The sequence below is a fragment of the Acomys minous genome (assembly GCF_964271855.1).
Source record: "Acomys minous genome assembly, chromosome: 13".
NCBI classification, from domain to species: domain Eukaryota; kingdom Metazoa; phylum Chordata; class Mammalia; order Rodentia; family Muridae; genus Acomys; species Acomys minous.
The window spans coordinates 42,326,474-42,470,337 of record NC_140495.1 but is presented as its reverse complement, the minus strand read 5'-3'; the positions used below and the strand labels follow the sequence as shown (position 1 = coordinate 42,470,337).

At 45.2% G+C, this 143,864-nt stretch overlaps 3 protein-coding genes across 7 annotated transcripts in view; 2 read left to right on the top strand and 1 right to left on the bottom strand.

Moving 5' to 3' along the window:
* The window catches only part of GCM1 (glial cells missing transcription factor 1), an 18,573-nt gene extending 3,092 nt beyond the window's left edge, over positions 1 to 15,481 (top strand). For both annotated transcript variants that reach the window (XM_084752793.1, XM_084752792.1), the window contains exons 2-5: positions 8,779 to 9,031; positions 10,055 to 10,167; positions 11,191 to 11,319; positions 13,197 to 15,481. In XM_084752793.1, the coding sequence (XP_084608919.1) occupies positions 8,884 to 9,031; positions 10,055 to 10,167; positions 11,191 to 11,319; positions 13,197 to 13,937 (1,131 nt within the window). In that variant the 5' untranslated portion in view covers positions 8,779 to 8,883 and the 3' untranslated portion in view covers positions 13,938 to 15,481. The remainder of the gene's footprint in view (positions 1 to 8,778; positions 9,032 to 10,054; positions 10,168 to 11,190; positions 11,320 to 13,196) is intronic.
* Positions 15,482 to 41,561: 26,080 nt separating this feature from the next.
* Positions 41,562 to 71,394, bottom strand: FBXO9 (F-box protein 9). Of its 2 annotated transcripts, none has more exons than XM_084754822.1 (13): positions 71,324 to 71,394; positions 64,835 to 64,918; positions 62,106 to 62,262; positions 60,766 to 60,825; positions 58,094 to 58,193; positions 55,208 to 55,338; positions 54,449 to 54,563; positions 47,666 to 47,784; positions 47,359 to 47,449; positions 46,666 to 46,761; positions 46,272 to 46,365; positions 44,458 to 44,609; positions 41,562 to 42,149 (listed from the first exon to the last, which is right to left on the bottom strand). In XM_084754822.1, exons 1-13 carry the CDS (start codon positions 71,327 to 71,329, stop codon positions 42,041 to 42,043), a joined length of 1,314 nt encoding a protein of 437 aa, XP_084610948.1. In that variant the 5' UTR covers positions 71,330 to 71,394; the 3' UTR covers positions 41,562 to 42,040. The 2 variants fall into 2 exon arrangements, with proteins under 2 accessions (XP_084610948.1, XP_084610949.1); XM_084754823.1 differs by lacking the exon at positions 71,324 to 71,394 and adding an exon at positions 70,601 to 70,979.
* Positions 71,395 to 71,505: 111 nt separating this feature from the next.
* Positions 71,506 to 137,037, top strand: CILK1 (ciliogenesis associated kinase 1). 3 transcript variants are annotated; one of them, XM_084754819.1, is made up of 14 exons: positions 71,506 to 71,783; positions 94,113 to 94,385; positions 97,327 to 97,381; positions 102,834 to 102,955; positions 104,107 to 104,186; positions 112,482 to 112,614; positions 115,733 to 115,904; positions 119,394 to 119,561; positions 121,708 to 122,010; positions 124,454 to 124,647; positions 124,761 to 124,909; positions 129,743 to 129,871; positions 131,466 to 131,588; positions 132,365 to 137,037. In XM_084754819.1, the coding sequence occupies exons 2-14, from the start codon at positions 94,285 to 94,287 to the stop codon at positions 132,517 to 132,519; spliced, it is 1,884 nt and encodes a 627-aa protein (XP_084610945.1). In that variant the 5' UTR covers positions 71,506 to 71,783; positions 94,113 to 94,284; the 3' UTR covers positions 132,520 to 137,037. The 3 variants fall into 3 exon arrangements, with proteins under 3 accessions (XP_084610945.1, XP_084610943.1, XP_084610944.1); XM_084754817.1 differs by having other exon boundaries at positions 71,506 to 71,808; XM_084754818.1 differs by lacking the exon at positions 71,506 to 71,783 and adding an exon at positions 76,050 to 76,309.
* Positions 137,038 to 143,864: the final 6,827 nt, after the last annotated feature.

Sequence of the window (143,864 nt, the reverse complement as noted above, 5' to 3'; positions counted from 1 at the left end):
GTTAAGGCCGAGTTTCTGCTTCTATCATTCCCGTCCTATCGTATTTATGGGTGTCTGAAGATACGTTTACTGGACATTGTTTGAAAAGGTGGCTGTGAACAGTAAGCCTGGAGTCCACTAGTATCAAGTATTGAAACAATTGATCAGTCTGTCTGGTCTTGGGGAACAAGCCAGGCAGAAGGGTCGGGGTTCCCGCCTCGGCCTCTGACCTTTCTGTGTCCTCACTCTAACTGACACTTGCTCATGTTCCTCTGCTTTCCCTCAGTTTCTCTTTGGTGGGTGTAGAGAAAGCTAGGAGACAGAAAATACACCCATTCACTCATTCGAGGTAGCAAATATTCCATACAAGTCCAGACAAATATCCATTTTCAGGACTCAGGTTGACAGTTGCTCTTGATTATACTGCGATTGCTATAGCTGTTTTAGGAAAGCATTAGAGTAAATCTGTTCTGTTTTGTTTTGTTTGTTTTTTGAGACAGGGTTTCTCTGTGTAGCCTTGCCTGTCCTGGACTTTATTTGTAGACCAGGCTGGCCTCAAACTCACAGAGATCCACCTGCCTCTGCCTCCCGAGTGCAAAGATTAAAGGCGTGTGCCACCACGCCTGACTTAGAGTAAATTTTAATTGCTGTTGGCTCAGTGACCATATTTATCCCTATTTTAAATTTCATGCTTGCACTCTCGGAGCTAGAGAGAATTCTTATGGCTGAGGTCAACAGATATGCAAGAACTTGAAACTGGGGGCAAGGCACCCCTGTGTACTGACATGCATGTTTGCAAGGCACCCCTGTGTACTGACATGCATGTTTACAAGGCACCCCTGTGCACTGGCATGCATGTTTGCAAAGCATCTGTGTACTGACATGCATGTTTGCAAGGCACCCCTGTTGTACTGACATGTATGTTTGCAGAGCACCCCTGTGTACTGACATGCATGTTTGCAAAGCATCTGTGTACTGACATGCATGTTTGCAAGGTACCTCTGTTGTACTGACATGTATGTTTGCAGGGCACCCCTGTGTACTGACATGCATGTTTGCAGGGCACCCCTGTGTACTGACATGCATGTTTGCAAGGCACCCCTGTGTACTGACATGCATGTTTGCAGGGCACCCCTGTGTACTGACATGTATGTTTGCAGAGCACCCCTGTGTACTGACATGTATGTTTGCAGGGCACCCCTGTGTATTGGCATGCATATTTGTAAGGCACTCCTGTGTACTGACATGCATGTTTGCAAGGCACCCCTGTGTCCTGACATGCATGTTTGCAAGGCACCCCTGTATACTGACATGCATGTTTGCAGGGCACCCCTGTGTCCTGACATGCATGTTTGCAAGGCACCCCTTTGTACTGACATGCATGTTTGCAGGTGTGGAGACAGAGATAGGGAATTACCACAAAGCCAGGGCTGGCCATATTGGTCATCAGCTCCACAAACATAAACATAAAGAGGAAGAACAGCCTCCCTGCAGGGAAACACAGGACCCAGAAGATCTTGATTTAGCCTGAACTGCCAAACTCCAAGACACTCTTGACTCCTTAGGCCACCGCACAGAAGAGTCCATGGCAAACAGGCACACGCTGGAAACAAACCCTTTATAGTCAGTGGACAGGCAAAAGGTTGTTTACCAAAAAATAAATAAATAAATAAAAATAAAGCTCTTCAGCTTGTAAAACTCAGGGGCGTAATTAAAAATGCAAGCATCCTTTAGTATGGCCTGAGCAGACATGACCCCATTCTGATCTGGGTTTGAGCGAACCCTGGAATCATATCTACAACCAGTGAAGGTGAGAAAAATGAAAGGTCTTGGAAAAAATTTCAACAGTAGGACTTGGATGGTTTGGAGCCACCTGAAGGCAGAGAGAGGGGTACCCAGTGAGAAGCTCGGGACCTGGAGACACAGGCCCTGGACATGGGTGCCTGCTGTACCTACCTATAGGGCCTCTGAGAATTATCTGTCTCTCCCTAAATTTTTTTTCCCTCTCAAAATGCTGCTGCTGCATGCAGTGGTCTCTTCTGCACCTTGATTCTGATAGTCAAGGATTTTGGAATTGTCAGTCTGAGCCTGGTGGGTAGTTTCATTCATTCATTCATGCATTCATTCATTCATTCATTCATTCATGTGTTCATGCATGCATTCATTCATTCATTCATCCAGGCTTCTTTCTTTCTCTTTCTTTTATGTATATGACTGTTTTGCCTGTGTGTATGTCTGTGAAGTATGCACATGCCTGGTACTCTCAAGGCCAAAAAAGGGCATTAGATTCTCTGGAACTGGAGCTACAGACAGTAGTGAGCTGCCATGTGGGTGCTCTGGGAGTTGAACCTATTTCCTCTGGAAGAGCAGCCAGCGCTCTTCACCATTCAACTATCTCTCCAGCTCTATTTGTTTGGGTTTTTGAGACAGGATCTCACTCTGTAGCCTGGAATGGGCTACAGTTCACTATGTAGCGCAGGTTGGCCTTGAACTCATAGAAACCCTACTGCCTCGGTCTCCCGTCTAATTGAAACTGTATAGCTTTATCTAGCTGGTCTGGAGTTGAGTTTGCAGACCAGGTTAGCCTCAAACTGGTGGCTTCTGCTTCCTGGGTGCTGGGGTCACTGTTGTGAGCCCACACACCCAGCTTTCCATTTTTCCTAATACACTCACTATGGCGTTTGTCCCAAAGCACAGGCGCTTGACGTCACAGTCATGGATGGAAGTCTTCTTGTCTTGCTCTAGGCCAGTGTGTTATGACAGCGGCGCTTTCCTGTTCTATTACCCTTAAGTTACATATGCACCTGCAAATTTAATCCAAGCAGCAAATACCTGGTGCTGGTTTTGTCCTGCTTTCACTTGAAATGTGGATTACAAACGTCAGAGAGTCCTACACCCTTCCCGCAGACTGTGACAGATGGAAGACAATCTTGCAACAGTTTTTTGTTTCCTTTTTGGTTGAAAATTGGGGAGACACTCAATGCCCTTTTGTACTAAACAATATTCGTTTCATTAAGAAGGGACCACCCACTGTCCTCACAACAGCTGGTTTTCCTAATCTGAAGAGAGGCTGTTCCTGTAACATCACAGACACCTCACCATTTTATTCCTAAGCACTAGGCAGTTGTCAGGTCAAAACGCATGGCTACAACTACACTAAAACGTTTACTCACACAGCTCCAATCGGGTTGTTCTGTTGATGTTGAGTTTTTGTTGTTCTTTTGGTTTGGGGTTTTGTTTTTTGTTTTTTGTTTTTTGTTTTTGAGGGGGGGGCTGTTTGTTTGTGTTTTTTGTTTTTATTTTTGAGGCCAGGTCTTACAATGTAGCTCAGCCTGGACTTGAATTCACCCTGTAGCTCAGGATACAAATTCAAGATCCTCTTGCTTTCCCCCTAGCTGAGATGACGATAACAGTCACAGCACCAGCTAATTTTGCTTTGATTTGCAGTGAACGCAGAGCTCCACACACACTAGTTAAGTGCTCTGTCACTGAGCTAAACTGCCCACCCAGTTCCAAGGCTTCAGTTCTCCACAGGGGGGGAAACATTCTTTAACACAGTAAAGAGGCAAGCCTGGCGTGGTGGCACACGCCTTTAGTCCCAACTCTCAGAAGGCAGAGGCAGGCAGATCTCTGTCAGTTCGAAGCCAACCTGGTCTACAAAGTGAGTCCAGGACAGCCAAGGCTACACAGAGAAACTCTGTCTGGGAAAAAAAAAAACAAAAAAAACCAAAACAAAAGCAAACAAGCAAGCAAAAAAAAATCAATCAAACAAACAAACAAACAAAAAACCAAAACAAGAACAACAAAAATGATATGAAGGGGCTATAGCTCCAATATGAAGGGATGAAGATTTTAGGCAGCCAGATTTCTTCTGCCTCCACAGAGAATAAGTCCCAAATTGTGCTGTCCAGATTCTCTGTGGGTTGAGGTGCCTGCATGGGATCGCAATCAATCAGGTTTTTGAGGGCTGCAGAGGTAACAGGCAACCAGTATTCTTCATCAATTACTACTGTCCTGCCCGGCTAGGTCCTGCTGTTTCTCATGCAGACCTCTATAGCCTGACCCTCTCTGCCCACCTCCAACCTGTCCTGCTGGGGCAGCTCCACCTGTGTGGACACCCATGATTATCAGAAGCCTTGTTATCAGATCTGGGTTCTTCTTCACCCCGGCTGTGATGGCTGTGGGGACATTCCTGCATCTATAATGATAGACTCTCACCCATCACACATCCTTGGCTTTGGTAGTAGGATGGCAAAGGGAGAAGAGAAAAGAGAGAGGAAGGTGGTGACAGAAAGAGAGAAACTTAATCTAGCACTGTGGAACGTCATCCCTTAAGGTGGTAACAGTAGGATTACACCAAAGAGCGATTTTTTTATGCAGAGGCCTTTGTTGACTCCTGAGGGCATTTAGAATCCCATCTGACCCAGAAGAGGCAGCTTCATTCCAAAATGTTGTCTGTAGGGTCAAAATGACAATATATTTTGTTTCCTTTGTTGTTGTTGTTGTTGTTGTTGTTGTTGTAGGGTTTTACTATATGTAGCTTGGCTGGCCTGGAACTTGCTATGGAGACCAGGATGGCAGTGAACTCAGAGATCTGCCTACTTCTGCCTCTGCGTGTGCCACCACACCTGTCATCTTTTTGTTTTGGTTTTAGGAAGTAACAGGTGTCTGTTTGACAAGCTGGGTGTGGTGTTCTATTCCTGTGATCCTAGTATAAGGCCAGCTGTAGCCACACAGTGATTCTAAAGCTAACTTGGGCTAGATGAGCCTCTGTGTGTTTGATGCCCTTATTTTATTTGGCAATACTTACTGTAAAGGGTTAATAAGGGTTCACCTGAAAGAGGGAGTGGGGATTGAAAGTGGGGTACAGAGATGCCAGAAGTAACAAGTCAGATCTGGAAAATTCTGATCAAGACTCTCTTTAATGTGGATAATAAGACTATATAGTAAAGTCAATAGGATCTATTCTGATCCCTCTCTCCCTAGCTGCCAAGGCAAGAAGAACACAGTAGCCTGAATAGCTCCCTGTAAGAGCTTCCTATTACTGAGCAGCTCTCTGAAAGGATTTCCTTAACCCTCCAAGTGTTTCTCAGTAGGGACTTCGCTACTTCTTTCAAAGGTAAATAGTCCAAGGATGGTCTGGAACACAAAGACCTGCTCCTCAGGCAAAGCTCAGCAACTGGAAGGTCACTGCGTGTAGCCTAAGCACGGGATTTCTGACATGGCAGAATTTAGCACGGCTTCCCACAAATAAGCTATGTATGCTGGAAGACAATTGCTTTATACAAGAGTAGAATATACTAAGAAGGAGAATGAATTTTAATGTAATAACATGATATAACATTTTTGGGTGTGTTTTTTTCCTTTTCTTTTTTCTTTCTTTCTTTTTATTTTTTGAGAGGGTCTCACACTGTAACCCAGCTGGCTTTGGCTTGAAAGCAATCCGTATGCCTCTGCCTCCCAAATGCTAGAATTATAGGCAAAACCCACCTCTACTAGCTCATAATGTGAGTGTTTTGATACCTTATTTAAGAATTTAATTTTATTAGTTTTGTATGATAGCAATGTATAATTTTATGATAGTCTATTAAAACCTCAAGTGACTAAATTAAATTAAAATGAAGGTCATATAAAGAGTGCCCTGTGTTTTCATACAACATCTGAAAATTTACCTGAGTAAATTATAGGATTACATTACACAGAGAAGTCATAGACATATCAATTACATTCCTAATGATGCTCCCCGGGAGATGATAAAATATAAATGTGTTAGATGTGGTGTGTTGGAAAACTTAAGGATGTTCCCTTTCAATTATAAACTTCTTAACCAAGAGCAAAATCAAAGAGTTACTCATGAAAAGTTAGAAATTAAAGTAAACAAAGTGTCTAAAAAGAAGAAAGTGTTTTATGAAAAGTTAGAAATTAAATTAACAAAGGTTCTGAAAGGAGGGGGACATTTTCTGGAAATTGCTAGCAAGGTGAAGAAGCAGCATTCTTGGCTTTAAAACTGCCTTTCTGATGGTGGATTATAAGGGCTTTCAGAAATGCTGTCTCTTGCTTCCTTGGTCCTTGGACATTTGGAACAGCGGAATCCAGCCCTCTTCCCCCCCCCCACACACACACATTATAATACAAAAAGTTGCCAAGGATTCCACTGAATGTCCAGGCAAATGACAGAATAAAAAAACAATAGCCAAGACAAGAGCACGTGTTCACACTTCCTTCTAGTAGTTTCCTCACTTTACACACTGTTACCTTGCTAATGGAACTGGGGAACCCGGGTGTCAGGGGAGGTCATTTGAGAAGAAATATTTTCAAAGGTGTTGAGGGTCACATTTTCCTCCATGTATGTGAAATCTTAGCTCTGGTCAGAACATCAGAGGGCCTCTCACCGAGACATTTCACTCCTCTTGGCTCATGGGATTTGTAGTTCTGACCAGCTAGGCTGGGCGTGGATAGGTGGAGAACTCACATAGAAACCGATGCTTTCCTCTAAATGCCCCACCTTGTCTCTCCTATTTTGATACCTGTGTGCCATATTAGAATAATACAGATCCACCAGCCCTTTTTGGGGGGGTCAGGGGGATGCTAGGATTCAAGACACGGTTTCTCTATGTAGCTTGGCTGTCCTGGACTCACTTTGTAGACCAGGCTGGCCTCGAACTCACAGATCCGTCTGCCTCTGCCTCCCCGAATGCTGGGATTAAAGATGTGTGCCACCTGTGCCTGGTTAAATGCACCAATTCTTTATAGTTCAAACGATTAAAGGTAAACATACATCTTAGTGTTATAATCTTCATTTTAAGTATTTCAAAGGTAGCATACTTGGAGCTGGAGAGCTGGCTCAGATATTAAGAGAGCTTACAGCTCTTGCAGAGGGCTGGAGTTCAGCTCCCAGCACCCACACCGGGTACCTGCACTCACGCGCACACACCTGTCTCCACACAAACACAAAATCAAAAACTAAAATAAATCTTTTTTTTTTTAAAGTAAAATACTCTTCTATGCTTTTCTGTAAGAGAATGCTAGAAAGCAATGATTTGAATTTCAGTCAGCAGGGAAAAGGGAGAGAAGCTGGGTGCTGAGGTTTTAGTGGGTTCTCACGTGGACACGGAGCCATTTAAGGTCGCAGTTGCCAAGTTATCTAGTAGGAGAGAGAATGATAGTAAAAGCAAACAGTTGGGCATCTTCCCTGGCTGTGCTGCCCAGTGGGGAAGAACTGCAGCTGGCCTGCTGGCCTGCAGGGGGCGCCTCCAGCAACACACGCCTTGATTTATCCTCTTCCTTGGGGGTGGGGGTGGGGGTGGGGGGCAGAATTGTAACCCAGGGGATCCTCATCCATCCTGACACTGATGTTTGTCTTGAGACATCCTTTGGCTTTGCTAGTTAATATTCTGTGTTGTATATTCTAGTTGGGAAAGCAAAGGATCGGTCCCTTGATCTCTGTTTCTGATTTTTCCAGAATCTTCTACCTTGACTTTTGAGAATGTCTTAATGGAAACTGTTCTTGTTTTTATGTCAGGTCTCTGAGAGTCATGAGGATAGGCCCAGAGCTAAACTAGGCTAGCTCTCTCTCATTGTAAGGGCTAATCGGGATCTGTCCCATGATGCATCTGTCACCATTGTGAAGCCTGGGAAAATGAGCCACACCCAGTGGCTCCTTTATTTACAGCTCACAGCTGGCTAGGTGCTGTGGCAAACATGTTACATGCACAATTAAGCCTCAGAACTCCTGCAGTAGGAGGGTCTCACCAGCCCTATTTTCCACATGCAGAAACAGAACAGAAAACAAAGTAACTTAAGCTCAAGGACCTTAAAGAATGATCTTTATTGTGGCTCAAAATGTCACAAGAAGTCGGCTACGGCAACTGTTTTGGCAGTGTGTGGGGTAGCCACCTCTGGCACACACTGTTAAGCAGCCTCTAGAGACGGTTCACTTGCTGCCTCGGAACTTGAGACCAACTGAACCACAGCTTTGACCTTGGCCAGCAGAGTCCAGTCAGATGCTCACACGCAGGGACTAGGGTAGTACGGGGGCAAGCACACACACACTCAGTGTGAGTCCTGTGCATGTCTGAGGTGTAGAGGAAAAACAAGGAAACCGTCCTTGGAGGGGAAAGTGAGTTTGTAGACATCTTTTGAGCCAGAGCTCTGAAGTGCTTATCTCTGGTGACTTTGTGGTTCCCGAGATGGTAACCGGTGTGGTGTGAGGCATCTCGCTTCCCGTAGCTGTTACGTAACTTTACTTCACTCAAAAAACTCTGAGAAATGGCTATTACTGGTATCACCAAGGGCTGGAGAAACAGCAGAATTCAGAAGGGCAGCAACCAAATGCTCGACAGGCACAGAAGATGCTTTACTGCTAGTGCACTGTGCGGGTTGATTCTCAACCTGTGGGTCCCAACCCTTTTGGGGTGTCGAAGGACCATTTCACAGGGGTTGCCTAACTAAGGCCATGGGGGGGTGGGAAACACAGATATTATTAACATTATGATTCATAACAGTAGCAAAATTACAGTTATGAAGTAGCAACAAAAATAATTTCATGGGTGGAGGGGGTCGCCACATGAGGGACCATATTAAAAGGTCACAGGGGGTCGCCATATTAAAGGGTCACAGCATCAGGAAGTTGTGAATCACAGTTTGTGCTCACAGATTCTACCACCAGGATTAAATTCAGGTAATGCCTCTTGCTCTGCCCCTGTAGTCCAAATCCGTTTTACATCTATCAACTCGACAGAGGCGGACAGGTGGGTTTTTCTGGATGAGGCTGTAACAGGATCTTTGCGTTTCTGTCAGAATGTGAAAAAGACCGACTGGTTCCAAGAGTGGCCCGACTCCTACGTGAAACACATCTACAGCTCCGAGGACAGGAACGCACAGCGCCACCTGAGCAGCTGGGCCATGCGCAACACCAACAACCACAACTCCCGCATCCTCAAGAAGTCTTGCCTGGGGGTGGTCGTGTGCAGCCGAGACTGTTCCACCGAGGAGGGCCGCAAGATCTACCTGAGACCCGCCATCTGTGACAAAGCCAGGCAGAAGCAGCAGAGTGAGTGAGGCTGGGGGCGGGAGTGGGGGGGGGGAAGGAGGGGGCGGGGGGAGGGAGGGGGGCGGCAGCAAGGGAGGCTGGGAGGCCACTTAGATGCTCCAGCCAGGGTGGACATGCCCCAGGCGCCCAGCCAATCCCTCCCACTGGAGTTCTGTAGCAGGCAAGGCCTTCATTCTGATGAGAACTTTCTATGGGGAAGTCACCTAGCTCCTTACTCCCTGTCTGCCTGCAAGGAATTCTTTGGAGAGAGATTGATTCATGGAAAGTTCAGGAGAAATTAAGTCACCGACTTGCTGCCTGGCCCCTGAGTCCTGGCAAGAGAAATCCCAGTGAATGCATTCTTTGGGACTGGCACAGCACAGCTAAATCTGTAAACTCACCTTCAACTGTCAGAGGCAGGTGTGGTCTACAAAGCGAGTCCAGGACAGTCAAGGGTACACACAGAGACCCTGCCTCAAAAAAAAAAAAAAAAAAGTAGATGTACACCATAGTTGCCCGAGTTCCTGTCCGTCATACTCGTTGGATTGTAAACAAATGCTCCCAGGCTTCCTATGCCTGACCCACTTTCCACCTCAAAGCACTTTGTATTCTTTCCTGGTAATGCATCTTCAAGAGTTCCTTGCAGTCATGTACAACTTAGTGACGTTGTAGTGGCAGGGTTCTCTCTCTCCCATAGGACTTTGCCCCTTACATCTGAGTTGATAATCATAAAATAAAATACTTTTTTTTCCTGTATAAAGCATATTTAATATTAGTAAGCAAGCAGGAGGTGCGGAATGCTTTGACCTGTAAACTAATCCCACACGTCAGGCAGCTGTTGGCTGTACCGTGTGTGAGCCCCGTTGGTCATTGATAGACAGAGTGCTACAGTCAGGGGGAAGATCCAGCGGAGGGGAGCGCCTGGACCTGTGCAGGGTTCCTCTCCACCATCCTGGAAGCAAAGCCAAAAGCCAGGAGCTCGGCCCTGACTCAGACTCAGCCCCGCGTGCACTGATTCGGTTACTTTCATTGCTTCTTCTGTAGGGAAATGCTGTCCCAACTGCAATGGGCCACTGAAGCTCATACCCTGCCGAGGCCACGGGGGCTTCCCTGTCACCAACTTCTGGAGACACGACGGGCGCTTCATATTTTTCCAGGTTGGGTTTCAGTTATTTACTCTGTTTCTCTTTCGTGTGGCAGCGTCTATCGTGTTCTCTGTAGAGGAATTTTATCGGGGATTGGGGAATCAGCGGTACATGAGACTGTGACCATCTTCTGGAGGAAATAGATGCCCCCGGTGCCCTACTTCGCCAGAGGTGAAGCAGTGGAAACCGAGGGAGGCTAAGTGCCTCAGAAGTGATGCCTAGCTGAGCACTAGTAGACCAGGGCAGACAGCATTCGGCTCATAGCTTTCCACAAACCCCAGCGTGAGTACCAGTGCTGACTCAGCGGCACTAGCTCTGCATCCAACAAACAACTTGACTCCTCCTTAGAACTCCAGCTTTCTGCCAGCTTTATATGAAACACTAGTAGGGTCCAGATGTCAACAGGTGACAAATGGGCTCTGTTGCGGGACAGTCGGTAGAGGACTGACAAACAGCTGTCCCAGAGACAAAGCCCTGCCCCGAGAATTTACCAATCTGTGTGACCTGTAGCTGTTCCCACAGCCGCTGAACTCCAGCTACCAGCCACTTAAAATCACTCACCGCAAGGGCTAAATGTTTCACACCTCGTTGTGGAAGCCCCAAGCTCTCCCGCCCCGCTGCCGCCCAGCCCCCCCCCACCCCCCCCACCCCCGCTCACTGCCCCAACCCCCAACACCCACTTACCAAGGGAGGTTATTCAGACGGCATGCCTTCTCAAGGCCTCAGTTTCTTATTCTGTAAACAGGATTAAAAAGAACAGTACGTATGTAAGAATGGTGCCAAAGATGAAGTGAGAGGGTCTGGTACACCCTATGGGGACATGATGGGGAAACAGACCTCATAAGGAAGAGACCTCACAGGACGGGAGCAGGCTGAGCACAGTGGGCTGGGAAAGCGGTTCTGTTGCAGCCAGCGACCTCGCTTCCTTACGCCAGGTTACTAGAGACGGCAGTCCAGAAAACAAGCGCTACACCTTGAGATGTGCAATTCAGCTACTAATTTTTGTTTCCTTTTTACTACTTTGTCCCTCCCAAGTCGAAAGGAGAACACGACCATCCCAAGCCGGAAACCAAGCTAGAAGCCGAGGCCAGACGGGCAATGAAGAAAGTGCATATGGCGTCTGCCTCCAGCTCCTTACGGATCAAGGGGAGCCCTGAAGCTAAGGTCAGTTGCCCCAAATGTGCTCAAGCCCCTGCATCAGGGCTTCCCCACGCCCTGCAGCGGGCGTGCTAGATGGCTCCAGACTTTTACAGACCAATGAAAGCAAACACTGTTCTATCTGGCCTGTCTACAAGCAGGCACCTGCTAGGCAAACTGAACCTGAGATGCTATTCTTAACTTTTGTCATATTTGAACCAGGCTTGCAAACAGTTGCTATACTATAATCACGCACTCAGCATCTCCACTGAGAGCCTTTAAAGGAAGCGTCAGTCAGTTTCCAGCTTATACTTGGCAACTCGACTTCTTAGTACCAGTAGATTCAGAATTAATCAAAATAATAGTCTTCATAAAATGTTATTAGCCTTATGCTTTTGGAGTTTTGTTTTTTGTTTTCGAATTTCCGCACATCCTGGGGACAGATTGTTTTCTTAATTGGTCTAAATAATCAGATGGTATGCAGCCCAACCACCCTGAATGTGTCTGACTTTATCTAAGTCAGTGGTTCTCAACCTTCCTAAATGCTTCGAATCGTTAATATAGTTCTTTTGACTCTATTATGTTGTAGTGACCTTCAACTAAAATTACTCCATTGCTACTTCATAGCTGTAATTTTGCTACTGTTATGAATAGTAATGTAAATATCTTATATACAGGATATCTGATATGTGGCCCCCAAAGGGGTCGTGACCCACAGGTTGAGAACCCCTGATCTAAATAATCAGTTGTCAAGCTGGGTGATCTTTAATGTGATGCCAGTTCTTGAGAGACTGAGCTATACCAAAACTCAGCCTGAGCTACATAGTGACACTGTTTTTTAATGATGGCTTCCTCAGAGGTGGAGGAAGCGTGAGGAAGCCCATTGCTCTGTGGGCCTCACAGCATAGCAGCTTTATCTGTTAGACGGAATGCTAATTACTTTTTTTTTTTTTTTTTTTTTTTTTTGGTTTTTCAAGACAGGGTCTCTCTGTGTTAGCCTCGGCCGTCCTGGACTCACTTTGTAGACCAGGCTGGCCTCGAACTCACAGCGATCACCTGCCTCTGCCTCCCGAGTGCTGGGATTAAAGGCGTGCACCACCACGCCCGGCTCTAATTCCTATTTTAAAGCTCCAAGTGTACCTCATCCAGAAGAAACTGTGATTTAGTCCATTGCAGGGAACTGTCAGCCCCCAAGTCTGTACAGCTGGTTTGTCATTCTCAGCCACAGGACATCCCAGCCACTCTGCATGGACAGAACCTTTCTCTCCTGCCCTCAGACGATCCTCTCGTGAGGGAAGAGCTTACATAAAGAGTAACCGTTACCAGCAGGTCCTTCTCCTGTGACTGAGCATGACCATAGTTATTCCATTGATGTGAAGAAATTGAAATTGGCCAGCTTATGTACTATTCTGTGCAGTTCCCAGGAGGTCAGAGATATGTCTCCGAGGGAGAGAAGCAAAGCCAACAATACCCAGGTCCCTCACACTAAGAGCCAGAATAGTCCAGGTCTGGGAGAGGCAGACGTGGGAGTGAGGAATAGCCCTGCGAGTTGTATCAGGACTAGTATACATTTAAGGTGCAGGGTCTGTTTGTTTGTTGTTTTTTTAAATCACCCCTTATAAACACCCCGCAAGGACAGTTTGGTATCTGATGTCTGAGCATGAGGCTGTGTGTCCACAGAGTGTGACGGGCTATGCACAGAAAGTTGTCAACTGGAGTAAGGCTCAGTCTCTCCTCCCAAGTCCCCAGGAGCCTGTGGAGAGAGAGGCTGCTCCTTTGGTTCAAGTATGCAAGGAATGAGGGCAATCTTATCGAGGGATATTTGCAGAATAACTCAGGGGTGCCTGGGGTAGCCATGTGGATTTGCTTAACTTATTAACGCGAGCTTTCATTTCCCCTTCCAGGCTCTCCCAGGTGAAATACCGACTCAGGGAAGTTTACCTTTAACTTGGTCATTCCAAGAAGGCGTCCAACTGCCCAGCAGCTACAGCACACCTTTAATAGCTAACGCCCCCCAGCAGAACTCTCTGAATGATTGCCTATCCTTCCCCAAGAGTTACGATTTGGGGGGAACCACTGAGCTGGAAGATCCAACTTCCACCTTAGACGCCACCAAGCTCTATGAGAAATACAAGTTCTCCGGCAGTAGGCTCTACGGCAGCGAAGACCAGTTTCCGCCTCCTGTGCCGGGGGCGTACCCAGATTATGATGATCTGCAAGCCTGGAACCGAAATGTTGCCTTTGGGAGAAACCCTAATGACGACACCTACTATCCCAGCTATCCTCCTCTGCCTGTGACCAACTGGCCCTATGACTTCTTCCCTTCCCAGAATTCTTTGGAGCACTTCCCCCAGCAGCTTCCACTGGAACCTCCCGCATCCCAAACTGGTGGCCACCCCTTGTGGCCCAATCCCGGAGGCGACGACGAGCCTTATGAAGAGAAAGTGCCTGTGGATTTCAACAGCTATGTGCCTTCCCTCACGTATCCCTCACCTCAGCAGGAACCCTTGCTGCTTGCCTACGGTTCTCATCCTCAGCAGCAATACTCATTGCCAGCCAAGTGGGATTTCGATGAGGAGGTGGCACGCATGGGCTTGGAGCACTTCAACAATGAAATGCTCCTCAACCTCTGTCCTTTGAGATGACTCAAACCTCCCCCCCTCCCCCCTCCCCCAATCAAGGAGGAATGGCCTCCGAAGACGGGTCTCGAAGCATAACCTCAGAGAAATGTTGGGATCGTGACAAGCAGAAGACAAGGCTTTTGTTTTCACTCAAGCTGCCTTTTCACTTTCCTCAATGTTCGTGTGCTTACCCTTAGTAAGGAATAGAAAGTCACGTGTGCCTGGCGTGGTGGCGTATTCCTTTAATCCCAGCACTCAGGAGGCAGAGGCAGTTGGATCTCTATGAGTTCAAGGCCAGCCTGGTCTACATAGTGTGAATTCCAGGACAGCCAAGGCTACACAGAGAAACCCTGTCTCAACATCCACCCCACCCCACCCTCAAAAAAATAAAGAAAAAGAAAACAAGCAAACAAAAAACTTAAACAAACAAACAAACAAAAAAACCAAAGCAAAACAAAAACTGGCTCACTTGTGTGGAGAGGCGAAATGCTCTCTGATGCGCTGTCCATGTGCTTTGGAGATTCCACACCTCGGCAGGGCTGAATGGAAGGGCTGAAGGGTCTTACACGTGTCACCTCAGCATTTCATCTGTGCCTTTTGGGGAGCCAAAAATGAAGAAACTGAAAGAAGACAGAAGAGCTGTGGAGGCATGGAGATAAATAGTTTACCAAAGAAGTATTTACTATTTTGTTTAGTTTTATTTTTTAATGTGTTTTTTAGATTTGTGACTTGTCAAAACAAAAAGCATGACCTCATCCTATTTATAAAGAACAGAAAACAAACGGACACAGGAAGAGAGCGGGACCCACCTCCCCTCCCCCTTTCTCCTCCTTAGTGACTTTGCCTTCCACAAGGGCTAAGCTTCTGTTCTATTCATTTTCATCTGTTATGATGCCTTAATGTCAAGTTCATATATGAAAATTTCTTGCTTAAAAGTCTTTGTGAAGGGCTGAGGCCATGGCTCAATGGTTGAGAGCTTGCTTAGCATGTCGAAGGCCCTGGGTTCGATCCCCAGCAACACATTTCAACAGCAAAGCTTTGTTGGGCTTAGCAGCGCACACCTGTAATCCCAGAACTCAGCAGCCAGAGGCAGAAAGATTATGAGTTCGAGGTCAGCCCAGGCCACATAGTGAGAGCCTATGTCAAACAAACTTTGTGAAAGGTAAGAGGCAAGGCTACAATGGTGGAATGTAAACTTAGCACGTGGTGCCAAACTGGGCTTTCAGCTCAGCACCAGAGATCCAAACATCTAAGTAAAGAGTCTCTGTTCTTTCGTTAGCTAGTCAGTCTCTAGTCTCTGCTGAAGTACTTCGCAGTAAAGTATCTCCACACAAAATCTAGAATGAACCTTGCCGTAAGCAAGTGTTTTCAAAATAATCTTCTTCATTTAATTCATAGCTAATGTGATGACACAGGATTCAAAATAAATTCTGTCTCCTGTTGCTCTTGCCCTCTGAAATACTAAAAGCTTTCCTGTCTACTCCTCAGATTAATGACATTTTCTAGAGACATATGTAAATAAATATTATTATACATAATATATAAAATATTGTTTTCTATATGCACTATGTGTTGTGGTGTATTATCTGGTATCTACTCTGGGTTTTGCCATTTTAGGTTACAACTGAACACTGGACCTTTATGAGCATATAGGGGCCGCGTGGCTTCATTTTCAATGGCACATGGTGATTAATGTTATAATTAAATAGACCTCATGCATAGTCATTCACATTGTTTGAATCTATCAAATTCTTTGGTGTAAATGCAGAAAAGTAAATACTTAATCTAGCAGAGCCGCACTGCAAATGCTTGTATATGCACATGCAGGCAGAGCTGGAACACCTTCAGAAGGTCACGTGAGTGCAAGCCTGCTTCCATTCCACCCCAAGGCCCTTCTGCATCTCAAAACCGATCTCTAGGCTGGCTCTTGGTATCATTGCTACGTTTGCACGTGCTCCCCTACAACTGTTCAGTTTTGCCTTTTGGGGGGAACTAACAAAACAAACCATTTGGTGCATTTTAAAGGGTTGTTGAGGAAGCTGGTGAGATGGCTTATCAGGCAAGGATGCTTGCCACCAGGCCTGATGACTTCAGTTGAGTCTTTGGGACCCACATGGTAGAAAGAGAGAATTAATTCTACCGAGTTATCCTCTGGCCTCCGCGTGTGCTCATTGCACTCTTGCCTATGTACATAAGCACACACAACAAGCGTGAAAAGTAATTGTTGAAGTATAGTGACATAAAGAAGAGTGTAAAAAGTCATAGTACATAGCTCAACACACTGCGACAGCCAAGTCTGTCTGCAATGTTGCCAATCAGGGTACATTCTCTTGGGGGAAACAATATACGTTTTGGGTTGAACACCGTTTGCTTGGCATCTACAGCTGCTTACAAACAGTGGTCTTCCAGTGAGGCCTTATTGAATACCATCCAGGCTGTGGGTGTAACTGTGAGCCTGATGAATTTGGCTACACCAAGAAGGTTCCAATTGTATTGGGAAGAAAAGGGAAGGGGGCAAATGGCTTCTGGAAGGGATTTTACTTTCTATTGGTCTGAGATTTTTTTTTTTTTTTTAAGGATTTCAAACACTTTTCTCTACTAGACTGAAGTGCCCTTTCATTTCAAACATTTTTCACTCAAAAAGACTGATAATCTTGGGCTGGAGAGATGGCTCAGAGGTTAAGAGATGGCTCTTCCAAAGGTCATGAGTTCAATTCCCAGCAACCACACGGTGGCTCACAACCATCTATAACAAGATTCGTATGCATTAAAAAAAAAAAGACCGATAATCTTGATACTTATCAAAGCAAGAACATGTGACTGGCTGCCATCTTCATACCCCACCCCCTCCAAATCTGATTCCCAACCTTTCAAAAGGCTTCTGCTTCTAAACTCTCACATATTTCTGACAATTAGCTCTAGATTCCCAAGTAGTAAGGTCACACATTACCAGCCCCGTCATCATCATCTTCACTGTATAGTTGGATGATTTTTGATCATTTTGTGTGATGAAACCCAACCAAAATCAAGATATAGAATACCACCATTTCCCCAAAACCTTCTGTTGGTGTTGGGTTAGGGGAGAGGTGGGGGGATGGCTCAGCAGTTAAGAGTGTATACTGCTGGGCTGGAAAGATGGCTCAGCAGTTAAGAGCACCGACTGTTGTTCTAGAGGTCCTGAGTTCAATTCCCAGAAACCACATGGTGGCTCACAACCATCTATAATGAGATCTGATGCCCTCCTCTGGCCTGCAGGTGTGCATGCAGGCAGAACACTATACATAATAAATAAATAAATCTTTTTTTAAAAAAAGTGTATACTGCTCTTACAGAGGCCCCAAGTTCAGTTCCCTGCACCCATAGCAGCTGTCTACAACCCCTATAGCCCTAGCTGCAGGGGATCTTGCATTCTGATTTTCATGGACACCCTCACTCACATGCACACAGACATACATACATACACACAATTAAAAATCTTTTTAAAAAGTTGTTGGGCCTCTTATCAGTCAATTCTTTCCCTGATTTCCAACCCCCAGTGACTCCTCTATGCACCCTGTCACTGCAGTGTTGCATTGTTTGAAATGACCTGCGAGTGGAAGGACAAGGCCTTTGCTATCTGCTTGCTACACTCCAAATGATGCTCTTAAGATGTACAAACGTCTCGCGTGGTATTAAGTTCACTCACTTACTCTGTTATACCTACCACACGGTCATCCATAAGTTAACCTTCATGCATTCAGGCTGTTTCCGGTTTTGAAACTTACGGGTTAAGACTGCTGTACAGGTTCACATTAAAGGCTCTCTCGGGAACACCTCTCCTGGCTGTGTACCTAGGACTGAAATCATTGCATCACTCATTAAAAGCGTGGGGTGGTGTTAGTAGAAAGTGCTGTGTTGTGGCAAAGTGGTTATGGGTATTCTTCAGGCCTATCAGAAGTAAACGCAGGAGTTCCCTTCCTTGACTTCATTTTCAAGCACCTAACTCTTAGCCATTCTTAGAAAGAAGTATGGCATCTCAGTTAAGGTTCTGTTTTCGGAAACAGGGTCTTACTCTGCAGCCTCAGCTCACCTGGGACTCACTATGTGATCCTGGCTCCCCGACTGCTGGAATTACAAGCGTGAGCTACTATACCTGGCTTCTCTCTGAGGCGTTAAATTACATTTCCCCAGTGACTTACAGGATTGGGACACTTTTTTTTAATGTTTTGTTGACCACGTGTTTGACCTTGGTAAAGTATCTATTCACATCTTTTTCCTATCTCGATGGTTACAGATAACGAGGTCCGAGGATTAAAGCTGCAACATCTAAATCTCTAACAAGATACGTGTTTTGAAGGCTTTTTGCTTTCTGCCTTCTAAATTGGCATTTGTAATCAAAATATAATTTACAAATATTTTCCAGTTATCACATCCTAATCTAAAGCCATAAAGATTTCTCTGTATACTTTCTTTAAAGGATTTTTCATTTTTAGCTATTATAGTTAGGCCAACCTCTCTGTTCCTGCGTAAATTTCATGTGTAAGGTAGGAGACAAAAGTTAAGTTTCATTTTATTTTGCATGTGGTTACTAAATTATCTCAAAGGCATTTGTTGAGTCAATATTTTCTCATGATCTGATAAAACCGATATTCAGAATTTCTAGGCCCCTGAAGAAATAGCTCAGTGGTGGAGGCCCCTTGCTGCTCTTATAGACAGCCTGGGCTTCTTCCCCAGAATCACGATGGCTCAAAGCCTCCGTAAGAAGTTCCAGGAGATCTAACCTGCTCTCTGGCCCTGGTGGGCACCCAGGACATGTACGGTGCACAGACATGCAGTCAAACACTCATATATATTTAAAACCCGCAGTCTCATTTCCTGGTGCTCACTGCTACTTCTTTGATTGCTTATATCCCTTTTCAGATGACCTTGACGGGTAATCATGGATGGGAGTTAGGCTCATTTCTTCTATCTCTGTACACATGCAAAAATTATGAGCACAGCATAATTGTATGAAGTAACATGTCTCTTATGACATTTTTATTCAGAATGTGGTGTGATTTGGTTTTATTGCTACGCCTCTCTTGTCACCTCCCTATCTCTTGTTAGTCTCCTTCTCTGTCTTTTAAAAAAATACATTTGGACTTTCTGTACCAGACAGCACATAGTTATTTGTCTTTCTGAGTCTGGCTCTTGACAGGAAGACGTCTAGTTCCATCCATCTTTCTTTGCCAGTTATTTTCTTCCCAGACTTGGAATGTATCACTGCCTTCCCTTCTGGCCTACAGAACCTATTTGCCCTGAGAACACTGTCAGTTTAGTGAGGCTACCCCACATGTGGCTCTGTACTTTTCTTCTTGCAGACTTTAAAATGATTTGTCTTTTGGGGGGGGGGGCAGTTGGACTATAATAGCACATGGCTTTTTATTGTCCTTTAATGTTCCCATCCATGGATGTCCATATCTGTCTGAACATTAGGCAAATCATTTGCTATTATTACACTGAATGCATTTTCCTGCCCTCTTTTCTCTTTGTCTTCAGGTATTTTGTAAACAATGAAATTTAATTCATTTTAATGTCACACAGGCAGCCAATAGTTTATTCCTTTTTTTCTCTCTCTCTTTCTTCCTATTTTGAATCACTGTGATAGTTCCCTTTTGATTTTAAATTTGTTCTTAAGTTCCAGATAGATCTATATTATTTCTGAGCATATTTTCCCCATGACTGAACTTCCCCATTGACATTTCTTCTTGCTCCCATAGACAGACTTCTACGTTCACATATATGTAAATACATAGCTTAAGTATCTATATAAAACCTAAAACCCAGAAATGAGAGGAAAATAGATACTATTTGCGTTTCTGAGACTAAATTAATTTACTTAATATGACCCTCTCTCCAATCATATCCATTTTTCTACAGATGACTTCATTCGTCTTTATGGCTGAAAAAAAAATCCCATCATGTATAGCACCCACATTTGCTCATCTGCCCTGTGTTACAGGACACCTAGATTTGTTCCACCACTTAGCTACTGTGAGTGGTGCTTCCGTACACACTGCTGTGCAAGCATCTCTGTGGTTCTGTCTCTTGGCTGGGTCACAAGGAGATCTTTCAATAACTTTTTAAAAAGAAACCACCACACTTGTTTCCATAGCAACTAGAATCATTTACCCTCCTGGCAGCAGGTACAAGGGTCCCTTGGTCTATATCCTCGGTAACGTGTCTTGTCTTCTTAGTGACTGCCATCTGGACTGGGGCGAGGTGCAGGACCGTCCCAAAGACTGGCTTCTTCCAAGTCACATATCCTTCCTTCTGCTGGGCTGACCCACTGCTGAGGCTCTGTCTGTGTTGCTTACTCACCGAGCTCTTCATTTCCACGACACATGAACAGTTCTTATTCAAAGTCCCTCTTTCCAGAACCACAGCTCGCCCACAGCTTATTCTCCATATCGCTGGGATCTCACTGACCTTTTCCATGACTGCTAATTGGGGTCCTTTGTTCATTCCTACGCCTTTGGACTCTGTTTTTTGGGAGTTACTGTACTCTTTGGAAGCATCTGGTTACTTGACTGTCCTGTATTTCTTTAGCTTCTACATTGAGATGTGCACATCTGGTGGACCTGGTATCCCTCTTACTTTCAAAGGGTGCCTTCCTTTCTTTTTTAAAAATTGCCTTATTTTTATGTGCATGATGTTTTGATGGCATATATGTCTGTGTCATATGTGCATGCCTAGGTGACAGACAGTTGTGAGCCGCCATGTAGGTGCTGTATGGAAAACAACAACAAAAAGAAATAAAGAAAGGGAAAGAAAGAAAGAAAGAAAGAAAGAAAGAAAGAAAGAAAGAAAGAAAAGAATGTCATGGTGAGGTCCCAGCCCAAACTGCTGCCAAGGGCCATGTCTGGGTCCATGGCTATGCAGTGGTAGCATGGGACAGTGTTGATGTCCTCGGTTCATATCACCACCAGAGAATGCCTGATTGAGGAAACTTTCTGGGACCATGTGATGTCTAGGGATCTGCAGGACTGACCCCTCCCCACACTGGCTTTAGTGCTCCGGAAAGCTGGCCCCACCTCTCACCAGTGACAGCACTCAGAAGAGCAGGCCCTGTCTCTCACCTAGACGGCACAGTAGAGGTGGTCCTAATGGTGGGGTCAGCTCATCCACATCCTCACCACCAGGGCATGTGGTACCACAGATGCAGAATTGATGCTTCCCCCAACCCCTAGCCACCTCCTGCAGTTGGGAAAACTTCCCACAGGGTCATGAACTCCAGAGAGCTAGCCCTGCCCCTCACCAGCTGCAGCACTCCGGAAGAGCAGGCCCTACACCTCTCCTGGACATGACAGCAGAGCAGACCCTGGTGGTGGGGGCATAGGTGAGCTGTCCCTAAAAGCCAGAGTGTGGGAGAGCTGGTCCCACCACATGAGGTGATGTGGGTGCTGGGATGCCCCTCACTACCTGTGGCAGTGGGAGAGCAGTCCCTGCCCCTCACAGACTGCAACAATCAGGAGAAGGCCCCCTGCACCTCACCTGATCAGGTGGCCCTGGTGGTAGAGGTATGGGTGAGTCAGGCTCCTGAGGGCATGAATAAGGTAGAGCTAACCCTGCTACTCATTTGCCATGAATTGGCATGGGTATGGGGGTAATGCTTTTCCCCCTTCCCCCCTTGGCACCTGTGGCAGTCAGAAGAGCTGGCCCTAAGGCATGAGAGTGAGAGAGCTATTGGTGCCCCTCATTGGCTGTAGCACTAGGGAGAGTGGGCCCTCCACCTTGCCTGGGCAACACAGTGAATCTGGCCCTGATGGTGAAAGCATAGCTGAGCCAGCCCCAGAGTGTGAGAGCATGAGAGATGGTCCAGCCCCTCATAGGCTGCAGTGCTTAGAAGAGTGGGCCACATGTCTTGACTAGGCAGCACAGTGGAGCTGGCTCTGGAGGTGTGGGTGCAGATGAGCTGGCCAGAGGGCATAAAAGTGGGAGGGCTGACCCTGCTCCTGCTGATGGCATTGGGTGGCCTAGTTGTAGCAGTGCTGGAGAGCTCACCCTGGTAGTGTGGATAAGGGATAGCCAGCATGCTGGCCAGCTCAGCTAGCCCCAGGTCCAGGCTCTGAATTGGCCCATCCCAAAATCTATATCATCTGCAAATTGTTGGGATGGGTGAAAGTGCCAGTTCTGCTGTTCCAAAGCTGCAGGATCTCCATGATACATGGCAACAACAGGATAACCAAAAGGAGTCCCAGTGAGGATCCAATATTGATGGTCACAGAAGCCAGAGATCTTGAACCAGACCAGTGACTCATTGCAATGAACATTTGTAAGTGAAGATGTGTGGACAGAGGGGTATACAGTAGAACACACCGTGGCATACTACAGCTGCCACAATGCAATGTTTCCTATGCCTTTTTGTTTGTTTGTTTGTGTGTGTGTGTGTGTGTGTGTGTGTGTGTGTGTGTGTTACTGTTGGGAGGAGGTTATAAGGGTGAAAAGTAGATATGAAGGGCTAGGGAGATGGGCAGGACTCCAGTATATGATGTGAAACTCACAAAGGATCAATAAAAAGTATTTTAAAAATCATAGAAGAATTTTTTCCTAACCGAAAGAATGAGGTCCCTATAAAGGTACAAGAAGCACACATATCACATATCACATAGATTTCACCAAAAAAGAAAGTTCCCTTAACTCAAAACAATCAAAATATTAAACCTACAGAACAAAGAATGAATATTTAAAAGCTGCAAGAGAAAAAAGATCAAGTAACTCATAAATGCACACCTTTTAAAATTACATCTGACTTTTCATTAGAGACTTTAAAAGTGAGAAGGGCCTGGATAAATGTGCTACAGACACTAAGAGACCAGAGATGTCAGCTCAGACTAAAACTTCCAATCACCTTAGGTGGAGAAAACAAGACATTCCATGACAAAAACCAAATTTAAGTGGCATCTCTCTAAAAAATCCAGCCCTACAGAAGGTGCTAGAAGGGGCACTCCAACATACAGAAGTTAACTAAAACCAAAAAAATACAGAAAATGAAAAATCACAGAACAGCGAAACAAAGGAAGGGAAGCGTGCGCGCGCGCGCGCGCGCGCGCACACACACACACACACACACACACACACCACACACACACACACACACACACACACACACCACTAACACCATCATCACCACTACCAGCCAACAAAAAAAATAACAGGAACCAACCATCATTGGTCATTGATATTTCTTGACATCAATGGTCTCAATTTCCCAATAAAAAAGACCCAGACTAACAGAATGGATGTGAAAACAGGATCCATCTTGCTGCATCCAAGAAACACACTTCAGCATCAAGGATTGACAGTTTACCTCAGGGCAAAGGGTTCAAAAAAGATATTCCAAGCAAATGCATCTAAGAAGCAAACTGGTGTATCTATCTTAATACCTAACAAAATAGACTTCAAACCAAAGCTAATCAGAAAAGATAGGGAAGGCACTGCATACTCATCTAAGGAAAAATGCACCAAGACAGCATTTCAATTCTTAACATCTATGCAAATACAAGGGTACCCAAGTTTGTAAAAGAAACTGCTTCTACAGCTTAAAGCACTTACAAAGCTTCACACACTGACAGGGGCAGATCACCCCGTTCTCATCAGTAGATAGGTCATGCAGACAAACACTAAACAGAGAAATGCTGGAGCTAACAGATGTTATAAACCAAATGGACCTAACAGATATCTATTGAACATTTCATCCAAACACACAAAAGCACCTCACGGAACTTTCTCCAAAATTGACCACATACTTGGACACAAAGCAAATCTCAGCATAAACAAGAAAATTGAAATGACATCCTGCACCCTATCAGACCACCATGAATATCAACAACAACAGAAAGCTTACAAACTCATGAAAACTGAGCAACCCTCTACTGAAGGAAAAATGGGCCAAGATAGAAATAAAGAAATTAAAGACTTTATACAATTCAATGAAAAGAAATACACAGCATACCCAAATTTATGGCACACATGTTTTTAGGTCTTTATTGCTGTGAAGACACACCAGGACTATGGCAGTGCTTATAAACAAAATCATTGCATTCGGGCTGGCTTACAGTTTTAGGGTTTGTTCCATTATCATCATGGCAGGAAACATGGCAGTGTGCAGGCAGATATGGTGCTGGAGAAGGAGCTGAGAGTTCTACATCTTGATCCACAGGCACAGGAAAAGGCTGAGAGCCCCTAAGCCTCAAAGCCCAACCCCAGTGACACACCTCCTCCAACAAAGCCACTCCTACTCCAATAAGATGACACACCTTCTAATGTCACTCCCTATGGGCCTATGGGAACCCCTTTTATTCAAACCACCACACAATGAAAGTCGTTCTAAGAGGGAAAACAGTACTAAATAGTACTAAATGCCTACATTAATAAATAAATAAATATTACATCTCAACTGTAATATGAATAAATTAATAAAACATATTTTTAAAAATTAAAAATAAATAGATCTCATATTAGCAAATCAATAACACACCTGAAAGCTCTAGAAGTAATTACGCCCAAGAGGAGTAGACAGCAGGAAATAATCAACTCAGGATTGAAATCAATGAAATATAAACAAAGATAACACTACGAAGAAACAATGAAACAAAGAGAAGGTTCTTTGAGAAAAACCATCAAGATAGACAAACCCTTATCCAAACTAACTAAAAGGTGGAGAGGGAATATCCAACTTAATAAAATCAGGAACCGGGACATAACAACAGATTCCAAGGAAATCTGGAGACTCACAAGGACATACTTTAAAAGCCTGTACCACACCAAATTGGAAAATCTAAATGAAATGGGTAATTTTCTCAATAGGTACCATTTGCCAAAGTCAGATCAAGACCAGGTAAACGATTTAAACAGCCAGCTGTGGGTTTTCACTCCACAGTTACTGCTCTTCTCCCTGAGCCAGGACGCAGCTCCAGGAGTCACAGAGAGACCCACAGCGTGGCCGGGACACAACCCCTGGAGTCACAGAGAGACCCACAGTGTGGCCAGGACGCAGCCCCGGGAGTCACAGAGACCCACAGCGTGGCCGGGACACAACCCCGGGAGTCACAGAGACCCACAGTGTGGCCTGTTTTCTCACAGGCCCACTGGCGCTTGCATTTGTTACTGGCTCTGTTGATGGACCGTGTAATTCACCATTTCCCAAGGAGCAAGAGCTGTCATGTCTCCAGTTCTGCATCTCTTCGTCTTCCATTTCTCCATCAGCTATTTGCTTCTTTCTCTCCCATCACTCCACCATCTACTTACTCACTTCCTGCAGGGCCCAGCACAATTTCGTTTCTGACTCTAATTAAATAAACAATTAAGATCGACTGTGATAAGCTTCTGAGTGGGAAAGTATAGGTTACCACAGAACAAGCAGGTTTCCAGTAGGCTGGAGGGGAGAAAAGTCTGTAAACCTTACACAAAGTGAAATCTTCAGTAAGTGTGGGAAATTAAGTAGATCTATATTAGAGACTTTGCAAATAAATGAATAAGTAAACAAAATAAATAGGGGCCAGGGAGATGGCTAAACAGTAAAAACCTAGTCACCCATGCCTGAGTTCCATTTCCAGAATGCTTGTAAAACGTAAGATGCAGCAAGGCAGTGGCAGCACATGCCATTAATCCTAGCACTCAGGAGGAACTGGATCTCAGTGAGTTCAAGGATAGCCTGGTCTACAGAGTGAGTTCTAGAACAGCCAGGGCTACACAGAGAAACCCTGTCTCAAAAAACCAAAACAAAACCCAGCTTCAGAGGCATGATCTGTAATCTGAAATCTGAGTACTCCTGTGGCAAGACCGGAAGTGGACACAGGAGAAGAGCAGGGATGCTGGGAGGATGCCATGGACCACGTAACCTGGAGGCCCAGCAGAAGAAGGAGCGCCTGTGCCTAAGCAAGACGGAAGTGAAGGACTGACTCCTGAACGTCCTGTAACCTCCACATGCACAGGAGGCACCCATATCCTGTACCCACAGACACACATATACACATAAAGTAAGTAAGTGGGTTTTAAAATTATAAAGTAAGGGAGAACAAACACGTGTGACTTCCACCCCAGGCATACACATTCTCCCTCTCTCTCTCTCTCTCTCTCTCTCTCTCTCTCTCTCTCTCTCTCACACACACACACACACACACACACACACACACACACACTGGACATAAATGAGCAAGAACACACTGCACACACTACCCCCACACACACACATACATACATACACATACAGACACTACACACAAATACACACAAACGGGGCATATACAGGCATGCACACACTGCACCATAATACACACACACATACACATACATACACGTACATACACCACACACACAAATACATACAAATGGGGCATATACAGGCATGCACACACTGTACCATAACACACACACACACACACACACACACACACACACACACACACACAGAGGGAGGGATTAATAATTATACTAGAGTGAAATTTTTAATTAAAAAAATGACACAAAAGGTAAAGATCAAATCAAACAAAAAGCCCAGGCATGGTGGATCGCACCTATAATCCCAGCACTTGGGAATCTGAAAAGGAAGGACCAGGAGTTCACAGCCATTCTCAGCTACATAGTAAGTTTGAAGCCATCTGGACTATGTGAAACAACATCTCAAAAACACAAAACAAAACCATAGGCAAGGACGGGAATGATGCCCACAGCCCTCTGTAACCCCAGTTCCAGGAGATCCAACAGACACACACATGGTGCACGTACATGCATGTAGGCAAACCATTAATACTCATAAAGCAGAATAAATCTTTTTTTAAAACCCAGATACAATTTACATAAATACCCCTACTTGGAGCGATGTCTGTATTTTCCTCTCATTCACTCAGTCTCTGCCCACCCATGAGCAGACATCCCAAACACATCTTCTTTATTGAGCATCCTTACATTGGGCCAAGAGCTCATTTTCTTGCCTCAGGAGTCACAGCTCTGTTTCAGATCAGCGTTCAGCATCTTAACATGAACAGAGGGCAAAACCACCTTCCCACCTGGGCCTGAGCTTCAGCTGCATGATGCAAGCAAGTGGCTCTGACTGTCGGACCTACTGCCCAAGCCTAAAAGTTCTTGCCAAGTGGCCAGTGCACTTCTTTGAGGAGCGGCTTCCTCACTCACCACAGGCTGGCACCTGGCCTGGCCTGGCTCTGGGAAAATGACTGGAATATCAGTTGGCTTTGAAAGTCTATACACACAGCTAAAAAGTCTCTGCGTTTCCCCTCAGCGTGGCAGGAGGAGGCATGGAGGCTCCCAGGTGAATGGATGTGCCTGGTGATTTTTGAAGCACACAGGATTTGCTCCCCTGGTGAAGGATCTTCCTTCACGCTTAAGTTTTGGTTCTGGTCTGACTAGAATCACTTTCACAACATCTCTTTCCAGCCAGTTCATGGGCAGCTCAACAGAGCACTGCTAACTTTCATATGGACCACTTCTTTGCCAAACCTGTTTGCCAGTTCCCACTGACTTTACGTGGCGTCTTTGGGGTCACCATGCAAAGGTCACATCATCTGAAATGGAAATTTTGGCACCCTCCTTTCCTATTTGCATGCTTACCTTTTGATAATGGTCTTTTTTACTTCGATGTCAGTTCTCTTCAGTTTCACATGTATTTTTTATATATCTAGGTCTCTTTGTCCTTGCATAGCCTGGAGGAAAGCTTATAACATCTGTCTAGCTTTTCAAAGAACCAACTCTTTGTTTCATTGGTCGGTGTTATTGTTTTGTATTTTAGTTTATATTTAATTTATTTATGATTTGGTCTTTGTTGTTTCTTTCTTTATATTCATTTTTGGTTTGATTTATTCTTGCTTTCCTACTCTTACAATATCGCATTCATTATTTGAACTCTTTTCAGGCATTTTCCTCCTTCTTTTTGAGGGTTTCATACAGGCTGGGCTCACCTGAAACTTGCTATATAGTTAAGGATGAACCTGAACGTCTCCTCTGCCTGCCGCCAACTTCTGAGTGCTGGGACACACATACACACTACTGTGTGTGCATTTTTATGTGGGAGAGTCTTGAACTCAGGGCTCATAGATGCCGAACAAGCACTCCACCCAGTTTCTTTGTTGTTGTTTGTTTGTTTGTTTTTCGAGACAGAGTTTCTCTGTATAGCTTGGCTGTCCTGGACTCACTTTGTAGACCAGGCTGGCCTCGAACTCACAGCGATCCACCTGCCTCTGCCTCCCGAGTGCCTTATCCTATTGGATGCTCATCAGTCAAATCCACCTGTGGGTCACTTCATCCTCGAGCCTCTTTTTCTAGCTTCTTCCTATTTTGGGCCCTTTCTACTCTTTACATCCTTTTAGTACGTCTTTTCTAGCACTCTCAAGACTGGCACACGTGCTCGCATTTGTATGGTTACATTTGCATTCATGTCAAGAAGTACTTTAACTCCCCTCACGTCTTCTTCAGTGAGCCACTGCTCAAAGGCGTGCCATTCACTCTGAGTACAGCAGGGGCGAAGTTCCTTCTCCTGATGACTTCTCATTCTAGTCCGTTCTGCTTAAGAAAGATGCAGGCGACAATGTAAACCTTTTACAAGTTTGTCGGGGCTTGTTGTGTGGGCTGTATGTGGGCTGTCCTAGAGAATGTTTCATGCACTGATAAAAAAAAAAAAGAATGGAGCGTTCAGCCAGTGCGAAGAAGGCTCTGTAAACTTGTGAAGCCCACTTGATAAATGGTGTAGGTCAGCTCTTGTGTTTCTCTGCTGCCTTTGTATGACTCGTCAACACTGGGTGTTGACGTTACCCTATTTTATCAGAGCGCCCCCACCCCCTAGGTCTAATATATTACTTTATTAAGATGAGGGGCATGTAAACTTAGAATCACACTCTCTTCTTCCTGAGCTGAGTCATCGACTATTGTCTATTGTCTTTCTGTATCTTCTGGTCACTTCACCTGCCTCAATTTCTTTGGACTCTTTTCCTAGAGAGTTACATTCTTTTGGAGGCATGATGCTTCTCAAATTTCTGATGTTCCTGTGTTGAGATCTGTGCATCTTGTGTCAGATGCCTCTACCTCTTTAATGGAGCGGTCTTCTTTGTGTGAAGACTTCTTTGTCTTTTCTTTGGGTGAAGGTTACACCCACGTGTCAGTTTCTTGGGCAGTGTTGCCTTTGCTTTTCTGACTGGGTACCATAGTGCAGTCTCCGCTTTCTCCTTCTGATGAGTGACTTTGAGTGTAGTGGAGGATTTGAAAAGACCGCCGTCTCTCCACTCTCCAGTGTGAGGACACTCAAAATTCAGCTAGTGCTTGGTATAGAGAGCAGCAGGTGTGGGATGCTCACTATGGCTTCTCCTGCAGTGCGGATGGTGGGCCCTGTAAGACTGTGAGAGTTTTCTCAAGCACTGCTGACACCTCTAGGCTACTAGCTGGAACTCCAGCACCGGTGAGAAGCCTGGTGTGTGTGTGTTCTCTGGCTGGTCAGTTGTGGTACTGAGCCGGGTGCCACATGAGGAGGAGTGGGTGGCATTGGAACTGCAGCCCCTCTCTGCAGCACTCACATCTTGATTACATGACATACATAGTCAGCATGTTGCCAGGCTCTCTCAGTCAGTGTTCTATTGGCATGGACAGACACATGACCATGGCAACTCTCAGAAAGGAGATCATTTAATTGGGACTGGCTTTCAGTTTCAGAGATGTAGTTCATAATAAGCACTGAGCTGTTTCCTAATTGTGTTTCTATGTGCCTTACTCTTACTATATGGGCCTTCTTCTCCTCATGCACTCCCCAAAGGGAAGGTCCTGATATCTTACTTTTTCCAATATGCCACACGATCTTAATCCTTTCAATATATGCTCCTGTATATAGCAAAGGGGGAATCAAGCAAGTCTAACGTCTTAATGTAATCTGTTCCTCGTGATTCATCCTGTAAGTCACATACCGAGGCAATCAATGGTGGGCACTGTTCTATACTTACTAATTGAACCCTTACCCTCAACTGCCAAGGTCTCAGGCTCTGGGCCTGACCTGTTGTTTCTCTCAATTGTGCCCTTTCATCCTTGGGACCAGGTGTAAGTGCCTAAGAGTTTCTGGAACCACAAACCTTTAACTTCTCTTTTCTTGGTGCAAACGGCATGGGGGCGGAGCACAAAGGGGATTCTTGTGTAGGAGTAGGCAGGGTTATTATGCAATATGGTTCCACGGTGGCAGTGATTTTTTTTTCCCAAAGAATTACTTTGTTTAGAGAGACTGCCTTCTTAAACATTGACATCCCCTACCAAAGCTCACACAAAGTTTCCCAAAAGGAAAAGGCAATAAGGAGACTCCCGTAACACATATGGAAAATCATCAAAGATGAAAAAAAAGGGACGCTGGAGAATTGTGACCCACAATGTCAACCAAGCAACAGTGGTCGCCATGCCATCCGCATCAAACAATGATGACATTCCTCTCTCGCTTCTGTGACAGCATCCCGCCAGGAGTGACCAAAGACAGGCCCCTTTCCTCCTCTCTGGGTGCTCTCTGTTTTTGTGTGCATGAAAGTGGGGAGACTGTAAAAGTCATGGTGTTGTTCAGTTCATGTGTCCCCCGCCCCCCACCCATCTGCCTAGGGACAGTACAGTCACAAGAACTAGAGTTACCTCCCAACCCTGTCAGTAATGGCTGCTTGAGTGTATGTAGCACAGAAAGAAAGGGCACCAGAGGCCACTCGGACACCTGCCCTCAGTCCTGCAGCAGGTCTGCATATGGCTGGCCGCGTGGTCTCAGAAGGCAAGCGCTGTGATCTCCTGGTTCTGACTCATGTGACATTTACTCTGCTGAGCCAAGTTGGGTCATGAGGGTACTAACCTTGTTCCTCAAGCCAGTGCAGTCAAAATTGCCTGGAATCCTAGTAAAGGGAATATACAAGAGCTCTTAAACCGCAGAGCACCCAGGTTTCAGGCTCCAGTTCCCGTCTCAAGATAGCTACTACCTGTAGTATTCTTCTGTAGTTCTTCCTATGTCTAAGATATTAGACTTAAAGCACTCTATGGAAAAGGAATGGGGAGAGTGGGCACCCTCATATTATTTCTGACTTTAATGTAAATGCTTTGAGTTTCTCTCTATTTAGCATGATGTTGGCTATAGTTTGTCCTATATGGCCTTTATTATGTTAAGACATGTTTATTCTCTTCCTAGTCTCTTTAGGATTTTTTTTTTTTAAAGACAGGTTTCTCTGTGTAGCCCTGGCCATCCTGGAGCTCACTCTGTAGACCAGGCTGGTCTTGAACTCAGAGATCAAGCTGCCTCCGCCTCCCGAGTGCTGGGATTAAAGGTGTGCGCCACCATCACCCAGCTATCTCTTCAGGATTTTTATCATAAAAAGATGTTGGGTTTTGTCAAAGGTTTTTTCTGCATCTATCGATAACGATCATGTGGTTTACATCCCTGCGTCTCTGAATGTGTTCTATTGCATTTATAAACTTAAACATATCAGACCATCCATGTGTCTCCAGAATGAAGTCAACTCAATCAGGATAAACAACCATGGCTTTGTGTTCTCGAGGTCGATTTGCAAGTGCTTTGTTGTGAAGTTTTGTGTCTGTGTCCACCAGGAATGTCGGTGTGTGATTTTCTTCTTTTGTCATGTCTTTGTATCTGGTTTGGTTTCGCGTAGCACCAGCTTTGTAAAGGACATCTGGAGGCATTCCTTCCTTCCCTGTTTTATGGATGGAGTTGAGAAGGGCCGGTGTTGGTTCCTCTTTGAGGGACTGGTAGGATGAAACAGAATCCACCTGGGCTGGGATTTATCTTGCTTCAATTGTTGGTGCTTGTGGCAGATCTGTTTAATTTTTTTTTTTATCTCGTCCTGGTTTAACTTTAGTAGGTCACATGCACCTAGAAGTTCATTTATTTCTTTCTGACTCCCTGGCTTGGTGGAATATACACTTAAAAAAAAACTTACTACTACTACTACTACTACTACTAATTCACATTACATCCTGATTGTAATCCCTTCCCTCTTATCTCCCCGTTCTCACCTCCCTTTTCTGTTCTGTTCTCCCCTCCTAGACCTCTGACAGGTGGGGCCCTCTTCCCCGACCATCTGACCTCAGCCTATCAGGTCTCATCTGGATAGCCTGCATCCCCTTCCTCTGTGTGCCTGCAGTGCCTTCGAGGGGCAGTGATCAAATCAGAGGCAGTCCCTTCCTCTCCCCCTCCCTTCTCCCCCTTCCCCCACCCCTCCACCCCCGTCCCCATGTGGAGAATGAGCTGCCATTGGCTACATCTCAACTGGGGGGTCTAGGTCCTCTGCTTGCAATGTCCTTGGTGGGTGCATCAGTTTTCACAGTCCCCCTGGAATGTAAGTTTTAAGTTATATCCTTATGATTGTATAAATTTCGTTTTTATCTGTTGTAATCTCTCTCTTTAAATGTCTAATTTTATTAGTAGGGGGTCTTCTTTCTTTTGGTTAGTGTGGCTGAGATTTAACAATCTTGTTTATCTTTCCATGAACCAGTTTGATTTCATTGGTTCTTTGTCTTTTTTGTTTGTTTGTTTGTTTGTTTGTATTTCTTTAATTTCTGCCCTGTCTTAATAATTCTTATACCTGATGCCTTTGAGTTTGGCTTGTTTATGTTTTTCCAAGGCCCTAAGGTGTACCAGTTTTATAATGTAGAGTGGTATATGATGGTTCAACATATATAAAGACTTTCCATTGACCTTTTTATTCAACTTGTCGTTTCCAGCACCATCTGTTTGATTTTCTTTTCTCTAGTATTTCTTCACTTTAAAATTTATTTATTTTTTAATCCGTAATAACACGTGTGTGGGTGTGTTTATGCCATCAAGTGCTTGGGGAAGTCAGAGGACAACTTGCAGAAGTCAGTATTTCTCTGTCCTCCATGTGGGCTCTGGGGACCAAAGTAGGCCATCAGGCTTAGTGGCGAGGGTCTCCACCTGCTGAGTCACATCACAGCCCTTCTTCCGGGTCGCTAGCTCTTCACTGAATTCCATCTTCATACTCTGCATAGACTTCATTCTTCCATCCCAGTGCTTGTTTTCTCTTGGAATTCACGCAGGCGTCTGTTCGTTTCTTTGAACACACTTATTACCGTCATTCTTTTGAACTTTCTGTCCAGGATTTCATCTGAGTCCCTCTAGTTGGGTCATACGCACTGGGTTGGTAGGTCTTGCAGGAGACGTTACTGTCTTGGCTTTCATGTCATTTCTGATTTCGATCTGGGATTTGCACATCAAGAGTCAGAAAGTTGTTTGGATCTTTTCCTTAAATATCTAGGTCATCTTTCTTCTTTCAGTCAAAAGTATTTGTGATGTTCAGGTGGGACTAGATCGTAATAGGGTTGACGTGCCACTTTCCCTTGTGTGACTTCTGGGCAGGACACCAGACTCTTTCCCAGCCATCCCCTGTAACCGTAGTGACTATCCATGGATAGACCTACCGTGGAAATAAAATCACAGTCAAGCATACAACAATCACTCCTTAGGTGTTAGTCATTTTTCAGGAGTAAATTGACATTGGCAGCACCGTGTTTGGTAGTATTAGTTATTGTGGGTAGAAGGGGAGGGAAGAAAGAGAGAAAGAAAAAAAATCACAGTAAGACAAGCAGTTAGGAGTATGGTGATGGGGAAAGTATAGAGGAAGGGGACAGAAATAGGAGGGGGGAGTGTAGGGAGAACGATGGGGGGGGTGAGGGAGCTGGGGCTAAAGGTAGACAGACTAAAGAGAGAGGCAAAGATGTGCTGTTGGGTAACACAGAGGACTCCATCTCCCAGGAGGCTGAAGAACAGGCACCCTACAACCCAAGGAAAGAATGGGAAAGAGATGGGGAAGAGAAAGTAAACCTTTAAGCAAAAGAAAGGAAGGAAGGAAGAAGGGAAGGGGAAAAAGGAAGGGGAGAGGAGGAGAGAGGGAGAGAGTCTGCTCTTGCTCTGACTCGGCCTTTAGACAACTCTAGGAATTCCTTCTGGGCTCAGGCTGCCAATGCTGTTCTTTGCCCACCCCCTACCCCCCACCCCCTACCCCCCACCCCCTACCCCCCACCCCCTACCCCCATCCCCTACCTCCCACCCCCCTCCACCCCCGCAGGTGTGTGTGCGTGCGTGCGTGTGCGTGTGTTGCCACTGTCCTATATGTTGGTTGAAGTCTATGTCAAGATTCTGGTGTAACTTTAGTTCCATCATATTCTCAGCTTCCGAAATGTGTTCAGATGTCCTTTGAGAAGTCTCTCCCGCAGGCTTTCAGGGATTATGTTTGTCAAGTTCCAAAGTATTGTCTCAAACCACTTGATCTGAGTCTCTGTGCAGTTTCCCAAGATCTTTAGCTGCCGAGCTGAAGTGGTATGAGGTTTTGAGTAAGTGGGTTTGTTTGTTTGTTTGTTTGTTTGTTTGTTTGTTTGTTTTTATGGGCGGGCAGAGGGTAGTGTGTTGTTGTTGTTGTTGTTGTTTTTAATTACTCACTTTACATCCTGGTCATAGCCCCCTCCCTCCTCCCCTCCCAGTCCCATCCTTCCTCCCTACCTTCCCCCATCTCCCCTCCCCTACTCCTCAAAGAAGAGGACCCCTCCACCACACCCCACTATCAGATCAAGACATCAGGACTGAGCACATCCTCTTCCCCTGTGGCTTGGCAAGGTAGCCCCGCCAAGGGAAAGTGATCAAAAGCAGACAACAGAGTCCGTGTCAGAGTCAGCCCCCAGTTCCCTTAGGGGACCCATATTGAAGACCGAGTTATATCTGTGTAAGGGGCCTAGGTCCAGTCCATGCATAGTCCTTGATTGGCAATCTAGTCTCCACGCCATCCCTGGTTAGTTGGCTCTTGTGGGAATCCTGTCCACTCTGAGTCTTTCTATCCTTCCCCTCAGTTTTCCACAAGACTTCCCTGTACTCCACCCAATGTTTGGCTGTGGGTCTCTGCATTTGTTTGGATCTGCTGCTGGATGGAGCCACTCAGGACAGCTATGCTAGGCTCCCATCTGCAAGCGTAGCAGAGGATCATTAATAGTGTCAGAGGATGGCTGTCTCCCATAGGGTAGGTCTCAGGTTGGGTCAGGCATTGATTGGACATTTTCTCAATCTCTGCTTTAATTTTGTCTTGTAGGCAGGGTAAATTTTGGGTCAAAGTTTTTGTGGGTGGGTTGGTGTTTCCCTCCCTCCACTAGGAGTCGCGTTTGGTTAGAGTGACCACTTCAGTCTCCATGGCCCCTGCTGCTAGGAGGCTCAGCTAGAGTCACCCTCATATGTGTTTCTTTTGGTTATTTTTGGTCTGCTTGTTTGTTTTGTTGTTTTAAATGGTGTCTTATTTCTCTGTCCTGTTGGTTGCCTGTACTGAGCAACCGTTGTTAAGGCGAAAGGTTTCCCTGACTTCTGTAAGTACTCCTACTGCCCTGGGGTGACCTTTCCCCCAGCCATTTAGAGTGACCATTGTTTTCCAAAAGATAGCTGTATTCCAGCCTTCCCTGGAGACTCAGAATTGTTCATCTCTCTCCTTACAACTCTCTCTCTCTCTCTCTCTCTCTCTCTCTCTCTCTCTCTCTCTCTCTCTCCCTCCCTCCCTCCCTCCCTCCCTCCCTCTCTCTCTCTCTCTCTCTCTCTCTCTCTCTCTCTCTCTCTCTCTCTCTCTGTGTCCATGCATTTTTGACATCTTCACTACAATATGTTGTATGGTGGCTTCTCTCTGGTCACGCCTGCCTATAGAGGATCCTAAATGGCTCCTTTGTTTGACTATCTAGTACTTTCTCTAGTTTCGGGGATTTTTCTGCTATAGCTTCATTGAGCAGGTTCCCTCTGCACTAGAATTTCTCTATGTTCCCTGTATTCTGTGGGGTCTTAGGTTTGGCACCCTGATCATATCCCAGGGTTTCTGAACACTGGAGCCATGCTTGTTTGTTTCTTCCCCTGATGATGTTTGTAGGAAACACATCATTGACCTCGTCCTCCATCACTGATATTCTTTCTACTGATTGGCTGAGTCTGGTGCTGGTGTTTGCCATCTGGTTTATCAATGTTTTCCATCACTTACATCTTTTGTTGTTGTTGTTTTTGTTTTTTTGAGATAGGATTTCTCTGTGTAGCCTTGGCTGTCCTGGGCTCGATTTTGTAGTCCAGGCTGGCCTCAAACTCACAGAGATCCGCCTGCCTCTGCCTCCCCAGGTGCTGGGGTTACAGGCGTGCGCCACTGCACCCTGCTTCATTATTTTTTTGTTTTTTAAAGTCTTCATTTCTTTGCTGAAATTATCCCCACATGGATAATGTTTTCATCAGCATCACTGGCTTCCTCACCCATCTGTTTTCTTGGATTTTCCCTCTATGCTCCTGTCTCCTGCGGGTCCTGAATGTGAAGCCTCTTTCAGATCGTCAATCAATTCCTACTAAAATTCCTTTTAGGTCTTCTGGTAATTTACCTCGTTCAGTATATTTGGGGAGCCGAAGGCTTTTGAGGGTCTTTTTGCTTGCTTTTTCACGGTTTCTGTGTTTCTATACCTGTTGGTTTTGTTTCTCTTCAAGTTGGGTTTTCTTTTTGGTTTTTTTTAAGCAGGGTCTCACTATATAGCCCTGGCTGGCCTGGGTAAGGCAGTAAATTCCAGTAGGAGTGCGACTCCAACCTGGGGCGGTCTGAGCAAGCTCACAGTTCTTCTGCTTCCTCACATTGACCAAGTTCTGAGTTAGTGACAGGGTAGCTGTCCAGATGGAGGGAACATGGCCCCATGGTTCCTAGTCCGAGCCCCAGCTGCTCAAAAGAAACACCATGAAGGTTTGAAGGATTAAAAACCCTCAGTCTGGGGCTGGAGAGATGGCTCAGCGGTTAAGAGCACCATCTGCTCTTCCAGAGGTCCTGAGTTCAATTCCCAGCAACCACATGGTGGCTCACAACCATTTATACTGGAGTCTGATGCCCTCTTCTGGCCTGCAGATGTACATGCAGATAGAGCAATTGTATACATAAAATAAGCATCAATAAATAAAAATATTTAAAAAATAATAATAATAAATAAAAATAAAAACCCTCAGTCTAAAGAAAGTTGTGACCTTCCCTTGCCCTCAGGAGTACTTGGGATAGCAAAGAGTCCATGAGCTTGAGATTGGGCCCCCCTCTTTGGACACATTGTTGATAGAGAAGGCTACAGAGACCTCTGTTCATTTCAGATGCTAACTGGGGGGGGGGGGGTCTGGTTAAGACTCAGCTCAGGTTTACTAAGCATCTGCTAGCGTCATGTTTTGTTCTAGGTGCTCTGATGTGCTTTGTGGGCCTCACACCACACCACACAGCTAGCTTTCCACACTGGGGCACTTTCCACAGCTGGGTTCTTTTTCTCCACAGCCGTAGGTCGTTTCGCAGTAGGGACAACGCTGGGTAAGGCAAGAAGGAGAAACTGCTTTTAGCCTTGTACTCTAATGCAAATCAGGGCTGGAGCCATGAGGTAGAACACTTGCTCAGCATGCAGGAAGGCCTGAGCCCACCCGCCCCCAGCATTGGATAAACTGGGCACAGAGGTGCTCATCTGCAATGCGGAGGTGGAGGCAGGAGGATCAGGAGAGTCTGAGACATGCCTGAGCAGCAAGACACAGTCTAAGAAGAGGAAGGAAAAGAGGGAAAAGATGAATTGTAAGACAAGGGGAAGGTCTTTCTCCGCAATGTCACATAAACGGGATTTGGCCCAAGCCTGGGAGTAACTATTATTTCTAGTTCCTTTATAAAATGTTTCATCTCAGAGAAAGTGACGCTGAAGAGTCTGTAAGAAGACTTGCCTTCCCATCTCTCAAGCCTGGCTTTGGTCCAAGCCAGTCATCAAGGAAATCAGGCTGACATCGGAAACAGGATGAGAAAATAGAAATTGCCATGGGGACTTGGATGGAAATGGTGCTACCCACTCCTAACACCAAGCCTTGGTCAATCCAGAAACCGGTGCCTATTCCCAAGGCCTCTGGAGTCATGGCAGCATGAGGGAGATGCTATGACTTCCTACAAAAAAAAAAAATGGCTTCATAGAACACCAGGGGAGTGGCAGGGCTTCAGGATACTCCTGTGTGCTAGAAAAAGACCAGTAGGAGTAAGAAAAAAGAAGTCAAGGAAGAAGAAGAAGAAGAAGAAGAAGAAGAAGAAGAAGAAGAAGAAGAAGAAGAAGAAGAAGAAGAAGAAGGTGGTCTCCATCCTTTATGTGATGAAAGGCTGCTAGAGCGTTTTCTTAAGTAGTTGATGTGGGGAGCCCAGTCCTTGTGGGAGGTGCGCCTGGACACGTGATCCTGGGTGCTATAAGAAACCAAGTTGAGCAGTGAGTAGCAAGCCAGGGAGCAGCACCCCGGCATGACTCTGCATCAACCCCTGATGTAAACCCTTTCCTCACCAAGAAGCTTTGGTCAGGGTGTTTCTTCACAGCAATGGAAATCCTAAGACAGAAGCTTTGGTGGTGATGAAATTTCCTCAGGACTGTTCCTCAGACACACACACACACACACACACACACACACACACACACACACACACACACAGAGTAATATTAAAAACCTGGGACAAGAGCGACATCTAGTGGCAAAAACACATTTATATATATTTGTTTTGTTTTGTTTTAAGTGTCCAGGTGACTTTTTAAGGGAATTGGCTGAGTGTGCATGCCTTTAATTCCAGCAGAGGCAGGAAGATCTCTATGAGCTACAAGCCAGCCAGGACTACATGGTGAGGTCCCATCTCAAGAAGCAATAAAATGAACAATATGAGATCTCTCAACCTTCTTCCCCACTCAAGGTTCAGGAAACACTGATGAAGGGGAGGCAGAAAGAATGTCTGAATTGCCTGCTGACTTTGCCACAATGACAGATACGGAGTTATAAGCTGTTAAGAAACCTTTAACCCTAAGTTGGTTTCTGTCAGAGTATTTCCTTTTAGAGAAAGCAACTTTGTTTCTAGACGTATTCATGTTTGTTTTTCTGTAAATGAGTGTTTGCCAGTATGAATGTGTGTGCGCCATGTTTGTGCCTGGTGCCTACTGATGTCAGAAGAGGGCGTCAGGTCCCCCGGAGCTGCAGTTACAGGTGGTAGTGATCCACCTGATGTCGGTGCTGGGAACTGCTGAGCCATCTCTCCAGTTTCATCTTTTAAAAATCTGTTTTTTTGGAAACTATCTAAATGCCCCTCAACTGACAAATGGATAGTGAAAATGGGGTACATATATACTATAGAATACTATTCAGCCGTAAATAAAAATGAAATAATAAAATTTACAAGTAAATGGATGGAACTAGAAAAGATCATATTGAATGAGGTAGCCCGGACCCAGAATAACAAATCTTCAGACATGAATACAAACACTAGAGTAAATTCAGAAACAAGAAAGTAGAAAAGGACCATTGCAGGGGTGGAGCAGGGAGGGGAACAGCAGATACAAGTGATCTTGTGGGGGAAACGGGAAAAATAAGGGGGTCTAGTTGGGGTAGCGAGCTAGGAGGTAAATGACAGTAAGGATGTCTGGGGAAGTCAGAATGAACCATATGATTACCTAAACTACTGACAATTCACATTTCAATTAACAATTTCCATCTGCGTGCATGGCACCCCCTCCACGAGTGCAAGACCACCTAATAAAAACTCCAACACTGAGAATCTTTCTTTTGTTGGTCAGAGTTGTCCTCAAGATTTCCAAACATTACAGGCTGTGGGTATTGCCCTTGGTCACACCCCCCCCCCAAAATGGAAGATCTCCACTTACTGCTCAAGACACCATGCACTTCCGGACACAAGGCCCAAAAGGCCGTTGAGCTGAAACTGACCTGCAAGCCTCCTCGATGAGAACTAGCTTCCATGGTACCAGAAGGCACCATGCAGGCTCCCACGGAGAGAGGCAACCAAGTCTTACTCAGCTGTGATGCCTATGAGCTCTGACAATGACCAACTTGGCAAGATAACCCTAAGGCTGCAGCAGTGGCACGTATTATTTTGACAGTTACCAACAGCTCTCTAATGAGACTGAAGATCCACTCACCAAGAGGGAAATCATGCCTGGCACCAGAAGCCTAGCCAGCTACCTAGAGCTAGTGACGTCACGGATCTTGAAGCTCTACAGCCACTTTAACAAGCATAATCCCTAACCATACTCTAAACTTTTGTTCTCGTACCCACAGATAAGTGTAGCTCTCCCCCTCCCCCCATCAAGGAAGACCAAACCAATCAAAATGCAATGGAGCCGTTCCCAGCGGATACATCTACAAAACAAACCACAACTAAGGCTCGGGGACCACGGAGGAAGATGGGCGGAAGAGATTATGTCTTCTACTAACTTCAGAAGCTACACTCGTGACGTCCTACCAACGTTAGCTCAACGAGGGCAGTAAACACGGTACTATGGATATGGGGAAGCTCAGGGGACCCCAAACCCACACAAAGAACTACAGGCAACTAAGATATGCTGAGACAGGGAGCAAGTCTTCTCCAGGGAAGAGTACACCAGTTGGTTGTTCAATACAAGTCAGCCCTGGAAACGTATGTAGGAGTGACGTTATGCAGACTGAGTGAGCTGTGCTTACGGATGAGGAGAGGCAGAGGTTTATCACAATAATAAAACAAATACGTTTGAAAGAGAGAGAGGATGAGTATATGGGAGGAAGAGGGAAAGGGAAGAAAAAAGTAGTATAATTATATTATAATCTCAAAAAATAAAATAGGGCCAGGTGGGGTGGTACATGTGTTTAATCTCAGCACTTGGCGGAGACAGAGGCAGGAGGATCTCTGTGAGTTCAAAACCAGCCTGGTTTACATAGTGAGTTCCAAGAAGGCCAGAGCTACGTAGTGAGACCCTGCCTCAGTGGTGGTGATGATGATAATGATAATAATTTTAATGTATTTTCTCATCACCTCCATGAGGATGCAGCCAATTAATGACATCTAAGGCAGTGTTCTCACTCTGTGGGTTGCAACCTTTGGGGGGGGGGGGCGTCACATATCAGATATCCTGCATAACTGACATTTATGATTCATAACTAGCAAAACTGCAATTATAAAGTAGCAGCAAAATAATTTTATGGTTGTGGACACTACACCCTAAGGAACTGTATTAAAGGGATGCAGTATCAGGAAGGTTGAGAACCACCGAAGGTAACTTAGCTTTGATATCTTGTGTTTCTACTGAAGTTTCTCATGTCTAAAGAACCTGTTTCCAATGTCCCTTTTTTATAATCTGCTGTGACTGTTTCATTCACACAGCTTACTTCCCCTCTCTGACCATATTTCCCCTTTATTTTCACAGTACATGATTTACGTGATGCTCAAATGTTCATTTATAAAGAAAGATCTGCGAGCCAGTTGCTTGCGCTTGCTGAGTCCCAGGACTGAGACTCAGTTTCCCATTTACATATATGTAAATTGCCTGGATGAGCTAGAGCGCCCAAAAACAGCTCATTAAATACTCTCACTTGTGTGTGTGTGTGTGTGTGTGTGTGTGTGTGTGTGTGTGTGTGTGTGTTTAAGGCTGCTTAGTTTTTATTTTTTATTTTTGGTTTTTCGAGACAGGGTCTCTCTGTGTTAGCCTTGGCTGTCCTGGACTCACTTTGTAGACCAGGCTGGCCTCGAACTCACAGCGATCCACCCGCCTCTGCCTCCCGAGTGCTGGGATTAAAGGCGTGCGCCACCACACCCGGCTAAATACTCTCACATTTTTAAAGACCACTCACATATATTTCCGTGAAAGAAACATTTATTTATGATCTTTATTAAACAGTTTCAAACAAATCCAGAACAGGTTTCACATTTGAGTCTGATGCAAAGACGCTGAGTCATGCGGGAATAAATACTATCCAGTGTGCTCCCTGATGTGCGTGACTATGAGGATGCTTAGGAACAAGGCAGCGGCTGTGCCGGCCCTGCTCAGAAACCTGCTTGAAAACATGATTTAAAACTCACATTAAGGTTTATTACAACATAAGTGTTCTTAGCAACTTCTAATGTCAAAACAAAGCACCCCAGAAATCAACTACCCCTTTAAATAAAAAAAATAATTTATACTCTTCTTAAAGGAATTCCAACAACTTAAAGAAAGTTCCAACTCCATGTATGTATATATGTGTGTATATATACATGTATGTATATGCACATATAACTTAGGTATTGTGGCGCTCTATGTTTCTGCTCATGCAGCAGTGCCATGCTGGCGAGGCTCTACAGGGGCCTCTCTGAGAACGCAGTGTAGCTCCTCACTCTGGCGAAGAACAAGGGGGTGTACATCTTGTCAATCTCAAAAGCACTGACTGCAGTCTCACCAGTCGATCTAGAAACAAAGCACAAGTCCACCAGAATGAGGGAACTCCAGGGCATGTAAAATCCCTGCATGCTTGTAGGGTGTGAGCTTAAGTCGAAACAGTGGAGGCACATTGTAAAACACTTAACTTCCTTCAGAAACCATTTTTATTGGCTGCATAATATTACAACTCCTGCTTATATCATACCTTAATAATTCTTTAGGAAATTTAAGTTGTTTCTGATATTTGGCAGTTAAAATAATGTGCTATTCTTCATTATGACATTCCTAAGAGAATTCCCATATCAAAAACTATAATCTGCAGCCCTTGTTAAACTGTGTTTCAAAAGAAATCCTACCACTACAACAGAAGCAATGGTTTAGTATTGGATCAATGGCAAGTTTATAAGTGTGTGCATGAGGTGGGGGCCAGCAGTTATGTTCCCACTGCCTTATTATACACGCCAAGGGGGCAATCAACCAGAGCAGAACACTCAGAGGCCTTTGACCATTACGAGACTCTGCTCACGCCTGTTCTAAGGCACGGTTGGTCCTTCTGAAGGGCAACCGCAGTTCCTACTAGGGCAAGCATAAGCTGTGGCAACCAGTCACTGGCTTCCTTCTTCCTAAGGGTTTTACTCTGAAAAGTAGGAAAACAACTGCGTCAGATCACAGACTGAATCAAGAAGGGAGGGAGACAGACACTGCCAGATGAGCACTGAAGTCACTCACAAGGTGGCAGTGGGATGGGGAGCATTAATCCTGCATGGCCAAGACTGCAGAGCAGACTTGTGGGAGCCTGCTCCAAACTTCCCTCTCAGAACTCTGGATTCAACCTGCATGGGAGCCCCGGGACCCCGGTGTCCTTTCAGGCTTGCTAACTGGCAGTCATGTGACTGGGTGTTTCCCTTCTCTGCTGTCTTCTAAACTTTTTCTTATTTCTGTCCTGCTCTTTTTGATACTTTTAGTTAATTACCTGATACAGAGTAAGTTTTCACCTGCGTTCTCTCTCTGCAACCTGTCCCTCTATTACCGCCCTGGTAAAGCTGCCTCCCCTCCCTGCACTGCCCTTAAGTGGATTCCCTTTCCTCTCTCTTCTCCTGAGAGTTGGGCCTATGCTATTCTGTCAAATCTTCTCTGATTTGTCGCTTTCTTTTTCTGCCGCTCAATTAGACATCATTTTCAAACAAACTATCCTTACCTTCATTATTTGGGATTAAAGGCATGCACTACCACCCCTGGATCTAAACTTTTCTTTACTTGATACTTGCTCTATACCAAGCTGGCCTTGAACTCAAGTCTGCTTGCCTCTGTCTCCTGGATTAAAGGAATGTTTGTATCCAGCCAAATCACACAGACCTACAAGGTCACTGGATATGATCTCTGGCCAGAACAGGCATGTTCGGAACTATAAAATTCCTCTATAACACTAAGTCCCATTTTAACAACAGACATACTTTTAAAGTATAATTTTTAAAATCAAACAACAAAAACATGGTAAAAAAAAAAAATCAACCATGCTCTGCATAGAATTAGCCTTGCATTTGAAAAGTGGCTACAGTATATCAATGAATAAGCAACGCAGAGCCTTTGAGACTGCAGAGACCTTAGCTCACAATGGAAGGCCCCTTCAGTTCTGAGTGGGTGTGAACAGTCCTCTTCACTCATGCTTAGTCTTTTGCACTTTCATTTCTGACTGGTAGGCCCAGCGCTCCGCTTTCTCACTCATGCTCAATATTTACTTTTGTTTTTGTTTTTTTGTTTTTTTTGGTTCATTATAGTTTCACACTGTGGTTTTACTTTATAAAAAGACACTGAAGAATTCCAAACACATCAACCTTCTCAAGATAGATGCAGTCTTGGTGTTCCTTTTTAAATTTTTTCCTTTTAAAGTGTGCATAGTTATTTTGCCTGCATTTGTCTGTACACCACATGTGTGCCTTGTGAGGCCAGAAGAGGGCATCAGGTCCCCTGGGACTTCAGTGACAGACAGTTGTGAGCTGCCATGTGAGTGCTGAGTAGGACCTGGGTCCTCTGGAAAATTAACAGGTGGCCTTAACTTCACAGCCATCTCTCCAGCCCCAATGTTGGCATTCTTTTTTTTTTTTTAGAGAGAATTTTCTTTTTTTTTCTTTTTTTTTTTTAAGATTTATTTATTATTTATACAGTGTTCTGCATGCATGCCAGAAGAGGACACCAGATCTCATTATAGATGGTTGTGAGCCACCATGTGGTTGCTGGGAATTGAACTCAGGACCTCTAGAAGAACAGCCAGTGCTCTTAACCTCTGAGCCACCTCTCCAGCCCCAATCTTGGCATTCTTTATTGCATCACTTACTTGTAAGTAATGTGACAAGAATGGTGGATCCAGATGAGTTTGTTGAACCTCTGGTGGCCACTGGAACACAGCTGTAGCCCCACATGAAAATTGTGATCTGCTTCTTGTACAGGAACACGACGAAAATATCTGTATTTATAGTCAAGTGGTTTCTGTAAAGAACAGACTCATGAGCTATGATAACCATGTACAGGAATATATGGTGTAAGAATCACGCTGCAAATAACTTAATAGTTACACATTGCCGGTCACCTTGGGTATCACATGCAAATCTATGAGTTCTTCCAAAGAGCGGTTAGTAAAGCACGCATTTGTTTCCCACCATCATGGTTACTTAATGTGTTTAAATATATGGCTAAAGAAATGAGAATCTAAGGAGGCTAAACAAGTTAGCTAAAGCTACTTAGCAGTTTCAGAAATAAAGCTTTTTATCTCCTAAACCCAGCAGTTTCCTCCTTTTCTTTTTCTTTTTTACAGGATTATAGAGATGGCTTGGCAGGTAAGTGCACTGACTACTCTTGCGGAAGACCTGGGTTTGATTCTCAGCACCCACATGGCAATTCACAGCTGGAACTCCAGTTCTAGGTATCCAGCCAAAGCATCCACACACATACAAAAAATAAAGTTTTAAAAATAAAACCACCTTTTAAAAGAAGAGAGTAATAAACTGTCGAAGGCTACCAAGGAAAGCATGGAGTGAGGCATGTGGCACACCCTTTAATCCCTGTACTGGGCAGAGACAGGCAGCTCTCAGATGGTTTGACGACTGCTTGGTCTACACAGTGAATTCCAGGCCAGGCAGGGTTATACAGTAAGACCTTATCATATATACGTGTGTGTGTGTGTGTGTGTGTGTGTGTATGAATTATGTATATACATACATGTATACACACCTATATATACATACATGTATATATGTAAAGCATAGAGCACCACTCATGTTCAACAACAACAATAAAACAGTCCATGGATAAACAGATGTGATGGGTTTCATTCGAATCATACTTTTGGGAATTGTGAACACTGTTTCATTATGAAAAGATACTATCATGTCACATGGGTATTCCTAACTACTTTTATTAGAAAAAAAACTAATTTTGACAACAGAAAAGTTATGGTCATAGTCAAAGCAATTCTCTCTGCTCCTCATACTGTTGCATCACAACATGCCCAGGGCCTACTAAAGGAGGCCAGGGAGCCAGGGACGAGGGCTCAAGAGACAACTCCAGATAAAACCCATCCACTCCATGGCGCTCAGAGGAGAGAAGGGCACCACTATATGGGCAGAGACAAGCACTTGTGCTAACTGCCTCTCAAGCGCCGTGACAGCTGTGCACTATGTCTTCTAACCAGCACTGGACTGAGGAGCTAGAGAAAGTTTCAAAGATATTAGCTCTTCAGTCTGCCAAGAATTTATAGCACCATAGATTACACGGATTAGGAATCACATTTGCTGGGCATTTATTCTTCCTCGCGAAAACAGAAGCGGGAAGCCTTTTCCCAGTGAAACGCTCTCCCTGCAAGTCCCTGGCAAAAGAGCAGCCTGTGCAAGCAGCACAGCAGCGGCAGGCCCCACGGTGGGCAGACAGGAGTGCTCAGACCGAGACCTTGGCACCACATTCCTACGCCTAAGGATCCTATAATAGTTTTCTGGAAAGACAAACACACTGTTTCAGATAACCCCAGCTCCTCTGGCAGATACGTTAGAGGTCAACAGACAAGGTCAGAGTGTCGGGGTTTCCTTCTGGCTGAGACTGCATGGACGAATGGGCTGCGACACCAGGAACACCTCCAGTTCCACCTTGCATACTTACTTCTTCTTTTTTCTTAGTGATTACAGCAAATACTTTGGTCTGATTGTCTGCATCTTGTGACAAGCGATAATGGCCCAACAGAATTGCATCCGTTCTAAGAAATAATAAATATGCTTTAAATCAACCAGGTATACATATGTGAGCAATCTAGAAAACTGAGTAGCAACTCCATTTACTCAACTTGCCGGCAAACAGTTACTAGGATGAGAATGAACTATAATTCCGAATCCCCCAAACCTGTTTTATTGCACAGGCTATGTAGGGAAAGGCTTCTAGAGACTGCTTCCCCAAGGCCAGCGACTGCTTTTTAAGCCATACTTGTTAGCCAGAGAAGCACTGTCCTGGGTTAAATCTGAAAACGTGGGCTGGCTGGAAGGCTGTGTGAGAACACTACCTGCTGTTCCTGGTTCTTAAACGGGGAACGATGGAAGGAGGCTCCTCAGGGGTCGTCAGCATCATCACGTGACCATCAGGAAAGAATCTTATGTATCTACATAAGAAGAAGGGCACCAAACACTAGCACACACATCGTATGAAACATGTCCCAAGTTTGCAGTGCCTACACTGCGTCGGACCTGGGAAACCCAGATGAAATACCATCAGCAAAGCACTGATAAGACAGGAAAGCCAACAGGACAAAGAGTCGGTCTACAAAGGAGAACCGAGGCAGTCTGTGATCCCCTTGGGGATCTGCTGACCTTTTCATCTCATTCAGTGAATAACCATTAAACCTGTCTCTTCTATTAAAGTTCTGTGTGTTCTTGAGGTACTAATTAATGCCTAACAAAAGAGAGACCCAGTAATTAATCCAGAGTCACTAACTCCACTCTACTTATTTCTCAGCCGCAGACATATGTGGCGAACACTAGGCTGGGAAAGGCTTCCATCTTATAAGCAGGAGAGGGGCTGGAGGGATTATAAAATGTCTATTAACCTTTTGGTTTGTGAGTGCAGCTCTTATCACAACACTTAGCAGAATACTGAGGACCATTTGGCGGATACATCACCATCCACAGAAAACAGAGTAAGTAGCTAAATGGCTGATACTCAAGAGGATTTACCACTCACTCGGTTTAAACAGTTGTACCTGTAATATTCCACTTGGTGCCAGGCTCTGTAGAAACCATCAAGAGACTGCTCTCCCTGGCGAATGTAGGTAGTTTTACTGATGTACACGCCTATAATTAAAAAGAAAAGAAAAGAAAGTTGTCTTGAAAGTGCATACATAAAATGTAATTCGTGATCACGTAAACGCATCCTGCTTTACTTTAGTGTTGCTTCCTCTAATTATGCTCATATGCACTTAGGTCCATTACAAAAAGTGAAAACTGAGTAAGTTACCAAAATTACCATCATAGATCAGGATTTCTCCTGAATTCTTGAGTCCAACTTACCATCAAACCGAACACGAGGCCGTTCTAAAAACATCTCTCTCCAGGATGAGTATGGGACAAGCTTCATGCAGCTCCTGCCCCACACTTTCAAGCAAGCCAGACGCCATATTTCAGGGTCTCTAGGTAAGAAAGCACATCATCAATAAATGTAAAAAGCAGAATCCTTAGAAGCAAAGGAATATTCTGACTATCATGTATTTCTTTTTAATTCAACAATTATTTGTTGAGCCCCTGCAAGAAACTGTTTCAAGGGGCAGGCAGGGACTGACAGACAAGGTGAAGACCTGTTGTTTACTGGTGAGAGGAAATTTCAGGTAGAGTGCTCGGTGCAAAAATCAACCACCCAAGTAGTTAGATAGGAATGACACTGTTCAAGAACCTGGCCCTTTGGACAGAGTGACCACAGGGACAGGGCGAAGTGTCCTGGCAGCAATAATGGGCCCAGCCCCGAGGCAGGAGGAGCACAGGCTGCAGAAAGGAGCAAGCTGAGCAGGGCCAAGGATGCCGCCTTCAGCAGGAGAGTGCTGGCCTACAAGAGACGCACGCCCCAGGAGCTCTGAGCATGCTTGCAAAGAAAACTTTGGAAGAGATGGAATAAAGAAAGGTGACGGACGGGCCAGGTGTGGTGGCGCAAGCCTTTAATCCCACCACTCGGGAGGCAGAGGCAGGCGGATCTCTGTGAGTTTGAGGGCAGCCTGGTCTACAAAGAGAGTCCAAGACAGCCAGAGCTCTGTTACATAGAGAAACCCTGTCTTAAAAAAACAAACAAAAACAGAAACAAAAAGGAAGAAAGAAAGAAAAAGAAAAGGAACAGAATCTGGAACAGCCTCAAGAAGGCAAAGTCAGTACATCCCAGACAACAGAGGATGAAAGGGGAACAGAATGCCGACCTCAAACAACAGCAGAAAACTTTCCAAACCTGGAAACTGATAAACACCCAAGTATCAGGAAGAACAGAGGACCCTAATCAAATACAATTAAATGTGACAAAGAGGCATCCCATTGTGCCTAGAAACACACTTCCAAAAGGAACTTCTACTACAGGTCAGGGGCCTGGGATGATCCATCCTAAACCCTGAAGGAAAAGTAACTGCTAAGCAGAGATGGAGAGAGACCCCATCAGGACTGCCACAGGGAACCTGACAGCAACGGGAGACCTGCATCCCATCACTGGCTAAGGGACAGCTCTGCAAACAGCAAGGAAGTGACAAGCGCTCTAAGCAGAAGTGCACTGTGAAGGATAATAGACCTGCAGCTCCAGTGCCAGCAGCTGGGGTCAGGGAAAGGAAAGCAGCTCACTGCGAGCATGGCTAGATGGGAGAGTGCAGCTCTAACTGCCGACCAGGGGTTTCTGCCTCACAGGCTTCGGAGGGAGGAGGGAGGAATGGGATGCTGGGAACTGATCCCATGCTAAGTAAGCACTCCATCACTGAACTATCTATAGGGGTTTTAAGAACAGTTTAAGGGCTGGTGTGGTGGTATACTCCTTTAATCTCAGCACTTGGGAGACAGAACCAGGCAGGTATCTGTGAGTTTGAGGCCAGCCTGGTCTACAAAGAGAGTCCAGAACAGCAAGGGTTCTACAAGCTTGAGTCCATTCCACATTTTTCCCAAGGGAATTTGGGAGGATGTCCTTGGCCCCCACTCTTGGCACTGCAGCTGCTGATACAGTCCCAGCTCCACCTGTGTAAGGTGGGAAGGTCCAGGCCACTTCCAAAAGCTCTAGGGTACAACTCCTAGAGCTCCACTTCCTGGTGTCATCTGTGCTCTTGGGCATGGGGCAAGGTTTCTTTCTTAGCCTGTTGCTATGAGGCTGGGTAGCTGTAGTGCCAAAACTTTAGCATCATCCACCACTGTCTCCCCAAACCTGGGAAGAACCCTGATACACTTCCAACTCAGAATATCTCCAAAACTCTGTGTGCTTACAGCGTGACCCTCAGCTTACAGTGCTACTGAGAGGGAACAGAAGGTTAGGAGGTAGGAGGTTATTACTGGAGTAATTCAGGCACTGCGGCATGCCCTTGAAAAGATTAACAGGGCCGGGTGTGGTGGCACATGCCTTTAATCCCAGCACTTGGGAGGCAGAGGCAGGTGGATTGCTGTGAGTTCAAGGCCAGCCTGGTCTACAACAAAGCAAGTCCAGGACAGCCAAGGCTAACACAGAGAGACCCTGTCTCAAAAAAAAAAAAAAAAAAAAAAAAAAGAAAAGAAAAGAAAAGATTAACAGGCCACTGGTTTCTTATCCTTTCATTTCGGCTACCGTCAAGTCAGCAGCAGCCTGCACCATCTATTACAAACTATTGTGTTCCACCTTGCTACATGTCCCAAAGCAACAGAGCCAACTGACCTAAAGCTTCTGAAACCATCCACCAAATAAACCTTTTGTTTATCTCACCTATTTAGCCAGTAACAGAACACTACCACAGGTCCTATCTATACCCATGGCTCTGGAAATCCATCTATCAGTACCCCAACTCTGTCATAACCACATGTCCCCTTAACAGAAACTAGAAAAGGTCTCCTCCCCAGTCCACAGCCTTAGGACTGCGGCTGCGGATGTACAAAGCTCTGGCAGCACCCAAGCCCGTCTTACTTAAGCCCTGCAGTTTGCAGGCCCTGCCTACCAAGGCTTGCCCCACACAGCCTGAGACATTTTATCCACAGCCTGCAGTTCCAAAGCAACAGCTATCAAAACCACAAGCCCTAGAACCATGGACACCCAGCCCATAGGATCTGGTGCAGCCACTGTATCCGGTATCCCCAAGAGTGTGGCCCCTAGCATCACAGACTCAACTTTTATTTACACATGCCCCACAAGGTTGTGTGCATGAGACCGCAGCTGTTGGTACCAAAAGCATCACTTGGCCCAGTCCCTTGAGACCTGGTTTCCACAGCTCCAAAAAAGTGACTGTCAAAGGTCCAAGGCCAAGAGCCACCCACAATTGTCCCTGACAGAGAAGATGCACTTTGTATCCTACAACTTCTGGCGTTACTGATGCCACACACCCCCATTAGCAACTTGGTTTTATCCCATGGAAGTTAGGCAAGGTTACATCCCAACACATAGTTCCCCAACCTGGACGCTGGCACCAAGGTCCAGGCATTTCCCACCACTAAGGTTGCTGCATCATGTGACAGCCCTATTTTCATCCATCAAGGAACCTCCCAGGAATGGGTATGTATCCAAAGGAATAAAATCAGTGTGTTAAAGCGACACAGACACCCTCACTTCACTGCAGCGCCACTCACAGTAGGTAACAAATAGAAAGAAGAACGGACTTTTTTTTTTTAGCACATTTACACACTGCAATACTGTTTAAACATAAAAAGAATAAAAATCTTATAATTTGTAGCAACTTGCGTCCTACAAGGAACTATGTAGGATCTATAGATGCTAAGTTACGTGAAACGTGGACAACAGCTGCCACGCATCTCACTCATTATACAGGGTCTTAAAAAGTCAATCTTTAAAAAGATGAGGCGGAAACGGTGGCTATCTGCTTATCTGCACTAGGAGGAGGAGCGAAGAAGCGGTGGCAGGAGGCTGATTTGGTGGCACTAAGTGACAATTAGGACAAGAAGCGCCAGTAGGTAGTAGAATGGGTGTAAATGTCAATATGCTGTGGATTAAAAAAAAAAGTATAAGAATTTTGAATTCCCATTATAAAGAAGGAAATGAGCCAGGTATGGCAACATTTCAGAGGCTGAGGCAGGAGGATTCTGGATTAGAGGAGAGCCCATGCTGTACAGTGAGTTCAAGGCCATCCTGAGCTACATAACAAGACCTAGTCTCAAAATAACAAGTGCTGAGATGTAGTTTTATATAGAGTACTTGCCTAGTACAAAAGCACAAGTAAATATGTTTAATCTGATTCTACACTATGCAATACACATATATCACATTATATAGTACCATTGACATAGAAAAAGTTTACCTTTTTATGCATCAGCTTTAAAAATAAATTAAGGTGTATGTTTATAGTACCAGGACTCGGGAGGCTGAGTCAGGAGGACTGCTTTGCATTTGAGGCCAGCCTGGGCTGCACAGTCAGTACCAGGCTAAACAGGGCTATCTTGCCTCAAAAGCCGAAACAAACCAACATATAAACTCTTAAGAGGCAAACAAAACTGCCAACCAGTCCTGCTTACATCAGAACCGCCCTTCAGACACAAGGAAGAGAAAGATGTTTCCAGAGAAACAAAGCTATTTAAGGTTATTATCATCAGAGCTGCCAGCAGGAAATACCAGAGGGAGTTTTCTAAGATGAAAGAAAAGAATACTGACAAATAATACAAATAAATCACGTTTAAATAAAAATGAGAACTGTAACACCAAGAATCCAGCACAGGGGCTAAGAGCACTTTGATGCTTTTGCAGAGGACCTGGGTTGAGTTCCCAGCAGCCCCAGGGCAGCTCACAACCATCTGCAACTCCACTTCCAGGGAACCCAAGGGCCTCTTCCGGCCTTTGCAAGCCTTAGGCACACATATGGTGCAGATACGCATGTAATCAAACATTCACACACATGAAATAAGTCGTAGTTACTTTTAAGTATTCAAATATAGGGAGAGTGGAATCAAAGTGTGGATGTGGATATGTGCACGCACATGTATGTAAGTTTTTATCAGCTTAAAATAACTTAAGATGGTTTTTGCAGCTTTCATAGTAAATACAAGCACAAACCTGCAATAAATACACTAAACATAAAAAGTAGGAAATAAGCTGGGCTCAGTGGCACACGCCTTTAATCTCAGTACTCTGGGAGGCAGAGGCAGGAGGATCTTATGAGTTCAAGCCAACCTGGTCTACAAATTGAGTCCAAGACAGCCACAGCTACACAGAGAAGACCTGTCTCGGGGGGAAGCAGGAAATAAAAACATGCTATTAGGCAAAACACGTCAGCACTAAAGAAGAGCAGAGAGGCAAGGGTCTGGAGTACCTGCAGAACAGTCACAACAGGAAGTGCTCCCATAGCGACCATTACCTTGGATACCAGAGGATTAACTTTCCAACTACAAGACAGAACGCCTGGACAGAGAATGGACTTGGCAAGTTGTCCTCTGACCTTCACTCAGACTGTGGTACCTGGACACCCCACCCCACACATACACCCAAATAAATAATGTAATAAAAACTGTTTTGAAAACTCAGGTTGAACTATCATCTCACTCTTGTTAGGTTCTGAAATAAAGAAAAACTGACAAATGATAGCCAACTATAGGGAGAAAGGGACTCTACCTATTGGTGAGGATGTAATTAGTACAGCCACTGCTGAAAATGGTTCCGAGGCTCCCCAAGACACTAAAAATATGATTATCATATGATCTAGCAATCCTACTACTGTGTATGTACCTTTTGCAAAAAGATCTTTTGCATTTATGTGTGTGTGTGTGTGTGTGTGTGTGTGTGTGTGTGTGTGTGTATGTGGGGGGAGACAGATAGGAGAGGGGAGAAGAGAATGTGTGCACCAGGTGTGTGCTGGTGCCCTCAAAGGCCAGAGGAAGGCATCAGATCTCAGAGCCAGAGTTAAAGGATGTTGTGAGCTGCATCCCACAGTACAAATATATTTTAAAATATCATACTATAAACAGTAAATACACACAATTTTTTTTTCTGTCAGTTAAAAAAAATAAATCCCTCTGGCAGTTTACAGAGAAAATGTTCTATGGGTCCTCAAGTAGCAAGACCACGCAAATGTCACTGGTGAGCCCAGGAGGAACACTGGCTAAATCTGACCGGTAGCAGAAGTAGAGAAATGGCTGGCTAACTGGAGTTGATTCCCAGCAAAACACACACACACACACACACACACACACACACACACACACACACACACACACACACACACACACACGACACACTCATCCCTGCAGAGACAGAGGAGCCTCGCAGCAAGCTAACTAGCCAAACCAGGCAAATCAGCAAGCTCTATGTTCCCGACTGACCTCACCTCGATATAAAGAGTAGAAAATGATGGAGGAAGACTCCTACTCAACTTCAAGCCTGTGAATGCATGGATACATGTGCATTCACACATACACACACACACACACACACACACACACACACACACCTATGTGCACTATATAAATGCAAAATATTAAATGAAACATATTAAATATAGTTATGGATTTAATACAGCTCAAAATATTTTTAAAATCCCCCTGGATAAAAGACTGCATTTTCAACAAATGGTGCTAGTCAAACTAGATGCCCATGTAGAAGAGTGAAGCTACATCCTTGTCCATCACCCTGCACAAGACTCAACCCCAAATGGATCAGGGACCTCAGTCAAGTACACTCTGATACCCTGGATCTGACAGAGGACAAGGTATGGAATACACTTCAACTTATAGACACAGGAGAAAACTTTCTGAACATGACTGTACAGAGCAAGGATTAAGACCAACACTGAGGTCTTAGTAGCTCAGCAGCTTAGTAACTTACTCAGATTACATCTCAATTGTTATCCCCTCACTTGTATCTTCCCGTTCCCCCTCCCTCCCTCTTTCACCCTATTCCCTTCCCTAGGTCTGTGACAGAGGGGACCTCCTCTCTCACTATCTGACCACGGCCTATCAGGTCTTCCCCTGATAGCCTGCTTCCCCTTCCTCTGAGTGCCACCATGTCTCATTCTAACCTTTAAATGCTGCTATTTGAGAAAAATCACATTAAGTTTTACAGTTTTTGTTTAAGCTTTCACTCAGATCAGCAAGCTTTTTTTTCAAAGCTAACAAAAGCCCATTTTCTTCGTTGACTGAGTCATTTCTATAAACAAGTACCTGGCACAGACATAGAATCCTCTGCACACCAGTGACAACTGCTCTAACGATCTGAGGTCCAAGTCGCTTGATACCACCCATCGGAAGATGTACATCAGGACCTCCATAGGCAGGGCTGCAACAGAGAGCCGTCTTCAGTGAGTTAATTCATTCTCGCTGTATTTGTGCATCTGCAAAAGCTGCCAATCACAGCCTCGTACAGCTCACAGACACAAGCTGAGCGCATTAACTAGCCAGCACTAAACAATGGCTCCTACACCAGCACATGGGGATCTTCACTTCTCAGTATAGGTTTGATAATACCTAAAGTACCATTTCCCCCTGCAGAATTAATTATCTTATCACCGCATAGACTAAAATAAATGTGAAAAATAATGTCATTCATATACTTAATGCTAACACTATTTTATTTAAGAAGAAATTAAAGAGTCCTCCCACAAGCAAGCAGTATTTAATATGTGGAAATGATAACGTCTGGACATTTAGTCTTATTCAGACCACTGCACACTCCGGCTGATGTGCACAGTGACCATCAGTGTTCCCCCAGTTTCTGAAGGGTTTCCCTGAAAACAGTGCGTATGGCAGCCAGAACACCTGCACTACCAGGCCTGTTGGTTCAGATCCAGGAAAGCATAGCTTTATGTCTGTAGCTATTTCTATTACAATAAGCTCGCCACCACACTTGGCCCTGGGCACCACTTCTCTGCCTTCCCGCCAAGCCCCAAGCGTTTCGGAGTGGAAACAACCGAGGGGCCACACCTGATATGTGAGTCTGGCTGGGCTCAAGCTCAGGCTGGCACAGTTTGAGCAAAGACTCCTGAAACGTGAGCTGCTGCTGGAAGTAGGACAACAGATCCGCCATCTTGCTGTCATCATCGTTATCTTCAATGCTGGAACAGAGAGGGGGTGAGTAAACTGAATGCCTCGGACCATATGAGCAACAAGTTAAAAACTGGTTTTTCATAGCACCTTCAAAACTGCTTTAGAAAGACGTCTAAAAAGCCAACTTTCTAACTATTTTTAAAAGATGTGCTAATGTATACCCTGCCTTTTTTACAAAGTTCCATTCCAAGTTTTCCAAACAAAAACATTTTTATAATTATCCAAAGAGTTAGAATTTTTAGGCTAAGGTGCTAAGATTTAATTAGTTTAACTGTAGAGACTTTATGAGTTAGTGAAAAAAATTAAGTGATTTGAAAATTTTGTGTAAGTTGCCACATGGGTGCTGGAAATTGAGCCCAGGTTCTCTGAAAGAACAGCCAGTGCTGTTAACCACTGTGCCATCTCTCCAGCCTCTACTTAGTGATCTAATCCCTTCTGACTGTTGGGGGGGGGGGAATGGCATATATATATATATATATATATATATATATATATATATATATATATGTATGTATGTATGTATGTATGTGTGTGTGTGTGTGTGTGTATATATATATATATACCATTTGAGTTGCTAAGTTTTCTAATAGAAATTTGTCATCCTACCCTAAAGAGTAAATCATGAAATCTGAACAAGATTAAGATCCATAAATGATCTATCAACATTTACAGATGCAGTTGCAAGATTCTTTTAGCTTTCCATTTTTGAGGAAGTTAACTTTAAAGTCAATCAGAGTTACAAAAAGACTTGCATGAAGACAGAGTTAGGAAAACAGGAAGGACATTTCATAACACAGAAAGCAGATATGGTTGGGCCTAGATAAACTCAATGGCTCATGTACTAAAACCTCAGCCTGGTGGTGGTGGCATACACCTTTAATCCCAGCACTCAAGAGACATTGGGAGGCAGATCCCTGAGTCTGAAGCCAGCCTGGTCTACAGAAAAAGTTCCAAGACAGCCAGGGCTACACAGAGAAACTGTGTCAAAAAACAAAAACAAAACAGAAGCCCTCAAAACAACAACAAAAACCATACCAACCAACAAACAAAGTCTTCAACAGGGGTGAAACTGTCATGAAAACAGAATCCTCATGACTTTACAGATCTGGTAACACAAACTTGATAGATCTGGCAATATAAATTTCGCTGCATCCTTATACAGCTCCCATTAACATATGGGTTTCTATAAACAAATACATTTTTTTCTTAAAAGCACCTAGTACATACTTGTAGAATTATGTCTGGGTAACTAAGCCCAAATGCCATTTAAGTATGAACTACTTCACACTGTTAAGTCTAATTTGGTGAACAGTATTATGAGCTGAAAATTTTAAAGAGGCAATTAATACTGACTTCACTGGATGTTTATAATATGGCTTATCCAATACTTGTTTGCTTATTTGTTTGTTTGTTTGTTTGTCTGAGACAGGGTTTCTCTGTGTAGCCTTGGCTGTCCTGGACTCGCTTTGTAAACAGGCTAGCTTCAAACTTGCAGAGATCTGCTTGCCTCTGCCCCACAAGTGCTGGGATTACAGGTGTGCACACCATGCCCAGCTTGGCTTATCTAAGTCTTAAACATTGATTTTCTGTGTTAAGAAAGACTGGTGCTGGAATGAGAAGAGGAACAGCAAGAAGGAGAAGGAACAAGAACAAAGCCTTATTACAACACACACACACACACACACACCATGATGAAGCCTATCATTTTGTTTGCTAACCTAAAACTATTAGAAACCTTGGCAATAAGTATACATACTGAAAAATAAGTTAGAGTAACAAATAATTCCTTAGCAAAAGTCTACATAATAGTTACCCACCCCTTAACGAGACAGAGTCTCACGGCTCTGGCTACCCTCAGTTCACTGTACACACAGGATGATGCTACGTGGATTCCCCTACCTCCCAATCCATCACTTTACATGGTGCTGGGGATCAAAGCCTGGGCTCTGCGCATGCTAGACAAGCCCTCTACTAAGGGAGCCCCGTTCCTGGCCTGTGATGCCCATTGTAAACCTGACATTTCCTTCTGGGCACAAACACCCTTCCCTTTAATGCCATCAAACTGGGCTTTGGGGAGAAGTTAGGTCAAAACAATTTTATAACTGTCTTGGAAAAAAAACATTAACTTTGAAATATACTCAATCTTTTGTCAGTTTAAGCCATCACTGCAACGTCATGACTCTGGTGGAAATGCTGGCAGGTACAGTGACACATGCTTTCTCTCGATGCTTCTGCCTTGCACCCACGCTTTTAGGCACTGCTATTTTCGAGGTTAGACAATGCTCGTTCTAGATGCATTTGGAGAATGAAAGCCCTATCATTAGCATTTTCCTAACAAGATGTCATGAATGTCATTCAAAGACGAAGTGTCAAGAAGATTCAAACACAGAGAGCAGCACGATGGAGTTCTACATACCCACCACCCTACTTCCAGCATCAGGACCATATTTGTCAGCTAGCCTAACTACATTTTAGTGCTTTCCACTTCAAATAGATTTAGAAAGTTGAAATATATTCTTCAATTTACTCTTCTCAATAGTCATCAATTTTACAAACTTTCATTACCTTGTTTGTTAAATCTATTTAAGATATAAGTCTTAAGATCTCTCTAATTAATTAAGTCTTCATATAAATATAGACACACTAAATGCTACAGGAGCAGAACAGCACCACCTTAGCAGGCTAAGAGTCAGAATGGCAAAAGCGCTAAACTTATAAACTCTACACATTACTGCATTACTGTCTGTCAAACTATATACGCACTAGCTGTTTCCAACGCCATCGCCATCTGGAACCCGGGTATAAGTAATCTTGAACTCAATGTCAGGTACAAGCTGCATAGCCCTACGGTAGAACTTGATGGCTGAAAAAAGAGACAGAGCTAAATTAGCTATGGCCACACGGTTCTCTCACTTTGACTGCCCTTAACTACGTCTAGTAGACTTCTTCATAAACAGCTGAATACCTCAAGCATGCATCAGCAGCACACTGAACAGCGGCATCCCAAACCACGCTGATTGGGTACCTGTCCTCTCAGAGCTGACAGGGACCTAAGATGGAGCTGTTTTGTTTGTTTGTTGCTGTTTTGGAGTTGTTTGTTTCATTTGTTGTTTTTGTTTTTTGGTTGGCTGGTTTGTTTTTTGAGACAGGGTTTCTCTGTGTAGCCTTGGCTGTTCTGAAACTCAATCTGTACACCAGGCTAGCCTTGAACTCAAGAGATCTGCCTGCTTCTGCCTCCAGAGTCCTGGGACTAAAGGTGTGTGCCACCACACTGGCATTTAAGATGTGTTTTATCTTTTCATCCATCCCATATTTTTCTCACCCTCTCTGACTCATAAAATGTAACTATAAGCTGGGCACGGTACCGCATGCCTGAGAGGCAGAAGCAGGTGGATCTCTGTGAGTTCAAGGCCAGCCTGGCCTACTTGTGAGTGAGTCAGGACAGCCTAGGCTACATGGAGAAACCCTATCTCGGGGGGAAAAGTGATTGTAAGTGGGTGTTTGTTTGTGGGGCTTCAAAAATGCAATTGTATATCCCAAAATAATTACTTCTGGATAAATTTTTCCTTGTGTCACAGAGTTAAAGAAAATGAAATGCTGGATATGACCAAGAGATGTGTAATTCATCTTTCAAGTCCAACTTCCTTTAACCCAGTATGTCCTTATTCAGCCAAATAAACTTTAAATATCATTGCTTTTATTTGACTGATTATAAACATAATCATAGCATTTCCTCCTTGCAAACCCTCATATACATTCCTCCTTGCTGGTTCAAATTCATGGCCCCTTCCTTTTAGTTACTGTTACATGCATATATGTGCATGTAGACACATATATATTCCTAAATATAAATTGCTTAGTACATATAATGTTATTTGTGTATATGTTTTCTGGGCTAGCTACTTGGTATTAGATAACCAATTGGTGTGCTCTTCCCCAGGGATGACAGAAGAGGGTGCCCGGGTCCCCTGGTGCTGGAGTATAGGAAGTTGTGTGCAGCACTACTGAACCATCTTTTAGACCCATAAAATTTGTTATTTTTGTTTTGTTTGACCTCGTTGGTTTTTTTGGGGGTTTTTTTGTTTGTTTTGTTTTTTTAGACATGGTCTGGTTTCCCTGTCTTCACTATGCAGTACTCAGTATGGCCTGGTACTCATTATGTAGTTGATATTGGCCTCAAACTTGTGGCACTCTTCCTGTCTCAGCCCTCCAAGTGCTGGGACTGCACCAGGCAACACTATGCCCAGCTTAAATCCTGCTTTTTATAACTCTGTGGGTAAGGGGTTTACAGTTGTGACACTCAGATATCTCTCCTCACTAGAATCTGGAACTGTAGAAGCTAACTAGCTTTTTTATTTGGGGATCAATTTCATTCAATTCTTTTTTGTTTATTTTTTTGTTTTGTTGAGACAGGGTTTCTCTGTGTAACAGAGCCCTGACTGTCGTGGAACTCACTCTGTAGACCAGGCTGGCTTCCGGAGTGCTGGGATGAAAGGCGTGCATCACCACTACCCAGCCACTTTGCCATATTCTTTCATGATTCTGCATCGTAAGTATAATACCATGCATTCAGTGCAGGTGGCAGCCTCACAAACTAATATAGACTTACACAGGGACTTGACCAGTTAGACACTTAGAATGTGGATAAGAAACATCAGTGGAAGAAACTTCTAAGAAAATACAGTAACTTCAAGTAATGCCATTTTTTCTATGCATTTTCAAATCTCAAATTTTTTCAAGCTTTTTCGAACATTTTAATACTATAATTGCCAGAAAAAAAAACAAAACAAAAAACCACCTTACTATGGACTTATGGAATGCAGTCATTCTGCCTATCTCACTCCTTGCTGGAGGTAGAACTGAGGTCATGCACTGCACAGGGCAGGCAAGGACCCCTCCATTTCACTAATGCACTTTGGTTGGGTTTACATAGACAGAAGCTGAATTTCTGCCTTTGCTGAAAGTAAAGTCAGGGTTAGAAAGATGACCTGTGTGTTCTCTGATTTCATCTTTTGTATTTCATGCATCTAAAATATTTTCACACATAAAAAGAATACAATTTGGTCTTTGCTCTATTAATGAATAATTAGTACAAAACCAAATATAGGAAGAAAATGTATTTTATTCATCCTACAAATATGATAATACTGCCCTGCGGTGTATTTTGTAATAAGTTATATACACTTTATTTATTTTAATTAATTAATTATTTTTGTGAGAAGGGGTCTTTACTGTGTAACCCTGGGTGGCCTAGAACTCATGATGTAGACCAGGCTTGCCTCAAACCTGCAGGGAACTTCCAGCCTCGGGCATGCACTACTTAGAAAATAATTTCAAGTAAAAGGAAGAGAATGTCCTATACCAAATAAACTCCAGCACAAAAAAAGAACACTGCTCACTAACAAACAGCTGCAGTTCAGTAGCAGGGCTCTCACCTTCATAGAGAGCTCCATTTTGTTCTTCTTCTACGGCTTTCAGGAAGAGCTCTCGAGCCTGTGAAATGAAAAGATAAAAGAAACTGTGAAAATCTGTATGGTGAGTGGGCAAAACAGGCCTGGAGGCACAGGGCCACAGTCCCAGCACCTGAGAGGCAGGAGGGTCAGGAGTTCAAGGTCATCCTTATGTGAGGACAACTTGGGTTTCATGAAACCCTATACAAATATTAAGCAGTAAAACTTTTTTCTACTGTAAAACTTACAGTAGAAAGACAGCATTCTCAAGTGATGCTACAGAAACTATATTCAAAGCAAAAGAATGGATTTTTGACATAAGCCCCACAATTTACATAAAAATAGCTCAAATGAATTATGAACTCAAAAGCAAAATGCAAAACTATAAAAGTCCTGGGAAACAAAGAAAATCTTGGGGACGTAGGTGGCTCTTATATGTGTAGGATACAAAAACTATGACTGTAAGAGGAAAGATTTACTCCGCACCCTGCTAGGATTTGATAGCTTCAGCCCTCATGCAAGAGGAAGATGGGGGTTTGGGGGGGGGTGGGGGGGGGAGGCCCAATTAAAGCTCCCAAAGAGCCAGGAGCCCAGGCATCCAGTTAGGTGGCAAAAGACATAAGGAGGCTGAGGCAGGGAGATCACAGTGGCCTGCACCTGCACCGTAGAGTGAGAAACTACCTCAAAACAACAACCACAACAACAACAAAGCCCTTTGAAACGGCAAGAACCCTTGACCTGTGCCTCTAGGGCTCCCACTGTACACTCCAGATATCCACTTTTTTACACTAGGTGAAACTTAACAGGCCACAAAAAATTACATAAAGATGGTACGTGACAGAAAAGAAAGCCTGTATTAACTACTGCGATTAACACCAGGACCATGGAAACTTATAAAACAAAGGGGTTTGGAGTTCATGGTGGCATGCTGAGCTCCGCAGGAAGCTGAGGGCTCTTTAACGCAAGCAAGCGTGGAGCAGAGGGCCAACTTGAAGCGGCATGGGTCTTCAAAGTCTCAAAGCCCACTTCCCGTAACACACTTCCTTCAACAGCACACTGCCCAAGATCCCAGCAACAAGGGATCAAGCATTCAAATGCTGGAGACTGTGGGGGACATTTCTCATTACATCACAACAAAGCCATAGTAACGATATCTCCCCCCAAAACACGTAAAAGTAGTAAAGGGCAGGTAAGCAGGAACAGTAGTCAGTCAAAAACTTTCCGCTTCCCTTTACAAATCACAAGTCTCTGCCACCGAGCTGACAACGATGACTAGTGCTGGTGAGGATCATTAACTTGTGAGAGCGAGCGCATCACACTTAACTTCTCCTCCTTGGCCAGCTCCTGCCTTCCCTTGGTGTCGGTAGCTGCTTTCAGGGTGGAGCCTCTTCCTGCTCTGCAAGGCCGGGTCTCTGAGCTGCTGGAACCTACACCTGGGGTAAGTTCAAACATCCACTGCGCTCTGAACATCTGGAGCTGTGCCTGTGACGAGAGAGTATTAGCGGGTCTATCCGGAGAGCGCAGTGAAATTCTGGGGCGATTCACCGTATGCCCAGGGTCTACTTCAGTATGTACATTTCAATGTGCATTCTTGCAATTCTAAGGCAACCAAACACCTGATAAATATGCTTTTAAAAAAATCATTTTTTGAAGAAGGCAGATCTCTCAGCTCAAGACAAGCCTGCTCTATAGTGTGAGTTCCAGGGCAGCCAGGGCTACACATAAAAACCCTGTCTCAAAAAACAAACAAACAAACAAACAAACAAACCAAACAACAAACAAAAAATCATTTTCTGTTTAATATTTAAAAGAATGACTATCAGCCTAAAGTAAGTCTGTCTATACAGTTTTTAAAAGCCTAAAAATACTAGAGAACTACATTTTAATTAGAATTGAAAATATATGCCCTGACTTAGGGGCATAATTTATATGTTACTGAGCAACTGTTAACAGTGCACATCTGGTAGATATTACAAAGCTACTAAAAAGCTCTACAGGTCAGCCCAAAGTCTTTCTTTTAATAAACATTCTAGACTCCAAAAAAAAAAGGAAATCCTTTTAAACACAGATCAGTTAAGTATAAAACACAGAAAAAAGGCAAGCCCCCTATGTGGTAGACTGAGAATTAAGGAGAAATTGTTACCCCAAATTCTGAAAACAGCCAAGTCACCCTCCATCCCCACCCCCACCCCCAGTACTGCCTCAGCAGGATCACACTGCCTCTGGCTCCCACCCAAGGACCTGGCTCTCTAGGAGGGCAGCCCATCCTCAAGCCCCATAGGACCAGCTCAGGCGGTCCATTAAGACTGTGGCGGCAGCTGGCTCCTCTCTCTCTGTCTGTCTCTCTCTCTCTCTCTCTCTCTCTCTCTCTCTCATCCTCCCTCCCAAGGCCAAGGCCTTAGCATCCCAGAGTGAGCTCTACTTCTCTCAAGCCAGTATGGTTCTCCTGCAGAAGAGGGCCACTGCTAGGAGATCCATGTAGAGCATTTCTGGCTAACTTTTTAAAATATTCTGTACAGTGCTCTGTTTGCCACACTCTTCTAACTTGTTACATCCATGTCTGACCTGTAGAATCTTATGCTGCATTCATATCTACTACATGACATGTACCAAATAAAAAAGGATCATAAAGCTTATAAGTTCAATAATTAGTTTAGTTACAGTCATTGTTGAGTTTAATATATACAGGTTTATCTCATCCTCACAAATGGCTGCAGTGTATTTCACCTTATAGCACCACCATTTCTTAGAAAAAGTAATGGGTATTTAGGTTGTGTGACACTGTTCCATTTAAGTAATGCTATGATAAACATCTTTTAACATGTAATATTTACTCATTTTCCCTGTTATTTCCTTACATTTAATTTCCTGGAGAACTGCTATATCAAAAGGAAATGCACACTTTAAATTTTGATCCACATTGCTTATGTACCCTCCAGAAAAATAATGGTCATTTATAATCTCAAGTGTAATGTGTAAGTGTTTTCATGGTCCAGACACAAATGGACATTATTCAATAAATTATTAATTCATTGAGTTATGGTTAAATTATTAATGAGCCTTATTACCTCTTCAAAAATTTAACAGCCATTAATATTTTCCCATTAACTGTCCGCTCACCTGCCTTGTGTTCCTCTGATTCATGCACACACTCGGTACACTGAGGAGCCTAACCCTTTGCTCACATGGCAAGCACTTGTTCTAGATCTTTCTTTCAACTTCATAGTGCCTTTTGTTATTAACAGGCTTTAAACTTTCAAGTGAGCAAACATCAGACTTGATGTCACAGTTATGAGTTTGAGTAATGCTTAGTTATTACTTTGAATACTCTAAGCCTACATTCTGGGGGCCAAAGCAACAGCTCTGTGGATAGAAAGCGCTGCTGCCACACCTAATGACCCAAGTTCTATCCCTGAGACCCACGTGGTAGAAGGAAAGAAATGATGCTAACAAATTATTCTTTGACCTTCCCATGGGCATTGTGGTACATGAGCACATGTACACACAAATAAATAAATGGAATTAAAAATCTTTAAACATGGGCTGGAGAGACGGCTCAGAGGTTGAGAGCACTGGCTGCTCTTCCAATGGTCCTAAGTTCAATTCCCAGCAACCACATAGTGGCTCACTGCCATCTATGAGATCTGGTGTCTTCTGGGTGTCAATGCAGCCAGAACACTGTATACATAATAAATAAATAAATCTTTTTTAAAAATTTTAAACAATATACTGAACTCCACAGCTGCAGTTATTGGTATCTATTTTTATAGAAAATGTATGGGTTAAGTATGTTATAAAGAAAATCAAAGTCCAAACTAGGCAGTGGTGGCGCATGCCTTTAATCCCAGCACTTGGAAGGCAAAGGCAGGCAGATCTCTGAGTTCGAGGCCAGCCTGGTCTACACAGCAAGTTCCAAGACAGCCAGGGCTCCGTCTCAAAAACAAAAGCAAAACAAACAAAAGAATATGAAAGTACAGCTAAACTCCATGCAAACAAGAGCTGACAAATGCTCCCAGTTGGGACAAGAATTCAATACAGAGCTGAAGATACATGCCTGCAGGTCTCTCTCAGCAGGCCTCTCGCTTTCCTCCTCACCCACTCTGACAGCATCAGAGTGACAATCTTCCTCTGCTTCTGCCTGAGAAGAGCAAACCAGAACAGCATCAGGAGCTGGCAAACAGCAGTTTCCCTCTGTGATCTACTGAGCCAGTTGTTAACTAGTCCCACCCCTATGAGTCTGTGGAACCCACTGTGCATGTCAGGGCTGTACAGTGCATTGGGGACCTTGCTATTTATTTCAAAGGAAAATGAGTCTGAAAAGTATATTCTCTGCTCCAAACCACAGCAGTGTCGACACCACCGTGAGTCTTAAAATCTTGTTCCTAAAAATGTAATATCAATTCCACTCATCCACGTCATTTTGAGTCTAGAATTTGCTATCAGTAACTGTTTCTTTGGCCTCATATTTCCTATGAATTGTGCTTGAGTCAGAAGAGGAAATCAAATAAAGTCTGGTGAGGTTTGCTGCCCCTCTCTTTCTGAAGACCACCTTACAGATGATGTGTCCTGAAATGCAGTCAACTAAGTCCTATCACCAGCTTTCCAAACATAACTATTTCAGCCTACCTAAAAGCAAAATAATTTCAGAACAATTTTGCGTTTGTGAAGTTCAGCAAGTTACAGAGGCTGAGATATCAATGCAACACCATTCCTTCTCTCTAGGTATCTACTTTGGTAAGTCTAAATAATACCAATAAAAGAAAATTTGTCCTTTTAACTTTTATAACATTGTAGAATGAATTCTGCACTTCCAGGTGACCCAGGCTCAGTCACCCAGGTAACCCAGCACCCACATGATGGTATACAATCAACTGTCTCCAGTTCCAAGGGATCCAATGTCCTCTTCTGGCCTCGGTGGTCATGGTATCTCAGCCAAGCATAGTATCACATGCTTTTCATTTCTGTGCTCAGGAGAGAAAGGCAGGGAGAGCTCCCTGACTTTGAGGCCAGCCTTGTTTAAATAGTGAGTCCCAGGTGAGTGAAGGTGTACAGTGAAACCTTGTCTTAAGAAGAAGAAAGAGGGAGCCTGAGAGATAGCTCAGAGGTTAAGAACACTGACTGCCCTTCCAGAGGTTCTGAGTTCAATTCCCAGCACCACATGGTGGCTCACAACCATCTACAATGTGATCTAATGCCTTCTTCTAAAGCAATGTATACCTAATAATAAATAAGTAAACTCTTAAAAAAAAAAAAAGAAAAAGAAAGAAGTGACAGAAAAAAGAGAAAGAGAGAACTAGCCCTTCTCTTTTTCCTTAGAAAGGAAGGGAGGGAGGGAGGGAGGGAGGGAGGGAGAGAGGGAGAGAGAAAGGGAGGGAGGGAGGGAGGAAGAGAGGGAGAGAGAAAGGGAGGGAGGGAGGAAGGGAAGAAAGATAGAACTAATCCTTCTCTTTTCCCTTTTTTTAAGTGCTGTAAGTTGAGTCCAGAGCCTTGCACACGGTAAGCAAGTACTCTACCACTGAGCCACTGAGCCACTGAGCCACTGAGCCACTGAGCCACTGAGCCACTGAGCTATATCCCAACCAACCTCTTCTATTTTATCTCTATTGTAAACCCAGTTTTTTACACTGGGCTGGCTTAAAGTGGAATAAAGGTGGACTGAATTGCAGCATACAGCTTTGGGCTTAAAAATGTTTCAGTTTACTAGTTCCACTGTCTACTTTTGGTCTCAGTAAATTAAATAACTAAAATGACTCGTACTTCTCAGGAAAATGAAGTATTTGCATAGTTCAGTCTGTTAGCTAATAACTTATCAGCAAGGCAAGCTTGCTCAACACACAGCGTGATCAGTCCTACACAGACATGTGGCAGTGGGGAATGACCCTGAAGGTTAGCAGGAAACAATAACAAACTGCACTGCCTCCAGTCTGCACACACATGCAGAAGGGTGCATGTACAGCTTCATACACACATGCACCTGCACACACAGGGAAATGCATATTCATACCTCCGCACCCCCAAAGGAAAAGCCAAAAAAGCAATTCCATCTAGTTCCAAAGACAGCAACTTTTATACTAGCAGAATGTGGCTGCAAGTTATTTCTAGGAGAGAGAAGGTTTTATTACCACGGATCTTTGGACACAGCAACCAGACACACTTGCACCACATACAGCGTAACATAAACAGGCTCTGCTACCTTATCTCCAGCAACCAGACTTGAAGAAGGGGGCCTGTAAGAGTCGACTAGTTGGTACGGAGTGAAATGCCTCGTGCGCTGTAAAGCTTATATCATGAGATGAACAGCTTCCTCATGAGGTGAACAGTTGCAGCATGATGTGCCATTTTATCAGAGGCTCAAAGCACAAAGACCACTGGATCCCACGGCTGATCTTCCAGAACATGAACCAAAGTGAACTCTTTTATAATTGTTGTAATAAGAAACTGAGCTGAGAGAGCCAGCCTGACACTACTAACGACACTCTGCTATGCTTGCAGACAGGAACCTAGCATAGCCGTCCTCTGAGAGGCTCCGTCCAGCCGCGTTTTGAAACAGATGCTGAGACCCACAGCCAAACACTGTATGATGCATAGAGAGTCTTGAGGAAAAGTGGAAAAAAGGAGAAAAAGACCTGGCAGAGACATGAGCTACACAGGAAGACCAACAGAGCCAACTAATCAGGGCCCAGAGGGGCCTGATGACACTGAAGCACCAACTAAGAACCATGCATGGAGCTGGGCATGGTGGCTCACGCCTTTAATCGCAGCACTCGGAGGGCAGAAGCAGGCGGGTCGCTGTGAGTTCGAGGCCAGCCTGGTGTACGAAGTGAGTCCTGGACAGCCAAGGCTACACAGAGAGACCCTGTCTCGAAAAACTGAAAAAAAAAAAAAAAAAAAAAAAAGAACCATGCATGGCCTAGACCTAGGCCTCCTACAGAGATGTAGCCGATGGGCAGCTCAGACTTCATGTAGGACCTCTAGGAATGGGAGCGGGGCTGTCTCTGACATGGACTTTGCGCCCAGCTTTTTGATCACTTCCCCCTGGTGGGACTGCCTTGCCAGGCATGGGGGAAGAGGACATGCTCAGTCCTGAAGCACTCTCATGAGCTCCCCTTTTCTGAGGAGTAGGGGAGAGAGGAGGGAGGGTAGAACTGGGAGAAGACAAGGGATTGGGCTACGACCACGATGTAAAGTGAATAAACAAATAAAAAAGGAAAAAAAATTTAAAAAGAAAGAAACTGATCTACTCAGAAATACGCGCTGGAGTTTGCAATGCATGGATCCGGCCGAGCAGCAGACTTCTCTGTCTTTTTAAGAGTCTAATTTATCACTGCAAACCTAAGCTAGTAAGAGTGGACCTGAGCCCCACGGAGCCCCGTTTTAGTAAGACAGCGTTCTAGCTACTGCCTGGCACTCACACAACGCTAATGTGATCTCAAGGGCTGCCCGCGCGACAGCTGGTGCTGTCCAACAAGCGGCTTACTCCCTGGACCGGGACTGCCATCTTCCTCACTGAGCTGCTCCTATTTCTCTTCAAGATTCAGGTAAAGCCTCGTCTTAGCAGCATTCTTCAATCATCGCTTGGGGTACCTTAAATTTGTATTGAAATTGTTTGTCCCCTTCAGCAGCATGAGTGCACTGAAGGCAGAGAGCACATCTTGGTCATCTTCGGTTCCTTCAAGGATCAGACACATAGCATGATTTTCGGGGGGAAAAAAGCCATTCTTTGGTCCTTAGTTTGTTTGTTTGTTTGCCTGTTTAAAGTTAGTTTTTGTTGGTTGAAATGAGGTTTCATTCTGTATAGCCTAGGCTAGACTGAAAACTCACTGTGTAGCCCAGAATTTTAGGTGTGAGCTATGCTGTGATCTTTCTTTTCTTTGGAGAGACATCTGTGAAGCTGGAGAGATGGCTCAGCAGTTGAGGATATGATTTCTTTCCAGGGGACTTGAGTTTGATTCCCAGCACTCATGTCCAGCAGCACAGAACATCTGCAGGGAACTGGATTCTCTCTGGGCCTCTGTGGGCACCTGCACATGCATGGCACGCTGTCTTAGTTAGGGTTACTGTTGCTGTGAGGAAACGCCATAACCCAAAGCAACTTGGGGAGAATTCAGCTTATCCTTCCACATCGCTGTTCATCATCAAAGCAAGTCAGGACAGGAACTCAAACAGGACAGGTACCTGGAGACAGGAGCTGATGCAGAGGCCATGGAGGGGTGCTACTTACTGGCTTGCTCAGCCTGCTTTCTTATAGAACCCAGGACCACTAGCCCAGAGATGGCCCCACCCACAATGAGCCAGGGCCTCCCCTATCAATCACTAATCAAGAAAAAGCTCTACTGTTTACTACTTGTATTGTCCTTCGTTAGAGGGGAGGGGAATAGGGTGAAAGCGGGAGGGAGGAACGGGAGGATACAAGTGATGGGATAACAATAGAGTTGTAATCTGAATAAATTAATTTTAAAAATGGATAAAATAGAAAAAAGGGTAAATATTTTAAAAAATAAAGAAAGAAAAGAAAAGAAAAAGCCCTACTGACTTGCCTACAGTCCCACCTTATGAAAGCATTTTCTCAATTGAGGTTCCTGTCTCTCAGATGACTGTAGCCTATGCCAAGTTGACATAAAACTAGCTTGTACACACGTCCATGCACACACCCATACATGTTAAAACCCTGACTTAAGGAGACAGAGATATTTGTACAGAAAATTGGTGATTTCTGCGTCATCTTTTCAGATGTGACATTCCACGATTAAAAGTTTATCACAGACTACACTTTATAGGTTTATCTGAAGAGCTGGTACTGTACCAGAATTCACACCATGCCAAGCTAGTAACAGAGGCTTAAAAAAAAAAAGTTGAATACAAAAAGCCTATCTGAAGGATGAGAAAATGGGAAACCGGTAATAAGACAACATCTTTTCCCTCCAAGTTTCTGTATTGTAACAAAATCCATTGTTAACCTTGATTTTGACAGTACGATCTGGGATTTTTACTACATTTGATGGATTTCAATGTCACTTGAAATTAAAAAAAAGCTTAGGAAATCTTCAGTTTTTTTCATAGATGAAAATTACTCAAGCATCACTGTATACTTAAGTGGGTTCGTTTCTTCACAGAGAGGATTAATTAAATATAAAAGGTTGGGGGGGGGGCGTAATCCTGGTCAGAGGGCTACTTTGAAAGTTTAGAAGAAAAATCAATTAGTGCGTTTTCTGTGCGCCAGACTAGCTGCATAAAATAAATCGTTTCAGCCGATTCACTTTTTTAAAAAAAATGACAGCCACTTGAGCGTTCTCCAAGTCAGTCTGGTCTCTTTCATTCTTAATTCATTCGGCCCTAGCCGGGGAGATTAGTTTCTTAGTCGCTGCAGAGACTACAGAGTCCATGCAACAGTCCCGTGAGACCTGAGCTGTCAGACGCGGAGCTTAGCGCAGTGTCTCCATCTGCACAGCAGAGAAGCAGCGGCTTAGGCCCTCGCTACCACGAAACTAGTACCTGAGCCTTCGTCCAAGCCCTGCGGCAATCCTACCCTGGCCACTGAAGCCTCGGGGGCGTGCATCCTAAACTCGGGGATATCCCCCCTCGACCCCTAAGACGCACCAATCGTCTGTGGGCCTGGCTGTCAGAACAGGAGCAATCAACAAGTGTCCCCCGCTTGCCAGGGCTATGTCCCTCGTGCAGTGGCCAGGACTGCTCACCTGAGACCCGACTCGGACAGTCCCGAGCGGCCGAAGCGGGCCCTTCCCTCCGCTGTCCGTCCAACCCCATCCTCACCTCCCCGCTCCGACCGCCTGGCCCTCGCTGCCCTCCCCTCCGCGGTTACCATGCTGGCGGGCGACCGGCCCAATCGAGGGGCTCCCCGTGCCCGGCTCCCGGAGGGGCGGCGGCGGCTGCCCGGTGTCTACTCCTGCCCGTCTGCTGCAGCGGGGCTTAGCAGAGTTCTCGGTCGGAGAAGCGCACCAGGCAGCGGCAGTAACTGCGAGCCCGGCGTACGGCAGCCATCTTCGCGAGACAGTGGGGGCCCGGGGGGGGGGCAGGCGCGCTGCGGCGGCCGGGGACTCGAGCTGCGGAGGGGTCGCCGGTCGCCAGCGGAGGCCGAGCACCGAGCGAGAACCCAAGCGTCGGCCCAGCTGGAGGTTGTCTGAAACGCAGCGGCCGGAGCTGCCTGCTCTGCAGCGGTGACTGCGCCGCCGCGCCGCGCATGCGCATTGCCGCCGCCGCCGCCACGGTCGTCGCCGACTGCCCGGCTGGCGGCCGTCGGTCGCGGGCTAGGGCGATGGGCCTACTGTGTGCTGACCTGCGCGTAGCCAGGCTGCCCGCCCCCACTTAACCTGCCTGTTTGGTCCTGAGAGGTTGAAGGAAGCTGACGTTAGCTCAAAATGTTTGAACCTGCATCTGGAATAGAGCCCCTGAGTCGATTCTAATTGGACGCTAGGTAATAGTATTTTAGGCTCACTGGGCCCTGGGTGCCCTGCCAGAATGCGATGAGAGAGTGAAAACTCAACAGTCATTGCACCCCACAAACTCAGGACCGAAGGAAACATACGCTCATGTGTGCAGCCGGAGAGTGGTAACAGCCAACGCAAGGCACGTCGAACTACAGATCCCACAGTACAACGGGGGAAGGACGTACCTTTTCCAAGGCCTGAAACCGGACTCCTGACAAGGGGGGGGGGGACGCCACGAGGCACGCTGGGATTTGTAGTTCCACATTGAGCCGGAACTTACACCCACCCCCCACCCCCCCAACCCGGTGCTACTTCTTAAAGCCCAAACATCCGATTCCACGTCAATAGAAGGCACTTGGATTGCACATTTTAGAACTTTTTCACCTACAGGCATATGCTAGCAAAACTTGCGAGCTTCGTAGCCTCTGACAGACATTTAGACACCATTTATTGAGTTTCTGTAAGTGTCAGGACCTAACAACCAGGACGCTACGTTCACCCGACTTCACAGAATTTAAATTTTTATTGTGCTACTTTATTCTGGAGCTCATAAATGAAGTACGTCTTCGGCAAGGAAATGGAGGTAACAGGGAAGGGGTGCGACTTGATTACAGTAAGAAATTGCAAATTCTATGTATTCTGTTTATTTAGCTAGTTTGTGATCCACAGAGTCCAGTTAATGCTGCCTGCTGGAATATTGCCTGGTCTTGTTGGCTTGATTTTGTAGAAATAATAACGGATACAGCTGTCGTGACATGTCCATAAGACAGCATTTCAGAGCGCTCCTCGCGGTCTTCCGGCTCTTTACATTCTCTCCGCCTCATCTTCTCTAATGTTCCTGGAGAGGGCTGAGCGCACAGTGACTTACTCTGGGTAGGTTTTGTAAATAACGGAGCCCACCTTTAGGTGGAGACTGCCCTTGTCTCCTCCCTTGTGGGATGGTAGGTCAGGGACTTGGCTAGGGGACTACCCCTAGGAAGGTGGGATCAGTTTAAGATAATGTCATTCCCCCCCCCCCCCAAATCCCCACCTCCAGTGCATTCCCTAGAAGCCACCATGAGGTGTTCAGGCAGACTCACCTTAACTTTTTTTTTTTTTAACTTCTGTCTTTTTCTTTAAGATTGTAGCCAGAGCCCAAGAATGCCTTTGAACTCCCTAACCAACTCTTAAGCTTCTTGTTTTCCAAAGTTCCCCTTCCTGTCGTGTGGCTGCCTGTACCATGCCTGCCCATCTGTTTGATGCTCATCCTCCTGGCAGTTTCAGGTTAGATCTTGAGGTTCCATTTGTGCCCAAATTCAAAGTCTTTTATTAGTGGGACTAAGAACCCTGGGAGGAAACCTCAGTTTCCTCAGTATCATGTGATGGCTCTGCTGGCACACCCTGAGATTTCTCACCTGCTTTTCAATTCCTTTCCTAAAAAGATGTATTTACTTTTACTTCTGTGTGCGTACCTGTGTACGTTTATGTGTGCCACTTGTGTGAGGGTTCGCGGGAAGGCACTGGATCACCTGGGACAGGTGACTGCAAGCCATTGCACATAGATTGTGGGAACCTAAAAGTGGAACCCACAGCAAGGCATCTCTCTAGCTCCAGCAAAGACAGGGAGCCCGTCCCCGACCCCTACACATTGTCCCTTTGACCAGTTATGAGTCTCTGCGTTAACTGCCGCCACTGCAGAAGAAGCTGCTCCGAGGAAGGCTGAGCTTGGCACTAATCTCTGGGCATAAACAAATAGTTAGAAGGCAGTTTATCGTCATGCCCATTTAATAAAACAACAGTCATGGTTTTCCTCAGGAGGGCCTATAATATCGTGTTCCTCCATAGGACCATGGACTTAGGACAGGTTTACTGTATCAGACATGAATTTCTCTCTCCTGTGGAGCAGGTCTCAGAGCCAGTCAGAAAGCAGTTGCTGCCCCTATAACCTGCATGCAACTATTACACCAATGAGCATAGCTCACCTAAATTCTATATTTTAGACCAGCCTTTTCTATGGATGTTTTTATTTGTACACTATTAACTACCTGTAAAAACTACCTTTAGCCAGGCGTGGTGGTGCATACCTTTAATCCTAGCACTTGGAAGGCAGAGGCAGGCAGATCTCTGTGAGTTCGAGGCCAGCCTGGTCTACAAAAGCAAATCCAAGACAGTCAAGGCTACACAGAGAAACCCTGTCTAGAAAAACAAAAACAAAAAAGCAAAAATAAAAACCAAAACAAAACAAAACAAAAAACTACCTTTATATTCAATGGAGGCCAATAATTCAGTAGTTTTCTTTGCATTTAAGAAGATTCTAGACTTTAGGTCTTTCACAAAAAATCGATCCCTTTAAAATTAGGTTTTAAGTCTGGGGGTGGGGGGGCATAACAGAAGTATTTTGAGCCAGGAACAGTGGTGCACACCTGTAATTTAAGCACTCAGAGAGGCAGAGGCAAGATGATCTCTGTGAGTTGGAGGCCAGCCTGGTCTACAAAGTGAGTCCAGGACAGCCAAGGCTACACAGAGACACCCTGTCTGGAAAAACAAAAACAAACAAACAAAGAAGTGATTTGAATTCTAAAGACCAGTGTTCAAATGAAGAATGATTTTTAATAGTTTTAGAACTAGTCAAGTTCATTAAAAGTGTTGCATGTTTAAGATAGGCTGGCCAGTTGACACAGATATTTTCTATTATTCTGACAAGTTAATGAACTAGTAAAGCTTAACAAAATAAATATTTGTGAAGATAAACTGAGTACCTACTTTATTGAAATGCTGTTTGCTTCATAGTGGGAGTGCCCATTTTTATTAAAACACAGTTACAATTCACTGCTGCTGGTGTGTATTTTAGAAGGACTCCATTGTATCCAACACCCCTCATTACTGGTGTTTATTAGCTCAACGTGTATTGACAGGGCTATAATTTCCTGAGGACCAGAACTACTAACGGAAGCTCCTTAGTAACCCAGTGATCCTCTGCCAAAAGCAGACCAAGACACTTCCTCGACTTGCAAGGTAGATTGGCTTGGACCTTGGCTAAAACTTAAAAATCATTTTACTTACTTTAATTATCGCCCTTCATGAGCGCCATATGACTTATAGGCTCCTCGTCTTGTGCTCACTGATGACGACTTGTGCTTTTCATTTGCCACATGGGTTGGCTAGGCTAGAGGTAAACAAGGAGGGTAGATACATGGTGACAGAAGCCCAACGGAACACGCAGGGTTCTTCAGCAGTGGAGCAAAAGGAGGAAGTGAAGCCTGGAGCTTAGGTAAATTCAGGGGTTGGGAAAATTGATTTCAGTCCCTGGGATTCAGAAGTAGATAAGGAAAGGAAAATGATGTGAGGAGAAGCTGTTTCATCTTACTTACTGTTTTACCCTTATTTATTTATTTATTTTTTAAGATTTATTTATTATGTATACAATGTCGTGTCTGCATGTACAACTAGAAAAGGGCACCAGATTTCATTATAGATGATTGTGAGCCACCATGTGGGTGCTGGGAATTGGACTCAGCTCCTCTGGAAGAGCAGTCAGTGCTCTTAACCTCTGAGCCATCTCTCCAGCCCCCTATTTTTGGGTTTGTTTTTTGCTGTTTTGTTTTGTTTTGTTTTGTTTTAGACAGTGTTTCTCTGTGTAGCCCTGGCTGTCCTGGACTTGCTTTGTAGATCAGTCTGTCCTCGAACTCACAGAATTTCGCCTGCCTCTGCCTCCCTGAGTGCTGGGATTACAGGCGTGCGCCACCGCACCGGTTCTGTTTCATCTTATTTTTCAGACAAGCTCTCATGTAGCTCACGTAGGCTTTGTACTGTTGGTCCGTCTGCTCCTGTCATCTCAGTGCCACAGCTGAAGGTGTGCATCACTAACATTGCCAAGCATGAGCCAGGAGAACTAAACTCAAAAAAAGGTCTACATGTGTAAAGGGGTTACTGATTCGTTAGTTAACACAGTGTTGTTTAGAACCGGCTGGGTCTCCAGACCAGCAGTGTCTGTCCCAGGAACTTCTGGTGTGGGGCCTAACAATTTGTTTTTAATAACCTTCTAGAAATGCCCTGCGGAACTATGAAGTCCCAGGGCTGGGAGGTAAAAAACGCTTCAGAGCCATGCCTTAAGATCATTTAAGATGAAGCCTACTATTTATTTATTTAGGTTTTGAGGGAAGGTCTCATTACATAGTTCTGGCTGGCCTAGAACTCATATCGGCCTGCCTCTGCTTCCCAAGTGCCGGGATTAAAGGTGTGCAACATTGCTCCTGTTTTACAATATAATTTATGATGTCAGTTTGTTCCTGCACTTCTCAACCTTCCTAATGCTGCTACTCTTTAATACAGTCAAGTTGTGGTGCCCACCAACCTTAAAATTCTTTTCGTTGCTACTTCATAACTGTAATTTTGCTACTGTTATGAATCGTAATGGAAATATCTCTGTTTTCTGGTGGTCTTAGGCAACCTTTGACTCCCCAAAGAGGTCACAACCACGGGTTAAGATCCGCTGGAAACAGTGTTAAATTTTTTACAGCTGCATAGAAAGGAGAGTGTAGATTGCATCCGGTTGGTTTCCCACGCGGAAAGATATTCATTCAGTCTTTCAAACTTAGGTTACAATAACGCCGAAAGCATTTTTCTATGTGGTTAAATACAGATACCAAAACACTGTGGGTGTACAATTCAATCGCATTGGTTTACATTGAAGCAGGAAAACATTTTCAGCAGGGCTCCTTTCTTTGGGTATACTGGGTCAGCCAGCCTGGCTGTGGCAAGTCTGCAGCTCCGGCGTGGGCTGGGTGCGGGGCTCGGGGTAGCCAGAGAACTCAGCGCTGCCCTCTGCCGAGCGGCCGGGAGATGGCCGCGGTGCAGGGCCGCGCGGGGCCAGCGAGGGGAGCTGCAGGGCAGCTTTTCCAGGGAAAGCGGCCGGTCGTCCCCCGACTAGAAGCCACTCTGCCTTTTGTTTGTTTTGCTGCCGGAGGCCGCGGAGCGGCGGGTCCCTCCTGCTGGATGCCACGCGCTGCCGGGTGTGGACTTACCGGGCTCGCCCGCTCGGTTCCCGCTGCCCTTGCCTGCCGGCCTGCTCCGGTGCACACGCCGCCGGGCTGCGATCGCCGCCAGTAAGTGGGGCTGGGGCTGGGGCTGGGGCTGGAGGGCTGCGCCGCGACCTGTCGCTGGATGCTGGGCGGTACCGGCCGACCCGAGTGAACTCGCGGCCAGGAAGGCTAGGGACTGCGGCTTCTCCTTGGCCCCCCCGCGTTCCTGTAGGTCTCGCCCCTTTCCGGAGAACACTCCTGAACCCAGGGCTCTTAGATGTATTTACCTTTCAGTCTCAAGAAGCGGAGCATCCTGGCCGACTTGAAACCTCTTTCGGCTCGAGATGCGGCGGGTGGGTGGGTGGGTGGGTGCTGACGACTTGGGTTTATCATTTGCCTAACTAGGCCCTTGGCAGTCCCACTGGCGTCTGAACAAGAATACTCAACACACTTCCTCGCATCCACTTCCCCCCAGATTTCCTTTTACTCTGATTTCTTTCTTTCCACTCCAACCAGATGTTTGTGGGGGAATATTGAAAGATTTTTCCCCCACAGCCGTTAGTTTTGTGGTGTTAACCTTTTAAAAGTTTGACAATAGCATTCGTGGCTTGTACAGGAGGTAAAATTAATTCGTCTTTCGACAGAGAAGTGTATTCATTTCCACTTATTACTAAAGAGTAGTTTTTGCTAGGTCTGAGGAGATTCCACCTTGGATTTTGCACACCTAACTGGACCTCTGAGCTATTAACACTGTTTTGTGTGTGTGTGTTTGTGTGTGTGTGTTGGGGGGAGGGTGTTTTGTTTTGTTTGTTTGCTTTTTTATAATTTTTACCCCAGGATTCTTTGTAGTAAAAGGAGTTTGATAATCAACAGTTTTATTTCACCCATTTCCAGGTGAGTCAGGGGTTTCAGGGTGTGTCCCAGTAATGAGTGATGTCCTAGCTTCATATAAAATTTAAAAGAGCTTTAAATCAGTGTAGTCAACTTTATAACTTATTTGAAAGATCTGTGCCTTGACTCCGTCCATAGCTGTTAATGTATGCATAAATATGCACAGCTGAAGTAGTTTCTGAACAAAGCCCTACAATGCAGAAGCTTCTTGAAGGACCTCCTGAGGACCTAGAATTGTAGACCTCTGGGGAGTGTGAGTAGAAGTGGGCAGGGGTGCTGGGAGTTTTAAACTTAAAGTAACATGCTGCGTCAGCCCCTGCTCCAAGGTGCAGCCTTACAGCGGCCCTATACACTTTGTCTTATTCCTTCCTTCACTGGTAACTGGTAACTGGATGGAAAGAAGGCAGCCTCAATTCTTACTGAGAGCAACCGGTGTTTGACAATGGAGGAGTGTGCTGTAGGAGCCATGAGTAGGCAGGGTCCTGCCATCCTTGGCAAGGGAGCGGAGAGCATTTAGACTAGTCACAAAGAAACCGTTTCTCCTGTCGAAGTGTCTTCCCTATATGCCATGCACAGTCGTTAGCTGGATAAGGAGTTGGCTGTCTGGAGTTTTACTTGGTGACTGTGCCCGCACTCCATCAGAGCCCTTTTCAGAGTTTCACTCTTCCGTTTGGTTTCCCCCTCATAGACTTTTAAGGTTCCTAATTAAGGTGAGGACTGTTTCCCTTTCCAAGCATTTGAATCGTCTTTAGCCATTTCCCCCTCCTCCCTTGTATCAGTGAGTCATCAGGCCCTTTGGAATGTGTTCCACATGGATCCTCCCTCTGTGTCTATCTAATCTACTCCTTGCCTTCCCTTCCTGCAGTGTGAACCCTGGAACCACCTCGTCCATGAGCCCTCGTGGACCGTTTGCCCTGGGGATGCATGAGAGAGACGCTCCCCTCTCTGCTCTCCTCACTGCTCTCCTCAGCCTTCTGTTGCCCGGCTAAGTTTTCCCCACGATCACTTTATTTCTTCTGCAGCCTTTAGTTCGCCTCTACCGTCCATTGTGTCGGTTCTACACTGGTCCATCAGATTTTTCCAGGCCTCCCATGAAGCCTCATCCTTTACATCTAAACTCTTTGCACCTAATGGCTTTTTCCTTCACCCAAATGTCACTATTCTTACTCGCTTTAGAATCTCTATGTGCCACACATTCCTGTGCAGATAGTGCCCATCCCTGGGGAGCAAATCTCTTTCTGTGTCTGTAAATATGTTCGTGTGTGTACTACGTGTGCATGCAGGTGTAGATGTGTGTAGCCAGAGGTCAATACTGGTTGTCACTATCGTATGTTTAGAAACAGTGTGCCATTGGTTCCGTTAGATTGCAAATGGTGCACCTCTGTGCCTGGCTTTGGCTTGTATGTGGGCACTTAGGTGTTCATGCTTGCACAGCCATATATATTTTTTTTTTCTGTTTTTCAAGACAAGGTTTCTCTGTGTAGCCTTGGCTGTCTTGGATTCACTTTATACACCAGGCTGGCCTCGAACTCACAGCGATCCCCCTGCCTCTGCCTCCCAAGTGCTGGGATTTAAAGGCGTGCGCCGCCACCGCCCGGCCTCTTCTTTTTCTTTAAAGTCTTGAAGTGTCTGTTTGGGAGCCTGTGGTTATATTATTTTCTAATTGGCTTCCGTTGTTTTAAGTCACTTGAGGCCAAGGGCCGTATTTTATGCGTGGCAATATGTGGCTTCAGAGTCAGGCAGCATTGTGGTTGGGCTTGACATTACTCTTTAGTCACATGGCTACGTCGCATTCTTCCACCATTACTCTTCTCTTTGCGCCAGTTGTAGTGTGAAGATGGTCTACAGTGCCTGCTGAGCAGTGGCTGACCAAGCCGTGCTCATCCCTTCCCCGCTCCTGGCCAGTCCTAAGCAAGGTTTACACTTGGTAGGTTTGTCGTAGACAGTTCATAGTTGAGCCAGACTTGCCATGCAGCGAATCTTAACCCTTACTGGAAACGCTGCCGCTTACGTTATTCCTGGCTCCGGCTCTGCTTCTGGGAGCTGTTGCTATTTTTCCTTCTGAACCTTGCCAGGAACATTTCTGCCTTTAAGGAAAAAAAAAATCAGCAACTTCTTCTACTTCATTTTATGGGATCTTGTCTATGAGTTCAGGTCAGCCTGGTCTACAAAGCGAGTGCAGGACAGTCAATACTACACAGAGAAACCCTGTCTTGGGGGGAAAAATATATATATGTATGTGTGTGTGTGTGTATATATATATACGTATATATACACACACACATACACACACACACACACACACACACACACACACAACTGTCCAGGGTATTTATGTGCTTGTGAAAGATGTAGGACTATATATCATTATCTATGTATATTTGTTTGGTTTGGTTTTTGAGACAGAGGCTGAGATGGTCTGAATAAAAATGACCCCCATAGGCTCAGAGGGAGTGGCACGATTAGGGGTGTGGTCTTGTTGGAGTGGGTGTGGCCTTGATGGAGGAAGTGTGCCCCTGGGGTCAGGCTTGGAGGTTTCAGAAGCTCAAGCCAGGCCCAGTGTCACTCTCTTCCTCCTGTAGAACTCTCAGCTCCCTCTCTAGTTCCGTGTCTGCCTCGGTGCTGCTCACCATAACGATAATGAACTAAACCTCTCTACTGTAATCAGTCCCCAATTAAATGTTTGCTTTATAAGAGTTGCCTTGGTCATGGTGTCTCTTCACAGGTCTAGAAACCCAGTGTATCATGGTGGTACACATCTTTAATCCCAGCACGTGGCGAGGCAAAGGCAGGAGGATCTCTGTGAGTTTGAGGCCCACCTGGTCTACAGAGTGAGTCCAGGACAGCCAAGGCTACACAGAGAAACCCTGTCTGGAAAAGCAAAATAAATACAACCAACAACAACAAAAAAGACAGAGGCTTGCTCTGCAGCCCAAGCCAGCTGTAGACTCATCCTGACCTTCCTGCCTCAGTGTCCCAGGTGTTGGGATTGAAAGTGTGAATCATCACCGATGGCTTTGACTGTGTGCATCTACTCGAGACTACTTACTGGTGGTGGTTTCTGGACGGAATTCTCGGTGTAGCGACCGTTGTAATCTCATCTCTGTTGCTGTGATACAACACACGGAGCAGAAGCAACTGAGGGGAAAAAGGGTTTATTCTTCCTTACAGATTGTAGCTCATCACGGAGTGGAGTCAGGCAGGAACTTTAAAGTGAAACCCCGGAGGAATGCTGCTTCTGGCTGGCTCACAGCTCATGCTTAGCTAGTTTTCTTACACGGCCCAGGACTACCTGCTCAGGATATGGTGCCACCCACAGTGGGCTGGACCCTCTCACATCCACAACCAAGATAATCCCCCACAGACCAATCTAGGTGATCCTTCAATTAAGACTTCCTTCTTAGGCTGTGTCAAGTTGACAGTGGCTGATAATTAAGACAGTGACTTTTCTGTATAAGATGATGTATAAGCTGAGAGGTAGTATCTCTCTCAACTGTTCATTCTTTGACTCTGTGTTAGCATTCTTTGAAGGCCATAGTATTTTTTTACAATAAAATTTAATTCATTCATTCATTCTGGTAGTTGCGTTGTGTAGCCCTGGAACTTGCTATGTAGCCAGACTAGCCTCAGACTCACAGAGACCTGCTGCCTCTGCCTCCTGAGTGCTGGTATTTCAGGTGTAGACACCATACCTGGCCTGGGCGTGGCATCCAGAAAAGGGCCTGTGACGAGAGTGTCAGACTCTGGACTTCAGTGTTTAGAGATGGCCTGGTTGACTAAGGCGTGTGGAGAGGCGTGTGCCAGATAAGTTAGACACGTTGTTCTGCGGTCACAATGTAAGCTCGCCCTGACTTATGTTACTGTTTACCTTTGGACTACAGCTCTATCTTCCTTATCAAAACACACATGTCCTGGCCAGATGGAATGGCTCACGCCTATCATATCCGTGCTCAAGAAGCCGAGGCATGCAGGTTGTTGTGCTCGAGATCATTTGAGAGCCTGGACTGTAGAGTAAGGACCCTGTCTCTAACAAAACCCCTGACGGCTTATTTTGCAAAAAAGCTTTGGCAAAGCAAATAATTTCTAGGGAAAATTGCATTAAAAATCCTGGGGAACTATTGTGGGAAGAAGAAAATCAAGCTGCCTTTACTTGAAGGCCAGGAAACTGCCTCAGTGTTGTGGCACTCTTTCTGCTCAGCCGGAGCTGCAGACCAGTGAGAGGACCTTCGCCTTATTCAGGGAAATTCGGCCCACGCCAAACCGTTACAGTCCTAATTTCTTCCTGAAGCTACCCACGTGTCCTTCATGCTTTGAGTGGTAAACTCTTCAGGGGCAGTGTAACTCTGTGCAGGCCAAGTCCACGTTCTGGGTTTATCTGTGACATCAGGAAAATATTCACAAGCCTTTTTAGCAAAGTTTGTGGGTATGCTTGCAGCACCTTCAGTAAACGAAAGGCTGCTTATGTTCGCTCACGCATCTAAAAAGTGTGCCGCTCTGAAGACAGCAAGGATTCCATGCTTGTTAGTGGGGTCTCTGACCTCTCTGCCACGCTATACTGATGGATGATCTTCAAGCTTATATATAGAAAGAAGAATTTCTGGTTTCCTTGTATTAATCTCAGAGATGCAAAGAGAAAGACCACTGGCCCAAATCATCATGGCCAAATTAATTAAAGCAAGCCTTTTAATTCATATACATGGGTTGCCTTACCCCGAGGCAGGGTTCAAGAGGTCAACATTGGACATGGACAAACTAAGAGTTTTTAAAGCTCGGGGGTGGGGGATTTTCAAATTGGGGGATTTGGCAGACAAATAGGTGGGTGTCACAGAAATAGAGCATAACACGGTGGTCATATCAACAGGTGGTCATAACAGCCTCTTACAGAGAACCCAGGTTCGATTCCCAGCACCCACGTGGTGGTTCATGATTATCCGTAAATAAAGTTCTAGAGGATTTAATGTTCTCCTCTGACCTTCACAGTCACACACATGGTACACACACATATATGCATATAGAACAGTAGCTATACAATAAAGTAAATTAATCTAAAACTTAAAATAATAAAAATGTAATTTTCCAGAACTAAGATAAGAGTTATATTTACTTACTTGACAGCATCACCTCTAACCCAAACAACAGAACTGGGGTGCTTTGAAACAACAAAACTGGGGTGCTTTGAATTGTGGACACCAACAATTGGACTTTTATGACTTTCACACCTGATTCTGTAATAAACTGTGATTGAAGTGCAGACATAATTTTTAAAAATAGTCTATAAAATCACCTCTAACTGGGCCTGTGAGGGGCAGTCTATGTTTAAAGTATATGCAAATATCATATATGCTGCTTCATAAACTTGATGTAGTTCACAAAAAAATGATAGTTCCTTTGTCCTCTTACGTTTCCTTTCTTTAAAAGTAACTATTTCAGATGAAACTGAAGGAAAAGAAGATTAAGATCTTTCAAGATAAATGTGTTTTTCAAAATTACTGCAAACATTTTAGAAGGGCCCATATTTTTGCACCTGAGTTCTACCATGATTGACCAATTTCCCCAAAAAGGAAGCTGTCACGTACAGTCAGAATGACACTTGACAGATCTATAAAGTGGTCATCATCGCACTTTTTTGATGACTATTCTGTGCCCTACTGTTGGCTGGGTTCTACTAAGAACGCAGCTGTGGGTAGGTTAAAGCCTCTGCCCTCCTGGAAGTGGAGACTGGGGACAACTCTACTATTGTAAATGTGGCCTTGAAAGATGACTTACACAGAGAGTGTTTCCATTTACATAGGAAATTCCTGCTTGGGGTTAGGGAACTGTGACCTGGGGGGGACTAGGTCCTGCCCTCTGCCTGTTTTTGTGAGTAAAGCTGTAATGGGCTGTTGCCATGCCCTTTGTTTATGTGATGCCTGTGACTGCTTCCCTCCTACAGTGGCAGAGGTGAGCAGTTGTTATGGAGATGTGTAACCTTTGGAGTCTCGAGTAGTCACTGTTCCTTCAAAGAAGAAGCTTACTGATCCCTGCTCCATTTTTATTTTCCTATTAAGCCACTATCTTATCCTTAATGCATTTTAGTGAAGCATTGTAAAGCGAGTTATAACCACTCCTAAGTTCAACATGTTGTAATTTGGCAAGATTCAGAGTCACCATGGCAACATACCACTAGATGTGTCTGTGGATGTGTTTCCAGAAAAACTTAGCAGGGAAGACCCACCCTGCATGTGGATGGTACCGGGCCAAGGCTGGGGTTCCAGGGTGGGTTAGAAAAGAAAAGAGAAAAAGTGCTGAGCATTGGCACTCAACTCTCCCTGCTTCCCACTGGGTTGCAGTGTGACCAGCGGCTGCCTTCCGCCATGACTTCCTACCATGATGGCTGCCCCTTAAAACTGACTCTAAAGGAAATTTTGCTTCATGAAGTTGATTTTATGAGGTATTGTCTCAGTGATGAAAAATTTTACTAATATGAGTGTTAAGGTTGGTCGTAGAAGGCCCCGAAGGTAATTGATTTCCTCCTCTCTCATGAAGTCAGTGCAGTGGCTGAAGTTAATGGGCTCCTTTGTCAAGGCACAGACAAAGCAAGTTCTACATAAAGAAGGTTCCTTTGGTCGCATAGCTGCTATTCCTAACTCAGGAAAACATAGTTGTCCAAAAGACAAAATGCTTTTAAGATTTGTTTGCTAAAGTGTGTGCAGGGAGAAAGAATTAAGTCCTGGGGAGAGATAAAATATAAAAGATGTGTTCTGTTTTTAGGCGGCTTATACAGAGATTTGCAGTATTAAGTTATTCTCATAAACTTGTTAAACACTTGAACTAGGATACAGAAAGTAATTAGAAACCTGTTGAGGTAGTACCGTGAGAGGGGTCATTAGGAGCTTGCGCCTAAGCAGACCTACTGTATGGCAGATGAATACAACAGGACCTCAGCAGAAAACCACTGAGGCCAAGGGTCAGGAGCTCTTCCTGAGAGTCTGGGAAATCTGAGTGGCTTTGCTGGATCACAGCTGGAAACCCCCAGTTTCCACATAAGTTTATAGTTGTAGATAATTGTGACATCGATTCCTTCACCAGTCTAAAGAATGGACTACAGTTGTTCTGTCCCCAGCCTGTCGTCTACACTGTGAATGAGCAAGGTGCCTGACGGAGTGCCTGGGCATGAACGGGTGTCCTGAGAAGCTGAGGGCAGGGAACTGGGGCAGTGCACAGGAAGATTTTCACCAGTGTCACTTTGCTAGGAAAATGGTAACATTCATTTCAAACATTTGTCAGAACTCTTTGAAAGAAAGCCTTTTTTTTTTTTTCTGTTTAGATAGGGCAGTGCCCAAGCACAAAAGGCTCCTGGAACAGCATGGAGGGGCCTCCCTGTGACTGGAGGCCTAAGAGGCATGCAGCTCCTGTGGCTCCGTGCTGTGGTGTGCGTTCTTCTACTTCAAAACTCCAAACTGCCTCCGGAGAGCTCAAATGTTCCCCTTGATCTTTGTTTAGTCCATGAAGAAAGAGACGCACCGAGAACTTTCTGTACCCAAGGAAGTACAGGAAATAAATAGTGAGGTCTAAACTTCAAATTTGGGCCAGCCTTCGAGAACCTGCTGTGTGCAAAAAGGGACTGTGCCCTGTGGAGCCACAAAGAACAGAGAGGTGTGGGCTGCGGCCCTACCTGTCCACTGTCCACTGAGCCACTCACCACAGGGCAGGGGTGGCCCAGGTGAGGACACAGGTGAGCACAATGTTATCAAGGATCCTTAATTGTGTCTGTCCTTGCGACAGGTCAGGCACTCTAAAATGGATGTGTGAGCTGACCTAGGAAAGAGGAGGCAGTTCTTAGCTTGTCAGATACCTTGTAACAGATGCAGATGTAATTAACACACTACACATCTGTATCGTGCAACCCAAATGTGGACACACTAACGTGGATAATCTCACAACTATAAAAAAAAAAAAAAAAAAGATAATAGTTGGCCCTTTCGACAAATCGTAGGAATTTAACAGTTTGAAGCTTCCCTCTGCTATTAGACCAGTGGTCCTAGTGAATCATGGGTAAATGTGATGGGGAGGAGCAGGAAAGCTTGAATTGAAACGTGAGTTCCGTACAGTTAAAGAAACTAAGTGGGTTTTATGGTTACTTTGGTTGTTTTGAAACGGGGACTCATGTATTTCAGGCTAGTTTCAAAGTCATGTGGCCAAGGATGACCTTGAAAGTCAGATTCTCAGATCCTGCTGCCACCCCCGTGGGCGTGTCAAGGCTACAGGCACACACTGTCTTGCTCAGCTTATGCAGTCCTGGGGGGTTGAGCCAAGTTGACGCTTGGAAAGCTCTCCACCAGTGGAGCTGCAGACAGGTCCAAGGTCCAAGGAAACTGCACATAAAATTACTCTGTGGTGAAGAGAGAAAAACCTCTGTTTTGGCCAGCTAGTTCTCCGGGCATCTGAGTGATACCAGAGTAAATTCTGGGTATTTCTTTATGTTGTGTTTATATCATGTGTACTTTCAAAATGGAAGCACATGGTGGAAGCAAACACAAAGTAGACAATGACCTCTTCTACGTGGCTGTGACCCGCTTGTGTGCTGATGGCTGGGTTCCCAGCTCGTGGGTACAGTCATCGAGAGCTCCTTAGATCCTGAGGGGGCTCACCTAACCAGCGGATTCTGATTTGACAGCAGCATTGGATGGTGATGGAAACCTTCGCGGGTCAGGAGGTCAGTCCTAGTTGGAGGAAGTGGATCACTGAGGACATGTCCTCTAGGACCGGATTTTGTCCCCGGCCTCATTGTGTCTCTTTCTACCTTTTCCCAGCCATGAGTTCAGGAGCTTTGCTGTAACAGTCATGTTCACCATCTGGTTCAAAGGATACATGGCCGAGGATAGCTCTGAATATAATCCCAACATGAATCATAAACTTAAAACATTGAGGTTTTCTTTTTGTTTTGATTGTAACTTGGTTTTGTGTTTCTTGAGTGTGAGTTTTGGAGACGACATTGTTTCACAGTGTTAAAGACTAGGCATGCCTGATAGCATATCCTTTTGTCTCATGCTCTGCTTTTCCACAGTCCAAAACCAACAAAGCTAGCCAGCTATGGGTTGACATGTCTGAAACTATGAACTGAAATATATCATTTCTCCTTTTAAGTTGTTTGTGCCAAGTTTTTTTTTTTTTCACGGCGATGAAAAACTGACCCAATAATGATGCTGATAATGAAAGTCTGTTTATCACCTTCCTGTCAGCGTAGCCTTCACCTGTTATGTCTGGAGTGCCTTTAGCTGTTCTTGATAGAATAGTGAGTCCAGTAGCAAGGACATTTAATTAGGTCATCCAGCAAGAAGTCAAAGGCAGATATACCCAGGGGGTGTACAGCAGCCCTGCTAATGGTAAACAGGACTGAAGCTCTGTCTGTCAGCTCGTCCTTAAGAGATGAGGTTTTTGTCTTTGCAATTGATGTCTCCATGTGCTGAGTGGTACAGCTTAAAAAAACATGCTCAAGGCAGAAACTCAGGCTGCTTCTCTGCCACCTGTCTTACTCTCCCTTCAGCCCTCTGCACTCACCCACTCACGTCCCTCTTGATACCGTATGCTGGGGGCTGTAAACAGTTGTTTTGTTGGTTTGGTTTGGGTTTGGGTTTTGTTTTTGTTTTTTTCTGAGACAGGGTTTCTCTGTGTAGCCTTGGCTGTCCTGAACTCACTTTGTAGACCAGGCTGGCCTCAAATGCATAGCAATCCGTCTGCCCTCTGCCTCCCGAGTGCTGGGATTAAAAGCATGCGCCACCACCACCCAGCCTATAAACGGTTTTTGGCAGAAAGCACTCTTTCTCTTTGCTGGGCTTGAATTTATGCCCAGGACTAGTGCAGGTGGCTTCTAGGCCTGAATTTGCTAATGTGGAATAAAATCAAGGGTCCTACAAGATAAGGAAGACGAGTAATTGTGCTGTGGGCTGGTGATGGCATCTTCCAAAGTGACCTTTCTTTTCCTTTGCATCGTCCACCACTCAACTGAGCATCCATTCTCTGCTTTTAGCTTAGGAGAAGAGTCCATCATATGGACATTACAGACATATTTAACCTCTTCTTGCTTGAATGTGCTTAGAATTGGTTTTTGGTTGACTTCCTGCCTGGTGCTAATTTGACTAACACCACTTTATTTTATTTTATTTTTTTCAGTGTAGAAAGTAATTAAGTGCGGAGAAGGGAACAGCTACCTGCGGTGAGCAGTTCTGTTCTCAGGGTCCATACGTAATGCAACTAATCTTTTCTCTAATGCTGCTTTGCACACTTGAGGAAATCTTAGGGCTCCCCAGCCTCCTCTGCCTGCAGCATTCTGTGCTCTCATTGAGGGCCCTCACTGTGTTCCTTACTGTGTCTCTTCAAAGTCTGGCATCTAGAAGGGAACAGCGCTCAGCTTGGGTTGAATCCAGCATTGCCATGTTGCACAGTCCAGTGGACACCATTCCCACTGTGTCTTATGTGAATGCGCTGCCACGACATCTCAAAGTTTGTCCACTCGGTCTGAGGGTTACATTTCTAAATAAGGCTCCACTAAAGTACTGTCTTGAGGAAAGTGGGACTTGTAGAGCTATTTGCAATTGCCTAGTGAGCATGTTCAATGGTTATTTTGTTTTAGAGGTGCTTTCGCTGGGTTTTGTTAGTTAGTTAGTTAGTTAGTTAGTTAGTTAGTTAGTTAGTTAGGCTGTCTGGTGGTTTGTTAGATTGTTAATTTTGTTTATTTGTTTGCAGTTCTATAAGGATCAATCCCAGGCCTTGTGCAGGTAGGCACAGTTGTAACCCTGAGCTTCACGTTAGGTGAGAGGTGTTCTGTAGAGTTCAGATTCATCACCCCAGACAGTAGACTTGTAAAGACATCTCTTTCCATTGTCCAAATAACATAATCACATATTCCACATCCCAAACTCTGTCTACTCCTGTTTCTGATCACGCCAGGTCAACTGCCTTTGTTTAGGCCTCCGTCATATGTCACTCAACCGTGGCAGTGGCCCCTACTAGTTTCTCCGCCTTTGCTTTTTCTGCTCTAACAACTATTCAGTCTCCAGGGGGCCCTTCCTCTTCTGTTCCTCTGCAGGACTCTAGAGGTTTCCCTCCGCAGGGTAAAGACTAAAACGCCTATATGATATACAAATGGGCCGCACTCTGAGGTGCTGTTTCTCTCCACTGCCCTTGCCTTCCATGCTCCCTTGCGCTCCCTAAAGAGCTTTCGAAATGAGCTTTCCCACTCAGCCTGCCTCTTAGGAGTGGGCGTGTATCGGGGTGATAAAGGTTCTCCAGGTAAGTCTGAAGTTCAGCCGGCAGGAACTGATCCCAGACTCTCTTTTCCTTCTAAGCACATCCATTATTCCTGCCGAGCTTGTGTGTGTGTGTGTGTGTGTGTGTGTGTGTGTGTGTGTGTGTGTGTGTATCTACATGTAGTTCCTTTCTCCCCTTTTCTGTGTAATATAGTCTTGTTTATCCTTCAGTATCCTAGTGCTGCCCCATCTCTGAAGCTGGTCCTTTCTCTTCTCACATCCCAAGAGATGGCTGTTGCCTCTACTAGGCTTTCCTAGCACTTGCTACATTTTCCTTATATGTTTCAACTGTGGATTATTTCAAGTGAAAATACTTTCCTTACATGTAATGTAAACCCAAAATCTTGTGTAATGTTTAGCTTCTCAGCAAAATTTGGCTAGAATTGCATATGGTCTATTGGATATCCGCGCATGGAGAAGCAGCAGTCCAGTCTGTCACACAATCATTGTGTAATTACTTGACACAATAGCATACAAAGCTGCTACCAGGACAAAGTGACAGTCAGATCTTGCCAAAATAATTGATTTTGTTTTTTGATAATAATGACAAATTGTAACAAGGAAGAATTGTTAGGGTAATTGTGTGTTGAATGATTCAGTGTATCTTAATTTCAGTAAAGTACTTCATTCATAAGTAGTTTTCTTAATAATCCAGGAAAACATTGTTACAATTATCCAATTTAAGTGGAGAAGGAAATATAGTGGTGCATTAGCTGTAAAGCAAAGGCTTTTGTTAATAATTGCTAGTATAAGGCCACTGCAAAAAGGCAAACAGTGCACCCACACACCACTGTAATATAACCATTATTAAGCTTTAGTCAACACAATTCATCACGGAGGTGGAAGAGCGTGAGAGGATTCAGAGGTGAGTGCCAGAGATAATTAAGGAATGGAAAATGGGTCCTCTGAGGCCGCAGAAAGCCGAACCACACTTGATATTAACTTCACGTGCATACTCACATTCGTGACATGGTTTCTTCCAAGCACTAAACATGTAGCGATTGGCTTAAATAGCAACATGCAAGGCTGGTTAGACAGGAAGAAAAATATGTAATGAACTAGGGGAAAAAATGCAGCCTGGTCATAGCAGACCCCTGGTTTTAGTTTTGTTTGTTTGTTTGTTTGTTTTTAATGGGTCTTTTTTTTTTTTTTTTTTTTTTTGGTTTTTCGAGACAGGGTCTCTGTGTGTTAGCCTTGGCTGTGTCCTGGACTCACTTTGTAGACCAGGCTGGCCTCGAACTCACAGCGATCCGCCTGCCTCTGCCTCCCGAGTGCTGGGATTAAAGGCGTGCGTCACCATGCCCAGCTTGTTTCTTGTTTGTTTGGTGGGCTGGTTGGTTGGTTTCTGGGAGATGGCAGGTAGCGTGGCTTGGGATTCTTAATACATAACAGAAGAATGGATGTCATAGGAAGGACACACACTACAAAATCGATGAGGGTGAGTGTGCTGAAGGAGGGCTCGGATGCAGCACGGTGGCGGTTTCTTGGGCAGATGCTCCATATGGCAGGTTGAAGCAGTCCTTGATGTAAGTGGTCCACGACACGCTGGTCATACATGGAAGAGCCCTGTTGAGCGAGGGAGTTCACATCAAGCAAGTCTGCATGTATAAGTGCACTTAAAAGAAATGAAGGGAAACTGTTCACTGTGACCTATGTGCCTTTTTAAAAGATCCTCCCCCCTACCTACTATTTTCAGGAGAAGCCTTTAAATGTTCAAACTGTAGTCATGTCAGATTTCCAGAGGCTGCAGGAGCAGTGCTCGGAAGCTTCTGAGCCTGGCCTCTCCACTTGCTCAGACTATCCCAGCGAGCTGTGGATGCTTAGTTGCCTTCAGCAATGGCCGCTTCTTTCTAACAGCTCTGGGGATTAAGAAGCCTAAGGTTCTAATGGATCTGGATTTCAGCAGGTGAGGTCCCTCTTCCTCATCTGTAGGTTGTTGCAGGTAGCCCTCATGTGTCAGGGGTGGGGCAAAGGAGTACGGGACACTAACCCTGTCACATCAGGACTCCACCCCTAGGATCTCAATTTTAACTGTCACCTCTTTCGAGGTTTAGTTTCCAAATACAGTCACCTTGGGAGTTAGAACTTCTACTTAGGAATGGGGGACACAGGTCAAAGTGTGTCGTGCCCCTCACCCTGACTGTCTCTATTAACATTGTGTCCTGTTTGCCCCAGACCTGCACACACGCATGCTCACACACAGAATACTGATGGTTACACTGTTCCGGCTTTAGGATGCTGCCCGAAGTGATATGCATTCGAAAGGATGTGTACTTTGAATTCTCAGTTTTGATCTGCTCCCAGCCTTGCGTTAAGTGGTACCATGCTCTCTCGATGCTGAGTAGTGACAGCAAGCCACAGCCCTCGTCCACCACTCCAACAGGAAGTGAACAGCTGATCTCTACAGGGGGTGTTGCTGAAATTATATTGTGCTTTGTGTTTATATCCCATCATGGCCACAAAAAGTGCTCACCTGTATGTGTAGAAGATATTTCAGACTTGACAAAGTAGCCCAGCTGCATTTTGAGCATGGGCAAGGTGGGCAGTGCTAAGTGACGGATGGCATTTGGTAGGTTAGAAATAGCAAATGCATTTTCAGCTCACAGTATTTTCAACATACAGTGGCTTTATCAGAACATAACCCCATATGCAGCTGTTATCACATCATCATTGTGTATTGTGTACAAAATCATTTATGTATTTTCCAACAATAAATAACACAGGTACTATTAATGAACTACAGCATAGGCATCAACTTCAGTAAATTTAAGATATAATATTTATTGAATTTACTTCCATTTATCATATATATGCATATATATGTATATATACATAAATATGTATATATGTATATATATTTATCATATGTGTGTACATATATATATATGTTTTTTATATAGCATTTTCTTCTTTTTCAGGAGAAAAATCCAGTTAGAGCCTATACTTAGGAACATGGGATCTGGCAGCTGAGGAGACACAGCTCAGAGCAGCAAAGGTTTTGCTTGCAAGCCTGAAGACTTGAGTTTGAATCCTAGCACCCATATAGATAGCCTGGATGTACAGCTGCCATCCCAGGGCTAGGGAAGGCAGAGGCGCAGAGAGAAAGGGATCCTGGAGGCTCAGTGTTCAGCCAGTCTGAGCTCCAAGCACTGTCTCAAAGAAATGCGGAAGAGAGTGATAAAGCCAAAGCCGACCGCTGGTCTTCATGTGTGCATGCACAGGCACCTATGCCCGCATGCACACACCACACACACACACACACACACACACACACACACACACACACGAGGTCCTCCAGAACAAAACTCTGCAATTATGTTTTTAGGTTGCCCATTTTCCCTCCTCAGTCCCAGATTTAGACCCGAATGCTTTCAATGCCGCTCCATGTGGCGAGCATTCTTTTTTGCCATGCAGCACACCTAGCATTACTTCATGACTCGGTTTCTTTGAAAACTTCGTATTGCCTCCTGAGCCCAATTGGAGTTGACCCAGCTGGAAGCCAAATAACCCTGCTCCTTATTCCTGCCAAGCACCCTGTGCCCGCTGGAAATGCCACCACCCTCATGCTTTACTGTGGCTGAACCCTTTGAAAGAAGGGCCTGTATTTACAAATTTTTATTAATATTTATGTGCTTTATGAATATTTATCCATCAGCAATGGAATACATCACTGTGAAGAAGAGCACAAAGAAGCTGTAGAAAATGTGATGCTGAGGGGCAAGAAGAAACAAAATGCCCCTCGGGGGGGAATGAGCTGAGCGTGACTGGGCTGAGGTTAATGGGGGGGGGGGCAGGGGGGGAATGGGCTGAGTGCGAGAGTGGGCTGAGGTTGACAGGGGTTGGGGGGGTGGAGGAATGAGCCGAGCGCGAGTGGGCTGAGGTTGACCCCAACACCATCTTTCAGTAGGGAAGGATCTGAAGTCAAGCACAACTTTTACAAGAACATAGTCTAGGTCTGTTTTTTTACTGTTGTTTCTTACTTTGGAGATTTTCTTAGACACCTGAAATTTACAAGTAATAGTCAAGGACTAGAAACTGCACCTGGCAGCTCCATCCCAGGTAACCATAGAGCCGTGGTCAGGACCTGAGAACAGCGTTACTGAACTGGACTGGAACTGCGCCGCCGTCCTTCTCTGTGGGTCCCGGCTTGGATCCAGGCTGAATCCTTAGCTCCTTAGTCGCCACCAACCTGACAGTGTCTCTGTCTGCTCTTGGCTTTCACGCCCCTGACACTTTTGAGCAGTACCGGTTCCTAGGATATACTGAATGCCTCGGTTGGGGTCTGTGTGCTGTTTCTTGTGACGAGGCTCACTGTGGGCAGCTCTGCACTTTGAGGCACACTGGTGGTGGTGTGCCTTTCTCATCGCAGTGCATCTAGAGTATAGAGGTTGCATCTTGTGAGAATGTTGAACTTTCCAACTGCACAAGGATATTTGGGGATTTTTGTCTTGTTTTAAGACAGGCTCTCATTGTGTATCCCAGGATGGCCTAGAACTCCATGTGTACACCAGGCTGCCCTCCAACTTAGAGATCCACCTGGTCTCACTGTGAAGTACACCAGTATTCGCAGCTAAGGAGGCATTTGGGCTTTGGTTTGGTTTGCAGAGGTTGTTTGTTTGTTTTCTGGATTTCTTACTGTATAGCTTTTCTTCCCTACAAGTTAACCAATATATTTTGGGACTATACGAATATCCTGTTTCAGCCACCCATTACTTTTTTCATGTATCAGTGAGTCTTACTGTGATACTGACCTAATAGTACATTTCTTCTTTCCCTTTTTCATTCTCCACTTATTGATTGGAATTCTTTGAGGAGAAGCTTCATAGTCAGGAGTCCTATGCAGAAAGTCACATCCTTTAGTCATTTTCTACCATTTGAATCTTCAGATTACTAGTTTGGCAGCCTTAGTATGTCTTAATTGCTTTATTAAGCATTTATGTTATGACTGTTTGCCTGAGAACATCATAGTCACCTGGGTTACAAAGTGTCTTTATTATAGGCAGATTGGATGACCCTCAATTATATAAATTTAAAAAAAAAATCAATGGCACTATTTTTTTAAAGCCCTACAACACTAGGTATTACTGAAGTTGCTACATATCCTATATATAGGCCTTGAATGATTTGTTCTTTGTTTAGCTTCTGATCTTCTAAAAGAAAAATAGAGCTGTTGATGCTGTGCTACAAACAGTTCATGAGGCTCATGTCAATTTTCTTTCTGCAGTGTGATATTGGCTTCCTCTGGCTTTTGTGTGTTTACATTGCTGGTTGTAGCTGATGTGCAGAGAACATACTTATTAGTGTGTGTGCTCTTAGCTAAGCACCGTAGTGATACAGTTTTATGTGAGAAGCACTGAATTGGAGCTAATTCATTTCATCGCTTTCCAAGCACGCAGCCTCTAGCTTTATAAAGACACTTATTTGTATTAGAAAGCGAATATGTAGGCCAGGAGTTGACAGCGTATTCTGTGACTCCAGAGCGTAAACACTCGGGGCCATACAGTGTCAGAAATACTCAGTTCTGCTATTGTGGGTCGAGATAATCAGCAGATGTAAATATGCTTTGTTCCAATAAAACTTTATTGGAATGAATAAATAAATGGCAGTCTAGTGGTTACATGTCAGTGGCCATTGTTTCAGACTACAAAAACGCACAAATTCGAAATGTTCATGAGCGTTTGTCCTAATCTTCCAATGCTTTTCCACAGACAGAAGACTGATCTTTGAAAATATGTATTTGGGGGATAACCACAGGCTATTGAATACCTTGTGCTGGTGCTGCCATCGAAAAATCTGGTTACAGTCTGGGGAGGCCTGCTCCGGCTGCAGGACTGAGCCGCCTCGGCCCTGAGATGAGTGTCCCAACCGAGCAGGCGCACCATGAATAGATACACAGTGATCAAGCAGCTTGGGGATGGGACCTACGGCTCTGTCCTGCTGGGAAGAAGCATCGAGTCTGGAGAACTGATTGCCATCAAAAAGTGAGTTTTACTTCACTCTTGCTAACTCACGTTCTGCCTGTCAAGATGGTTCAACTCTGTCCCATCCGTTCCCTGTCTAAATTAGGGCAGTGGATGGGAAGGCACAAAGAAGAGCAAAGGTGATGGTTCTAAAGTTACAAAGAAACCATCTGACTTCTGATGAGGTAGGGTTCTATAAGAAAGCAGGCTGAGCAAGCCATGAGGAGCAATCCAGTAAGCAGCACCCCTCCATGGCCTCTGCATCAGCTCCTGTCTCTAGGTTCCCGCCCTGTTTGAGTTCCTGTCCTGACTTCTTTCAGTGAGTGACTATGGATGTGGAAACAAATCAAATGAACCTCTTCCTCCTCAACTTGCTTTTGGCTATGGTGTGTGTGTGCGCGTGCGCGTGCGTGCGTGCGTGCGTGCGTGCGTGCGTGCGTGCGTGTGTTTTCACAACAAGAGAAGCCCTAACTGACAAGCCCCTTGTCCTATCTGACTTCAGTGCCCACAGCAGAGCTGAGACCCAGTGTCTGGTCCTCGTATCAGCTCAGGCACATATCTTTTATTAGACCTTTCCCCTTTCCCCTGGTTTCGCTGCTCTTTGCCCTCGCTTCCTGAAATCACCTTCTAAATGACCTTCCTGCACACGAGCTTGAGCGAGTACAGTGTGACATAGCTCTCTTTCAGTGTCATCCTCTTAGCAACAAGCATCAATTCCAAGACCTACAAGTTGCTGCACCTTCGGCTTGTTTCTCCAGCTTTATCTCTTATCACGGCCTTCTTGCCTCGTTGTTGCAGTCTCTCGCCTTTCGGTGTCTAGAACTTATCCAGTGCCTTTTTTTTTTTAAAAGATTTGTTATTTATACAATATTCTGCCCTCATGCCAGAAGAGGACACTAGATCTCGTTATAGATGGTTGTGAGCCACCATGTGGTTGCTGGGAATTGAACTCAGGACCTTTAGGAAGAACAAACAGTGCTCTTAACCTCTGAGCCATCTCTCCAGCCCCCTCCAATACCTTTCTATACAGATCTTCTCGTGATAGGCCCTACCACAGGTGCCTACCTACACTGGACCAATTCTTCACTTCCACGGAGGTGGGGCTGAGGTAGCAGGCCGCAGAGGAGCAGACCGGCAGCTGAGCCTATGTCTGGAGCCACAAACAGAAAACAGAGTGCTCTCACTCCAGATGGGGCGAGACTTGTGAAACCTCAAAGCCTACCCCCAGAGACTACTTCACAGGGCCACACTTCCTAAGCCTTCCTAACCGGCCACCTACTTGGCACCAAGTATTCCAAAGCCCTAGACCACTGGGCCTTGATCTCTCCTTCAACTACCACAAGCAGTGAGATACCATATCTGGCATCTGCATTTAAATTAAAGCCCAGTTCCTGTTACGTACTAGACATTTTGTTATTGTTTGTTTGTTTGTTGAGACAAGGTTTCTCTGTTGGCTGTCCTGGACTCACTCTGTAGCCCAGGCTGGCCTCAAACTCAGAGATCCACCTGCCTCCACCTCCCCAAGTGCTGAGATTACAGGCGTGCACCACCATGCCTGGTGCCACATATTTCTTTAAAAATATTTTTTAATCAATTCTTTGAAAATGTCACACATATGTACAATGTATATAGGTCAGATCCACCCCCAACTCTCCCAGGAGCCTTCCCAACATATGTCCCTCCCACCTTTATCATCTCCCTTCCTTTTCCTTTTTCTAATCCCCTGAGTCTAACTAGTGCTGCCTACCTCATCCTATGGCACCATGTCTGTGGCCACCGTACATCACCAAAGATTTCCAACAACAGCAAAAGTTCTATTGGCAGCACTGGCCTAGATAGAATATACCTGAAGGAGTTTCCTTCAGCCCAAGGTAGTTCGTTAGCAGTAGGGCCAGATAGCAGTCCTGGCTCTTCGCACTAGAGGAGGCGGCCTGTTCAGGATTTCTGTTGCTGTGGTAATCACCATGACCAAATGCAACTGAGTGAGGAAAGCATCTGTTTTTTCTTACAACCCTCAGGTCACACTCCATCACTGAAGCAGAGGCCGTAGAGGAGTGCTGCTTACTGGCTTGCTCCTTATGGCTTGCTAGCTCAGATACTTTTTTATACAGTCCAGGACCAGCGGCTCAGGGGTGGCACTGCCTACAGTGAGCTGGGCCCACTAGCCTCAGTCACTAATCTGGACAGTGGCCCACAGACTTTGCTGCAGCCAGTCTGTGGGAGCTTTTTCTCTTCCTTCCAAGATACGTCTAGATCTGCGTCAGGTTGACAGAACCAAGCAGCACACCAGGTTCCCACTGACGCTGGGAAGCTTAGTGACTTAGACTTGCCAGGCCATAAAATAAGGACCAAGAAAGGACATTGGGTTCCCTGGAGCTGGAGTTGCAGGCAACTTGAGCTGCTTAAAGTGGGTGCTGGGACTAAATGAGGGTTCTCTACAAAAACATGCAGTACTCAGCCATCTCTCCGATGCTGAATAAAAACAGTTTTAAGAAATGATGTTCAAGCCAGGCTATGGTGGCGCACACCTTTAATCCTAGCACTCAGGAGGCAGAGGTGGGTGATCTCTGAGTTCGAGGCCAGCCCGGTCTACATACAGAGTGAGGTCCAGGACAGCCAGGGCTACACAGAGAAACCCTGTCTCAAAAAAACAAAAGCAAAACCAAAACAAAACAAAAAGATGTTCAGGGCTGGAGAGATGGCTCAGTGGTTAAGAGCACTGTCTGCTCTTCCTGAAGGCCTGAGTTCAGTTCCCAGCAACCACGTGGTGGCTCACAACCACCTATACTAGGATCTGATGCCTCTTCTGCCATGCAGGTGTACATGCAGATAGAGTACTCATACATAAAATAAATAAGTAAATCCTTAAAATATTAAAAAAAAAAAAAAAAAGAAAAGGAAAGGAAAGGAAATCAGCCTATCACTTGGAATAAGCTTGCCATTTCTTGTTCTTCTCTTCCAGAATGAAAAGAAAGTTTTACTCCTGGGAAGAATGCATGAACCTTCGAGAGGTGAAGGTATGTAGTAATCTATCAGGGTATGATTCTCTTTGCTGATTACAGTAGCTGAATGGATGGCGAGGCCTAGGCATTCCATTCGGATGTTTCCACTCATGCTGGGAAAGCAGAGGATCTTACAGTTGGGATCTGGAAGTGGAAGAGTTATGATGTTAAGGAATGTTGTTACCAGACGCTTTTGTCATTAGTAGATTTCTTCAACCGGCATGTTTCAGTAAGTATTGATTCGATGGAGACTGTATCCAGAGGTGTCATTGCTGATTACAGATGCCAAGGAAGGCTACCTGTAGTGTGGTTTTCCTAAGCACCATGGCTGCACTGCTTGCGGTTTCTTGCGCTAATAACTATACTCTGTTGTATGTGATGGGATTCTTTGACCCATATAGAGCCTTACAGGATTTCATGGAGTATGTCTTCACTGTTGTTTCCTGTTTTCTTTTTCTTCCTTTTTCTTTTCTTTTTTTCTTTTCTTTTTTTTTTTTTTTTTTTTTTTTTTTTTTTTTTTTGCCGGGGTGGGGGAGGTGGGGGGGTGGTGTTTGGTTTGGGTTGGTTGGTTAGTTGGTTTTTGGTTTTTCAGATAAGGTCTGCCGATATAGCCCAGGTTGGCCTTGAACTAGAAATCCTCTTTAGCTTTGCAGCTTCTCAGGTGCTGTGTTTGACAGGTTCTACTATGCCCAGTAAAAAGAAGCATGTATGGGCTGGAAAGATGCCTCAGAGATTAAAAGTGCTGGCTGCTCTTCCAGAGGTCTTGAGTTAAATTCCCGCAGCCACATGGTGACTCACAACCATCTATAGTGAGATTTGGTGCCCTCTTCTGGTGTGCAGGTGTGCATGCAGATGCAACATTTATACATAATAAATAAATCTTTTTTTTTTTTTTTTTGAGAGAGAGAGAGAGAGAAGCACTTGGTTTTCCCTGTTCCAGGACTGGCGAACAAACCCAGGATCTCATGCCTGCTGGCCAGTGCTCTAGAGCAGAGCCTCATGCCTGCTGGCCAGTACTCTAGAGCAGAGCCTCATGCCTGCTGGCCAGTGCTCTAGAGCAGAGCCTCATGCCTGCTGGCCAGTGCTCTAGAGCAGAGCCTCATGCCTGCTGGCCAGTGCTCTAGAGCAGAGCCTCATGCCTGCTGGCCAGTACTCTAGAGCAGAGCCTCATGCCTGCTGGCCAGTACTCTAGAGCAGAGCCTCATGCCTGCTGGCCAGTGCTCTAGAGCAGAGCCTCATGCCTGCTAGCCAGTGCTCTAGAGCAGAGCCTCATGCCTGCTGGCCAGTGCTCTAGAGCAGAGCCTCATGCCTGCTGGCCAGTGCTCTAGAGCAGAGCCTCATGCCTGCTGGCCAGTGCTCTAGAGCAGAGCCTCATGCCTGCTGGCCAGTGCTCTAGAGCAGAGCTGCACCCCTAGGCCCTTGCCTTTGCTTTTGTTCCCTTTTCTTTCTCCTTCTCTTCTCTCCATCCTGTTCCCGTCATCCTCTTATGTCTCCCTAGGTAGACTGACCACTTGGGTCTTTTGTATGTAATTCTTTTCCTGTGCACTGGAGTGCTGTGTGTCCACTGCTCATCCTCTCATTCTGCCCTGTTTGAGAAGCCCAGTAGGATATGAAGTCAGCATTTAACCATGGAATAGGGCTCCACGTCTAGAGCAGGGACCTGCATGTTTTGTCCCTGAAGGGCGGTAACTCTTTAGACTTCATGAGCCAGAAGATATTGTTTGTGTGTATATATAAAGTGAGTGACATATTCTATCAGGTGTGGGGGAGCAGCACTTGGAAGCTAAGACAGGTGGATCTCTGAGTTCAAAGCTAACCTTGTCTATTTATTGAGCTGTAGGCCAGCCAAGCCTACATAGTGAAACTCTGTGTGTGTGTGTGTGTGTGTGTGTGAGAGAGAGAGAGAGAGGGGGGGGGGGAGGAAGAGGAAGAGGAGGAGCAGCAGCAGCAACAAGAGCCAAGCATGGAGGTGCACACTTTTAATCTCAGTACTTGGAAGGCAGAGGCAAGTGGATCTCTATGAGTTTGAGGAAAGCCTGGCCTACATATTTATTCCAGGACAGCCAGGATTAGATAAAGGGACCCTGTCTCAAGAAATTATGCAATATAAAAATAATAATTGGAAATAATTTTATTATAAGTCTCCCAGTGAGAAAAATGGCATTGATTTGCTGGGAGGCCATAACAAGCTTAATTGAGGTTCTGTGTGTTCAGGGCTGGAGACGGATCAGATGTTAAGAACGCTGCTCTTTTACTGGACCCAGTTTTGGGGTATCCAGTACCTTCTTCTGGCCTCCTCAGGCACTTGCAAGCATGTGCTGGACAATCAGGCCAACACGCATACACATAAAATAAAGTGAAAAAAAAATTAAGAGTAGTATTCTGCCATGAAAGTGATTCTGAATACTTAGCTGTAAAATCTGCTCCTAACTCATAGGCTCTCCAAGAGTGAGGAGTGGACTATATTTCACAATGACTCTAGTAGTATGTTAGCCTCTTGCTCAGAGAATAAAAGCTTCCCCTGCCTTCCCTCCCCCCCCTCCTGCCCCTTTTTTGATGCAAAAATCTCATGTAATTAGGTTGGCCTCAAATCCACTATGTAGTCAGGGCTGGCCTTGAACTCCTGATCCTTCAGCTCCGAAGTAGGTCTGGCTTCATTTCTTTCTCCTTTTATTCTATCCAGAACCCTAAACCTGGTGCTGCCCACACTCAGGGTGGGCCTTTCTTTTCTGGAAACTCTCTGAGAGGCTTGCCCAGCGGTGAGTTTCCTAAGTGATCCTCAGTCCGGTCAAGTTGACAGCGAGGATTGACTATCACATGTTTCTTGTCTCTACCTTTAACCTCTAACATGTTTTCTTCATTTGTTCCCCACCCCCACCCACATTGGTTGGGTTTGAGACAGGGTCTGGCTGTGTAACACTGGCCTCGGTCTTAAAGAAATTCACGTGCCTCTGCCAACCAAGGGCTATGATTAAAGGTGTGCAAGGCATGCCACCAACAAGTTACATGCATTTTAAATTCATATTTTATGCTCCCAGTTAGGCTGTTGGCCTCTGAGAAGCAGACACCAGGTTTATCCTTAGGGTATGGTATATTGTAGTTAGTTATTTGTTTGTTTCTTTGTTTTCCCAAGACAGGCTTGCGTAACAGCCCTGACTGTCCTGGAACTCTTTTTGTAGACCAGGCTGCCCTTGAACTCACAGAGATCCACGTGCCTCTGCCTCCTGAGTGCTGGGCTTAAAGGTGTGTGCCACCACACCCAGTTAACATTGTATTTTTAATAGTGTTGACCAGCCTCTGAGAGGGTTAGAATTGATACCGTTGATTCATCCATGGAGTCCATCCCTGCAGGAACTGTTGGTTCATTGTGAGGCGCTACTGATAGCTATCTGCTCTTAGATAAATAGTTTGTCTCTATTCCTCTGGAATCTTTTCTATAACCACATAAGATGCTTCTTTCTAGAAATATATCTTGGTAGAGTGAACAGTGTGAAGTTCTCAGGGCAAAATTAAGTCTTTGCATATTAAACGGACACAAAATTTATCATGTTCACTAACCTCACTGAAACAGAAACTTCAAACCACTTGTAGACACTGGCCTGTAATTCATGCTTCGGACAGACCACAGCCTCAGAGCTGAACTCCCACCCTCCTAATACAGTTACGGCTAGGAAAGCTCTAAAACCCACTTCCTGGTTTCTGAGTGGATTAGCTGTAAAGCTGCCCATCAAGGGATGCTTGAGACCACGTGCTTTAAGCAAACAGGCAGAAAAGATAGCTGCAGTCAGGCGCTGCCAGTGAACAACAGCCTGTGTTGTTACTTATGACAAAGCAGGAATCCAACCCAAAGCAAAAGAAACAGTCAACCTGACTAGGTCATCTGAGAAGATTCTAGCCAAGACAGCTGCGGATCCATGCCAGCAAAATGACGTGACAAGAATTTGTCCTTTGGGATGAAGGTTCCAGAAAAGTCTTACTTGGTCCTTCTCCACTGGCTGTGTTACCTCTGCGTTCTAAGCTGCATTGTTGCACGCTCTGATCATCTGGGTCCTTCTGGATTTTGGATATTCACTTAAACATTTCTTTCGGCATACATTTTGTTTTACTTATTTGTGTATGTATGTATGTATGTATGTATGTATGTATGTATGTATGTATGTATTTTGAGACAGGGTCTCTCTGTGTTAGCCCTGGCTGTCCTGGACTCGCTTTGTAGATCAGGCTGGCCGCAAACTCACAGCGATCCGCCTGCCTCTGCCTCCTGAATGCTGGGATTAAAGGCGTGCGCCACCATGCCTGGCTGTTTTTCTTTTTTTTTAAAGGATGTTATTTTTTGTGTGTTTGTTGGTGTTGTTGTTGTTTGGGGTTTTTTTGTTTGTTTGTTTGTTTGTTTGTTTTTAGGTTTTTGAGACAAGGTGTCTTTGTGTAGTAGCCTTGACTGTCCTGGAACTCTCTCTGTAGATCAGGCTAGCTTTAAACTCAGAGATCCACCTGCCTCTGCCTCCCAAAAACTGAGACTTAAAGGTAGGTATTGCCACCACTGCCCAGCAAAAAGAGTGTTCCTTTTAATGAAATCCAAAGATATAGAAGTTTCTACAGTTTATCATTATTGACCTCATTGCTTTATGGGGGGCGGGAGGGGGGTGATAGGTTCAAATTCTGATCATCCAGGTAGGACTCCCAATAATTGGGTGTCCCTGCATGCTGCACTTGAATACGATGGCTGCTCACTAGTAGCTCACCACTGGCAGATGGTGCATGTGGAAAGTCATGTATGTAAGGCACCACGCGAACTTAGAAAACTGTGTCTGTATCTTCTGAACCAAGTTCGTCTTCCTCAGTTACTGCCTGACTTTCTTGCCTTTGTTGCGCTTGGACCTTTCCCTCAGTATTTCACCAGTAACGTGTCTTCATTCCTCCCTGGTAATTAGAACTCATGTTGTAAGGAGGGGCATCTTGTCTCAGGCACACAAATCTGATGCGAGTCTGGAGAATCAGGCTGTCAGCCTCGGTCCTGTTGAGCGCGTCTGCCTGGCGACCTCTGCCTTAGCCCGACCCCACTCTTCACAGCGAGAAGATTTAAAACCATGGCTTTCTTTATTGCCTCCACTCTGGCCACTTGCACAACCTGAATGCCATGGTTTGGTGGAAGTGAACCTAAAACAGCCTGGGTCTATTGCCACAAAAATAGTCCTGACCTCTTGCTCAGGGTGCAGCCAGGAATGCCAGCTGGTGGCCAAATGCTTGCCTTGTAATCACTTGATCAAAGTCATCTTTCTAGATAAAGTTGCATTGATTTCAGAGAAATACTGTTGATTAAATTACCAATAAAATGTAACTCATGGCATGTCCTCAGCTCTGAGATTAGATATTCCTTTCTTGCGTGTGCTTAGGATTGCTTTCCATTTGAGACAGATTGGGTTTTCTAATTTTGTTTTGCTTTGTTTTCTTTCTCACCATGTTCCAGTCTTTAAAGAAGCTCAACCACGCCAACATAGTAAAATTAAAAGAGGTTATCAGGGAAAACGACCATCTCTATTTTATCTTTGAGTACATGAAGGAAAACCTTTACCAGCTCATTAAGGAAAGGTATGGTTTGCTTATGACCTTATTTTTTAGCAAAGTGTCTTTGAGATTTATTTTTGTTATTTTAAGTTCTGCACGTAGGGAGTGTATGTGTGTGTGTGGGGTGCCCACAAAGGGCAGTGGTGCTGTCACCCTAATCTCTACCACTGGAGTTACGGCGAGCCACCCCAACGTGGGTCTGGGGACTGAACTCTATGAGAGCGGTAATGTATTCTTAACCTCCGAGCCATCTCTCCAGCCTGAAAGACATAACATTCTTAGGAGTTAATATTGCAAAGTAGATGTGCCTTTTGTTTTGTTTGTTTCCGTTTTCTAGTTCTTTCTGCAGCCCTTTAACAGGTGCGCCTCTTGACTTTAATGTTGAAATCTGCCAGCTAGATGAAGGGCCCAACCGCATTCCTGTGCCTGCAGCCCTAGGATGACTCCCAAGAGGCAGCTTGTCTGTTTTGTTTCTCTCTCTCTCTCTCTCTCTCTCTCTCTCTCTCTCTCTCTCTCTCTCTCTCTCTCCCTTCCTTTCCTCTTCCCTCCTCCTCCTCCTCCTCTTTTTTTTTTTTTTTTTTTTTTTTAAGGTCACGTTCCCAGGCTGGCTCCAAACTTGCTGTATAGTTGAGAACAGCCTGAAACTCAAGATCTTTCTCCATCAGTTGTTCTCAACCTGTGGGTCATGACCCCTTTCACGGGGTCACATTTAATATCCTGCACGTCAGATATTTACATTATTACTTATAACAGCAAACATTTCAGTTATGAAGAAGCCATGAGATAGTTTTGTGGTTGAGGGTCACCACAGCGTGAGGAACTGTATTAAAGGGTTGTAGCTTAGGAAGGCTGAGAACCACTGCTCTACGTGAGCCTGCTGAGCCCTGAGATTACAGATATGGCCACCCTGCTTGGCTTATTTTAGATACAGTGTTAAGGCTTCTCATTTATTGTTATTATAAAAAGTTTACTCTTTTCTTTGTAATAGCACTGAATATACATGGTGTTTATTACTTATTTCCACAAGTGATTATTTTTCTCTGGTATTTATTATCAAAGAATCTGGTAAATTTTTCTTAATTTCATACTACATAATCAGAATAACACAAACACAGGAGATTCCCTTTAACACAGAAACCCAAGTTTTTAACTTTGTTTTCTTCTGGTCCATACAGAAATAAATTGTTTCCAGAGTCTGCTATAAGGAACATAATGTATCAGATACTGCAAGGACTGGCTTTCATTCACAAGCACGGTAGGTGGTTCTCAGGGTTGGGCTTCTGAGTAGCAGTGAAATGTCACCAGGTACGTGACAGGAAGTATTAATGTGCTCCAAGACGCCTTCCAGAGGAGGCTGTACAGCTGACAGGCTGACAGTGGCTTTCAGAATATGTTCTCTCAGGACTCCAGTTTCTGAATTTGTGTGTGTGTGTGTGTGTGTGTGTGTGTGTGTGTGTGTGTGTGTGTGTGTGTGTTATTTTCTCTGGTTTTAACAACCATTTACTGAGGTATTAACAAGAAAGGGCAGATCAGAATTCTGGGGAATCCATGTGTTGTGTCTAACCCTCACTAGCATCCCTGCACTGTGCACCTCATTTTTCTACACCATTATATTTCAGTTTGTTTCAAAGGAGGTTAAAGTGGCTTAAAACTTTATACAACCAGAAAAACAAAATAAATCAAAATTAAGCAAAGTGATGAAGAGGCAAAGACAGACAAGATAGGGATACAACCAGGAATAAGAGTCACTCCTCCTCTCCTTCCTTTTCCTCTGTCTGTCTGCCTGTCTCTCTCTCTCTCTCTCTCTCTCTCTCTCTCTCTCTCTCTCTCTCTCTCTTTCTCTCTCTCTCTCTGTTTTGAGACAGAAGAAGTATTTATTTTGGCTCACAGTTTAAGAGGGGAGATGACTAGGTGTGATGGCATAATCCTTCCTTCAATCTCAGCACTCAGGAGGGAGAAGCAAGCAGATCTCTATGAGTTTGAGGCCAGCCTGATCTACATAGCAAATTCAAGGCCAGCCAAGGCTATGTAGTAAGACCCTATCTAAAACCAAAAGAAAAAAAGGATATAGTCGTATATAGTGGGAATGGTAAGTTTGGTCACATTATGCCAGATTGCTTTGCTTTGCCTCTTTTTCTTTTTTTCTTTTTCTTTTTCTTTCTTTCTTTTTTTTTTTTTTTCTTTTTTCTTTTTTCTTTTTTGGGCTTTGGTTTTGGTTTTTTCAAGATGGGGTTTCTCTGGGTAGCCTTGGATGTTTTGGACTCACTTTGTAGACCAGGCTGGCCTTGAACTCACAGAGATCTACCTGCCTCTGCCTCCTGAGTGCTGGGATAAAGGTGCATGCCACCACACCCAGCTCAAATTCTTTCCTTTAATTATTATTTTTAAATGTTTTTATATAATATATTTGATCAAATTCTTTCCTCTTCCTTAAGTCCTCCTAGACTTTTCTTAGTGCCCTACCAACCCAACTCAGTGGTTTTTCTCTCCCTCAAAAGACCAGTTAGAACATGTGTAGCTTCCTTGACGTAAAAATAGACTGGTTAGCCAGGCAGGGTGGTGCATAACTTTAATCCCAGCACTTAGGAGGCAGAGGCAGGTGGATCTCTGTGAGTTCTCAAAACTATCCTTAAAACCATGACCAGGAAGACACCGTCTCCTGGCCCTTTGGAGGGGACACTGTGTCACATGAGTTTATAGTAAACACAGTAGCAGGCTGCATAGGCCAGTCTCGTGTGATATCTTTTACTGTAGGCAGATCTATCACCTGATCAGAGAAAGCAGTGCTGTTCTGCCCCCATGTGACTCACTTAGGGATGGTGTGGGTAGCCCACAGAGAGATTTAGAGTGTCCAAAGGGAAACATAGCTATATGCCCTTCAGGAAATTCTCTTTATTTTCCTCTTAACGGAGGCTGTGAAAAGTTAAACAGCAATGATCTCCAGCAGGTCTCTGGAACATGGCTGGTCCTAACCGCTGAGGACCAGATAAGGTTGAACTAATAACTTTCCCATGAGTACGTAGCCAACACACGGACATCTGTGGGTGAAGTCCTCTGAGAAGGTCATTCGAGGTCATTTCAGCATGTAGGCAGTGGCCGATCTTGTACAGGCAGAAGCCATGCACTCTCGTCTATGGACTTGTCACTGTAAACACTGCACAAACAAACTCATTGCTCAGTAAAGAGGCTGGCCTGAAGCCTTTGGGCATTTACCGGATTTGGTGTAAATGGTCAGCGCGTAGAAAAATCTTGTGTGGCACAAGGTGACTCATCGTATCTGTGGTCAATACCAGCATGCAATTTACCTCTGAATAACTCTTCACAGTTACAGAGTAGATGAAGCACACAGATATAGGCACAGGCACAGGCACAGGCGTGCACACACACACACACACACACACACACACACACACACATCCTTAGCTAACAGTCTAGCACCCCTCAACAGCCCCTTGGAACTCTACCCTGCCTTTATTTTTCAAGCCTTAGACATTGAGAATGCATGTGCAAACGGTGCCAAGGTAGGTTCAGCTATGGAGAAAGCCAGGCCTGCACTCTCATAACCTACCACCCTAGCCATCCCCAGAGGTGTGTGTGTGTGTGTGTGTGTGTGTGTGTGTGTGTGTGTGTGTGTGTGGCATTTTCCCCAACAGCCATATGCAGTTCTGGCTAAAGCTAACTCCAGTGGTTACCCTGTCATTCCTCGGCAACCTCACAGGTAGAGAGAACAGATAGTAGCTATGCCTCTCAAAAAAGAGGAGGCTGAGGCTCTGAGCGACTGCAGAAATCAGCTGTAGCAGTGGCAGGGGGTCTGGCAGGAAGTCTGAGTGGAAGGGGACAGTAATGGTTTTAAGAGGGGTGGACACGAAATTCTCAAGTCCTCCCCGCCCTCTTCTCTCTAAATGATTTTTTTTTTAAAAGCAGAGTATAAGGACAAAAAAAAGAGAGATGGCTGAGTGGGCAAAAGCACGTACCACCTACCCTGAATTCATTCTCAGTGGAAGGAACAAACCAATTCCTGAAAGCTGTCCTTTGACCTCCACACACGTGCCCTGGTGACAGTTGTGTGCACACACAATAAATAAATGTGATTTTTTTTTTTTAACTTAGAGGGTCTGTATGGTGTTGACTTGACTCTGGTTACCCCTGTCCTGTGTTAATAGAACAACCATCTGCCGCACTTCATGGAGCTGTCTAGTGTGTTTCAGCCCTTCCCAGTAGCTCGTTCTCACAGTGAGAAGGTGCAGCCTGCCCCCGGGGAGTCTTCTCCTCTGAGAGGGAAGAACAGCACAGCGGGTGGTTGCCATGGCCATACTGCATGTCACCGAGTACTTTCTCCCCTGTGGGGAATGAACACATGGCTGTACTTGGTACTGACTGAACAATGTCAATGCACATCTCCCTTGCAGGAATATAATAAACACTATATTTCAAACTGGCCTGCCCTTACAGCTGTCCAGGGCACACTTCCCCATCAGGAAATGGAAATGAATTTGGTAGTTTGGAGAGCAATGTTTTGCCCCAGAGATGATGCCATACCTTTGAGCCTCACTACTGTCTTAAGTGCATGACCTTAAGATAGCCCTTTGCCTATCTGTGCTGCTGCTCTTGTGACCTACTTTTTTTTTTTCCTTGTTATAAACATTGTAGGTTTAGGTTCAAGGAAGGGAAGTTGGGGAGAAAAGGAGGGAAGGAGGCAAAGAGGGTGAAAACCATCTGAAATTACATCAGGACAATGCATAATGTTTAAATACTCTTCAATCAGCCCCCCTTATGTAATCAGAGTCATCAGTAATAGAATATGGGGTAGCCTTTCTTGAGGCTTTGTTTTCCTTTCGTCCTTGAAGTTATTTGTGAATATCTTCTGTCGGAATGAAAAGGGGCCCTTGAATTACTCAGCAGGCAGCAGCACCCTGAACTTAAGTCTGTTACTGTGTTCCGGAAGCTGTTTTGAATAGGGAAGTTCTTACTGTGGCAGCTCTCTGCGGTTGCATGATCTCCAAATGGCTCAGCTGGGAGGATTTCCCTTGTCCAGTGTGGAGCCAGAAGGAAGAGCGGGGATGAGGGTGGGGTCATTGTTATAGGCCACACTACACACCTCAGCAGAGCGCAGACCCGGGCAAGAATCAGAGCAGCGCTCTAATGGCATCTCCTCACAGATGGCACTTGTCACTCCCTCCCAAGCCTTAATTCTTATCTGCAAAAAAATGAACTATACATGCAGGCCCAAGGTGACAGTTTGTGGGATGCCACCAGAGAGAACTTTGCAGGAGGCACCTTCATAATGACCAGCTCTTGCAAGGTGCTAATGTGTCGGCACCGTCCCTCTAAAAAGCTTTATGGACTTGAGTGCCCTTCCTGGTCCACCCATTCACATCCTAAGCTGAGCTGTTCCTTTAACAGAAATAGCGATATTTCACTAAGACAGATGAAGTATGAAAAACAAAGCTACTTAGAGTGATAAGTGAGGAGTCTGAATTTTGTCCCCTTTGACCTATGCACATGCTGTCTGTGGAGCTAGAGTTAGGACGAGCAAGCCACGAGGGAAAGGAGAAAGCCTGCTATTGTGGGGAGGGATGCTTGGTGCTTAGAAGAGCATGGCTCACAGTCAGTGCAGAAAAGGTTTGGAGTGTACAAGTGATGCTTGCATGAGTACCAGTCGCTGTGATAGGATGGGCTGGAGAAGATGAGAGTCGTGGATGCAGATGTCATACCTGGTGCCAGACAGAGGTGCTGTGGGCGGAGGAGGTTCAAGGACAGATGAGTTGCTATAAGAGAAATGCCACATAAGTTTCTAAATAGCAATTACTCCAGTTAGAGGAGGAAGCGGTAGTTTATCAGTGTTGCTCTGGACTGGACTTAAGATCAGAGGCACAAGTCAAGTTTCAGGAGTATGAGCCACAAGGGAGAGAGTAGTGCTTGGTACGGGTAAGCTCTGACATTTGGGGGAGAGAGTGGGATTGTGAGCAATTTGTTATCTCTGCTCATGACTCAGTTTCCCCATCTGTTTGGTAAGAGAATGGTGCCTGCCATTACTTCATTCACTGGAAGATTTTGAGAGCATGTGAGTTTTTAGGTAGGTAAAGAAACCATCATCTCATAGTTTTAAAAGGTCCTGGAAACTATCCTAGGTACGTTGACAAAAGATAATTAATAATTATATAATTCTTAATTCTTTTCCAAAATGGATACATACAGTCAGGCCTGGGAACTGGCATGTGTTCATATGAATAAAGGTCCCAAACAGTGACTCACACCAAGACGTTGGACAGACATCACTCATCTGATGGGTAGATAGTCTACTTTGTTGGACTGTTAATAAACCATCTGGTTTTTGTCTATATAAATTTTTTTCTTTTATTGGAAAGGCCATTCTTGACTAATATTGAATCACTCTTGAGTTTCTTAAGCTGACAATCTCAAATTTGGTTCTTATAATTATTTGTGTTTGGTTTATCACAAATCTGGTTAAAATTCCTGAAAAAACTCATCATCAATGAAAGGCCATTAGGTTTCTGTCAGGTCAGCAACAAAATAAAGATGAAGCAGGTCTCTGTGTATTTTCACAGTTTACACCCACATCCATGCACCTATACCTACCAATGCACATGCTCTGTAAGGTAGCTCACTTGCTGTGCCATCTCTTGTCTAACCCACTCTGAGCTCAGTTCCTTGGGATGTGCACAGCAGGTGGCTGTGTTGTGAAGGAAGTACGTCTTCCTCTTGCCCATGTCTCCTTGAATGTCTGTGACCGTTTCTGTGCCTTCATCCTCATGGAGGCATGGGGTTCTAGGCTCCATTGTATTCCCTTGGTCCAGCTAAGGCAGCCACTGCTCTGAAGATCCATCGTGATGCGAACAAACTGTTCATTTGGAACTTGACCTGATGCTAAGCCTAGTTCTCCCCAGGATGATAAACACAGAGGATTGTCCTTTTATTGAAACATTGCTGCTTTCCATCATATGTTGCATGTAGTACATTTTCTTTTTTCTTAAAGATTTATTTATTATGTATATAGTGTTGTGTCTGTATGCACAACTGCTGGCCCAAAGAGGGAACCAGATCTCATAGATTGTTGTGAGCCACCATGTGGTTGCTGGGAATTGAGCAGCCAGTGCTCTTAACCTCTGAGCCATCTCTCCAGCCCCGCATGTAGTGCATCTTCAAATGTAAACGCATCATACTAGCTTTCTGCCTGCGCAGAGACAAGCTTGGAGAATAGCCTTGGCTAATGGCTTCCTTTAGTGCTGCAGGAATGCCCTCGGTGATGTGGCTATCCAGTAATGAGCCCTCGTTGTCCCCACCCCACTTCTGGGCCATTGTTCTTGTCACTCCGTTCTCAGCATCTGTCTTTTAGGACTTTCTCTCTTCCATCCTCCCCACGGTTCTTATCTACTCTCTTGATCCTTCATATTGGTCCACGTAGATTCATCACTGTGAGGTTCCTTCCTTCTTCCTCCATACCTATGTAGTTCCCTTAGTCCAGTCAACAGTCAAGTGCTGTGACACCACCATGCTCTTTCTCACATTCAGAAAGGTAAAAGGCTTTAGCTGTTAAAGTTCTTCCATCTGTTTAGTGAAAACAGTGACCATATCTGTAAACTGTAGACCACTACCCACAGGCAGAGGAAACGCCTGTTCTACTGTGAAGGCAGAGACCACAAGCCATGCCCATTGGGTTGTTCTGAGGCCACAGAGCCCGACCCATTGCCTGCCGTGGCCTCGGAATATTTCTTGGCAGAGTGGAAGGACAAAGAATGGCATCATGTGACGTGGTTTTGTAGACTAAGGGCAACTCAGTAAGCCTCGGAGAATGGCTAAGATTGGCATTGATAAAGATAAAAAGGAACAAGGGTGCATTATCAATGGGGATAAATACAGAAAACTTAAGGGGAATGAAGAATTCCACCTGAGTGAAGCCCACTCTGTATAACAGGTGCTTGGTGTTGGGAAACATGAGTTGCAGTCTGGGTGATTGAACCTAGGGCATCGTGCACGCTAGTCAAGTCCTTCACCACAGAGCTCTCTGCTCAGCTGGACAATAACATGTCTCACTTTAGGTAGAAAAAAAAAAGATAAGATTTACTAAACAATTTAAAGAGGCTATGGAAAGGCGTGTGAGTGAGTGTGTGCATGTGTGCATGTGTGTGCATGTGTGTGCATGTGTGTGCATGTGTGCATGTGTGTGCATGTGTGTGCATGTGTGTGCGAAAAGCATTGTTTAAATTATTAGAATGTGTGAGCATCCACAGAAGCTGGAGGAAGGTGACTGTGAGAAAGTGATGGTGCAGCCACGGGCAGCAAGAGCAGCTTGGTAGACAGAGCCTAAGGAAGAAAGCCAGGAAGTGTTCTTAGGGAAGTGCGGGACTGTCACATCGCTATCAAAAGAAAGGATTCAACGGAACCAGCAGGTACTTGGTGATATTATTAAAAGCTTGAGGAGGAGAGATTGTTTGTGAGGTAGTTCTGGACAAGCTGATTCAGGGACAAAAGTGACATCCAGTCAGGATCCTCTTAAGGATGTAGCGTTCAAGGATGGCTGAGGATATTACATTAGAGATGACAGCACCGGCAGAGGCACCAACTAAGTTGCCTTTCCCATCTGAGTGTCCCAGTGAGCTCCAGAAGCACCCTGAGTGGTGTCTGTGTGGGTGGTACCTGAGGGAGGAGGTGGTTTGGGGTTGCAGAGCCACGTATTTTGCCGATACTGGATGTTGTGTGTGCCTGGAAGACTCCCACATTAAAAGTCTCCTTGCTGCGTCTCAGCAGCACCACTGTGGCTGAGATGTCTCATTCAGTGAGCCATCTTTGCTCCTCACAGTGTGAGCTACACATTGGGCAACATAGTAAACACTTGTAAACAGTGTCATGGCACACACCAGAATGTGTGTGTGTGTGTGTCTTGATAGACCACACTCTTGAATCCTTTGTCTCTTAAAAAAATTTTTTTTGCTACAGTATAAATTTAACACTAATAAAAATTACTGTTGGGGCTGGAGAGATGGCTCAGAGGTTAAGAGCACTGCCCGCTCTTCCAGAGATCCTGAGTTCAATTCCTAGCAACCACATGGTGGCTCACAACCATCTATAATGTGATCTGATGCCCTCTTCTGGCTTGCAGGTGTACATGCAGGCAGAGCACCGTATTCATAATAAATAAATAAATAAATATTTTTTAAAATTGCTGTCATTTCAATGGTTTTAGTCTCAACCTATGTCTGCTGACATGAACAGGGCAGGAAGGATCCCTCATCATCCCTCCCACCCCCCCATCCCCCACCCTCCCCACCCCACCCCCCACCTCCCACCGCCCCCCCAAGGTAGTTTGGTTTGTAGTTATCTCAGCACACAAATTTTAGTATCGAAGAAGACTTTGTAATAAATAAAATGCATGGAGATTAGCTTTGGATGGATTTTATATAAGGAAATACCCGAAGCCCTGCGGGAAGTCCGGAGGGCTGGTTGTCACAGATGTTGTCAGATAGACTTAGAGCCGCAGAGGGCGGTGCGGAAAGGAGCGTGCAGTCGATCCCTTCACCTGTCTCCGCAGGCTTCTTCCACCGGGACTTAAAACCCGAGAACCTCCTCTGCATGGGGCCAGAACTTGTGAAAATTGCAGACTTCGGATTGGCCCGAGAAATCCGATCAAGACCTCCGTACACAGACTATGTGTCCACTAGATGGTAAATGATGTTTCTCTCTAAATTATCTAACTGCGCTTCTTTCAAAAGGTACAGTTATAGAAGGCGGGCGGCGGTGGCGCACGCCTGTAATCCCAGCACTCAGGAGGCAGAGGCAGGCGGATTGCTGTGAGTTCGAGGCCAGCCTGGTCTGCAAAGCGAGTTCCACGACAGCCAGAGCTATTGCACAGAGAAACCTTGTCTTGAAAAACTAAAAAAAAAAAAAAAAAAAAAAAAAAAAAAGGTACAGTTATAAGGCCAAGTGTGATGACACACATCTCTAACCCCAGCACCCAGCAGGCAGGTTGATTTTTGTGAGTCCCAGCCTGGTCTACATTGTGAGACCTGTCTTTAAAAATAAATAAATAAATAAAAATTTAAAACAATGGAAAAAATAAACATATTGCTGAGGACAGTATTAATCATAAACATTAATTTCTCCGTAAAAGGAAACATAGTTCAAACACTGCAGGTATTTTGTTATTGAATGAAGTTATAAACTTGTGATAAAAACAGTTTTAAAAGGAAAGCCATCATGCTTTCCAGAGTCTTAAGTAATTTTTTTCAGTTTTTATATTTACTTCTTTTTTTTTTTTTTTTTTTTTGGTTTTTTTTTTTTTTTTTGGTTTTTTTTTTTTTTTTTTTTTTTGGTTTTTTGAGACAGGGTTTCTCTGTGTAGCCTTGGCTGTCCTAGACTCGCTTTGTAGACCAGGCTGGCCTCGAACTCACAGTGATCCGCCTGCCTCTGCCTCCCGAGTGCTGGGATTAAAGTATATTTACTTTTTTACGTGTACGAGTGCTTTGCCTCTGTGGGGGGGGGGGTGCTTGGTAACTGTGGAGGTCAGATTCTCTGGGACTGGAGTTGCAGATGGTTGTGAACTGTCATGTAGGTGCTGGGAATCGAACCTGGTTCCTCTGGAAGAGCAACATGTGCTCTTAAGGGCTAAGCCACTTCCCCAGCCCCGTATGAATAGTTTTTATGTGGAAGCTTTCTGGGGATGGTTCCCTCACATCTCCTTCCCTGTCCCCTCTCCTTATTCCTACCCAATTCCTTCCTGTGCTTCTGAAGATGCTACAGAGGAGATCCCTGTGAGTGAGAGATTTCTGTGCCTTAAGAGTACGTCCTGTTCTCGGGGAGGACCCAAGTTGGCTTCCCCACCTTGTCAGGCAGCTGATAACCAACCATCTGTCACTCCTGCTCCAGAGGATCCAGAGCCGCTGGCACATTCCCACACACGGAATTCTTCACAGACTGTGGGGGCGGGGGAGGGGAGACGGCTGTAGACAACTCTGGGGAGTAGCAGCTAGCTTTTAAAACTGTGGGCTGCAATCCCACATGGGGCCAAGTAACTGAATGTGGGGTTGTGAAAAATCGGGCAACGGTGAAAGGTTTCTGCATGTACAACTTGTTTAGCTAATTCAGAGTCAGCTATGCAGTGACTGAGAGGTGCTTCTGGCTGTGGGCCCACGCTGCTGCAGGACTTCACTGCAGCTTTGGTTCTGAACGCATGGCATGCACGCTGCTGCAGGACTGCACTGCAGCTTTGGCTCTGAACGCATGGCCTGCATGCTGCTGCAGGACCGCACTGCAGCTTTGGCTCTGAACGCATGGGCTGCATGCTGCTGCAGGACCGCACTGCAGCTTTGGCTCTGAACGCATGGCCTGCATGCTGCTGCAGGACCGCACTGCAGCTTTGGCTCTGAACGCATGGCCTGCATGCTGCTGCAGGACCGCACTGCAGCTTTGGCTCTGAACGCATGGCACGCATGCTTTCAGTGCTTCCCATCCCCACGCATAGTGCCAGCAACTCTGCCCACTGCAGATCCGAGTCAAGACCGACGTGTGTTAGAGTGTCAGTGTTTTTATTGTGTGGATGGACTTTTTTTCCTCTTGTAGAAGAACATATTGGTTTAACTACAGAAAACAGTTAAAACTTTTACTATTTTCCTACCATCATCCCTTAGCAAATTAGCATCAAGTTAAGATCTCTTTGCACTGGATTATGTTTAAATGCTTGATTTTTAAAATTGGTGTTTGATTTGCTGGTTGAGTTCCATTTAAAGAAAACCATTTAAATGGGGCTGAAAATGGGGCTCAGTGAGTAGAGTACCCATCTACTGTGCATGGAGCCCTGGACTGTACCCCAGCACCTCATTAAGCCAGGTGTGGTGGCACATGTGTAATCCCAGCACTAGAAGCAGGAGGATCAGAAGTCTAAGGTTATCCTTGGCTACATAGTGAGGTTGAGGCCAGCCTGAGCTACAAAAGACTCTTATCTCAGCAGATATGATGGTGTACTTACTACTTTAGTCCCAGCACTCAGAAGCAGAGGCAGGAGGATCTCTCAGTTTGAGGCCAGCCTGGTCAGTATAGCAAGGCTACACAGAGAAACCATGTCTCATTGGAGGCAAAAATCATCACGTGAATTTTTGCTTTCATCTTTAATAAATGGTAAAATTATATGCACGCTAAAGAATCAATTAATATAAGTGAGTGATTTACTACTAGTAGTTTTTTTAAATTTGTATACCTATTTAATGTACACATACCTGAGGAGATATAAAAATTTCTCAGGTAAAATGGAGTTACAAATGGAAAAAGTTAAGAAGGCTTGGAGTAGACCCTTACTTTTCTTTCTCTTTCTTCCTTCCTCACTCTCTTTTTTTTTTTCTTTGATGTGTGTATAGTGTATGTATGGGGTATATTTGTGATATAGTACATGCGTGTGTGGGTGCTCACACCCATGGGGAGGCCAGAGGAGGACACTGAGTAGCCAGCAAGCTCATGAAATCCACCTGCCACTGTTCCTCAATGCTGGAGTTACAGGCACATGCAGCCATGTCTGGTGTTTACTTGGGTGCTGGGGATTTGAACTCAGGTCCTTATGCTTGCAGAGCAAGTACTCTTGCCCACTGAGATATCTCTGCAGCCCTTAGACCATTGTGTTTTATTATTGGCCATAAAAATTGCCAAGTCCTTATAAGCCCCTGTGCCACGTTGCATTTAGGGAAAATACATACTTTTACTGAGATTTTAATTCTGTTGACTTAAAACTGCTTACTGTTGACTTTGATTCTGACCAGTAGAAGCAATAGCTAGCTGTTCACTTTGTCATTTCAGGTACAGGGCTCCAGAAGTACTCCTGAGATCTACCAACTACAGCTCCCCCATTGATATCTGGGCGGTGGGCTGCATCATGGCAGAGGTGTACACCCTCCGGCCTCTTTTCCCTGGAGCCAGTGAGATTGACACCATTTTCAAAATTTGCCAAGTGTTGGGAACACCAAAGAAGGTATGACGTAGAGCAAAGGCTTGTGGCCAATATGATGTAGAGCAAAGGCTTGTGGGCCAAAGCCAGCAGCTTTCTGCTCTGCCATTCTAGGGTCTCTCTCTCTCGACTTTGACCATTCTCCTCTGCGCAGGCTCTCTAAGGGAGGACAGCATCCCCTGTGTTCTGCTTACTGCTATGGCGTTGGTCGAGACTCTTTCTACTTTCTCTTGATACCATCTCACCCTTTATAGAATTCCTCCATTTGTATGGGAACAGTTATGTCTGCCTGTCTGCTCACCCTTCCAAAGGCACTCTGGACCCCCACTTCTCTCCTTAGCTGTTCACAGGGCCTTCCTTCATCATCTATTTCCTTTTCTTTCTTTCTTTCTTTTCTTTTTTTTTTTTTTTTTTTTTTTTTTTTTTTTTTTTGAGACAAGGTTTTGGGGCCTTGGCTGTCCTGGACTCACTCTGTAGACCAGACTGACTTCGGACTTACAACGAATCCACCTGCCTCACCCTCCCTGAGAGCTGGAATTAAAGGTCTGTGCCACCTTACCCAGCTCATCACCTATTTCCATCTGTGGTCTCATTGTCGTCCCTAGAGATCCAGTCTTGATGCGCTTGGTGCTTTGAGTTTTTTGTTTGTTTGTTTGTTTGTTTTGCTTTGTTTTTGGTTGGTGGTTTGGGTTTGGGCTCAGGTTTTGGCTTTGAGATAGGGTCTCACCGTGTAGCCCAGGCTAGCCTAGCATTCACAAAGCTCCACCTGCCCCTACCCCCTTTTGAAGTGCTGGGAATATGCACCACCATACTCAGCTGAGGCTGTCTTTGCAGAGTGACTGTGGAGTTGGAGCTGAGACCGTGGACATCTATGCTTTCTTTTCTTTTTATTCTTTTTCTCCCTGCTCTCTCCAGCTTATCTTTCAGTCTGTGACTAGACTCTCTTTAAAAAAAAAAATGTTCTAGTTACAATCTAGTTTTCACTTTAAACTATTCATACATCACCCAGTCCCTCAGCTCAGCGTACAGCTGGCTCTGTACCCTGGAATATTCCCATTTCTGTATATTGTTTAATGAATGTCTCTTTTGTGACCACCAAGATCCCTTTCTTTCTCAAAAGGCCTCGGTGACACTCCTCCCCGCTGCTGTGTCTGTGTTCTCTGCTGTTAATAGATTTGTCTTGTGTCTAGTCTCCCAGTGCCATTGCTGTTTTATAATTCCATTGCTATTTGATCTTTACATATTCTCTCACTTGCCCCCCCTCTCTCTTCCTCCTCCTCCTCCTCCTTATCTGCACGCCCATCCAACTCTGTGCCTTTTTGTTTTGTGTGTATGTGTCTGTGTGTGGCACAGGGTATCAAACCTAAGGCCTTATACATGCTAGAATTTATTTTGTTTATTTAATTGCTTGATGACTCATTACTTCCACCATGTTAGTGATAACATTTTTTAAGTCCTCCCACTGGCTTCCTTCCTCTTTGTATTTCTGTCTATATCCCTTCTGTCATTTTTTATCATTATATTTTAAAATAAGTGTTCTATTTTGTGTTTTGAAGACAGTGGCATTCTTAAGGGAGGGAAGTGCATTGAATTGTTTTTGGATACTCAGCAACACTAAGCATTCACTCAGGAATTGTCTGCGAGGATGGTATAGCACAGTAGCCGTCGGCTCCAGGGAGGGGTCAAAAGTGTATTGCAGCATGCCTTACAAGACAGCAGTGTTGGACTGGAGAGAGCCTCAGGCCTAGCTGTTCAGATTTCCCATGGCCCAATGCAGAGAGTGGGGCAGACAGCTTTCTCTCTCCTAGTCTTCTTAGCATAAATATTTAGAATCACCAAATTGCTGGCATCATAACACGTGGAGTTTCACATATGTATTGGGCCAGGAACTGATATTTTTATTTCCTTCATTTTGTTTTGTTTTCCCCCTCAAAAATATCATACAAGTAGTTTCCAAACTCCATGTGTCAGGAAGCACGGCAGGGGAAATGCTGTGGGCTTTACTCCCCAGTCCTCCAGAGCTGGGCAGCCTTCTATCCAGCTTACAGCACAAGCGAAGCTGCTGGCAGCTCACTGTCGTTTCTGCAGTTTCTCGGGTTGCATGCAGCACAGTCTGTTAAGGTTCATCATATACACCCTGGTCCCCGTCTGTGTTAGGGTACATCATATATGCCCTGGTCCCCGTCTGCGTTAGGGTACATCATATATGCCCTGGTGCCCGTCTGTGTTAGGGTTCATCATAGACACCCTGGTTCCCGTCTGCGTTAGGGTACATCATAGACGCCCTGGTCCCCGTCTGCGTTAGGGTACATCATAGACACCCTGGTCCCCGTCTGCGTTAGGGTACATCATAGACACCCTGGTCCCCGTCTGCGTTAGGGTACATCATAGACACCCTGGTTCCCGTCTGCGTTAGGGTACATCATAGACACCCTGGTCCCCGTCTGCGTTAGGGTACATCATAGACACCCTGGTCCCCGTCTGCGTTAGGGTACATCATAGACACCCTGGTCCCCGTCTGCGTTAGGGTACATCATAGACACCCTGGTCCCCGTCTGCGTTAGGGTACATCATAGACACCCTGGTCCCCGTCTGCGTTAGGGTACATCATAGACACCCTGGTCCCCGTCTGCGTTAGGGTTCATCATAGACACCCTGGTCCCCGTCTGCGTTAGGGTACATCATAGACACCCTGGTCCCCGTCTGCGTTAGGGTACATCATAGACACCCTGGTCCCCGTCTGCGTTAGGGTACATCATAGACACCCTGGTCCCCGTCTGCGTTAGGGTACATCATAGACACCCTGGTCCCCGTCTGCGTTAGGGTACATCATAGACACCCTGGTCCCCGTCTGCGTTAGGGTACATCATAGACACCCTGGTCCCCGTCTGCGTTAGGGTACATCATAGACACCCTGGTCCCCGTCTGCGTTAGGGTACATCATAGACACCCTGGTCCCCGTCTGCGTTAGGGTTCATCATAGACACCCTGGTTCCCGTCTGCGTTAGGGTACATCATATATGCCCTGGTGCCCGTCTGCGTTAGGGTACATCATATATGCCCTGGTCCCCGTCTGCGTTAGGGTACATCATAGACACCCTGGTCCCCGTCTGCGTTAGGGTACATCATAGACACCCTGGTCCCCGTCTGCGTTAGGGTACATCATAGACACCCTGGTCCCCGTCTGCGTTAGGGTACATCATAGACACCCTGGTCCCCGTCTGTGTTAGGGTACATCATAGACACCCTGGTCCCCGTCTGCGTTAGGGTACATCATATATGCCCTGGTCCCCGTCTGTGTTAGGGTACATCATATATGCCCTGGTGCCTGTGTGTGTTAGGGTTCATCATAGACACCCTGGTCCCCGTCTGCGTTAGGGTTCATCATAGACACCCTGGTCCCCGTCGTATACGCCCGCCTAGCAGTCAACAGAGTCAGGATACAACTGCAGTTCTGTTATGGACACACATGGATGACCCCATCTGAGCAGCATTTCCTGTCTTTTCCTGCAGACTGACTGGCCTGAAGGCTACCAGCTCTCGAGTGCTATGAACTTCCTCTGGCCCCAGTGCATACCCAATAACTTAAAGACCCTCATTCCAAACGCCAGCAGCGAGGCAGTTCAACTCCTGAGAGACATGCTCCAGTGGGATCCCAAGAAACGGCCAACTGCCAGTCAGGTTTGCCTGTTTTTATCTGTTCAAAGCATCTTAGACTCTATACCTAACTCTGAGTACTTCTATAAATTACGTAATATGCTTTTCATTTGGTAGCATGGTTGAAAATAGTATTGACCGCTATGAACTGGAGGAATTTGAGGTAAACTGAAACTTGCTGTGCATAATTAAAATAGTTCAGATTAAACTGTATTTGCTTTGAACATTAGCACGATAGTTCGCATGATATACCACAATATGTGACATATAGGTAATCTACAAGTGAAATAAATATAAAATTGCCAGATGGACATGGTGGCACATGCCCTTAATCCCAGCACTAGGGAGGCAGGGGCAGGCAGATCTCTTAAGTTCAAGGCTAACCTGGTCTACAGAGGTGTTCCAAGACAGCCAGGGATACCCAGAGAAACCCTGTCTCAAAAGGGAAGAGAGAGAGGAGGGAGGTGGGGGGAGAGAAGTGTGCGCTGTCTGTCTTCCCAGGTGTTCTAAAATGAGTTAAGAGCATTCAGTAGTTCAGTGATAAGCCAGCGCTGATTGCCGCATACCTTACAAAGCCAGTTCACCAGCAGAGGGCAGAGACAGACCCACAGATGGATGGAGCCAGGCAGGTGACTGCAGCCAGCATTTTCATGCACTCTGTACATGCCATAGTGTGTGCTTTATGTGGCTTCACCGTAACAAAGACTCCATGAAGTAAATATTTCTGTTTGACCTTCTGTGGGTAAGAAAGCCAAATCTAAGAAACTTCAAATGGTTCTCCCTAGTCACTTGTTCAGTAATTGGTTTTAGGAAGTGCAGGCGCCTCCTGGCTTCCCGCCTACCCTCCCGGGGTTACATTGATAGTACCCGGAAGATCTGAGGCAGCTCCTAGAACTCTCCTGCCTCCTGCGAGCCTGGTTTACGTTAGTTGTGTTTGAACCTTTGTCAGCTTGACTCTTGAACAATTAATTACACTGCTCAGGGCATCACCTAAAAGATCATTTCTAACGAGAGATGCTGATCTGTGGTCTTAAGTCACAAAAGCCACAGGGCTATGTGGGGAAAGTACCCGTGTGAAGCTAGAATTTGTGGTAGCTGGAGAGGTGAGAGGTGAGCAAGTTGGTAAAGCCCTGAAGAGCCAGCCACAGCCTGGTGCCAGCAGACTGGCTGGTCAGACACAGAAAGGTCATGCACTTCTGATGGTGAAATTCACAAACGGCTCTACGGCAGGAAGGAAAATATCTGATGAAGCACTTTATTATTTTTTTTATAGGATGCTCATAGAATATTAAGTTAAACAAGTCCACAACAAGACTCCCATACCCAAGAACAGAGGGATGAATGGTATCAGAAAAAGCTAAAAAACACCCCTAAATCAGATCAGACTTGTTAAAAAAGAAAATGCCAGGGACTACAAAGAATTCTTTCAAGTTACATGCCAAGAGTCCAGGCCTATAGCAGGGTACTCACACTGTTTTGACTTCGAGTCTACACTTACATATAATAGTTTTAGATGTTTATAACTTATTTTCCAGACTCATTAAGAAAAATGATGTTATTTTCATTGACTTTCAATTAAAAATCCAAGGGAATATGTATAGAATGTCATAGAATTGTAACCTTCTGTGGGTTAAGGCTTATCCCTTGGTTAACCAGGAAACTCAATTATCCATAGCAACTGGCAGCTAAGCCTTGTCTTGGTGGGAAGGTTTTAGTGGGTTGTGTGTTGTACTCTTGATGGCCTGAATAACAGCAGAGATACCCTCTGCCTGCTTTGGTGGGGGTGGGGGGTTAGTTGGTTGGTTGGTTTTAAGATCTTATATAGCCTGGCCTGACCTAAAATTCCTGTTTAACCACGTCTGGCCTTTGATTTCTGATCCTCCTGCCTCTACCTTCCTGAGCGCTAGGATTATAGGCAAGTCCCTTTATTCCCAGAGTCATTCATACCATATGCTTTTATCCAAATAAATTTAAGTATTGCAACTAATATGTCAAATTATATGTTAGCTCAGATATGGAAAAACAGAAGAGGGTTACCAATGCAGGATATTGGTTTATAGCAGGTTTGGGCTAAGAGCCTGGAGTGGTCATGTGAACTATAGTCCATTGATCATGATGGTGTTTGCCGTCCCTCTAGACTTTTCTCCTAATGCCACATTTGTCATTGCAGGCACTTCGCTATCCCTACTTCCAGATTGGACACCCACTGGGCATCGTCACACAGGATTCAGGAAAACCACAGAAAGATGTGCAAGACAAGGCAGGCCCCCCTCCTTACGTCAAGCCAGCCCCGCCTGCCCAGCCCCCGACCAAGGCACATGCACTGATTTCTTCACGACCAAACCAAGCCAGCCAGCCCCCTCAGCATTTTGTGTACCCTTACAAAGGCGAAGCCCCCAGGACAGATCATCCCCAGGAGGGCAAGCCAAGCCCAGCCTTCTTCCCACCCCTCCACAACAAGAATCTCCAGCCAGTAAGTGTCAAGCTCTACAAGGAAACCGCAGTTAATTTTCTTCTCGCTACAAATACTGTGTGAAATATTTTCCTTTTCAGCGCAGAAGGTTGTATACATCCGTCTTCACAGCACCATGGCCCTTGTGCTGTGAAGGCCCTTGATACGAGGTCTCAATCCAGGTTCTGCCTTTGCCATTAACAGTACCACTGTGTATTGGTCCCTGTGCTGTTGCTCTGATAAAACACCACCACCGAGGCATCCTAGAGAAGGAGGAGGTTATTTTGGCTGATGGGTCTAGAGGGGTAGAGCCCATGATGGCATGGCAGCCGAGGCAGAAGGCTAATGGCTTGAGAGCATCTGGGGCTGCAGGCACCAAGCAGAGAGAGCAGACTGGGACTGGTCCATGAATTTGGCAGAGCCCAACCCCATTGACGTACTCCCTCCAACAAGGCCACCGCTCCTAACTCTACCCAAACAGTGCTGCCATCTGAGGACCAAGTACTCAAACATCTGCTCCTATGGGGGACGTTCTCATTCAAGCCAGCAGCTGGGGTAGCTAGTGGTGGCAAGCTGGACTCCACAGCCAGGGTCCCGCTCTTCAGCTTGACACCGGAAGCACCTTACCTGGCTTCTCTGTTCCATTTTGTCTCACCTGTTAAGCAGAAACAGTTATAGTGTCTACCTAATATAATTGTTTGGAGGACTGAATTAGCTAATACTTGAGAAGAATTTAGAATGGTACCCAGGATATCATATCATCAAAACATGCATAGTGCTAGCATGTTTCATGTCAACTTGATACAAGCTAGAGTTATTTGCGAAGAAGGGAACCTCAGTTGAGAAAACACTCCCATTAGATGGGCCTATGCGCAAGTGTGTGCTGTATTTTCTTACTTAGTGGCTGGTGTGGGAGGGGTCCATCTTACTGTAGGTGGTGAATCCCTGGACAGGTGATCCTGGGGTGTGTTTAAAAATATAAATAAATAAATAAATAAATAAATAAACAAGCTGAGCAAGACAGTGGCCATGGCCTCTGCTTCAGTTCCTGCCTCCAAGTTCCTGTCCTGCTTGAGTTCCTGCCTTGACTCCCTCAGAGATAAACTGGAAGAGTAAGAGGACCTCAGCCCTTTCCTCCCTTAGCTTCTGGCCATGGTGTTTTCTCACAACAACAGGAACCCTGACTAACACATCACAAAGCTCAGTAATTGCTGGACATTATTGTCGCTCATCCCTGCCGAGTCAGTTTTCATCCGAGGAAGATCTTAACTGATGCCCCTCCCTTCCCAGGCCAGTTTGTTCTTGACAATGGAGGATCTTAAAGCTTGTGATGATGTTTTGAAAATCCTAAGCAGCAAGAAGTCATTTTTCTGTCTGAAGACTGTTAACTTGAATTATTACAAATTGATGTCAATGCTGGGCTAGTAATTGAGCACATACTTCCCCCCCCCCCCGCCCCCAGCTAGTTTGTTTTTAATAAACAATGCATGAGGCCAGAAGTGTTTCATTCCCTGGAGCTGTCCGATGTGGTGCTGGGAACTGAACTCCTGTCCTCTGTAAGAACAGTGTGTTCTTATGTAACTACAGGGCTTCTCTCCAGCCCGAGGGTTGTCCTAACTGGCTTAATTGAGGTGGGAAGCGCCCCCTCAGTGTGCACTGCACTGCTCCATGGGCTGGCCCTGGGCTTTATAAATGAGAAAGCCGGCTGAAGCACTCGAGGGCATGTACTAAGTCATTGCTCTCTACTCTGGACTGTGGCCGTAATGTGACTGTCGCCTCAGGTTCCTGTCGTCTCATCATCCTTACCAGGATGAACCATAACCTGGAATTTCAGGGCAAACCAACACTTCCTCTGCTAAGGCACTTTCGTTGTTGTTATTGTTTCTGAGACATGGTTTCTCTGTGTAGCATGGGCTAGAACTCACGCCATAGACCAAGCTGGCCTTGAACTCAGAGATCTTCCTGCCTCTGCCTCCCAAGTGCTTGGACTAAAGGTGTGTGCCACCATCACTCAGCCTGCTGAGGCACTTTGATCAGGGCTTTCAACAACAGCAGCAAGATAATAAATTAGGATGCATTCATGTATCTTCCTGGTTTCATGTAACTTTGTAGTTTTGTTTACAGAAGATATAGTTGGTGCAAGATAAGATACAGACAGAAGATAGGGGTTTGAGTTTTCCATCGATGCCCTTTCATACAGATGGAACCTGTGAGATAGCGCCATGCACCAGGCGCTTCTCACTGTAACAAGGGAAATTCAGAATAGAAACAACTGATGGATGGGCTGAGGTTACGGCTCAGTGTAGCACCTTCAAGTACAGCACCTGCCTGTTATGTACAAGGCCGTAGACCCGCCACACATGGATGGACACACAGACACACCGACACACTCAAACAGATTACTGATAGATGAACCCCGTTAATATTGCCTTCCCCTCCCCTTCTACTCTATTTGTCTACACAGAAAATCCTAGCAAGCCTGGAACACAAAAATGGTGAAATGAAGCCAAAGAGCCGGCGAAGATGGGGCCTGATTTCCAGGTCAACAAAGGGCTCTGAAGACTGGGCCGACTTGGATGACTTAGATTTCAGCTCGTCCTCTCTCACCAGGATCGACGGAAAAAACAAGAAGAGACAGAGTGAGGACTCCCTCTGCAGGCAAGTGTGCTGTTTGTCCCCGTACACCAGCTCACTCGGTGGGTCACCAGGGTCTCTGTGAGGACGTGCCAGCACTCCTTGCTCCTGACTTGAGCCACCTTCTCTTGACTCAGGTTTGAAAGTGTTTTGGACCTGAAGCCATCTGAGCCCGTGGGTACAGGAACTAGCGTCTCCACCCAGGCTTCCTCCCAGAGGAGAGACACGCCCACCCTTCGGTCCGGAGCGAAGCAGCACTACCTGAAGCACTCTCGCTACTTGCCTGGTAACAGAAAGGGCGCGCCTAGCCTCGGGTCACCAATAACCAGCCTGATCTGTGCGCTCACATGTGTTTGTGTTTCTGGATTCTGTTTTGGAGGGCAAGTGTGTCCATGTTCATTTTTGTGCTCTGCCTGACACGCAGTACGGATCACAACATTTAACCCCTCCAGCCGAAACCCTTTCAGATCTATCCATTGCGCATCAAATGAAATCCAAGTTTTTCTTTCCAGCCCCGGACACGCTTCATACCACCTGCTGTGTTGCCTCTGAGGCCAGTGTGCTCAGCACACACTGACTGGCCTCTGAGTCGGTGGGGGCATTATAGAATATTTGGGCCTTGCATTTTTATCTTACATGGGCATCCTGACGTGTGAGGCTTAGTGTAGGAAATGCGAGCTGAGCCTCAGAAGACAGATGACTTGGCAAGAACTAGAGAGCGCCCCCTGGAGCCTGTCTGTCTTTCTCTCTCTCTCTCTGCCCCTCAGGAAATCAGGGGAGGGGTTTAGTTACGCCTTCTGGGCAGTACCATAGATACTAACTGTCAGCGCTGAGGCTTGGTAAGTGCCCAGGCCTCTCTCCAGACGTCAGGTCCCAGCCTCACACCATTACCCCATCATCCTCTCAGATTAACTCGCCAGTCTCTTGTAGCAAGCGCCTGCTCTATGATTAGCACTGAGACTATTTTGGTGAAGCAGACACGCGGACACACGCACATGCTCGCGAGTGTGCCTGCAGAATGTGCAGACACGTGCACGGCTCCAGGCAGCTCCTTCACGTCACAGCCTCACGGTGATGTCACAGTGAGAGTGTGGCACACACTCATCACAGAGGGTGATGCCGTGGTCAGGAAGGAATTCTCTGAGCAACCGGGTGGGCACAAAAACAAAAACAAACAAACAAACAAACAAAAAAAACGAGAAAGGACCAAGTATGCAGAAACCCAGAGCACACCAGGCCGTGGAAAAAGCAAGCACAAAGGCCTAGCGGCGGGGAAAGGCCCAGGCCGTGACAGGAGCAGCGCAGTGTTCGCAGAGCACAGAGAAGAAGGGGGTGGCCTATGTAGCATGAGGTATCTTTGAGGGCCTTGTAAAAAAAAAATCTGGATTTGAGATTTTGGTTGTTGGTTTTTGGTTTGGTGTGGGGTTTTTGTTCTTTTGTGGACTAGGCCTCACTATGTAGCCTTAGCTATACTGGAACTCACTATGTAGACCAGGCTGGCCTTGAACTTACAGATATGTTCCCTGAGTGTTGAGATTAAAGTGTCACCACACCATGCCAAATTTTTCCCTTTCCCCCCACCCCCTGAGACAGGGTTTCTCTGTGTAGCCTTGGCTGTCCTGGTCTCACTTGGTAGACCAGGCTGGCCTGGAACTCACAGTGATCCACCTGTCTCTGCCTCCCAAGTGCAGGGATTAAAGGTATGCACTACCACACCAGGCTAGGCCTTTTTTTTTTCTTTTAACATGTGTTTATTTATTATGTAAACACTGTTCTGCCTGCATGTATGCCTGCGGGCCAGAAGAGGGCACCAGATCTCATTATAGATGGTTGTGATCCACCACGTGGTTGCTGGGAATCGAACTCAGGACCTCTGGGAGAGCAGGCAGTGCTCTTAACCTCGGAGCCACCTCTGCAACCCCCTTGAAGGTTCTTACCTAGAGGACATGAGTACAGTGAGGAGCTGGCAAGCTACAGCTGTCATCTGGGTAAGAGGGGGGAAAGCCAGTCTAGTGGCACAGTCAGGAGTAAAAGCTCCAGGTGCGTTAAATTTGCCACTTGGGGCGGAGAGTATGGTGGATCCAGGCAGGTTATCAGGGTTTGGACATTAATGGTCCTAAAAGTCTGGACTTGTAGTTCCCAGGGTGACACATGTGGAGCGATCCCGGTTTGAGGGAACTACAGAGTTGTGTCATTGCAGCTGTGGTGGCAAGAGGATGGCAAGAGTGGGTGATCGTCACTTCTAACGAGAAGCTGCAGAGCCTGGCAGTGGCAGCGGCAGGAGCATGGAGCATGGAGCATGGTAGAGGCTGGTCTTGAGTTTGGCTCCAGGGTTTCTGTGTTCTGTCCTGGGTGGCCTTGCATGTGAAGGAGCAGCATTAATAAGGCTTGTCGGCACAGTGCAGGCATCAGTAGCTACCGGCGAGGATGGTCCAGACCGTGTGAGAAGGTGCAACCTCAGAGAACAGACACAGAGAAACCAAGGGCTGCAGAGCTAGGCCGTGGCGTAGGCATGGAAAGCAGTCATCTGGGAGAGGGAAGATTAAAGTGTTAGGACTCCTCCTGAGGGGGGCACCAGAAAGCCAGGACATGGACGGATCTGTTAGGTAAAGCGTAAGAAAACCTCTCAGACTGCCCACAAGTGAGAATTGTCTCAGTCTACTCATTGGAGTGCATTGGCCTCTTCCCCTTGCATCTGTCAGGTGACATCATCAGCTGGGGTGGGTGGCTGCTGTGTTATATTTTTGTGTGTGTTCTGTGTTACTGTGTTAATTCTGAAATTTGATGTTAGCTTTATTTTGCATTTCAAATGAGCTTTATAAACTATGTCTGAGTAAGCTGTCTAACATAAAGTCACAGGTTACACATAAATAATATGAAGTGTACTAGGGTGACTGTAAGCAAGTGTCTTAGTCACTGTTCTGCTGCTGTGACACCATGACACAGCAGCTCTTACAGAGGAAAGGGTTTAACTGAGGCTGGTTCAGAAGTTTAGTCCGTTATGTGCATGGAGGAAGCATGGTGCCATGCAGGCAGACACGGTGCTGAAAAGAAGGAGCCGAGAGGGCTCCACCCAAACCCACGGGCACACCTCCTACTCCCTCATATATGTAATATGCTATGTGTTATATTAATATGTATTTATAGATTAGGAAGCAGTACCACTTCCAAATGACCAGGCATTCAAATATATGAGCCTATGGGGGCCATTACTGTTCAAACCAGCACAGCATGGGTGCTGTGAAACCACCAACTGAGCCACCTCAAGGATAGAACTGGTTTTTTTTCTCTTTTTTAAATTATATTTCTTCTTCACATATACATTTGTACTATTATACATAAATAAAATAAACTACATACAGCAAGAAGAACCATGAAATAATCAGGAACTATATTAATGTTTCATTCATAGTCATTTGGCTATTTGTATTTAACAAACTTAAAGAAAACATCTTCCTCTCTTGGTAAGTCTAAAATTCTGAATGAAAATCAATATCTGCCATATCTCTATCAACTTAAAACATCTATCTAGACCTAAAAACACTTTAACCTCTATAAGTTATTCTTCATCTTATACAGAGAGAAAATGAGGTTGGACTCAAGGATGTCTCTCTTTTCCTTTATCTTCCTTTCGTAGGTATGGAGATAGGGATTGAAAAGAAAGAAGGGGGAATATAGAAATATATAGGGAAGATAGAACAAAAAATAGATTATTGACTCTGCTCCTCAACTTAATGCCTTGATTGTTACAAATCAGGTTATTTTTAATTCACTGGTATAGAATTTTGTATATTGATGCAAAATAAGTTTAATTTTGATACATTGGGGTAGAAATGTTTTATTTGAGGAAAATCAAAACTGTTAGGCTATCTCTTGGAGGTCAGAGACTAGCGAAAGGTTAGAAAGCCTTGCCAGTTTCAAAGGAGGCAGGTAGCTTGGGGGCAGGAAGGGGGCGCAAGCCCAGACAGCCTGGGAGCTAGCCTGGGGACTTTGATGTGGGTTACAGGGAACTAGATTGTGGGAGGTTGTGTGCCTTAGGGGGGTGAGGGAAGTCATGGCCCTTCAAGACAAACCGAAACCCACTTCACACGTTTCTGGGGAGTGCTAATTGCAGCCTTGTTTATGCCCCTGCAGCCCTTCTGTTTGCCCAGAGTCCAAACTGAACTGAGCCCAGGCTGCCATTCATAACCCTGTCAGTGGCACTGCACTGGGCGGGGAGGGGGGGGTGGCTGTCATTCATAACCCTGTCAGTGGCACTGCACTGGGGGCGGGGGCAGGCTGTCATTCACAACCCTGTCAGTGGCACTGCACTGGGGGGCTCAGGCTGTCATTCATAACCCTGTCAGTGGCACTGCACTGGGGGCGGGGGCAGGCTGTCATTCATAACCCTGTCAGTGGCACTGCACTGGGGGGGGGGGGGTGCAGGCTGTCATTCACAACCCTGTTAGTGGCACTGCACTGGGGGGGGAGGGGGCAGGCTGTCATTCATAACCCTGTCAGTGGCACTGCACTGGGGGGGGGGGCAGGCTGTCATTCACAACCCTGTTAGTGGCACTGCACTGGGGGGGGAGGGGGCAGGCTGTCATTCACAACCCTGTCAGTGGCACTGCACTGGGGGGGGGGGGGTGGCTTTGGACCTAACAGTAACAAAGTAATATACCCACTATCTCATGTAGTTACCACTGTTTGTTTTTATGAAAAGGACATCAAAAATGTACTAATTTAGAAAAGATTTCATATGCAGTACAGTTTTGCTACCTTAGGTGATGAGACTGTCAGAGTGGTGCAGACTGCAGACTCTCTCTGTTCTCTGACCGTCCCTTTCACATTTCTTCCATTTTGTCCCTTCTCTCCCCCTGTAATGACTTTTGACTTAGGTTTGTTTGTTTTTCTTTAACTATCTCTGTATATTTGTTTTATAATCTCTGTAGAGTTCACGTGTAAGTGAAACCGTGTAACCTTTTTCTTTGTCCACACGTTTCCCTTGGTCTGACGTCCATGTCACAGCAAATAGCAAGATCCTGTTTTTCTTAGGACTGGCTAGTATTCTCTTGTGTAGATGCACTTCTGTCTGTCTGTCTGTCTATTTTGCATTCTAAGCTCATTTCTTCTCCTCTAGGAATAAATATAAGAAATGGCGTGCTCCCAAATCCAGGCAAGGACTTTCTTCCGTCGAATTCGTGGTCCAGTTCTGGGGTGTCTGGAAAGTCTTCAGGAACAGTGTCAGTAGTGAGCAAGATAACATCAGGCAAGTCACAGTGGCTAACTACTGAGTGACCAGAGACCAGATCTCTGCATGTGGCCGGGTTGGGGGAGGGGAGGCATAGAGAACCGAGGCCTGAGACACAGGCAGCTCTTCGGCTCCCTTTCTTAGCAGCAGCCCTTGGCGCTCAGCCGGCTTCTGTCCTGGGCGGGGGGTGCGGGGAGCAGTCCTCCCTGACCTGCAGGAAGCCAAAAATAAGTTTACAGACCTACCAGATCTGCCCTCTGGCGCCCTGCTGTGCTTTGGCCACTAGGCTCGGCAGCCCTCTGGGCTCCAGCTGGACTTGCTGACTGTGAGCCTGCCCTGCCCAGGGTACCAGAATCCCTGCTGCTTGGACAGAGGACAGATTGTGAGACAGGGTTTCTCAGTGTAGCCTTGGCTGTCCTGGACTCACTTTGTAGACCGGGTTGGCTTCAAACTCACAGGGATCCAACTGCCTCTGCCTCCTGGAGTGCAGGGATTAAAGATGTACTTTTTTTTTTTTTTTTAATAAAGTCCTCCAAAAACGATTAGCCAGGTCCTCAGTGGACAGTTTCCCCATGCTATTTCCCATGCACAGCCCTAGCTAGTGTTAATCCCTCTTCGGCAGCACATGGTAAACACCTGACCCCCACCGCTCCCCACCTCCTTCCGTTAGGAGTGCAGGGCCCATCATGCCACCTAAGAACACACTTGAGGCCCAGAGTCTAGCCAAACCCCCTACCTCACCTGCCCCCACACCAGGCCTGACGAGGTGTCAGTTTTTCCTGTGCATGAGTCTTCCATATTTTAAAGGTTATATCAACACTTCCTTTCACAGAATAATGTGTATAGCGAGTGGTATGTATCTACCCTGGATTGTGGAGTATATAGTGTGTGTGGCTGTATGGTGCCGTGGCTCACTATGTGCCGTGAGTCACTATGTATTCCTTGTCTACTCAACAAGCACATGGCCATTTGTAGCTTGTTCATCGGAATGGGCCAAGGTGGATACTGCTGCACCATGCTTCTGTGCACACTGGCACGAGGTCCCCTGCTGGGATCAGCATTTTATTTTATTTTATTTATTTATTTTTTTTTTTTTTTTTTTTTTTTTTTTTTTTTTTTTTTTTTTTGGTTTTTCAAGACAGGGTTTCTCTGTGTAGTCTTGGCTGTCCTAGACTCGCTTTGTAGTCCAGGCTGGCCTCAAACTCACAGCGATCCGCCTGCCTCTGCCTCCCGAGTGCTGGGATTAAAGGCGTGCGCCACCACGCCCAGCGGGATCAGCATTTTAAAGTAAAGGGTGTGCCATCTTAGGCCTTATAGATATTGTCACATTGCTCCCCACCTGGGTGTATGTGCCTCATCCTTGGTGACACTTGGTACCCAAGACTAAAGTGAATCTTGATCCAAAACGGTGTCCTGTGTCTAAACTTGTAGGTCTTAACGATGAGGTTTGCTCCTTGTGTTTATTGATTTTTTTTTTTTTATGGAGTGGGAGGAACTTGTTCAAATTCTCCTCTCATGTTCTTGCTATCTTTCTATTAACTGGACTGCACAGTGACTCTTGGCCTCCCGGGGCGTGTCCTTGTAGTAATGAGCTTTCCTTTCCGCACCTCAGTTGGCTCCGGCTCTACGAGCTCTGGTGGACTGACCGGAGGTTACATCCCTTCCTTCCTGAAAAAGGAAATCGGTTCTGTTCTGCAGAGGGTCCACCTGGCGCCTCTCGCAGACCCTTCCCCTGGTGAGTTGTGTTTCACATCTGTAAATTAATCCAGTAGTTACTAAACAGCTGCTTCGTGGCAGGAGCAGCGTAGACAGAACCAGTCAGGCAGCACGCCTTGCCCAGTGTGAGCCTGCACTCTGTAGATAATGAATGAACTGAGTAAGTGTCACCATATACTAAGTCTGATGTGCATGGATCCTAAGGGAAAACCCAGTGGGGACGTGGAGACAGCAAAGGAGGCCAGTGCGCAAGCCCTCGGGCAGCTGTCAACAGCAAGGGCTTCGCTGCAGATGAGGCCTGGTAAATTCAGTTTACAGTGAAGAGTCCAAAATACAGGGTGCAGAGAGGCAATAAAGGGGTGAGGGGAAGGGTGGATCTAGAGGAAGTCAGGGGCGATAGGAGCTGGAGGGTGGGCCTATTGTCACTGGCTGATCTTGGGATCTGCTGCCGGGTTTAGTGTAGAGCAAAGTGACCTGATCACCATTGGCACGGGTGTCCTCAAGCTGCCTGGGAGCGCTGTTAGAAGCAAGAGCCTCAGCTTGGGCCCAGGGTTGTTAACAGTTGCCCAAGGTTTACCAGGGTCTGAGTGTATGTGAGAGCCGACAGGGCTTGCTGACAGGCAGTAGATAAGAGAAAGCAAGTGGCTGGAGTGGCGCCAGCTTTTGATAGACAAGTTCTCCTACGGATTTCTCCATGCCAGGGGGTGGGAAGGCAGAGCTTCTCCCAGAGTGTCAGTTTCCAGACATCTGTCCCTGTGCTGTGCGACACTTGGTTGAGTCTCTCTTCCGTTGCAGGCTATTCATCCCTGAAGGCCGTGAGACCTCACCCCGGGCGGCCATTTTTTCACACTCAGCCTAGGAGCACCCCTGGGTTGATTCCCCGACCTCCAGCCGCCCAACCTGTTCACGGCAGGATAGACTGGTCTTCCAAGTACCCAGCTCGCCGGTGACCGTCTCAGCCGCGAGGCCGTTCTCCCTGAGCTGACTCCGTTGCACACGCAGAACCACGTGATGGTGTAAAAGCGCCCACACTTACAGCTATTCCGAACTAACACATTTCAATGTTTCTTTTAAACGTTTTTTTTTTAAATCTTGATTTGAATGCAATACCCGCTTTTTGTATAAAATTATTTTATTCTAAAACTGGGTCTCATTATTTTCTTAAACAACAGCGTTTTGTATATATGGATTATGTTTTAGCATTTTATACAATCAACTTTGTAATGAACTTTTTAAAGATTAAGTGATTTTTTGTTTGTTGCCGCACATAATATTTTATACAGATTTTGAAATATGTAATACTATTGATACAGTATTGTGACAGGGTGCAGTTTGAGGCAGTGGGATAAGGGATTACGTACTTAATAGATAGGATTAGTGTGAAGTAGCTACATTTAAATGTGGCGCATTTGGTACTTCAGGCTTTCTTGGGCTGATCTTAGGAAAATGGCCTGCCACTGCTTTTCTTGACAGCTTCTATTGGTTGTTTTGGGGGCAGAAGTTCTTTTGTTTTCATTGTTTTGAGACAGGGTCTTATGCAGCCCAGGCTTGCCTACCACCCACTATGTAGCTGAGGCTAGCTATGAACTTCTGATCTTCCTGCCTCTGCCTCCCTGACTGCTGGGATTACAGGTGTGTGCTGCTATGGTTTTAGCCCAGGGCTTTGTACATGCCTGATGGCCCTAATCCTATCTTTTTATATGACTGTCCTAAACTTTATCACCTTATTTTGACTCATTTCACTTTATTTTTGCCCTCAGAACAAAGAATGTTTCATCAATAGTTTTTGAAATTTTGTAACGCTCATAAATACAGTTGTGAACATCCAGATATAACCAAGCGTGGTCATACCACGCTATCACGTTTCTAGTCTCTGCCCCCTTTTTGATGACTGACAAGGTTGCTCTCTGTTAGTGAAAATCCCTGCTGGCCTCAAGTTCAGCAGAACACAGCTGGGGATGGGCATGAAGGAGGTAAGCAGGGACAGCCAGCCCTCTGCCGAGCAGACACTGACGGAGATGGCAGGAACTATGGTCACCCGGTGTGACCTAAGCTTACCAGGTGAACTGTTTTTGTTCCCTGGGACCTACCAGCCAGGACCAACTTTACCTACTTACCTACCTACAGCACTGTCTCAGGCAAGCTTCCCTCAGGCCCTCAGCACCCCCAACTCACCCAGAGCAGACTAAAGAAGCAGAAAGCAGTACTTAGCTAAAAGTCAGCTGAGCCACGGAGGCAGGATAGGAAGGTTGCAGTCCATTGCAGGTGTCCATACCTACTTTCCCCGACTCCCCAAAGCCAGAGAGGAGGTTCCCTTCCATCTCTGTGGTCCATATACTTTTTTCCTTAAAAAAAAAAAAAATCCAGACTAGAGAGATGATTCAATCTCTCTAGTTGCAAGGGATCCAATGCCCTCTTCTGGCCTCTGTGGGCACCTGCATTCACGTGTACCCACCCAGGGGCACGGACACAAACACATACATGCAAACATCTTTATAAAAATCTAATTGTTAAAAATCCCTTAAAAGGGAAGCTTTTTTATGGCAAAAGTATCTTTTTTATTATAATTTTTCATTGTTTCAATGTGAAATTTTCTTAACATATGTTAATACAATCAAACTTCTATCCCTGCCAAAATGAATGTCCCAAAGAGGCAACTATCTTTTTATGTAACCCTGGCTGTCCTGGAACTCACTCTGTAGACCAGGCTGGCTTCAAACTCGGAGATCTGCCTGCCTCTGCCTACCAAGTGCTGGGATTAAAGGCATACACCACCATATCCGGTGTTTGTTTTTTGTTTTTTTTTTTTAACTGAGACTGAATGTAGCATTCAGCTCAGTTCTCCACACCTGACTGGGAGCAGCTCATCAACTATCTGGGCCAACTTCTCAGGACAATTTTAGGAGGAAGAAAGGTTTAGGGGAGGATTTAAAACTTACCTAAGAAGTCACAGTTGCCATGATGTTATGTCCAGACTGTGCCACATCTCAACCCCTATCTTAGGTGGTGTCCTTTGAGGTTGAGACTTATACTGGGCAGAGGCTGTTCCATTGAGAGGGATGTTTACAGCAGTTTTGCATGTGACAAAAAGCTAGTTTGGAGACAGAAAGATACAGAGGGTCCCCTTTTCTTCCATCTCTGTATTGCACATCTGCCTCCGATGGCGGTTACCTCACAGGCAAAAGGAAGAGTGCAACAGTAAACCTCAAGGGTGTATTGACTCACATTCTCCCAGGGCCCAAAGGACTCTTTTGGTTACAATTACCAAAATATAGCAAAGCAAACCATAGAGAGGTTCGTTTTGGTAGGTTGAAATGGTACGATAAGGTGAATGCGGATCTTCCTATATGAGCCATCCTAGTAAGTTGGTAAATGATTGCTTTGGTAAACTAATAGTGATTTCCAACGAGTTCTGTTTGCTCTAGAATCAGAAAGCAATGAATTTGGTGAATGTGGCTCAAAAATACACTTGACAGAGCACTTTGGTCTGAGGGGTATGAAGAAAGCACAGAACGGACAGGGGCTCGGTAGGGACTGTTTCCCTGTTAATGAGCAAGCAGTAAAACTATAACAATGTATATGCAAGCACAACTTGAAACCATCTGTTTCTGTATTATATTCTAAACAAAGAAAATGTGTGTTCAGACATGAGTCCTTTACTGTGAGGTTAATATTTATTCTCTCTTTTCTATATTATGTATAAAAAGTACATTAATCTCAGATCCCGCTCACCTCACTGGAAAGCTGGCTTTTAAATTGTAGATACCACTAAGATATACAATTAAGTCATTAACAGCACATTCTTTGTAATCTAGCTAGTGTTAACTAAAGTCATTATATTCTCTTTTAATTGACTAAATCCTATTTGGTTGTTCAACATTATGAAATTGTTTTCCTAATGCTTTGCAGCCCTCTCTACCTTCTTTGACTGGCAAGCAGTGTCCCTTGGGAAGTTATATACTCGTTTACATGAAAGAAGTAGCTAGGCAGCTGAGAAACATATGACTGAAAAATAAAAAGTTCTAAACTAGCAAAGAACAGAAGTGCTTTTCCCTCATCAAAATGGGTAAAGGAGAAATTTTATACAAGCTATGTAATATAGAAAGAAATAGACCTTTTTAAACACTGATAATCTAATTTGCCTGTTGCATATTTTTAGCAACTATAGAATCATTATGAAATGAAAATCAAAACACTGACAGCAGTGATGGGTTAGATTGCCTGTGACTAGCCATGACTATATCTTATTTACAGTCACAAAGCCTTTGAGGGGCTGGAGAGTGGTTCAGAGGTTAAGAGCACCAGCTGCTCTTCCAGAGGACCTAGGTTCAAGTCCCAGCACCGAGAAGGCAGCTCACAACCATCTGTAACTGTGGTTCCAAGGCCTGTGTCCTCTTCTGAAGGCATCAGGCATGCACATGGTACATAGATGTGCAGACAAAACTCCCATAGAGATCACTCTTAAATTATATTGCATTAAATTAATCAGCTTTTAAATAAAAGGGGTTTATTATTAAAAAACAAAACCAAATACAGCTTTTTTGGCAAAACAACAAATGATACATTCTGGGCCCATTTTGGTGGCAGTGGTATGCTGAGGTGCCAGGGTTTGCCTCACAGACAGGGGGAACTCATTTGCATAAGCGCTGCTGCTAATAGGATTGTGTTTTGTTTTGTGTTTCCAGTTAAGTCCCATCAGTCACCAAATGTAGAAAATGCCTGAGGACCACATGCATCTAAAAATGTGACACTGTCCTGTTCTAGAAATATAAGGACCTGACTGAATACATGAAGGCAAACTGTGTCAAAGAAAATAAAGGCTCATTCACTTTCAGTTCCAAGCTTAAGTACTGTTAGAGTTAATGGGCACCATATTTTCCCGTGAAGTCACATTTCCAAATCATCAAGCCATTGTCTTGTGCCATTGGAGGGGGGAGAGGTGACACAGGCACTTTCAACTCATTGTATGAGCAGAAGCAATATGTTTATAAAACCATTTGACATATCCATTGTTTTGTATTGTTCTAAGCATACTGTAGCAATATGTTTGTTTAATAAATTGGGTAGGTATTTTTTAAGAATTGTTTTTGCAATTTCCAACCTAACGTACTGTATGTTTGTATAATTTATTGTAATGACCTGTTCATGTAAATTATCCAGACAAAATAGGGGCATGTAGCATCTTAATTGGTATTGGTGTTTCCTTCGACAGTGATAAGGTGACTTGAACATGACCTGGCTAGAGCCTTCTGAGCTCCCACATCTCAGTACAGAAAGAATGCAGTTTAGTTCCACTGATTTATTACAAAGCAACCTTTCCATAAATAGAAGATGAAGAACAGGAAGTAAAGGGAGGCCCTTCTGAAATACAATGTTACTTTTTGAATGATTTATCCTGAGACCTCTGATGGTGTTAACATTATAGATGGAAACTTCTGCTCCAAATAAAGTTACAATTTAAAAAAAAATTGATTTGGGAATTTAATTCTTTTGTGCACCTTTCACTAATTTCTTGTTGCCGTTTTCAGTTTTCAATGTGCCTGAGTAATTTTTGTTTTCAAACCATATTCACCCACATTTGGCTTTAAATAAACTCATAGTTGACAAATGACTGGCAGCATATTTCAGGGAACGCACATTCTGAGTGTTCTTTAACTCTAAGTAGGTTGTATAAGAACCGGATTTGTCAATCACAGTTCTGTGGGTGAATCCCTTTGTGCACCAGCACACAGCTCACCCCCCAGTTGTCAGCGACACACCTCGAACCTATGGCCGTCCCACTCCATGGGGCCTATGTGCTCTCCTCAGGTCTCAGCCATCCCGCCTGTTAAAAAGCCACCAGGATTAGGTTTCGTTGTGGATTCAGCCCATTGTTCTCCCTCTTCCTGATGTATTTACGCACAGAGATTCTGGGTTCTTGTTAAGGTAATTTAACCTGGACCCGTGAAGGATTAAGACCTTTGACACTAGGCCGGGCGTGGTGGCGCACGCCTTTAATCCCAGCACTCCGGAGGCAGAGGCGGGCGGATCGCTGTGAGGCCAGCCTGGTCTACAAAGTGAGTCTAGGACAGCCAAGGCTACACAGAGAGACCCTGTCTCGAAAAACCAATTAAAAAAAAAAAAAAAGACCTTTGACACTGCATCTGGTAGGCAGACAGTACTAAGTCAGACCACCCAAGGAACTCCAGAGCATGCATAGAAGCAGTGTTACTGTATTGTCTTCCCTATGTAACTTGAATAGACTTTCTTTTATTAAGGTGACATTGCACAGCACCATCATCCAGGCCCGATAGCTGTTATCTTCTCAACTGCATCTGTACTTGTCTGCAAAAGCTAGCTCATCGTAGTAGCACTATTTGCAGCTGGATTTCCTTTAGAGAATGCAGGCATGGCCAGGGCACTGACCCTCATCTGAGGATTCATCCACTCCTCCCTGCCAGTGGTATGCACTTCTGCACTAACTCTGTCTGTGTCATCTGCTGGTCTCGAGGAAGAGCTACAGCAGTGGTTCTCAACCTTACTGATGCTGTAATCCTTTAATACAGGTCTACATGTTGTGGTGACCCCCCCAACCATAAAATGGCTTCATTGCTCCTTCACAACTGTAATTTCCCACTGTTATGAATCATAATGTAAATATCTGGTGCCCAGGATAGCTGACATACAACCCAGAGGGGTCATGACCCACAGGTTGAGAACCTCTGAGCCGGAGTATGACAAGTGGGGGAAACTAAGAAGAAGATCAGGCTGGTCTAACTGATCTACTGAGTATTCACCCAGCTGCCATACTTAAGGCTGACACTATCATGGACAGAGAAACTCAAAGGAACAAAGGAACAGTATTTTCCTCTTACCCTACAATGTCAACTAGGTTCCAAGAAAATGTGGAACATCTCTCTCTCAAAGCAGTATCCAGTCTACAAAGAGGAGAGCCAACATAGAATAGTTTTTTTTCCAAGTAAAGCCAAAATCAAACAAAGCCTTTGACTGACACTCAACTAGATGAACAATTGGAAAAATGAAGGTTAAAGGGGCCGGATGCTCTGCCCAGGTCCAACTGGCCCCTGAGTATTATACTCTCAACTGGTCTTGACAGTTTAAAAAAAAAAAGAGGTGGTTAATTTTAGTCACCTGGTGGTCTTGAACCAAGGAAAAGTCATGTGACAATATTCTTGGGCAGATATGAACAAATGCCCACTTACCCCAGATAGGGAGCAAACCAAAGTAAGAACAGCACCCAAATATACCTTGGTAAGCCAGAGAGTTTTACTGGGGTCATTAATGGGAGTGGAATGAAGGATTACATATGGAAGCAGAAATTACTCAAAGACAACAGCATCAACACAGCCGATCCCAGCCTGGGTGACAGCTCCCCAAACCTGAAGCATACTGCACGACCTGCAGGCAGCTCAGTAAGTTAGAGACTCTTAGGTAGTTCAGTTTGTCCAAGAGTCTCTCTCAGCAGGCCTTGCTATTTATATATGTTTGGTGAGGGAGGGGCTTAGTGTATCTGGTTGGTTTCAGGGACTTCCTAAAACCTTTGAGTTGTTTACTTCCTTGTGGGGAGCTATGCCAAATTCTGCCATGTCAGGCTGTACGCTGTGGCCTTCGAGTTGCTGACCTTTGCCGGAGGAGGTCTTGTGTTCTAGGCTGTCTTTGGACTATTTACCTTTGAAAGAAGCAGGGAAGTCCCTACTGGGAACCACCTAAAGGATCAAGGAAGTTCTTACAGGGAGCTGCTCACAGAAATAGGAAGTTCTTACAGGGAGCGATTCAGGCCATTGTAGCCTTGCCTGAGGCCTAGGGAGAGTGGGATTAGAATAGAGCCTATTGACTTTGCTATATATATCCTTACTCGGCTGCATTAAAGAAAGTCTTGATCAGAAATTTCCAGACTTGACTCAATATCTCTCGCGCCTCTGTCCCCCACTTTCAATCCCCACTCCCTCTTTCAGGTGAACCCCTGTTCGATCTGTCCCGCGGGCCGGGACACATCACTTCCTGAACGTAATGAGCTTCTTTATAGAATAGAATGTTTGTTTCACCGTCCCCTTTCACATTCTGTCTTAAGGAGACGGAAGATAGAAGGTTCTATCTCAGAGGAAATGACTACACAACAAACGTATAAGCAAAGGCTAAAATGATGGATATGTTTCTGTAAGAGTCCAAGAGATGCCACTCCCCAGACCCCAGGCTTAAGTCTATATGGGATGTTATTTACACAATTCCTTCTCACTAAGGATTTTTTTTTTTCCTTGCTAATGAAAAATGCTACCCAGACATAGGATGTCATTACTGCTTAAGCTCAGTTCAACACTGCAGCACCTACCTCCAGCCAAGAGAGACAGGTCCACTATAGTTTTACCCTAAAAACTAAATGATGGGTAACTTCTCCAGGAGCCATCTGAAAGGCACCTCACTGTGACTGTAGTCACTGCAACATCTAACTCAGGGCCTGAAAGCATCCTGAGTCCCAGTGGATTTTGACTTGGACATCTTTAAAAACCTCCTCTATTCTGGCTTCTCCTGATGCCTTTGCTAGAATCCATAACGCCAGCAGCACACTCTAACTTTTACTTCCCCCTCACATCTTTCTCCAGACACCCCTACTTTCCTACAAACAAAATCACGGACGCACTTCTGGGGTCTTTTAGGTAGGACCACTGGAGAGGTACCAGTGCTTTCTGTCATTTGGAAAAACCAAGGTCAGTCATCACCCCAATTCCTAATGACAGTTAGGGTCACCTCTTTACAGGCTGAAATGAGGAGAACAGGAGGTTGAAATGAGCTAGTCAGCGTAGGGTTAAAAGACCCCAGAGAAAAGTAATCAATTTCTTTCTTGGGCTGGAGAGGTGCCTGAGTGGTTTAGAGCACTTGTTGCTAGTGCAGAGAACCTGGGGTTCGGTTCTTAGCACCCATATGATGGCTCACAACCGTTAGGCACTCCAGTGTCAGGAGATCCGACCCCTTCTTCTAAACTCCTCAGGAATCAGGCACACATGTGGTGCACATTCATACACGTAGGCAAGATGGCCGTACAAAAAGTGCAACACAAAATAAAAGCCAGAAATGACACTGAGGCCTCTTGACAGCCCTATCCTCTATGACAAAGGCCAGAGATGCCAGAATCGTTAATGAGGACGCTAATCCCTGATCTGGTTCCTAAATGATTTTTAGTTAGAGTTACCTCTTGAGGGGGGTGGGTATTCGTGTGTAGCAATAAGCGTATATTAAGAGAGAGAGGGAAAAAAAACCGTTCTGGTCAAGAGAATAGAATTCCTAGCCTGAGTAGAGAGAGACCTAACACTCTAGTTGGGCCAGGCCAGTCACCCCAGGAAAGGACCACCCTAGGGAGGCAGGCGGGTTTACTGTAAGCCATGCAAATACGGCAGAACGAGTAGCCTTGCAATGAGATGCTGTATTTCTTCTCAGAATGTCAGTCTACAGGGCTTCAGGCCCACAGCTTCCTAAGTCGGCCTGGTTTTCTAAATTATACAGAAATGTGTGAGATCTCCTTTTCTTTCTTTCTTTCTTTCTTTCTTTCTTTTCTTTTCTTTTCTTTTTCTTTTTCTTTCTTTCTTTTTTTCCTGCCTCTTTTCTAATCTAAGCGTGCTTTCTGTAATACTTTGGGCTTCCCCAGCATTTTGGGTTTTCTTACTCTTTCTGTAACGCTCCCTCTCGCAGCATGACACTGCTTGCCCATGCTAGATTAAATGCCTGGCTTTACTCACCCCTCCTCCATTCTCCGCTGAGAGCTACAGCTTGCCTGTCCTGAGATGGAATGGGGGTGGGGTGGGGGGGTGCGTGGGGGTGGGGTGGGGTTGGGGGATTGTCTTTTTAAGTGTAACAGCATTGTCTTAATAACATTTTAAAAAAAGAATAAAGTTAAGCAGGACGTGGTGGCTCACGCCCTTAATCAGCACTAGAGCATCCCTGCCTACAAATAAATAAGTAAAGTGAATAAATAAATGTGAATAAGTAAATTGAAATTAAAAAAAAAATAAGAGGGTCTGTAGAACTGTAGGCGCTGAGTTCAAAACCTGAACTTATATCCTTTATTTATTTATTAAAAGAAAATTAAAAATTACTAAAAATCACAAAAGAAAGGCAGACTGCCACATGCAGCGCCTCATTTGGATGTGTCTGGAGTCTTGGAAGCTTGACTACCCTACGTTCTCCTACAAATGGACCTTGAGCTTGTTTGGAGGTTCTAGCAGGGGAGCGCAGCTACTCGTATACCCTTGACCGAAGACCGGTCCTCCTCTATTCGGGGAAGGTCGTCCTCTTCGACCGAGCGCGCAGCTTCGGGAGGGACGCACATGGAGCGGTGAGGGAGGAAGGGGACACCCGCCTAGCCAGCCAGATCAGCCGAATCAACCCTGGCGATCAATGGGGTGACAGATGTCGCAGCCAGATCGCCCTCACATCCGAGAGAAGCATGGCGGCTGCGAGGTATATAAACCCCAAGGGAACTAGTAACCTATAATCTGTGGTGATTTCTCGTAGTCTATCCACGCCACTACATTTGAATAAAACATAAATCTTTTCTAATGTTACAAGGTAAATTTTATGATCCCTTCATAAAAAATTAAGAAAAAATTGACTTAAGTTTATGTTGTTTTCACTTTAACCAGAATGCTTTGCAGCTGGGCGGGCTATGCTAAACACAGCCGACTGGATTGGTTAAACCTTCCGGAGCGTGCGCCGCTCTGCTGAGGCGGCCAGGACTGCAGAAGGCTAACCCAGAAAAGCCTTCCTTGCGAGCCTCACGGTGACTGTGGCCGCCTGTGTCCTGTCCCCTCCCTTGGCCGAGGTGACACACCGAAGGGAATAAAAGCTAATAGTTGGAGCAGTGAGTTGCCCCCCCCTCCGACCCCGCGGCCCTCTGTTGGCTTCCCGTGCCCCTTCTAGCTAAATTTGGAAAATCCTAAATATCTCAGAGTCCAAGAATAATACAATGTGCAGAATTTCTGGAATTCTGCACTGCTAGGATAATTAATGCCTTTACAACGAATGGCCCCAGCTTCCCCGGATCCAGAAAGTGAAGCAGACAATATGAGAGCCAAGGCTAGGGGTTTTGTTCTTTCTTTCACGTTTTAAAATGGTGCTGACTTTTATTGTGCGATGGAAGACACTAGTGCTTCCAAATCCTGAACATTCAATTACGCCCAGAAAACTAAAACTACGTTGAGCCTAGCTACTGTGTCCTGCATTCTCCCGGCCCCCCGAAAAGCCGAAAACCATCACGACGAGACCCAAGCTTCACTATTGGAACAGCAGAGGTCGCATGGAGTCCGTGAGGTGGACTTTAGCTGCCGCTCAACTAGGAGTACCCGGCACGCTGTGACGTCACAGATTGACCAGCCAATGGGGTCGTCCATCCACATCACAGCAGGTCTCGTTCAGCTAGACGATCCTTTCTTTGTAAATAGGATGTAATGAACGGAATTCTTTTCTCCTTTATATTACCCTTGATTTCTGAGTCATGGCCGATGGCTATTAGTTAATAAGGACAAAGGGAAGTGACATAAAATTTGCCCATTTTTATTAATTATACAGCCTCTAGATGAATTTTCTGTTCCTGGTGTCGCCCAACTGGCAGCCTTGGTTCCTTGCCTGCCTGTGCATTTTTGCTTTTGTTCTATTCTTTCAGCTTCCTTTATAAAATTTCAGATACAAGCAAACAAAACATTGCATAATTCTACGTGAGCAACCCTCACCCTGATTGACAGTAATTAGCTTTATGCGGATCCTGTTTGGTGTGCCTCCTGCCTCCTCCGGATTTGAGGGAGTATTTTAATCCGAACACTGTTTTACGTGGGAGTGTCACATTTCGGTGTTTATTTCCAACTGGTAAGGATTATCACACCCACCGGAAGCAGCAGACCTTTCTCCTGATAGCAGTCGGCCTCACGCAGCTTTTAATAACGTGCCACGCGTTGCTCTAAAGAAGGTCTGCAAACTTGGAGGATGATTTTAGGTTTAGAAAAAGGTTGTGAAGTTGTACCGCAGAGCCCTTGGCCCTCCCTGATGCTAACGCCTTACGTAACCACGTCAAACCGAGAAAGAGTTAGCGGTGCGTGAATAGATGGGCGGCCGACTTTACTACGACGTCACCGCGGTTCCACTAAGGTCCCCTCACTATTCCAGGATCCAGGGTTGTGTTTAGACATGTTTCCTCAGATCCCCCCCAAAAGCTGCGATGGTTTCTCAGCCTTTCCCTTGTCTCAACTCCTTGACACTATTGAGATCATCAATGAGAATTCGCTGGGAATAATACCTTTCCCGCCACCGA

Bases quoted from the DNA above. Each gene is read 5' to 3' on its own strand.
- FBXO9 (XM_084754822.1), bottom strand. The intron at 55,339-58,093 runs GTGCGTATATAG...TCTCTGTTCCAG, and splicing joins GATGGCGTTGGAAACAGCTA to CATTGAAGATAACGATGATG. The intron at 46,366-46,665 runs GTAGTGTTCTCA...ATTATTTCTTAG, and splicing joins TTAAGAACCAGGAACAGCAG to AACGGATGCAATTCTGTTGG.
- CILK1 (XM_084754819.1), top strand. From the start codon at position 94,285: ATGAATAGATACACAGTGATCAAGCAGCTTGGGGATGGGACCTACGGC. The intron at 102,956-104,106 runs GTATGGTTTGCT...TGGTCCATACAG, and splicing joins TACCAGCTCATTAAGGAAAG to AAATAAATTGTTTCCAGAGT. The intron at 119,562-121,707 runs GTTTGCCTGTTT...TTGTCATTGCAG, and splicing joins AACGGCCAACTGCCAGTCAG to GCACTTCGCTATCCCTACTT.